This window comes from Apteryx rowi, unplaced genomic scaffold, assembly GCF_003343035.1.
Source record: "Apteryx rowi isolate R43461 unplaced genomic scaffold, aptRow1 scaffold_64, whole genome shotgun sequence".
Taxonomy (NCBI): domain Eukaryota; kingdom Metazoa; phylum Chordata; class Aves; order Apterygiformes; family Apterygidae; genus Apteryx; species Apteryx rowi.
In genome coordinates this window covers 1,344,795-1,488,973 of record NW_020450916.1, presented here as the reverse complement: position 1 = coordinate 1,488,973, position 144,179 = coordinate 1,344,795, and the positions used below count along the sequence as shown (strand labels likewise).

General features: G+C 39.3%; 1 protein-coding gene across 1 annotated transcript; it reads left to right on the top strand.

Moving 5' to 3' along the window:
- Window positions 1-49,999: 49,999 nt before the first annotated feature.
- Window positions 50,000-143,560, top strand: LOC112974939 (follicle-stimulating hormone receptor). The gene is made up of 10 exons (XM_026084460.1): window positions 50,000-50,151; window positions 85,954-86,025; window positions 111,337-111,411; window positions 111,804-111,878; window positions 122,491-122,562; window positions 124,746-124,823; window positions 128,695-128,763; window positions 128,875-128,949; window positions 134,410-134,595; window positions 141,989-143,560. Exons 1-10 carry the CDS (start codon window positions 50,000-50,002, stop codon window positions 143,214-143,216), a joined length of 2,082 nt encoding a protein of 693 aa, XP_025940245.1. The 3' UTR covers window positions 143,217-143,560.
- The last annotated feature ends 619 nt before the right edge of the window (window positions 143,561-144,179 follow it).

Below are 144,179 nucleotides of genomic sequence, written 5' to 3'. Positions count from 1 at the left end.
AACAGGGGGGCACATGGGGCTAGATCTATGTGGAGGCTCTTTGTTGGGTCATTAGAGGACATGAGAAAAAGCAGACCTGTACACCAGTCAGCTATTCCTTTTTCTACTGCACATAACCCACCAGGGCTCACTGCATTTAATGAACCTTGAAGGTTCCAGAATCACAGAAGCTTCTTTCATTTTACCAGAGCATCTGTGCCAAAAGAGCACGTCAGTTTTTTAGTAAACCAGTGTTTACCTTCTTATACTAAAATATCCTCTGAAGTGAATAATTCAGAAGAGGGTTACATTGTTTGATATCAAAGCAGCAGCGTAAGTGTGTCTTGAATGATGTTCTTGCATTTTTAGTAATAATGAAACTGGCCTAGGAAAGGGGAGGGGAAAAGAAGTCATGGTGCTGAAGTTTATATGCGGACCTCCGAGTTTTGTTAGTGGTATCAGTTTCAGACAACACTTGTCAAATGATCATGAAAACTCACCAGCTCCTTGTGAGAGCAGTTTCACTGAAACTCAAGCTGCAGAAGCAGCTTTAATTTTAGGCTTTGCATTCATGCATACTTCAGATTAAAACTCATCCGTGTCAAACGAACATGAACAGACTATGACAGCAAAATCTTGCTTTTTTTTTTTTTTAATCAGGTTTCTTTCAGGTATACTCCCAGCATTTCAGTATAAATCCAGAAGACCACTGAAAACTTTGTAACAAACTTGGCACCACAAAGACAGGTTTTAACACCCTMGATACTGTTTTCAAAAGATCTACATTTCATATTAAATGATTTAAGGAGACTAATATACTATGAGAGAAAAGGACAGAAAAAGTTGTTGTAAGTGCTGTATGTGTAAACATGCATATCTGTGTTCTGTTTACTCTTTGCTCTTAAAACAAATGAGTAGTTAAATCAGTCTGTGTGTCAAGACATCTGGGGAGAGTTACTCCTCTAGGAGAAAGTTGGTTCATTCAGTTCAAGAGACCAGACAAACAAACAAGGGAAGGGTATAAAAAGCCTGTCCTGATCTGTGATGAGTTGAAGGCTAAGAAGGAGGTTCAGATTGGAATGCAGAGTGAGTTGAATTTGTGTCTGTATATATTAGGATACCTAACAGATGATAGCTGGCAAATGTAGCATATATGTAGATTGGTTGTTTTTATGACATACTTTTGTTTTAACTCTTTATCCTTAAAGCAGAATAATACAGAGCTTTGTGAAATGGCTGYCCAGTTTTTCCTTATTGCTGCCCCTGTGAGAGAATATGAAGGCAAGTACTTGCGCTAAGGCTAGGTCCTTAGGTATAATTGCAGCAGATCACCAGCAACTTGGAAGCTCAAAACCATAGTCCTGAGGGAGAAGAATGGGGATTCTCCTGGCAAGAGAGGGGAGGGCCTTAACCTTGAGATACTAATAAGAGGTTGTCAAAGACTTTAACCACAAACGGTAGTGATGAAGTTTTCTTAAAACTATAGCGAGCTACAGTTTTCCTTTAAATTCAAAGATTACAAAAAGAAACCTATAATAATAATTAGTTTGACTTAGCACATGATAATTTTTTGCAAAGGGAACATAAAACTTAGATATTAAATCACACCTATAATTCAGTAGGAGAATGCTTTGTTAAGACAGGACAACTCTGTATGTAAGTTGATAGGGTCCAAATTATTTTACTTGAAGAGCATATCTCATTCTCTTCAATAGTACAACTGTGCACAGTTATCCAAGGGCAAAAGTTGATTTCAGAGAAGGAACATCTTCATGTGATACTTCAGCTTTTAAAGGCTACTAGATCTCTCCGTGTAATTAACACTTCTCTGGTGTATAAAACATAGCAATGCAACTGTGGGGTCAAGYGTTCAGTTTCTTGCAGCTAATCTTATTATCACTCTTGTGGAGCATCTAAGCAATGTAAAAAGCAACAAGACCACATTGCCTGTGGCTAAGTGCTTTACTGCAGATGGACTTCATAGCCCCTGGAATCACTCTGTCAGAAACAAAGAAACATGCGATTGTCTTAACCTTTTCACTTCTGAAGCTCAGGGGATGAACGGTCTAAATCAAAGCTCTATCTGTTTTGGTATGACTAATTCCTATGTAAATGGGCCTCTAAGCAAAATTTTTCACATTTGGGGCCTGATTCACTGAGTTTGAGCCTTCATTCAAAACTATACACAGATCAGAACTAGCATCATCATATCAGCAGACCATGTTTACAATTTAAATTTAAAATACATATAATGTTTGGATCACCTTTGATTTTGAGATTTTTTTGGAATATTTCTGTTATTGTGTGATCAACTGCCACTTTAAATATTTTTATCAGCTAAGGTCTACTGTATAAATCCTCTTATTCTTTTTTTGGTGTTCTTGTTTTGATTCAGCTGCAAGGACACAAAAAACAGAAGAACAAAACATGAATAGAAATTTAGTGTCCTCGATTAGGGAACACACAGTACAAAACTTAAATAGACTTAACAACAGAATAAATATTGGAAGGCAAGTTCCCTTCCATGCCCTAATAAAACAAAAATAAATGAAATATACAAAATGTTTATGAAGTGCATGCAAATTTATGTTAAGAATTATCTACAGAAAAGCACATATTTAAATGAAAGGTATGTTAGATTGCTTCTGCACCACTTCTACTGTAAAATGTATTGGGTTTTTTTGCTTGGTCAACTTAGAACCGTCCTGACTTCGATCACTTTCTACAAACTGAGGATCTGACTTGTGATGTATAAGTCTATATGAATTCCTCAAAGGAATTAAGGGTTTTTTTGTGAAGTAAGGTACAAAAAAGGTCATCAGGAAAATCAGCCAAACGTATGTAACCAAAATATTTCAGCAGAGGGACCCAAACTCATCTATGACCAGAAAGATGGGCAATGTATTTCTTTGGTGTATACTTGAACTCAGAARAATGTTATAATGAAAAAGAATGGCCTATTCTGAAAATCAAAAAGAATTAGGAAAATTGCAAATTTTGTCCTCACCTGGGAAAGTGCTACATTTAAGTACCTGAAACACYAAGCAGCTCAAATGTTTAGGAATTTCAGGACCTCCATTAATGCTATCATTTTATTGTTGCAAATAGAAAATCATGATTTTCCTCTGGATAGGCCTCCAAGTTTTCGTTTATGCTTTGCTGATTTGATTCTGAATCTACAGTTCTGATTGTGAGCTCTGGCTGCTGGTCTATTACAAAAACACTTTGTCTAGTTTGAAGTTTCAGTACAAGAATCTTGGCAACTAGTCCAGTCTAATTAGTCCTTTCTAAAAGTCTAATCAAGACAAGATAGATGCCTTTTAGTGTGTGTTTAACTGGCTGATTTAAAGCCTTGTATAGTAGTGTACAGTCAACTTTAATCAACCCTACTGTATGATAAAATACATACATTTTCCTTAGTGAAAGCAAAACTTTTGAGTAGACATCAAAGCTAACACCTCTCTCTTCAGTCCATCTTCATTAGCTAGAGTGTGTTTATCTTGGGGCATGGAGAGAACCGATACAGCTCGTATGCCTTATATAACACACTGCCAAGTCTTAGAGAATACAAGACTGCCATTTTTACTGGGAGACAGCTAGGTGAGCAAGTACACTTGACTTTGTCTTTCCATCCTCAGGTAAAAGTCACAGGATACTCCCATTACCATTAGGATTTCATAGAGGTAGCTTAGTTGCCCTTGTCTATGGAAGGGCAAGCTGTCTCTCTTCACTGAAGCATCACTGTGCTTCTCTGCTGAGAGAGGATTACATACATTTCAGCTCTGCCCTTCAGCTCTGGTCTTTCATATCCAAGAGAAGGCAGCTGCTCCCACTCTCCAACTAAGATGATGCTGCCTCCCTGAAATACTGTGATAGAGCAGGGCAAAACCGCTGCTACAATGCTGAGGGGAAAGAGAAGAAGCTGTGCAACATTCCTACTTCCTCACCAGATCTATTACATGGGGAGGCAGAATGGGACTTGTAACCTTGCATCTTCGCTCTCCCGTGTGAGTGTCACAACCCCAGTGAGCACTGCAAGTCTTTTTGCATGGAGACACCCTTATCTTGGGACTTGCCAGACCATAAATAAGGAGAGCTATGAGAGTCTCTGTCTTCCCTTTGCACACTGACTCTGGGGTTACTGTCCCAGTGTTAGCTTACCCAGTGTCAGCTCCCCTAATTCAGAGGTTGCTCACCTTAGGAGGATTTTTGTGTCTAGCATTGCCTACGGATAGCAAGTTCAAACTCATGCCTACAGAGACACAAAGGAAGTATGATGCACTGGTTGCAACTTAATAACCTAGCATGCACCTTTCTCTGTCCATAGGAACAAGACTGAGGTATTTAAATGAATAAAGATGTTTGTATGGAGATGTTCTTTTGCTTGAAGTGCATCTGACTCATTCTGAGAACAGGCTGAATTTAATCTGCAGTAGAGAAGAGTTGCCCACAGACACAAGTTTGTTCCTGTTTCTTCTTTCTGCTTCTCAGCTATTTGACTAAATTTTCTTGCAAAGCTAGTACACTCACYGTGTTCCATACACGCATGGATGCTTTCTGAAATGTCTACAGCAATTGTTTTTCAGTGCCTCTGCCCAACCTGTTCTGATGTTTCCTGAGCTCCTCCTTGCGCTAACGTTTCTGAAAAATCTTCCAGTCCTACCAGTGTATTGGCTGATTCAGCCACCACATCTGGTAGGCTTTCTGTTTCCAGGGGCACCCTGTTGCTGGACCCTTCTGAGAGCCAGAGCTCTGCTGAAGAATTAGCAGTGACAGGTTTTCTCTTCTCTTGGCCAGTAGCCTTCTCTCTCTTTACTTGCTGAAATTCGGTAATGATGGTACATAATGGCATGGTTGGTTTGTAGTCCGAATGTCGTGATATGTACTAGGGCTTTCATACACCCAGGAACTTGAGAGACAATTTCCACCAATGTTGCTGAAATACTGTATTTCACATATTGGTAAAAGCCAGTGATGTGTTGTCTTTAGGAGATCTTCTACAAGAGCCAGTTAGCACTCATCCAAAACACAAATCTCATGCTTCAAAAGCAAAGTTCAATAAAAGACATGCCTTTCTGCCTGGTTTTGTGACAAAACTGTGTGTGTCCACCAAGTGAGCTGAATTTTGTCATACAAACATACATCATTCTCCTACCTGACCACAGGTACATGATCCTCAGCCTGCCTTTACCTGATCCAAGTGTTGATTCAGACTTGCAAAAACCCAGGCACAGTGACACTAACCCTTGTGATGACCTGTTATTTCTTTCATAGAGCAGGCCAAAAATTTCTGCCCAGTAATACTGTACCAAGCCAATATGTTTTAAATAGTTTTGGCTTTTCTTGCTGAGGTACTGGAAGGATGTGTGCTATTTCAGTTGCTGCTGCCAAGTAAAGCACTGAATAAATGTCAAAATATTTGCATCCTAAATATGTTCCCCATTCTTATTTTTTCCTGTAGGGCATAATCTTCTTTATTCCCGACAGGTTCTCTCACTCCATCAAGATCAACCTGGCCTACTTTATATGTAAACTTTCATTTGTCTAGCTAGATGCTAATGTATTTTTATTTAAAAACCAAATTGGAAAAACTGTGAACATCTAGGCAGAGTGAATACTGTAGAGTTTGATTCTCTCCTCCTCCTCTCTTGTGTACTTGCTTGGTCCTGTAGAAAGTAGGCATGACTTCTGCCATTCTGATCTGAGAGTGTTTGCAGCCACACATGCGAATGACCTCACAAGTTACAGGCCACAAACTTGCCAGTGTGCTTTATTCCCCAAATAAAGCTCCCCTTTCCCCACCAATTGTGATCAATGCTTAAAATGTAGCAAATCCACACCCAGTTAATGATTAAATGAAAGAAAGACCATTATTATGCTCTGAATCTTTTCTTTATTTTATTGTTTATACTAATGCAGATTAACTGAATTCTGTGGAATTGCTCCTGGTTTATATGAGAATACCTGTCATCTTTATGTCTCAATCAATCTCCTTGGAAGGGGACTTTTTCCTCTGACAAGCAGATGTTGCATTTCAGCTCGTGTTCTTTGGAAAATAACTTACAAAAATGATCAAAGAGATGGTTAAATATTAAAGTTACTTTCATTGCCTCAAGGACAAACCCAGTGAAGTTTTAGAGAGTCACTGAAGTGAGTTATGCTACATGATATGCAGTTTAGTGTTTACCAGTTACTATTCAATCGGATATCTTTATGAGAGGTAGCCTGCAAACCTTAAAATGATTGCTTGGTTGAAATGAATGCTAGCATGACATCATGTGATAATTTTCATTGAACTCTTTCACAGAGAAGTGAAATGACCAATTGATGAAATAAGCTAAGAGTAGGGAGTTAGATTTATGGTAAGGAAAATCAAGTACAGGTGGAATGTGATGAATTCTGCAGTTCTTCAGCATTGGGAGAAGGAATCAGAAAATAGTCTCATTTGAGAGGATGTGTAGAATGTTTATTTGTGCAAAGTGACCTTGCGATCCATCAGTCATTACTTTGATAGCGAAGAACATGAACGCCACCCTGTGGTTGCTGATAGAATTAGGCTAATGTAGTGTGATCCGTAATTAAAAAGTAATTAATCCCCCCTGCTATATATAACAAAGGTTTTTTGCATACACATTCGGGACACAGATGGGAGTTTTGAGGGGATGGAACAATATTTGCTACTCACTTAGGAATGGACCAGGTAGGTTTGAGAGCTGAGGCTCTAGCATGCTCAGAGAGAAAGGATTTATTTTGGAGATGTTTAGCTTCGAGAAATGAAAGTCTTACCTGAGTGTGTGGGAGCTCTATATTTTACAGGTTCCTGAGTTGCCTAAATTTGACTTGATTTTTCAGCGGATGACAAAAGACACATCCCAAATAGAAAAGCCTTCTGGAAAAAGTATATTTTTCTGCAGCTCTATGCTAGAAATTGTCTAAAAGCATTTCTTGCAGCTTTTTTCCTGGGAAATTTCCTAGTATAAATGCCTGGAAGGACTACTCACAATATTAGTTGTAGTTTAATAAGAAATATCCTTATGCTTCATTCTCAGTTTACTGAGAAAGCCATGCCTACGGAGGGCAAATTAGTTCAGGAAGCTATCTGTATGTAGGCAGCCTTGGCTTAGAAGTCTTTCTCCCTTTGCAGAGCAAAGTCTGAGGAGATCAAGCTTCCTACTCTAAAAGCAACCTTTGTGAGTATTCTTAGTTTTTAAAGTATCATCTCAGTTTGACAAAATTATAAGCAACATAAAAGCTTATAGTGGGAAGCGTCAGATGATGTTTTTAATAAGCCTGGCTACTAGTCCTATCTGTATTTTTGTGAATGCCTGGTGTTTATGAAAAGTGGCCCCTACTACAGGCAAATAAAGCCAGGTACAGTGCAGCCAAATGCAAAAGAAACCTTTCACAAAGCAATATGGKTGTAGCCCTGTGCACAGGTAGCTGAGCTCCACGTGCAACTGTTTGGCTGTCTGGGATTGAGGATAGCAATTGGGATAGTCTGCAGGTCCGGTGGTCCTAATAGGCAGGAAATTTCTTTATTGTGGACTGCAGCTTCCATGAGGAAAGAGGTTTTATAGAGCCGCATAGCAAGGTGTGGTCCATACCACTTGGTTGGTTTTGTGTCTTTGTGTTGGACAATAAATCCCTCCTTGAAAAAAGGAGCTGAAGTTTGTCTCTTCTCAGAATACCTCTGAAGTGCCATACCATTTCTGAGGTATTCAGAGAGGAGATCCAAGGGTGACAAACTTAAATCAAACTTTATTTACCAGTAATATAGTTTAATTTAGAACTTAAAAGCCCCTTGAAAGTTAAGTGAATGCATTTAACCCAAAGCACACTTAACCTTCAGCACAAATTTACCAGTGTGGACTGCACACCTTATGGTGGAAGCTTATGCTAACATTTTTCTTGTACCAAATGCTCTTCCATCACACTGAGGTTCTGTAAAGGACAGGAATAAATATAACTAGTCACCTCAAAATCAAGATTGGAGGTGAAGAAATATAACTGCAGCGCAGTGTTACCATAGTAACAAAAGCTCTAAAGTGATCTAATCTACTGTTAAATTTCAGCTCAGAGATGAACAAAATCAACATAACAGAATAAATGTTACATTAAAAAGGGAACTAGGATATTTTGAGAGTGTTATTATGTTTGTGTCCCAAAATATAGCAAGAAGACCATATCTGAAAAGAGAGGGAATTTTTAGGCGAGTTGCACGTTTGTCATATTTGTTTCTAATTTAGACTCTAATTATTATCCTGAGAGGTTAGCTGCCGAGTGACTTTTTAACATAAATCTGAGTTTACTCACACAGATGTATTTATTTTCGGAATATCCTCCTACTATCATTCTAATTGTGCAGATGGAGAGCAGTGGCGCATACATTATGTCCCAGATTTTTAAATGCATTAAAGCCTTGCACCATTCACTGCTGCAGGATCTAAATTATTTAGGATGTTGAATCCCTTCTGAAAATTGAGTTAGACAATGAGGCGCCTTTAAAAGGGCTTACATTGCTAACCAGAGTTGTTTAAAAGTTGTTTTTCTTTTAATGGTAAATGTTGATATGTCAATAAGTATTTTCATTCTAGTTTTAAAACAGAAGCAAGTCTTTAAAACTTCCCATGAAATTCATTCCAAAAGAAGTTGTTTTTGTGAAAAATTAGTTGAAGTCCTGAAATGCCATGAAACAATGCAAGAAACCTCCCCATAACACTCTCTGAACACCGACCACAAGTATTACCAGAGCTGGCTGAAAACATCAATTTTTATTCAAGCTTTATTTTAATATCATTAAAGTCATAGGAGCTTCAGCTGTCATTAAAGATTAGCTGTGCTTTTGTTATGGGGTTTTGGGGCTGTGGGTTTTTGTGTTTTTTTTTCCTTAAATATTCAGCATTCTCTGCCTGTGTTGTAAGAAAAGTTTGAAATTTTAAATAGATGTTATTTAAACATATCTAAAGTAGCTATGATGAGGTCTTCATATTAGTAGTCTGGTGAGTTCACTGTAATTTTGACACATGCCTAATAATGTAAAGTAAAAAGGAAATATATAAATTTAAACAAGTTTTAAATAATTTCCAAATAAATCGAAGAGACATTTTACAATGTTCAACATAAAAAAAAAAAACATATTTCAGTGACAGTTGCGGGAGGGAGCTCTGAATCTAAACATCATGCATATATGTCACAATAAGATATTTTTTCATGATCAGAGACACCCCAGAATTTGTGTGGTTCATGTTGAAGAATAAATTAATTTTGTGTGTGTCTTAGAAGTAGGTACTCATCTGTATTTCACCATCAATAAACAGGTAAAAAATAGGACTTGCACAACATGTCTTTTGGTTCACCTTAATAGCTTGTAAACAGCATGCTTTAGAGTTACATTTTCCTTTTCCAATGGGAAGAGATGTTCTCTTAGAAAATGACATCTCATTTGCATGCAATTTACACACTGCATTTTTGCAGGAATACATTTGACTTTTTGTACTTTTCTCTGGTAGTTACATTTAATTTTCTCAGTGCAGAATAGAAATGTTAAATTCAGTTTTTAGAAGATATATCCTACATTCTTTGCAGATGTAGACTTAAAAGTACTGTTTGCAAGGAAAAGAGGCCCCTCTTTCTCTCTCTCTTACACTCTGTGTAATATCAAATTATTTTTTTTGCTATCAAATCATGTATGGATTTCTTCCTYCTTTGTACCATGCTGATCACTGTGGTATCTTACATAAAGTTCTTGCTTCATTATTGGAAGGCAGGGAAGGCAGAGCTATTTCTGAGGCAATAATCCTTGCTTTTATGGTCTATTCTCTTTCACATTCATTGCTTGAATGTGAAACTCTCATGATATTTTGCAGGCAATAAAAGTCTGTGGATGAATGTTTCTTTTTGCCAATGTATTCGTATTAAGCCAGGCATAGCTGCTTACAAACTTGGTGCAGTCACTGTCGCCAAATACAGGTAAAGGAGGGAAAAAAAGCAATTTCCATGAAGTATGGAGCTGGAGTTTCCTTCAGCTGTTGTACAGGTATTCTTTGCTTTTTCAGCTCTATTTGTCTTCATTCTGTTTGAGACTTCACTGAACTTGTATGGATGAAGTTCTCTGGGAAGAAAAAATACCATTCTCTTCTCTCAAACTAGGCAATAGAAAAAATATTATAAAGTGCAGTGCACAGTTTCCAAAGGAACTGRGGTAACTAAAGAGTCTTTGACCTCATGTACATTGGGATGTATTACATTGTAGTGGACACTCTTACTTTTTAAAACAGGACTGTTCAGGGGTTTTGTTGGATCTATGTGGTTTTCTCACATTAATATACTCAAAGAGTGCAAGATGCATATATATTTATACCATGGAACAGAGTCAACTTTATGATTCCATTTTCAGGCACCTCTCTTCTCAATATGATAAGATCCTTGCTGTGTATGGAAGGCACCAAAGGATGCTAATGAATATTTATTCTGTTTCTTTTCATACTATCCTTTAAATAGATATCTTATTGGTAGCTTCCAGTAAATAAAACAACATGCGGAGATTCTTGTAGGTGAATGCCACTTGGACATGTTTTTTGTTAAACCTGAATTACTATTTTAGTTACGTGTAGAGATTCCAGCCAGGGTTTCAGTTCCAATATATTTGGCATTGTACAGTAATATTGCAAGTAGACTACACAGCTTATAATTTAGTCTTTGATAATTGGGAAAGAGATGATCTAAATGAGAGCAAAGTGATTTAAGATTAATACAGACGAAGCAGGTGGTTTACAATGCAGTGATAGAATGGGAATGTGAGAAATGTATCCTGACTTCTGGCTAGTGAGAATAACATGGTACTATTTCTGATCCCAAGTCCTTCATTGAGCTCTGTGCAATTTTGAGTAGATTGCTGCAATTCTGAGTGGCTGCTTAAAAACACTTTGTTAGTAAGGGATCCTTTTTCCTCAAGACTGTATTCAGCTATCCAGAGCATATTCAGCCAAACTGAGACTCAGCATAAGAAGGTGCAACTTCTGAGAGGTACCAGGTCTAAATAGAACAGGAAAGCAATCACAGTATGGAGGAAAGTGGCAAAGAAGTGTAGTATTATCTTGTATAGATCCAATGTACAAAATAAACTAAATGGACAGGAGGAGGCAAAACCAAGCAAAATCACTAAAAAAAGATAAGAAAGATCCAGAAATTAGGGCCTGACTACTCTTTTAGTAAGTCCATATCTGTTCTCATAGTGTCTCTCATTGTCAACCCTTACTACTTCCACAGACGGAGAACACAAGAATATCCATTACTGGATGTAACCAATGGGCCATCTACCCCTGTATCTCATTTCCTATACTGGCCAGGAGCAGGTATTAACAAAAAGAATGCAAGAACAGAGCAAGCACATGGTTACGCATCTCCCAGAGCTTTCCCAACTTCTGACAATCTGTGGCTATTGACATATTGTGCAAGTTTGCTGCTGCAGTTACATTTTTTTCTGGTTTTTGTAGGTCTTTTCTTCCATTAACTTATCTACTGGTTTTTGGTTTTTTTTCAAACCTGCTTATACAGCTGGCTCCTGCAATATCCTTGACAAAGAGTTTCCACATTTTAGTTACAGATTGTGGTTAAAAAGTAAACCTGCTTTCTTTTCCTGGTTTTAAAACTGTTGTCTGTTAATACGGAAACTAAGAAGCATCAAATTAAACCATGACATCATAACTGTTCTCTAAACTCCTTTCCCATGGCACTTCTTATTTTTGTATGCCTCCATCTTATCCTTCCTTGGTCATTGTTTTCCAAGTTCAAAAAGTTTTAGTCTGTATAATCTATCTTTGTATGGATGCTATATCATTATCTTTGATGATTTGTTTGCCCTTATCTTTTTTTTTTCTTTCTTTGCGCTATCCTTTTTGAGGTGGGGCACCTAGAAATGCATGCTGTATACAAGCCATGGGCACACCATGGGTTTATAAAGTGACATGATGATGTTTTTGCTTCTGTTTTTCATCCTTCCTTAATGATTCCTAGCATTTTATTTTCCTTGTTCATTGCCCCTGAGCCATGAGCTGACATTTTCAAAGAACTATCCATAATGACTCCAAAATGTCTTCTGAATGTTGAGAGGTAGAGTACATTAATGCATATATTTTGAGCAGTGTTTCCCCATATGCTTTACTTTAAATTTCATCTGATATTGATTGATTGTCTCATCATTCAGTATTGTGAGATCATTCTACTTGTCACAGTCAGCTTTCATTTTTAGTACCCTGAATAATTCTGAATCATCAAGAAACTTTGTCACCTCACTATTCATTCCATTTGCAGCTTTAAGTATGTTGAAGAGGATTCATAGGGGCCCACATTCTAACTTCCCTTTATTATGAAAAATGACTATTTACTCTTACACTTTACATTCTATCTAATAGATAATTTATCCTGTAAAGAATCTTCTTGTTCCATAACAGTTTAATTTTTTTAAGAGCCTTTGGTGAGAAGCCTTGTCAAAACCTTACTGGAAATCCAGTAAGGATCCAAATCAATTGAAACAGCCTTTTCTGCATTTATCATCTCTTTCAGAGAATCTGAATACCCTCATGAGACATGACCCTGTATCTTGGCTTTTTGCTGCTATATTTGTGTGTCTTCTTTATTTAATATAGTTTTTATCAATTCGCCTGGTATAAAAGTCACTTTTGCTGGTCTGAACTTTCCCCAGTTTTCCATTAATTCCTTAAAAAGCACCAAAAAAAAAAGGTCAGCAATCCATGTCTTTACTGAAGCCTATTTAAGTGGCAAGCACTTCCATGTGGGATATGTTTTAGAACTCTTACTGGAATATTACTATCTATCCTTTTCTTGTCTTAAACCTTATTTGCTTACATTTCAGTGTGAGACAGTTACTCTGACTTTTTTCCTGTGAGGAAATAGTCTAGAGTGCCACCTCTCTTAATTATTTCATAACAAACCCTGAAATAATTCCTTTCAGTTCTCTGCTAAGGCACAATCATTTTGACCATTTGTCTAGAAACTCTTTGTCAGACACGTGACTACCTATATGTTGTTTTGAAAAAAGAGCTTTGCTTTTCACAATTTGATCCTTAAAATATCTTCTGTCTGACCTTATTTTGATTTTTACAGTTGACTTCCTAACATGTCCTTTCCTAATTTTCTTATCTTCCAGTTCTGGGAGAGTATCATTCTGTTTACTGTATTCTTCCATTGATCCCAGTGTTAAGCCATGAAAAATTTAATGCATTTGTTCTGAACCTTTAATATGATCTATAAGCAATTTTGATTCCATCTGAAAAATTTTAGCAGCTTTGCTGTTCCTTTTAATTTTGTTCTGGTAGACATCTTCTATTTAAAGGTATGACAACACTATTCCCATCATGAAGCTTCTCACTGTGAGAGGCAGCATTCAAAAACGATGTGTTATTGTGCTGTTTCATTATAGAGAACTTCAAATTTAGAAAGTCTTTTCCATTTAAAATCTACATTTTAAAATTATTATAATATGACTAGAATAGTTAACTTTTTACATGAAGAAGACAAAGTGATTGGTAAGATGATAAAAATAAAGCAAGTTTGCAAATAACCTTTTCTCTCCGTGCTTTCTGGCTTTCAACTACTCAGTGTCTCTCTGAGTTGCAACAAACTCTGCATAGTCCCCTATAGATGTGGAGAGACTGCCAAGGCTTGTCCAGCCCTCAGAATATTACCTTCTGCTGCTCTTCCACATGGGCGCCACTGATACTGACAGGGGAGACCTGGAGCATATCAAGCATGACTGCGTGGCTCTGGGGGCCCAGGTGTCTTTCTCCTCAATTCTGCTGTGAGGGGGAAGGGCTTAAAGAGGAGCGTACAGGTCAACAACTGGTTGCAGAGTTGGTGTCAATGACAGGGATTTGGCTTTTATGAAAATAGGGCCCTCTTTGGTGGTGGAGGACTGCTAGGAAGAGATGGAATCCACCTGACTAAGTGGGGCAAAAGCATCTTTGCCAAGAGGCAGGCCAACCTGGCGAGGAGAGCTTTAAACTAGGAACAATGGGGGAGGAAAGCGATGACCCATAATCAAGTGAAGAAGTGGTGGACTTGGTTGGCGAGCAAAGGGTGCAGGGTGATGTGGGCAGGACAGACCTCAAAAACAACAAAACAAGGCAGAAGGAGACCCACCCCAAGTGCATGCACACGAGTAAGGAAGTGGCTATAGGACAGCATGATGGGGGACACTCTCATACTTTTTCTGAGAAATCAGCATGAGTGAGTACCCATCTAAAGTCCTTGTACACTAATGCACAAATATGGGGAACAAACGGAAGGAATTAGAGATCTGTGTGCAGCTGCAGCACTACAATTTCATCAGGATCACAGGGACGTGGTGGGATAGCTCACGCAAGTGTAGTGCTGCAGTGGGCGAATACAGACTCTTTAGGAAGGACAGTCTGGGATGGTGAGGAAGGAGGGCCCTCTATGTGAGAGAGCAGTGTGAATGCGTGGAGCTCTGCCTGGGGATGGATGAGGAACCAGCTGAGAGTGTTTGGGTCAGGATTAGAGGGCAGATCACTGTGGGTGGCATTGTGGGTGGGTGTGTGCTACAGACTGCTTGATCAGGAAGAAGGTGTAGATGAGACTTTCTTCAAACAACTGGAGGAAGCCTCGTGTTTGCAGGCCCTGGTCCTTATGGGGGGCTTGAACTTCCCCAAGATCGGAGGGGAGGTGCTGGGGCAGCACAGCAGAGCACAAGTGATCTAAGAGGTTTTTGGAGTGCACTGAAGGTAACTTTCTGACACAGATGGTTGAAGAGCTGCCAAGGGGAGATGCTCTCCTGGGCCTAATACTTCCAGACAAGGAAGAACTGGTAAGGGATGTGAAGGTTGAGGGAAGTGTGGCTGCAGTGACCACGAGATGGTGGAGGAATCCTAGGCCCCCTGAGACCAGTGGGAAAGTCTGGACCAAGGAAGACTTACCCTGGGGGAAGAAAATCAGATTAGGGAGCTTTTAAACAAACTGGAATTATACAAGTCCGTGGGACCTGGTGGGATACACACACAAGTGCTGAAAGAGATGGCCAGTGTCATTGCAAGGCCACTCAATTATCTTTGAAAGGTTATGGAGATCCAGGGAGGTTCCTGAGGACTGGATCTTTAAGATGGTTTAGGATCACCAAATGCTTGTGCTGCTATTCAGAGGGACCTCAACAGGCTGGAGAAATGGGCAAAGTCCTGCATGTGGGAAGGAACAAACCCCAGCACCAGTACAGGCTGGGGACTGACCAGCTGGAAAGTAGCTTTGCAGGAAAAAAAATGAGAGTCCTGGTAGACACCAAGTTGACCATGAGCCAGCAATGCAACCTTGCAGCACTGAAGGCCAACAGTATCCTGGTCTGCATTAGGAAGAGTAATATGTGGAGCTCTGGGTCCAGTTCTGGGCTCCCCAGTACTGGAAGGACATGGACATACAAGGGCAAGTCCAGCAAAGGGCCATGTGGATGATTAAGGGRTTTGAGCATCTGTTGTATGAAGAGAGGCTGAGGACTGTTTAGCCTGGAGAAGGGAAGGCTCAAGGGGACTCTTATCAATGTGTATAAGTACTGGGGGGGGATAAAGGAGGCAGAGCCAGACTTCTCAGTGGTATCTAGTGAAAGGATAACAGGCAATGGGCACAAATTGAAATATAGRAAATCCAATTAAACAAAGGAAAAAACTTGTTTACTTACTGTGAGGGTGGCTGAATGCTGGAACAGGTTGCCCAGGAAGGTTATGGAGTCTCCGTCCTCAGAGAAATTCAAGACTCAACTGGACACAGCCCTGAGCAACCTGCTCTAATTGACCCTGCTCTGAGTGGGAGGTTAGACTAGACAATCTCCAGAGATCCCTTCCAACCACAACCRTTCTGTGTTTTTGTGACTCAGATTTTGCTGTGTCACTGAGGTATCGGATGAGAGTTCATCACAGAAAACCATGATTTGTTATCCTCCTTCCCTTCTTTCACAAGAAGAATGAAATGGTTGACAATATTGACGTTTAAATTATCTCTGGAAGGCACCTGAATCAATCCTGTACTGAGGGATTTCACCTCCCCCACTGCTCTTTGGAGAGTTGCTGGAACATGAGGATATATGAAGCCACAACAGCACAGGCTTCAGTATGTTGCTAATGTGTTGCTGACTGCAGTCAGTGCTGCTGTATCTTCAGTTCAATTATTACCTGAGCTGGGTAGATTAAAGCTCCATAAGGTGTGTTTTCCTGTCTCCTCTCCCTGTTGCAGTGCAGACATTATTCAGCATTGCCTACAAAGCAGAAGAGTTTTATGTTGCCTCAGGTGTCTCAGCTATGTCACATTAGATGGGCATGAATTTCAAACCCAAATGTTGTATTTGTGGTTCATTTCATGTGTATTCTGGTCTGTGCATGGGTTCTCCAAATATCTGTGTATGTTCTGAAATCATTATGCTATGAAATCAATTGCATGAAGGCATTTGTTATTAATGCGCCTCATTTATTTTGCTATTAATGTGCCCGGTGCTGCTACTGACGTCAGTAAAACATCTTGCAAATAAAATGCCTCTTTAAAAGGAGGTTCTGCACCCTAGTTCACCATCTCGGAAATAATGGGAGGAAAAGCTGTAGGGATACACACTGTCTGGTTGTACAGAGGGCTTGTTCTTGAATTTTGAGAAGGTGAGTCTTTAAGAAAACTTTTGTCAGAGTGCGAGTATAATGGCAGGTGGCTGAAGGGAGCAATGGTAATGTTCCTATAATAGAAGGTTTTGTTGGCAGGAAGCAGACTTGAGTTTGGACCTACACCAGGTTATGCCAAAAAAATGCCCCAAACAAGCCAGGTTTCATCAACAAAACATTTAAGGATAGATGAAGTATTGAGCATCTCTGAATGGGATACTTTCAGTGCATGTATTTAAGGTTTCTTTGGCCCATCATAAGAGCTAGAAACTGCGTTTTAAATATGATATGCTGGAGAATGTTATAACATCTTTCTGATGAGGTATTCTGCTGCATGGCAAGTCAGCCCAAGCCTGGACTAAGAACCACATTCTATCCTAATCAACCCAGCAAAGTCCCACATGTGTGACCAGAGTCAGTGTGTTGTCACTCACAGAATATATGTAGTAAATCTACATAGTATTCTAAGGAATCTTTCAAGATTTTTTTTTCTCCTGTGAAAAAACACAGTATTTTTTGAACATGGATTTAGAAATTATCAAAGCTTTTTAGGGGTTTATCTCGCATCTTCTGTCTGATGCTCATATCAATTACTTTAACAATGATTAAACAATCCTTATTAAATTTCTATAGTTTCTATAATCTTGGTTTTAGCCTGGCATTAGTGTCTTTTCATTTTCTAGTAATGACATTTGTTAGGCTATATATAGGTCTTTATGACTTCTTCCTATTCGTTTCAGTTTTACTTTTACATGTGATAGACTATTAAGATTGGAAGGAATCTCTAATAGATTAGCCTYCTTTTCAACTGCAGTAAAAAGTAATTTCTCAACTGTAGACAAGCTCTAGACAAGCTATCCAGTCTAAGATACTACTGGGATAAACTAATATGCATGTTACCTTATTCCTAATGCTATTGTATTGTTGCCATTATTTCATTATATCTTTTCGTGGATTTGATGATGAAGTGAATATGAGTGTTTATATATGGTCTTATATTTTCTCCTGAAACAAGCAGGGTGAAATTTTTGAACACTATTTTCCTTCCACATTAGCCACCTCCAGTCTAGTCATTGTACTAGAATGCTGCTCTGTGATTGCAATTAACCTTGAAGATAACTTTTACTCTTTATGTGGTATTTTTCCCTCCTTGCACCTTCAAAATTCGGTCCACCTATTTGCAAAATGCATTAATTTCTCATGGTTTGAGATTTGTAGGCCAAACACTGGAAATGGAGTAAAGGAAGGGGGTTATTCTTGTTTTGACTGAATATTCTTTTTTAAATTTCTTTATTTTAAACTTCTTTTCTGCATGTCTCTTACATATTTATGTACAGTAATCAAATACGTTTTTGAAATGTAAATGATTCTCACAGAACTTTGAAATGATTTCCTGTTGTGTTAAGGTATCCAGAACAGCCACCACTTGTGTCTTACACAGCCAGGTTCCTTTTCAGGTCTGAAAGGCAAAACTCTGATGCTCTTCTTTCACCACATACAAAGTAGTTCTCTGTCTGTAGACCAGTAGAAGAATACCAATGTTGAGACCTGTGATACAAATCTAGGAGAAAAATTTGCAGTAAAAGCTAGTACAGTAGCTACTGGAGCTGTAGAAAGTTTCATTCAATTTGTATTTATAATGTATCTTTGTGGGGAATTAAGCTGTTAACCTGTCATCTTAATATGAAACATTTTCAGCAATTTGCGTCTTGTCCCTTACCCATAAAAGGCATAATGCAAGTAACTGATTTAAGGGCCTGTCACTTGTGATGATACCATCAGAATGTCTCCAGTACTGTACCCTTTTTCATAAAGGTAACAGGCACTTCTGTAAGTCTGGAGTTCTCCACAATTAATCTCATCATAATACAAATAGGCATAGAATTCAACTCCATTTGTGGGGAGAAAATCAGGCAGGTTATGCTTACACTTTTACCTCTACAGAGAATACAGAGCAGGTTGATTGCACTTTTTTTCTAAAAGACACCAAAATTTGTTTGACACTGAATTTGAGGGGTTGCTTGGAGCATTCACACGCAATGGAAGAAGCACTGTTTATTTCAAAATATTGTAAATCCTAGTGCCGGGCTGAGAAGCAGTCGGTGTGAACGTACCGTTGGCTGGCCATACCTCTTGGGCTGACAGCTCTCTTCTTGGAGAGAGGGAGCAAGCAACTTGTAACGCTTCTGCTCTGACTCTACGGTATAGGGTTAGTTAGTATGCTGCAGCTGTGGAGATTTTCATTTCTGATAAAACTTAGCCTGAGAGGTGTTTGCTGATGATTGTCAACAATCAAATGAATTATAGATGATGTTGGTAAACAAAATGCTGCCTTGATGAATGATGAGTTGGCTATACTATATGACTTGACTGCTAAGTCATTCAAAGCACTGATTAAACCCATTACAGTAAAATAATCACCATCCATTACCTTTAATGTCGTGAACTGACAACCTAGTTAAGGCAGCTGATGGTGTCAGCAAAATGATTTGTTGGTCCTCATGTCCAATGACAATAAATCACTTCGATAAATCAATGAACAGTAGCAATAAAACAATTTATTTTCATTTTTTTTGACATTCAATTACAGAGTGTGTATACAGACTTGTTCTTAAACACTCAGTGATATGGCAGAATTCAGCATCCACCAGCAACTAATATATAGTTTTTGAGATTTTTTTTTCCAAACATGTTTTTCCCTTAGTGKTTTTTTTCTGCTGTATCTGCTGCTGTAATACACCACTTGTGTTTTACAGAGCCAGGTTCTTTCTCAGGTCTAGAAAGCAGAATTTTGATACTCTTTTTTTCGCTACATTTCAAGAAGTTTCTTCTTCTAAATAAGTTTCTACTGATACAGTAATCTTTTCAAAATTTCAAGGATAATGGTAAATTTGTGGTTTTTCTCATTGCTAGTAATGTCTGTAAGCTAATGAAGTCTATAATTAGGCTTACAGGTTAGATGAAACGTGAACTTGAAAAGCATTTGATCAGCCAGAACTGAGGTCAGGCTTCTGCGTTGCTTATGAATGAACAGTTGATGATATTGCTAAAACTTAACTTAGCGGCAGCCAAGTCTCCTCTCTGTTCTACTGTCATCAGAGCAGTGCAGAACGAAGAACGGCAACCTTGGCAGGCAAACAAAGAGTAGTGGGATTGGCCTATTTTAGAATATACATATGTATCTATCTATTTCTATCTGTCTCTCTCTATATATATGTATACATTTGTGTGTGTTGTTATCAAACCTAGGCAGGCATTGGACACAGGTCAAAGTATCAATCCCCTGGAAATCAGTTATACATTCCTTAGAAATTATGAAAGGCAAGACAGCTCCCAAAGACTCGAAATTACTGAAATATTATTCAGGTAAAGCCTTGTAGTTTTTAGCTGAACATTGACAATGCTGCAGTCCTGACAACATTTTTGTGGTAAAAGAAAAGATTTGGAGTACAAGAACATTTTCCTCTGGATTCCTTCCTTTGCCCTACCAGTGCACACACACAACAGCAGACTCTTAAAGTATTTTGAGGATTTCACATTACATAATTTTTGTACATAATTCAGAGAAATGGCAGTAATAAGGCAGACAATGTAAAACCAGGTGGCTATGGGTATTCTGTATTCAGTCCTCTTATCTATGGTGCATGAGTCTCTTCTTGGTTAGATTGAATTTTTTTGTCACACTTACATTCTCAGAAGCTTGCTATGAGCAGAAACAGATGTTTTCCATGTGTGTGTAAAGGTGGGAAGCAGGATCTCTGGTGTTTTTTCCCCAAATTGTACCAGTGGTTGAAAGGAAGGGCTCTGACTGAGAAAGTAGGTGACATGTATTACATCTACATTGACTAATGCTTACATTAATAAAATCCTAAGTTCCTTGGTCRTACTGGATCTTGCCCTTAACAGTTATGTTAAGCCAAATACTAAGTTCTAAAGATATACTTCAACTTTTACATTACTAATCTTTGCTTTACTGACATAAATCTGAAAATCATCACTGGCATGCTTTTTTGTACTACTAACGTCAAGAGTTCACCCAGCCTAGCATATAGGGTTCCATAGGTTCTCAGTATGAGTTTCTATGCAGTATATCAAACCTCTGAAAATAAGATTTGATTTCGATTTGCCTCTTGACCTGGCTTAGCCAGCAGTAAGAGTATTAGCTGGGATCCATTTCTTAGGGGACTTGCCTGATGAAGACTGAAGGATAGTCATGGAGATGAAACTTCTTCTATGTGGCTATATCACATGGCAGATGAAGGATTTTTCTCATTTATTTCTAAAAATGGATCTGTCAGTAGAAAATGATGGGTCTCACTGGACATATGGGCAGTTAGAACAAAAAAAGCTGAATGTCACTAAGGGATGGTAAAAATGAAATGTTTGACTATAAATTATTTTTGATGTCATATTTAGATTAGAATATAGAAAATGCAAGTAGCCAATATGAGTTATGTAGCAGACACCAGAATGTGTCAAGAAATGCTCTGTTTTTTGATGGAAGTGAGCCAAGGTGGAGACCTTGCACTAAGTTTGCAGGAGGAATAAGCAAGCTGTTGGTATTTATTCCAGAAGTAATATCTGCAGTGAACACTTCTGAAACTGAGATTCTCAGAACACTGTGGAATGTTTGCTGTGTAAGGATTATTAAAAGATTGTTTCAGATAATCATTTTCCATTTGGTTCTGAAGAACCTCAACAATTGCTCAGAACAAAAGGCAGTTTAGAAGATTGCTGACCTGTATCAAATTGGCTGTGAGATCTATACAAACAGTTGAAAAGACGCTATAGAAGAGAAATGAAGGTAGACTTCACAGAGCTATTCTGAAAAAGCTGGATGTTTTCAGATTTTGTATTAAATTCAGTGAATTATTTGTGTTATCATCAGTGAGGAATGGTTTCTTTACCATCTCTAATAACATTTCTTGTAGCTGATTCATATTTGATCCTCTAAACTCTATGCATCTGTCCAACTTCACAGCCTCTTCTAGGAAGTTCTGGCACACTGGTGCTTTGACTTGCAGAGTGAGTGCCTGAGATGTGGCTTGGTTCACCATGTATGCTCCAACATAGAAACTCACACCTTTGTGCCCTGTTTTCGCTGGTTGCTACCTTGTGTTACTTTAATGTCAGCTTCAAAACCCTCAGAATGGGCTCTCAGAGTCATTGTGGCCAAGACACTGAGCTTCCCTGCTGCTCTGACACCAGGGTACTTCATTGCCCAGGAGGAGCAGACTTGTCTCGTACCAGAAGGATTTATGGTCACCCAACTTTTGGATGGAGGGAATTTGCATAATCCCTAGGGGAGAAGAAAGGAAGGCATTTTTAATTGCAACTTTGGACTTGAATTCCTAAATTATACCTAAACCTTTTCTGGCTTTTAGCATGTGCTTGACTTCCCAGCTTTCTGACTTCAGCCCTTGTTTGATACGCTCTGTGGACTTAACACAGTGAAAGCAGTAAGTGCTCCCTCTTTGTGTCGTGCTGCTGTCACTCCTATTCTTAATAGGACAGAAGGGGAAAAGGCTCTCTACTGACGTCTCTGTTCTGCTGTCTAGAGTTTGGACTAAAAATTACAGGAGAGTAGGCTCAGGTATTTCCTCATTCTAGCCTCACCCGAAATACAGTGCAAATGACCAATGTCAAGGTAGTTCATTTCTAAGTCAAAGCTGAAATCCAACAATTCTGGAACAAAAGTGTCAAGGTGAACACAATATTTTAGAATCCTAACCAAAGAGATTTTTGACTGCCAAATGTAAGATGATTCCTCAGCTTCAGATCAAACTTGAGAGGGAATTTGAATTTAATCTAAATCAGTTAGCCATCTCTAATTTTTACTAAGCCACATGGCATTTCTATTGGTACAGACATAGACTATTTAATAGACAGTCTGCCCACGGGGAGCAAGAGGATCTACGGAACATCTTTCAGCAAATGCTGTTCTGTACCTTGCTAGAACTGCAAAGCACAGTAAGAAAATAGCGATGCACAGTAGATGAACTTTAACAATAATGCTCAGTGGATAATTCTTCATGTGGCCCTGTTTGAAGAGTTGCATAGTACTTTAAAAAAAAATGGTGAAGCAATCACTTTTTGCACTTTCAATAGCTAAATTGAGATAGTTGCACTATAATAGTACTTACAAACTGTCCCTTCAGAAAGCATTTATCACAGTGCACTGAGTATGTGTGAGAACATCCACTTGAAAAGACTGCTTGAATGAGGCAAAGAGGCAAGTTGTTGCAATATTTGCTTTTCTGTTCTTCATTTTAAAATTTCTGGAGGTATGCTCCAATTTTGATGCTGCCATAGCCTCAAGGTTAACAAGAATATGACACAATATATTGATTTAAAATGTATTTTTACCTATGTATTAACATTTTAAATAGTTTTAAAGCTGTTTATCAAAATGTCTTTTATTAGGTGTACGTGAGGAGACCCATGTACATGATATTCTGTGGTTCTCTGTGACTCAGAAAAGGATGAATATATTAACCTTTTTAAAATGACATCTTTTAAATCTGTGGAATGAAATACTTAATTATGTAAGCTCCATCCCAATCAGTACTTATTCCCTGGTAAAACTGGCTTTGCAGTGTATCTTTGTCATCTCTATAAACATTTCTATAGCAACCTTAACAATTGCACTTGTTTCCTTTCAAAGCTGCTATAGAATTTGGGAAGGTGTCATGATTTGCTAGTAGCATCATACCAAAAGCTTGCCCCAAATTCATTCCTCGTGTGCCTTAGCTGAGTTCCATCAAATTAGGGATTCCTAGGCTGTTGCCTCAAGTCCATCTGGTCTTGCTCATAGCCAAAAGAAATGAGAAACGTAAGACTGAGGCTGCACAGTTCCTGTGGTCCAGCTTGAAAGATATAACAAACTCTGGCGATCCCTGCAATGCATCGCACAATATTGTTGCGTGTGGCTCAGAGAAGACCGGACAGATTTGGCTCATTATGTCAAGTGCAATTTGGAGGCATGCTCCAAGACTTGAGGGTGTTTCAGAAAACAAAACAAAAAAAACCTGCAAGTATCGTGAGCAGATGGAGAGAGGATTAAAAAAAAAAAAAAGTAATGGACTGCACCTGAATTTTAGCTGCAGTTAGTTTATTGGTCACATTTTCTCTCCTCATGGGCCACAGTCAACATCAGAGAAGCAGTGTATGAATGAATTACATGCTGACACAGCTGGCAGCCAGCAGTGCCTCTGGGCTTGGGCTAGCAGGGATACTGAGTACTGAAACATCCCCTGCTCCTCAGAGAGAGCACATCTCCACAGACTAGGACAGAGATCAGTGTGAGGGCGGTGTGGGGAGAGGAAGTTTGGAGAGGAGGACTACAAGCACGTCCAATTTTTATAGCTCTGACAAGTGCTTTTTCTTTGTCTTTGACACCTGCCCTGGAGTACATGCAGCACACTGCCAAATAACATCTTGTCACAAAGACCAAAGCAATGATTACACTTTGACTAGATTATTAAGGCAATTTTATTTCACACTTGTCTATTAAGGTATAGTAACTAATCAYACAGCAAAGATGATCTTCCAAGAAGAGGATGAGAGGTTCTTTAAACTGTTCTGTTTTTTTTTAATATCTTGCCATTGAAACCACTGGAGTGTTGTACTGCAGTCAAAAAAAAAAAAAAAGCCAACAAAAGAAAAGCTTTTTCTTTGTTAGGAATGCATTCGGTGTCACTGCTCACCGGCAGTTTATCAGACAGATTTTCCATTTTGTCAGTTCAGCATATGGTATTCAAAACCTAATTTTTGGGGGGGAAGGGGAGAGGTGAGGGAGGTAGAAGAAGGTAAACGTCTATTAAAAACATTCTTCCCATGACTTGCTGCAAACAAAAATTACATTTCATCAATAAATTTATTGCTTTGATTAAAAGGTAAAAGCCATTCATTTCTTTCCTTGTAAGGCTTCCCCACTTGCCAATAATCACAATTCATGACTTCATTCTTCTGATAAGAAGAATTTATTCAGGACTACATTTTTGGTATATGTTGAGAATCCTGTCATAAAATTTGTATTTGAATTGATAAATTGTGAAGATTTACCAAAATATCCATGAGATTCAGAGCAAATTGTTTGCATGAAGTGAAAGTATAGGAATAACAAAAGTAAAGGACATGTGTGTGTGTGTGCGTGCGCACATGTTTGCATTTATGTATATACACACTCACTAACTATTCTTGTAGAATGTCCTTCAGAATAGGGTTGGGTTTTTTTAATAAGTTTAGGTCTGTACTGAAATAGCTCTCTTAATGCAGTCTAAGACCCCATTTACCTTGCTCATGGATGTAGCCAATTGGTCACACACAGTCTCTGTGAAGTGTATTACATTCCCATTATTTGCAATAGTCCTGACTATTAGAAATAGGTGGACTATATATAACAAATACGCTCTTTGCAATAGTCCTAGATACTATTTGCTTTAAAGGGAGAAGAAGGAAGAAGAGTATAGTTTCATAATATACGGTGAGTATCTGTTTAAGATGATCCTGGCATCTTCTGATTATCCATAGCTGTAGTGCTAGAACAATGTAACTTAGGCATGCCAAATTGATATTTCTTGTACCACTAGAGAGCTTTGCTGTTGGGAGTTTATTTTCATCAGTTAATAAACCAGTGCTTCTGAGGTGTGGACACATGTCCCACTGAGCCGTCCCTGCTTCTTGTCAGTCCATTTTAATAGGGGAAACAGTTGTGTGACACATCTTAAGCTATTGCAATTCATTTTTCAGAGCCTCTCAAGTTTGGCTCAGTTCTTGGAAAAGTGATTTCTGTGGTAGAACCTGATGAACAGTTGTCACAAGGGTGGATGTGCCTTGAGGCTCTGCTTGGAACATGTGGTTGTGGAAAGCATTTCACTGATGTTCAATGTATTGACAAAAGAAGCAGACGGAAAAAATAACTCTATCTTTTTATTTTACCTGGGGGAAAAATTCATACAGCAGAACTCACAAGTGTTGGGACAAATAGTAGCTCAGTGGCTCTATGTTGCCTTGTTATGTAGCTCTGTAGGAGGTCGTGTCCCCTCAGTTGAAAAAATGCTACTTTCCACAGCCTAATGAACAAACTCCTTTGTAATGTGTTCCCCCAGCACTTGAAAAAAAGTCTCAGATTGAATATATTGTTAGCACTTCTTAAAAGGGAATAAAAGATTGTGTTCTTGAGATATAAGATTTTAATTATTTTTATCTCCTGTTGGTTCTTCCCAGGAAGGGATCTGATATCTCTTGTGTGAAAAAGGTTGTGATCAGTAGAACATTATCAGTCAATTTAGAGAAATGCATCAGTATGTTCTGTATCTTTGTATTAACCAGAACACAAAAATATTTGTTTTCTTTTTTCTTGACATCTGATTTTTCAGTATTTTTCCTAAATAATTGGCATGAAGTTACAGTATTTGTGTCATTATGTCATTTCTTATTCATCATTCCGTGTGTAGCCATGTTCTGTTGAAACATTTACAAATCTTAGAAAACAAGGAAGATCATGCTCCAAATGTTTATCTACAATGAGAGCCATATTATCTGCCATTTGTGTCAATTCACACAGGTTAAATTTTCTTTTTGCCAGTGATCATTCTGTCACACCACAGCAACAACAGTGAATTGCAAACAGTGAAAGCAAAAGGCTGACAGGTCAAGCACAGATCCTCTTCTAATTTAATTATGGTATTTTCATCCAAGGTATCCAGTAAATGCATTCAAGGAAAATCAAACTTGATCAGGAAAACCAGTCATGTCCGTATTCTGATGTGTAGTGAGTGTGGGCTGGGGAAATGGAATACAGATGTGGCCCAAATTTCCAGCAGGATTCCTGGATAGTAGAAAGTTCAAGCAGKTTTTTTTTTTATGATAATAAATTACATTGGTACGGAGGAAATCTGATTGTACCCCCTTTCACTGTGCTATTCACTATTTCTGTAATAAGAGAAACTTTCAGATAACCAATTAAACACACTCTTGGCAGGAAAGAAGCATAATGGCTGAGGAAAGTCAAGGATTTTGATATTTTTTAATAGGTAACATAGATTAAGCTTTACCTGCTTTCCTCTGATGGTTAATGAGGCATCTTGAGCTCCAAGGAACAGCACCAAGAGTAAATGGATTTATCAGTGACATCCTTCATACTCATGACCCTGGTWAAGACCACAGGTCTCCATACAGGCTGCCTCACCAGGTAACTGAACATCATTGATTGGCATATATTTGAATTCTGTGTTGTTCTAAAGTTCGATTATTGGGGGCTGCTATGTTCAACTAAGAAGAATAGCTCTTGGGAGCTGAATCTTAGAGAGGTTTCTGTAATAACTACTAGGAACAAGTTATTGCATACTACTGAGAACTGCGTGTTATACCATAACGAGGAGTTCAAACTCAACGCAGAACAAAGCAGGCTTGTATGAGACTCTTGACGCTGAGTGTTCTCTGAAATCTCTCCTGTCAAGCAATAATGATGGCATGACATCCAGCCCAGCATTGCTATGTTGTGATGATAAAATGATTAGGTACAGGAGGTTGCGATTTGGTTAGTTTGTAAAACAAATCTGCAGTGTGCAAATATAAAATGTGGTGTAAAGCCAGGGTTAAACAAATTGTAATTCAAATACATATTCACAAAGAAGGCTCTCACATACACTATGCATTTGCATGAGTATTCAAACTGAATGTGTTTTTCTGGCTATCTTGAAAGATACTTGCAAGTTTGTAAACTATCCCAGTAATGAGAACAGAATGGGCTGAATCCTGCTTCAGAGATTACAAAGAAGCTGTAGCAAACTGGCATCGTCATTTATGCTTATACTTACTAGATTATGGTTATACATACCGTCTTTATCATTTTGGAAGTTCTGCAGCCTCTTTAACCTAAGTAAATCAGTGAAGTACTCGTCTCATCATCTTTCTGTGACTCCATACTGAATCCTGCATGCATTTGTGGTTTAGTTAATAGTTCTCTTAATTAATCATTTCTATGAAAGGCCTGCAGTTTATTTGTTTCTAATGTATGCAGTACCTGTAGTTATTAATCAACTAAGAAATAAATCCAAAAAGTAATAAAAAATAAAATGAAAAAGAGCAAGAATTTCTGCAATTAACATGGAAGTGAAAGCAGTTAAAAAGCAAGTGCTAGAGGAAACTGTATTGTGAATAGTCAATAAATGTAACAATAAAGCTTCTAAAACTCTGAAATCCTACTAAGAGTACATCCTCTTCCATTATAAAAGGCATTCAGTATCACTGAAAGATGCTATTGCAAAATGATGCTGCCTTTATGCAAGATGGATGTGCAGCATCAGCAGTGAGCATTCCCACACTATTTAGATGTCAAATGGTCTATAGGCTTGTAAAACTAAACTAGATGTTTATGAAGAAATCTCTTTATAAAGGTGCCACAACTATAGTAGTCAGCCTAGGAATGATTGTAATGCTATTCCTGGTACCTCCAGGAAACTGTCCTGCAGCAAGCAATTGTCACACCATTCTTGCAGTGCTACACCCTTCCCTATAGAAATCTTCATGAATTTGGGGGAGTTCTTCCCTAATGTCACCTGAATTGCTGAGATCAAAATTACTAGTTGGTAGGTTGCACTACAGATGTAGAGTTTGCTGGCACACACTGCATCCTGCTGCCTGGTAAGTCTGTAAGGGCAGTAGGTAGGTTACTTGCTTCTGTACTGTAACTGAGTAAGGACATGGCCTGTTGATCGTCTGGATTGTTCACATCCCTTTTCCTTTTTTAATAATTTCTGTATCCAAGCTAAGGTTCTTTCCATGTTTTCTTGCCACTGGCCACATTTGCTTAAATATTTAACTGAAGGAAGCTAGAGTCTTCAAGTCTCCACTGCTGCTCAGAGTCCATAGCTGCCTCATATAGACCCAGTCCTACTGCAGTTACCCTTTGCCATTGTTCTGAGCACATGTATGGTCGCTGGACCCAGACCTGACCTCTGAGCACAGCATCTGCTAGCTGTTGATACCTTTGTAGCAAGCTGTTTGCTTTACACGGCACTTCTATAAGCTAATGTAAACTCTAAACAAGATCATATTTTATTTTGTGCAGCTTTTAGCAACAGCCTGCGCTTGCCAGCTGGCCTCAAAAGACTTATTTTCCATCACCTGCAGTTGGTCACACTTCCCCAGTCTAAGATTGCTGCTTACCATTGTTGTTTTAACGATATTGCATCTGGCTCCACAATCCAGCTAGAATCAAAACAGTCATTCATTTAATAGCGTAGCTGCAAATATGGCAACTGAATGATGTGTGACTTGCTTTGGTTGTGCATACTCATTGAGAGTCCTTGCTTCTGCTGAAATTGCATTGCAGACACTGTCCTCTAAACTGGTGCTCCCTGCATCCTCAGTCTGCATGTGTACCTCTCATTCCTTGCTTCCAGGAATAGCTGCAGTGCTGGGCATAGCAAACAGCTCTATCTGACATCCTCCTTGCACTTCTCCCTCAGTCCTTCTTCATTGTTGTCTTTAGCTTAAACCTGTTTATTTGTTTCTGCCCAGACTGTGGTTTTGCTGTTTTCTCTAATCAGGTGGGTGGCCCATGTGATATTTGGAGGTGCCTACCTGGAAGGAAAGCCTTCTCTCTCAACAAACTCTCCTGTGGCTGGGATCCTGTGTTCCAGAAATAATGTTGTGTTTTTGTAGGGAGTCTTTAAGGTCTCCAAAACTACAGGTAAATGAGAAAGTTTCGAATTCTGAAGTTTAAGCTTGTATTCTGCTTTCTGCTGCTTGTTTTTATGCAAATACATTGTAGGTCTTTTCTGGATCAGTTTGTCTGGGATCACAATATTCATTCAACACTTCTATCAGATGCCTGGTGTTTCAGATATTATTCTTGGCAACCATATTTATCTCACTTCTTTTTTTCTTCCTAATGAGATGAGTAAAAAACCCTTTTCTGTTCTTTATCTTTTAGCAAGTATCTCTCATTCTGTATACAGACTTTGTTTTTGCTTCCTTCGAATTTATGTTTGTGCCAGATTCTTTGTTAGAAATCCAGCATGGCCAATGGTCTGAGTCACTCTATGCTAATCATACTCTCTTCCTTGCTGTGTACCTCACTAGACTGCCTCCACAACATTTCACATATCACATGATGGCTCATAAAACAAGAGGGCTTTCATGCTGGTAAATCTAAGTTGATGCTTTATTTAGAGGCTTATTTAAGAGATGTTGCAAATGCTGCGTAGACTTCATCTGTGATATATAGGCTGGTGTCATGGTTCTTCCTTCAAACTCTCTGAGGCAGAGATGATAGTTTAATATCTATTTTCCATTAGGATTCTACTTTTGTGAAAAGTATGCCAATTCTTTCTAAGAATTCACTAATATGCACCTGGATATCAGTCTAAGTCAATGCCAGAGAGACAGACATCCTGATGAATATAAAATCAGTGCAAGTGTACTTCTAGAGTTGTATGGCTGTTGCATATCATCTTCTGTTGGGCTATTGTTTTGTTTTGGAAAAATTTCCCCTATCTTTTCCCATCATCTGCTACCTTATAAGCTCTAGCAGGTGTCCCCAAGTGCTGCTTCTTATTTTATTGAAAGAAAATACCTCTTTGCAGGAACAGGATCTTAAAATCTGTTTGGTGAGAAAGGGTCTGAGATGCAGGCCTGGGATCTAGGAAACCTGGGTTCAATTCCTGGATTTGCTGCTGACTTTAAGTGACCAAGTTCAAGATGTGTATTCTCACTATGTCAGGTCTCCTCTGTAAGATGATTTCTAGACATCACTGTCTGTCTTACCTATTGTATGTAGTTTGGAATAGGTGTTGCTATTCTTTGTCTGGCACCTAAGATAATGTGGTCCCGATCTAGATGCTACTAGAGTTAAAAAGTCTGAATATTGCCCCTTTCAACGTTGTATAAAATCTGCCCAGACTGAAGAGAGAACATGCTTTTTAAATGGGGTTGGAGGCTTGACTGAACACATGGGACTGAGCTAGCTCAGAGAAGGAGTTTTGCAGTATGTACAGGTTGTGCAAGAAATTATGACTGCTTGTTTGACCTTATTTTTCTTGTGCACAGTACAGTTCTCAACTTTGAAGGTGAATGCTGCAAGTCTAAAACAGTATTTTAAAAATGTAGCTGGGATATACTAGAGAATGTAACAGAGCTTGAGATCCACAAGCCCAGACATTCTTGAAGAACTTTGATGTCATGAACATTTAATCCACAAGTTATAAGGAAGCAGTTAATGCACTTATCCATGTCGTACTATTTATTACAGTATTTACACTATCTATGCAATATAATATTTACTGACTTCAGAGTCTTAGTAAATGAGTGCCACACAAACAAAAAAAATATTTTTTGTGCGGAGCCTGTAAATGAGAGAAATACTTTTTTCCTCCGTTGTATGGCAAAGAAGGTAAGATGCACACCTATATGAGGGTCATGCAGAAGGTCTGGGACTGACTTATTTTTCTACTTCTTACCTATCAGAAACCACAGCCAACCAGAAGAGAAAGAGAGGAACATAAACACAGTATCATGGCTTGGGCTCTATTAACAGAAATCAAACATTCAGTAATTTCAAATGTTTGTTTATGACTAAATGGTGAATTTGGTTGTACTGCCTGTGCATTTTCTTTTGATTGTAAATGCTAAATTTATATTTTCAAACGTGCACTATAAAAAAGGGTCAACAAAATGATAGAGTTGATGTTGTTGACTGTTTGACTATACTTAAATATAAATCTTGATGTTCGCTTAAGTTAGTTTCCTGCTTTTAATTAAAGTTTGCAGCTTTTCTTTCATTGCCTGTGTAATTCTTAAGTCCTGTTCAACCTTTTACTCTTTTTTTGTTTCTATTAAAAAATTTTGATACAACTATCATAGAAATAGATGCAATATGGCAATATAAAAAAATGAGGTAATGTGTCAAAATAGCACAAACTGTCAGACCTGTTTCCAGGTCTGACAAAAAACAAGGGGGTGGATATAGTCGTATGTACAGAGCTGCTTGGGAGTTGTGATCTTCAACAATTCCAATCATTATTCCTCGTTGTGGATAATCAACAAGGAAGGGAATTAAATATGCAGTTTTATTTAACAGAAATGTTATGAAGATGTATGGAATTCTTTGTGAATAATTCATGCTCTTTAAGATCARAAGTGTTGAAACAAAAAAAAGGTGGTGTTGGGGGTGGGGAATTCTGCTGGGACTTGCTGGTTTGGAAACAAAGCAGCACTTCTGCTACATGTAAATGCAGCTGAAACAGGATGGCTAAAACATCAGGGGAAAAAAATCTTTGCTAAAGAGTCTGTAGCAATATAGATGATCTCTTCTTCAGAAATTAAATTATTCATTTTGTCCTTGATAAATTCCAGTTAACATGTATGCGTGGCTCACAACTGTTTCTCTAAAACATAAAAGCAGCTTGCAGGGAAAAAGAAGTCACACTTGGGGAAAAAAGAGCGTCAAAAAAGCCTTGCCACAATGTAGCCTACTCCATCTTATACCACTACCAGGCATCTCTGATTAGATAACCCTTTCAATGACTTAGGCACTAACAAGTTATTTAAATTTTCCTTGCCTCTCTGTGCATTGCTCTACTTATTTTTCTGCCAGATTAGACACAAAATTGAAATGAAAAAGGAGAAGAAATATGGGAATGTGCTTTTTGATTTGGGGAAATTGAACAGTAGTAGGTGTAGTGTGGACTGTCAGGTGAAGCGTCAGAGAAACAGGTGACAGTTTTGTCACCTAATGTGAACTTTCATATGCTCCCTTCTTTGAGTCTGCATCAACAGAGGTATTTAGGTAGGTATTTATAAGTTTTTGCTATATCTGCAAATTAAGTCCTTAGTCTTGCAGTCTAAACTGAAGCCAATGAGTTTCTGCTGGTGCTTAAAATTGATATGTCTTGTTTGAAGAATTGTAACTTGTGGCATGTGCAGATTGTCACCCAAGTGCTTGCTTCGGAGTATGCTGAGCAGCTTGTAATTACTGAAGAGGCCCAGTCAATGGACAGCATTAGAGCTTTCTACCATTGGTGATATTCTTCTAGCAATACTTTTCCCCCCCYTTACAGAGAATGCATGAAGCAATGTGCTGTCCAGCATAGATATTTCTGTGTATTTTTCATGGTGCTTTGGTGACTTTCAGAGCATCTGTAGCTCTCATTCACTTAGCATTTTTAACTGCTCTGAAAACTGGATGCAAACAGTTTATGTTCAGCATCCAAAGGCTGAAATACTTCTGGAAATGTTCATATATATAGTCCTGCTTCCCAAATATATGCTGGATGCTAGCATCTCTCTTCCCATTCCCACAGATGAACAGGGCAGGATAGTATGGCTAGGTAGTGCCTAATGGCTCCTCACAGTCACGGGGTTGAAGGTGACCTCTCTCCTCACTGTGGCATTCTCTCTGGATTACTTGGATACACACTGTTAGCAAGAGTGCTGTTTCATGACACTATTTCAGAGTAGCATTTTGGTTCTGTGGTATATGGTGTCCTAAGTGTGCTCTGTGAATTGGCAAGGCCTGGAAAGCCTTTAGTCAGCCCGTGACACTTCAGTTCTTTCCTTTCCCCTCCAGTGCCTCAGAGAAGCAAAGGGAGAACTTCTGCTTGTGAAGAAGCACCTTCTAGCATGATGTGTCCAGCTGCACCCTAATGCCAGAATGTTTCTCATTTTARGTTGTAAAACAACACTTGGCTGAGAAGCCAAATAGAAAAGTAATGAGTCAGTCTTTGAAAATATTGATTCACCACCTGTTTGTTACTTTTCCCAAATGTRTGTGTGTGTGTGTGTGTGTGTGTGTAGATAAGCATATATATGTATATAGTTTGGTGGGAAGGTTCATATAAATGAAACTATCTGAACACTGAGTCATTTGTGGAACTGCAGCAGTGTCCCCTGCACTGCTCCTTTTCCATTTTGCTTGCATGCAGAGAAGGTCAAGCAGTGAATTAGCAGATAGCTTTGATGGTGCCATAGACAGCAGCCTGTTTCAATACATTATCAAATAATAGACTATAAATTATGTAAGCATTGAAATGCCAAGCAGCAAACAGCATTTCCACTGCTAAATAGAATGACTGAATTTGTTAGAAACTGCTAACCCTGCTGATGTATTTATTTTTAGGAGCCTGAACATTAACTCTTTATCACTGTCCTTCCTTTTCTTTCTGCTTCTTTATCAAATCTGGTCATTTTTTGATCGCTCTCCCTTATTTTATGACTGTCAGTTAAGCCCTGCCTCTGGCACACAGAAAGTATATTTTGATTCATGTTCAGACTGACTCCATAAGCTGCTTGTAAGTCCCAGATGTCCAAGGCAGCAGCCAAGGCAGCCCTGGAGAGGCATCAGATAGGTGCAAAAATGTTGAGTGTGCAAAGCTCAGGAGTAAGATGTCCCAAACTTAGTAAATAGGACAGAGAAGGGGGAAAAAAAATAAAGGTTTATATATAGTGCTCCTTCCACCTAATATGTCCTTGTAAATGGATCTGTATTTCCAAGCTTGGTTTCAGTTACATTACAAAAGGTAGCAAACTCTGCCCAGGCCCCTCTGGTTCCTGGAGGGGTCTTTCTGTCCCCTCCAGAGCCAGGCTGGTTGCTTCCTATTTCTTGCTGCAGCCCCTGCTTGTGCTGCAGGCTTCCAGCCCTGTGCTGTGTATCTTCGCTTCTGCTGCTGCTGTACCCCGTGTTGTCCACAGCTTTCTCTCTTGGAGCATACCCAGATCTTCCCCAAGGAAGACATCATCTCCTTTCCGTTCAGGAGGTCTCCTTAAATCCAGTGGCCTTACAAGAACATAAAATGTAACTGAAAACAACGACAGAGATGCTCACCAACCACTGTGCTGTGTGTTCTGCACCAACTCTTTTCTGATCTCTGCCACCAGCAGTGACATTGCTTATGGAACCTGGCTGTGCTTTAGTGTAAGCAAGTGAGCCAGTTTGTTGCACTGGGCATTACAGTTCTAGAAAAAATAATTACTATCCTATGCAAAATAATTTAGTTCAGTAGCCATAGGAGGAAGGATGCTCAGCTGCAGTGAACTGGAAGTTCCAGTTCGCAAGGGCTGGTTTTGTGCTCCTTTGTTTCAGGGAGTGCAGCCACCGGATTAGTAAGTCTTGCATGTCCAAGTCAAGGGAGTCTTCTAGAAGCTGAAGCACCCTTAAAAGGGTAGATTTTATATGCTGATTTGTTTACAGAAAGGGTCCCAGAGACTGTAGCCAGATGGTTTTCTGCTAATACAGTTGTTAGGTGCACAAGGATGAGGAGTGTCTCATATGCAAAACACCATCATTTTTTGACATAATGCTTCATAGACTCAGTGGACTAAGTATAAGTTAGGCTAAAAATCAGTAAGTATTACTGAAAAAAATCTACAGTATAGAACAGTGGTTGGTCCCTGTTTCTGCTCGGCAAATGACGAGAATGTTAGGTACATAGCAGGACTCAGAGGCGATTTCAGAGCTCTATAGGGAAATATAACAATTCATACATTGTTGCTGTATAGGCTGTTATCAGTACATTAGTTTGCAGAGCCACCAAAATTCAGTGATTCATTATCAAAGGATAATGTTAAAATACATCAGAAATACTGGATATGAGACATCTGAACATTTTACTCTCTAAGCCCTTTTCTTCCAGGGTACTTTGCAACTCCTAAAAGCATATCCCTTCTTTTCTTGACCACACGCAGCTTTTTAGGACAAACCGGATCTTCAAAAAAGAGCATCTTGTTTGCATTCTCTCTGGGTTTTTCCCTGAACAGAGTAATATTGTTAAAGTCTTCAAAGCAGAGGCAGCTTGCAAATTAATTTTTCTACCAGCCTGAAAAAAGAAACCACCAAGACAGCGTGCCATGTATTATGATAGTGTGTTTCTGTAAGAGGACTTAGGGCAGGGAATGCATATAATGATGTATTTCATAGCTGAAGTTTGCTCTGATGATTTGAATGCTCGTGATAGTTTGCCGCTAATATTGCTTAGTGCAAGGTTGCAGTTGTTCCACATTTTAGTTCAAGTAGTCTTGCTTTCTTTTTCTGCAAGGAAACTTGAAACAAACCAATCAGAGAAACATCTTTCTTCCCTTTTACATTCTGTGCACCAAGGGGCCATAGGCCTTCTTTCAGTCACAGGCACTCAGAAGCAGATCAGCTTAATAAAGGAGGAGGAAAAAGAAAATATTTTGAAGTATTTTCTTTAAAACAGGGAAAGTCTTCCCTTGCCAATGGAAGCCCCAAACTGAGGAATATGCACAAGCAAATATCCAAGTTTAAGCATGAGTTGTCATTTTGATATACATGAAACAATTCATATGCATAAAATTAGACATGCACTTGGCAAGCAGTGACTTCACTCTTAGTAATGAACCACTGTCCTTACGTGAATCTGGAGGTAGTAGAGACATATGACTCGAGAGCCAACTACAAGAAAGTTTCCCATTTCTAGAATTCTCAGCACTGGCATATTTCAGTGTTACAACTTCTATACAAGAGAGTGAATATGTCAGAAGGGAAACCTATGAGACTCATATAAATAAAGTATTCCAATTAACACAGTAATAGGTCCTCAGCTAATATAAAAATTCCCTTTAAATCAGGATTGGCCAGTGTAGGGTCTCACATGCCTAAAAATGGTGACAATGTTCACACCTCCAGTATTCTGTCTCCAGGAATGGTTATAATTGGATACCCAAAGAAGAGGAAGAGCAAGGCAAGCATATATGTACCCTCCCCTAATATTCTCTCAGCCTCCAACTTCTTACAGCTCTGGGGATTTTCTGAGTCTCTTGTTGTTTGTCCATTTAGCAGTCCCAAAGGATCTCTCTTCCATGTAGTCATCCAATCTTTCCTAGAATCAGTGTCACCTTCTTGTACCCACAATGTACTTTAACAAGGAATTCCACTGATCTGCTACTGATTACATTAAAAACTAGCTCATTTTGGTTTAGCTCCTGGCTTCTTTTGATGCCCTTTAGTTCTTGTAAAGAAAGACATGGTAAAAAAGTTGATCCCCATCCATCATTTCCATGCCAATCCTGATTTTGTAGACTTGTATCAAATCCTCCTATATCATCTCATTTCCAGGCTCTTCACTTCCGTACCTGTGTTTCAGCTAATTTTATTTTGTCCCGGTCAGAATATTGCCACTTCTCCCATAGCTATTTAGTTTCCTTAAAAGCCTTTGATGAGGGACCTTGTCAAAAGCCTTTTGGAAATCCAAGTAAGCTGTATCAACTAGATCACCACTGTCTGCACACTTCTTGATCCTTTCAAACCATTCCAGAGGATTTCTACAGCAAGATTTCCCTTTGCAGGTGGTACATTGGTTTCTCAGAAGTCTGGCGTTTTTCCAGGTGTTCTGTAGATCCATCCTTTATTATAGTTTCTGCTAATTTGCTCAGTGCTCCCATGAAGATTATGGGCTTGTAGTTCCCCAGATCTCCATGGGACCCCTTTTTTAAGGATTGACATCACACCCAGTCTTTAGATTGGAGGAAATTTTAAGTGAATGCTTACATATTACCATTAGTAACTCAACTACTTCATCCTTGAGTTCTCTTAGACCTCCTGGGTGACTGCCCTTTGGTTCTTCCAATAGGTTAGTATTCATTTGGAGTGTTTGTACCGTCACCTCTTTCACAGTTACTTCTATTTCAGACAGGTGCTCTGCTGACCCTCCTCCAAAAAAAGGCATTCCAAAGCAGGAATCTCCCTAGTTTCTTCTCCAGTCCACAGCAATACAAAAATCCATGGACATTTTCTGCAGAGCTTGTCCTTTGTGAGCACTCCTTTTATAACCTTGTTGTCAGTTTTTGTCCTACAGATTCCCTGGCAGGCTCCTTGCTCTTCCTGCTTTGTTAAAAGAGTGATTGAGTGCTAGTTTTGATTTTTTGACTGGTTTGCACTACAAACTCTTTCTCTTTGGCATGTCTAATTATATCATTTATATATATTTTTATATATATATACACATATCTGTCATGTCTAATTATATCATTTATATATATATAAATGTGTACATATATATGTGTGTGTGTGTGTATATATATATATATATAAAAATCCAGAGAAATGTAGAACAAAATATATAATTGTAGCATATAATCTTGCAGACTGTTGATGTGCAATACCAGTTCAAGGGGTATTTCTTTTTGAGGGGTTCCTAAAAAGCTTCTCTGTGAAGTGTCACCTAAATGCCCAGATTGCTAAAATCCATTTAGATGCTACCCAGAGTGCTCCACTGATGACACCGAAAATTTTCATTTCTGCATCTAAAACTTTTGTGTCATGTTCTGATATGACATGTGCCCACTATATGTGGCAGTGACTAAAGTTAGCCAGTGTAAGTTGTATTTTCTGCCCTCACTGCCTCTCTAATTTCTCTCAGCACAGAGCAGTCACTGTCACCAGCCTGGTCAGACAGTCAGTAATAAATATGCTTCCAAAGGGCTATCCTTATCACTAGAAGATGTGTGGATGTTGCCTGATGTGATCATTTTCCACTCTGCCTTCTCTAATGATGTTTCTAGAGCTAAGCGTCCTCTATGAGCTTATTCCTATCCTCTTCCTGAGCAGCATCTTTTAAAAATGAACGTAGGCAAAGTTGAACACTGGACCTTTCTCCACATAGGAGACCTGACCTAGACCCAGGCTATGCCACTGTTGTGTTCCCTCTGATGGTGGCATTCAGCTTCACAACTGGATTGAGCTGAGAAGCTGAATACAGCAGGACTATGGGTTCTATCGTTTCAAGCTTTTTGTGGAGTTGGGTGGATTCAAAATTTTCTGTCTGAGAAACATAATTTTTTAATGAACCTGGCACTCTAATCTCATCATGGGATCTGAAGACTAAGCAGGAACAAACAGCATTTACTCCTTGGTGCCAGAAATATGCCACATCGCCCTGTGTCGAGTCATTTGGAGACAAGAAGAAGAGGCATCAAACAGAAGCAATTTACAGATGCAAGGCTTAACTTTGGTGCTGTCACCTTCATACGTGGCAGAAATGTCACTTTCTCCTACACACGTTGGAGAATGCTCTCTATAACAGCTGTGGTCTGTCAGTGACGAAAGCTAGAGTTTGTAGAAGGATGTGAAAGTTTGAGCATTGGCCATGGGAACTTTTTTTCTGCTGGAGCTGGCATCCTTTCTGCCCATAAGCTGGATGATTTTATGGTGGTGCTCTGCCAACTGAAGCTAGCTGTAGATTTGGCCAAGTATTCTATCTGAGGGGTACATTTGGCCTGGGTTTCTGTTTCTCCCCAAGCTGTAACTTTATAGATCCTTACACTGCCTGTCACGATTGTTACTCATCTTTTTTTTGTTAGGCATAGGTGTGCCTGCTGTGATTCTAGTAAAGCAGGGTTATGTAACCACCATGCAGAGGCTAAAGATTTTAATTTCTTAGAGGGTGATTTTTTTTTTCCCAGAGAGTCTTTTCTAGTCATTTTCTTCCTCATTTAAAATTCAATCCTCTTCGCACAGTTCAGTGTCACTGCTAGCATTTGGTAAAATCACTGCTATAATGAATTTGAATTGAGATATATTAGGGTGACCAGTGGCTTAGTGGCTCAACTATAACTACTTCTTGATTCAGCTCTTGGGTAATAAGTAAGGTAAGAATAGCTCCTCATCTTGTGTGCTGCGGTACCGGAGGTCCCTACAGGCAATCACTATTACATGCTACTTCCATACACTGTTTGGTCAGATAATGTCATGCAATTAGACCTTAAGAGCAAGCAATGGAAAGCTCTCCATAAAAGCTGATTATATGAGAGCTCAGGAGTGCATCCATATCACCATTCTCTTAGATTTGTTGCCTTTTTGATGTCTCACTGTTGCTGCTCTGATCTATAGGTGAGCTGTTTACCCAGACTACTTCAGGCCAAATCCTCAGCAGTGGTACCATGGCATAGCCTCACTGAAGTTAAGGGAAATATGACCTGGCTCCTTCTTCCTTTTGTTCCATAATATTCTAGAAATATCTGTGTTTCCATCAGACCTTTGGCTCTCCTTAGATGCTGTATCTTGTTGGTACCTTTTAGTTTATTTTACTGTCATACTCGTCTTCAACTGGTATAAATACTGTGTATCATCATTAACTCAATGGAATCATCTAATCCCCAGATTTAAATGGAATCACGTCTGCTTCCTGTTTTTTGCACAGATGATGAAATGGTTTTATGGATTGTGGGGAACAGCACAAAAGATAGAAAACCTCAAAAGTTTGGTGAATGTCAGAGCAGATTTTCCCTGTCCCTTCTGTTTTCCTTGCCATGCGTGAAGGGGCTGGACAGCATAAAATAGTCTGAAGAGTAGCCCTGTATCTGATACACAGAGTAGTAAATGAGCACAGCTGGCTTCCAGGAGCAGCACTGCATGCCCAGATTTAACAGGTTATGGTGGGGTGGGGAATCTATAACTCTCAGGGACAAAAGGCAATTGTGGGCCTTGCTGGATGCTGTAAGAGGCCATCCTTATGTGACCAGGCTTCTTTCCACCTCCCAAAGCTGCTGTGGTGTGGGAGGGTGCAAAGCTGTTTTGTTTTATTTTGTTTTTAGACAAACAACAGTGATCTTCCTGAGACTGTGAATGTGGTGCTATCTCTTCAAGGGCATGCTACACGTTATTTTACAAGCAGAAGCAAAGTCCCTTTACCCACATGCCAGGCCAACCAGAAATTATATGGACAAGATTGTTAGTACCGAGTGTGAACTAATGATTCTTAATGAGATTTCTGGTCAGCTTGGAGCACATGCAGAACAGGCTTGCAAAATACTGTGTATGTACTTTCTAAGAGACACTGTCTCTGGTCTCCAAGCATTTTGAACTTCACCTGGCTTAGTAATAGATAGCCAGGGTGTGGTCTTCATCACTTAGATTGGCAGCTTGTGCCTTTGCTACCTGTCTTAAAAAGGGCAAGGCAAAGTGACATTGAAAGGTAAAATAGTTTTGCCTTCTACAGAAGGCACCTTACCTTACTTATTACCTGATTGCCTTCTACAGAAGGCAAAACTATTTTACCTTTCAATGTCACTTTGCCTTGCCCTTTTTAAGATAGATCTGCCTGTAGGCAGTTTGGGTTAAGGTTGTTGTGCCTGAATTGCTGACAGCTTGATCCAAAAGGCACTTTTATTTTTCCTCTTAGCCAGGTGTAACACAATAGGGTGTGTCATTAGTTGATAAATTATGCCATACTAAAACATATTGTGTGAGTCAAAAGGATAAAGAAAAATTCTAGTAGAGGTATGAAAAATGAAATATATTGGTGGAGTATGGGTTTTTTTCTGCTTTGAATTTACAGTGTTCAATAGATTTCAACATTTTTTTGATATTTAACACTTTTCTCCTCTGACACATTAGTGAACCATGCTCCAACATTGTCACAAGGGTGACAGCAGCCAGAGGACTCTTTTGAGTGGAAAAGATGTAATCTGTCAGAGTTTTTAGGTGGTTAGGCCTTAAAATCTGTTAGCACTTTTTTTTTCTGTCCTACACAGGTCAGGATATTCTGATGCACTGGCCAGATTTCAATTTGAGTAGCTACATATCTGTTGGGACCTTTGACTGTGGCTTGTAAAGTTAATTTGAATCCTTTGAATAGCAAGTAAGTAAGTACTACATAAACGTCAGGTGTAGTGGAGCTTTAGAGACAAGGGAAAGTTGGGATGTTCACTGGGATGCGAATGGGAACCTTAGTGCGCCTGTGTCCTTCCCCAGACTGCCTGAGGGATGCCAATAAGGGCCCGTGGGCACAGGCCACTGAGCTGCTTATCCATTGCCAAGTCCCAGCCGGGTATGCCAAGAAGTGCGGTGCAGAGGTACCAGCGTGCCTGTAGGTGGGCCAGGCGGAGGTCGGAAGCCTTATGCCTCGGCTTGCATGGCATGGGGTGCCCAAAGCACGTGGGGCTCCCGAAGCACGGCGTGCTGGTGTGGGTGCAACACTGCATGGGCATGCAGGCTGAGAGCTGTGGATCCGCCTGCCTGGGCGCTCTGCTCTGCGCTCTGTGGCCTGGCATGGATGTCATTAGTTTTCCCGACTCTTAACCAGCAGCGTCTGCAAAATTATGGTAAAGGTCTTTCTGTACTTAGATGTGGGGACAAAAATGGGTATTAGAATTAGTGAGGTACTTTGATAACATGATAGTGAGGGCTATAAAAGTGCCTGAGAGATGGAGAAGCTTCTTTTTCATCATCTGCAGAGTATCATTGGTCTACCTACCATTTCCCTCTTTGCCTTGAGAGCAATGGCAGGAGCTTATTCTTCTCCTTTTGTCAGCTGGAGGAGGCAGGAGAAACAAGAGGGTCAGACTTTATACAGAGCTGTGACTGAACTGCTGCTTGTGTGCCGAGAGCACTTGCAGGCAGGCCAAGAATCAGAGTCTTCCCTGTGTCGCCTCCCATGCAGAAATCTGCTTCCCAGCAGAACAGGTGTTGGAGGGAAAAGAAGTTCAAGGAGGGAAGTATCGCTGGACGGTCTTATGGCAGGAATTCAAGTTTACTGGAGTAACTGGAAGGTGTTCCTTTTTTATTTTGCTAGGACTCCAGTTTGATAAATATTTAGATATGCCTTGTTTTCCTTTTGCCTCTCATTTACTTACATGTAAGTGCATGTGTCATTTTTCATTATTTTATATGCTAAGGGACAGATTCTGAATTTTTAGTCATGTTTGGCAGAACCTTGTTCCGTAACTAATCCCATTAATTTCAGTGGATCTGTTTGTGCAATAAAGTACTATTCAACAACAGCTGAGGAATCCCAAAAAAAAGAGAAGAAAAGAGTGAAAGAGGATAATGGCTGCCAGAGATCAGATCAATGTTTAGATTTTAATGTTGCTCCACATCAGTCACTAATTGCATTAAAATATTTTTTTTTTAATTGCAGTAAAAGCCTCCACAAGAGTAGAAAAACATTGGTAGCTCTTCTAGGGATGCTTTAAAACAAAGATTCAATATTTGTTCTCACTGTGTAGTGTTCAAAAAGATTCAGTGATTCTTTGGCTCCTAATTATCACCTTAGGCATCTTATTGAGCCCACCTGTCATGAAGGTAAAAAGTATACAGCACACTATAACACTTAAAGTAATTGGGCCATTTTTTTAGCCTTCCTCTATCGGTATTAATAAGCTGCACTAATTGCACAATGATTTCATTTTTTCTCCTTTTTCTTCAATCTGCTACAGGGATTAGTTAGTCATTTGCATCATCTTCAGAGGGTTTAGCAAACGTTAATCTGTCATTCTTACCTCTCTATTATTTTGTATTAAGTATCAGAATGAAATGTATTTCCCGGAAGGATATTTAGTGTCTTTCAYGTATCAGTCAGGGCTGAGGTCTTCCTTTTCCCATGCAGAGCTGATTTCTCCTAAACTGTATGAGGTCAAGAAAAGAGAAGATATATTTTTATGCATTGCAGGATACCTTGAAAATAAAGACATAAGAAGTAGAAAGTTAGGTGACATTTGGTATTCTGTAAAGATATTTCCATTTGAAGCCTCTTTAATATATTTTAATGCCTGATGCTCATCCAATTTGAAAGAATTTCAACAAAAGTAGTTGCCCTGGCCAAAAGACAAGTTGTTAGTACTGTTTATAGGCTGTCCTCAAGAACTAGAGGAATTAGGCAAGTTTTTTCTTTATAGCTCTCTCTGCACTTTAGTCCTTGAAATTCCTCATGTATGCTCTGCCAGGCTGCTATCTTTCTTTAATAGAAGATGCTAATTACATGACATGTTATGGAGGCATCATTAGGGTAAAGTTTCTTTAATTCATTTTTTTTCATAATAAATTGTACTTGAAAGTATTAAAGACCTCTTGAATTTCAATGAGTAAGAACTTTGCTGCTAAACTGCATAGCATCCTAGATAGGAGGCTTATGAACTTGGAAAGAGTGAACAGCCTTTTGAATTGGAAAAAGAAGTATTACTAGCCTATTTTTTTCATGGTGATGAATATTTTTTGTTTATTTATGGATTAAAGACCAATAGCTTAGTATATTGTAACCACACTCACGGACAGCTGACAGTGTAAGTTTGTAGAAAATCGTAAATAATCAGTTTCTGTATTTTAAATGCTCTGGGCAGACTTTGTGAGCTGTAGGTAGAATCACAGAGTAATTCAGGTTGGAAGGGACCTCAGGAGGTCTCTGGTTCAACCTCCTGCTCAAATCAAGGTCAACTACAAGGTCAGATCAGGTTGCTCAGGGATTTATTCAGCTGGATCCTGTAAACCTCCAAGGATGGAGACAGTATAACCTCTCTGGGCAATCTGTGCCACTGCTCGACCGTCCTCAGGGTGAAAAAAATTCTCCTTATAGCCAATCCAAACCTCTCTTGTTTCAACTCATGCCTGTTGTCTCTTGTTCTCTCACCATGCACCTAAGTGAAGAGGCTGCCTCCACCTCTCAGTCATCTCCCCGTAGACACTGGGGGCTGCTCTTAGGTTCCCCTGAAGCCTTTCTTATCCTGGGAGGGGCCCAAACCCGGCTACGTATATTAAGTGTGGTCTGATGAGTGCTGATTACGGGGGAATAATCACTTCTCTCAATCTACTGGCTACATTCCTGTTCATACAGCCTGGGATGCTGTTGGCTGCCTTTGCTGCTGTGCTGGCCCATGCTTAGCCTACCGTATACCAACACCCCGAGGTCCCTTTCGGCAGAGCTGCTCACCAGCTGCCCAGACCTCAGCCTGTATCGTTGCAGGGGGTTAGTCCTTCCCATGTGCAGGGCTTTGCATTTTCCTTGCTGATTTTCGTAAGGTTCTTTTCAGGTCATTCCTCTAACCTGTCTAGGTTCCTTGGAAACTAGAAATTGGATTCCTAATTCCTGCATTTTTTTCTTCTAAGAGATTTAGCTATCCAAGTGCTCTTATACTTTTCTTGTGCAAACCTCAACAACAGATGCCTATTAGTGTCCATAGGCAGGTCTATACTATGTTGTAGTTAGGCAAGTCTTCTTTTACCTCACATCTCTGGCCTTTAGATAGACTTTGCAGACTGGAGAAGGCATCAAGGGCAGAATATATGATGTAAAGTGAGATTCTAGTCAGGCTTCCATGTTTCTTGTGCATTATTTTGATCTAGTCAAATCCACTATGCAAAGGAATGCAAAGAAGAAGTGGTTCCAGAAACATGCTTCTATAGGTACTAGCAGATGTGCTGTGTCTTTTATTATAGACTGGGTATCAACAAACTGAGGAGCAGTGCTAGATGGAGTAGTAAGCTCTTTTCTCTGGCTTTTGTGTTGTTTCTTGCATTTGTCTCCTGTAATACTAATATACATGAGGTGCTTATATCCCCAAACCACCTCTGAAGTATCATGTAGATAAAGGCCTGATGGGAGCTTGTCAGCCATCAAAGCCATAAAACTATTGGGCAGAGTACAATAAATACAGTCGTAGTTCCTCTTCTCTCTCAGATCATAACGCAAGCAAACTCTCACTGCTGAGAAGTGTCAGCAAAAATGTTAGAAGGGAGTGAGGCCCTTCCATGTTGCACAGTGACTTTCTCTGGTTAAACAGATATGCAGAGCCATTTACATCAGATGATAATTAGGCTTTAAGGAAAAAAAATAGCAGGGAAACAGAAGACATGGTGTGTTTAGTTATTGCTGCCTTAAACATAATGTTGTACATTGTGCTGCTCTGTCGTCTGCAAAGGTGCTATTTAATAGGGAATTAATTACAGTGAAGTTTTAAAGTCAAAAACCAGACAGTCACAGGAAATATGTGTGTGCAATTCCATACAATTTTAATCCTTTCCTCATAATAGTGTTTTCCTATTCTTGAGTGAATGAACTCCCTCTGGTGGCTAATTTGCTATCTCCATTTCAGTCCTTTTTGAATTGAGGCTGCATGCAAGCAGCTGGCTAAAAGAACTGGTAGAATAATACTAGTGCTTTTATTAGGCTAGTTTAATATTTTGTGTTCTCAACACTGAGGGCGTAGATAAAGTCTGGCCATTCAAATGTGTTTAAAAATAATATCCATTCATGAAAAAAAATCAAGCTAAAAAAAAACTGCTTAAAAGATTATTTCTGGAAAAGAGCCTAAAACATTCCATTTTAATCAGGTAAACAGTCTGTTGGCTTCAGTGGTCTGCTATTTTAAAACCAAAGTTGCACGTTCACAGAAGATAAATCAATAAAGGGTCAAACTGCCTCTTGTTAATTTGTCCTTAGGTGTCTATCTGTTTTCCCACACTGCGAGTTTTTCAGGCTGGAAAACCTTTTTCTGGTCATAGAGTGCCAGCATGATAGTCAGGACAACAGATGCTATTGCTGCCTGTTAACCCATGGGTAGAGCATATGTACTGGAGAGAGATCTCCACTCTTTGAAGGAAGAACTTCTTTTGGATTTGGGTCTGTATGTTATCTGTCCGTATAGGGGATTTATTCATCTACACATTTTACGGAATATTTGTGGCCAAGCAAAGGTAATATTACAGTGGCATTCAGTAATTAAATGCTATTCTGAGGTTGGAAAACATCAGTGAAAAGAATATTTATTTAGAATATTTACTTATTAAAAGAATATTTACGTATTACCAATAATATTTTGTTTCAGAGCAGAGAAACACAAGTGGAAATTGCTGGCTTGTAGGTTTATATACTCCAATACCTGGTAAACTTTATGCCTTGCAAAGAAGAGTAGCATCTAGATCTAAATATCAGAGCTGCAGAAGCAGGATTGACCATGTCTGTACACTGCTTTAGAAAGAGTATGAGTTGGTTCAGTGTATTTGGAAGAGGTTTAGTGAGAGAGCTGGGGTGGTTCATTTTGCTTCCTCTTGTAGCCTCAGCAACCCAGATGGCAGCATGGCCAGGGCAGGTGCCTCTTCTTGGTCCGAGGATGGGATCTGGAAGAGGCCCCAGTTCTTTTGGCTCAGTGCTTGCAAAATTAGGCCAATGCTAATTTTAGAGGCCAATGCTAATTTTAGTGGCCAGTCCTATCAACTAGAGTCGTTTACTGTTGTCTTAAAAAGGAGCCCTCAGTGACCATTTAACCTTGAATTAACTGTCTACCCCAGCAGACATCTAATTACATAAACTCAACAATGATATTGTAGATTATCTGTCATAATTCACTTAATTGCATGTCTGCTGCTACAGTGCTTCAGTTTGGGGAAATTTCCATTTTCTTGTTTAGGAAAACAGTATACATTGTTAAAACCAATTTGCCAGCTGGAGCATACATCTTCTACAAAGGGAAGCAAAAATAAGGCTCTTAAAAGTATCTGAAAACACCATCCTCTCTGAATTTATATTTTTACCAGTATGTATATCAGTGACAGTGCATCACCACCAGCCATCTCCACAAGAAAGGTCCTTGCTCCTAGCCCATAGCCCATGAAGGCAGCAGGATGAGTACTTGGGGCTTGTCAGCAGACGCTTGAGTTTACCCCCTGTGTTGCTGTAAACAAGCTATGGAGGAAGAAGTAAGAAGCCACCCAGGTGGTTTCTCAGGTGGCCCAAAGGCTCAGGGCATCTTTCTGAGTCACTCCAACCAGCTCTCACAGACCCCTGCAATTGACCCTTTGGGTCTTCAGGTGCAGCAGTAGTTGCAGCGGCAGCCCAGTGTTCAGGAAAGATCTGTGAGCTTTGCCTCCCCACAAAGTGACTGGGGGGAACCTTGGGATTATTTTTCCCTACTTTCCATGGACTTTTGTCCTGAGAGGAGACAGACACGTGTTGCTGAACTGGTAGCACAGCCATCAAGAGAGGGTCATCAGCTGATATGGGAATGTTAAGATGCAGCTGTATGTCATTTGACAGTAATGAACCAAAATTAGGAGAGAGATTTCTAATTTGAAAAATTAGTGGACATCAGAATCTGTTCTTCAAGACCAGAGATTATATATATAAAATGACTTGGAAATCCTTTAAAATCTCCATTTATCCTCAGGTAATTTTAGTGGGATTCTGAATTAGTGCTTCCTGTAATACTGATGTCAGTTCCATTTTGCTTGCTAGCCTGATTTTGTTGAATTTAATGATAACTAGATATTTCCCTCAAAGTCCTATCTCTATGCTATTCCAAGAAAATCTTGGGTTTTGTTATTTAAAATCAGTATCTCACTTTCAATCTTACTGCAAATGTCTGTGTGTTTAATCTCCTGACTTTCCACATATAGAAGAATTGTTACTATCATCTGAAACAAATTATGTAGTTTGATATATGAAACACAGAGTTAATCAAATTGCTATGTCTGCATATCATTTACTTTGACATTCATAGAATGTAATCACTTTTTTTAAACTTTATCCTAAATATGACTATCCATTTCATCAGTATAACATGACCATTTATATTGATGTATTTCAGAATGAAGAAAAATGCCTTACATTCTTTCCTAACCAAATGTTCTTGTGACCTACATATTCCTCAAGCTTCATATTTTTTTCAGACTACTTTCAGTCTACAGCTGGAGAAACTAGAGCCTTGCTCTTAAAAAGACAAGAACAAAAAACTTATATGAGTTGTCTTTCTGGCATTTTGTTAAATCCTAAAGTCTCATTAGTCCATCCTGCAGTAGGCTACAGGAATTTTTTACACCAAAATTAAGTGGAAATTTATTTCATCATAGGACTGACTTCTGCGGTGTTCATTCCTCTCAGCATGAATAAAAGTAAATGTTGTACTCATTTCAGTAGAGCTTGTAGGCCTAAGATCTGTAATAGTTTTAGGAAAAGAATGACAAACAGTTACTAATATTTTAGAATTTCTTTTTTTCTGGCAGCCATTTGGCATTTCTGTCTCATTCTCCTGACACTTATTCAGAGCCCTTAGCAAAATAGATTGTATTTTACATATGTAGGTTTACATATATTAATCCTCTTACAATTCGTTACAAGCTGACCATTGTTAAAAAGAAACTGTTTGTCATGATTTCTTACCTTTTGCTCTGAAAATGGCACTGTTCTGATCTTGAGTAGGTTTGATTTGGTGATACTTTGTAGAATTAGGATAACTATTAGGGTAACTTAACAAAAGGGTTAAATTAGTTTTAAAAATCATAATTAGCTCTCTTCAGAATCATCTACATTTGGGGGCTTATTTCAAATGTGAGAATGGTGGAATCTTTTGACCAGCAAATTTCAGAGAAAAAAGAGAGTCTTGTGTCTCATTAGGTTTGCTTATGCTTTTTGATTATGGAAAGAAAAAGAAAAAAAACAGCTGCTTCTAACAAAAGTAAAATCACTCTGAGCAATCTGGAGGATTGAATGTGAGTCAATTTCAACAGAATTACCCATGGAAATGCAGCTTCTGCGCTCGCTTAGCATGCGTCTAACTGCAAAACACTGCATGTCTGAGAAGGCCCTTTACAGATAGGAGTGTAAACCACACGACTAAAAGAAGAGAAACCTTTGTACCTCAAAATTCCAGTTTCAGGTGTCTTATGGACAGACCCTGGTTCCAGACAATAAACTGGTAAAATGACTCAGTAAGAAGAAACAGCAAGGTCTCTTCCTCAAGGATTAGTGTTTGTAACAAGAAAGATAATTTAGATCAGTTAAAAAGTAAATAGAGGAGGACTCAAAGATGGCAGTCAGTGTCCAGACCTTATGATGCTGTTTTTGAAGTTTTTCTCTTCCTGTTGTGTCACAAATAGCCACTTCTTTAACTCTTCTGTGTTTTTTTTCAGGTGGTGAAATAAGCTTACAATACTCAAGGGACCATTTGGATAATGGCATTTTCTCCTGCTTGGGTTTCTTTGAGGATGCTGTGGAAGAAAGGAGTCAGCTAGTGCATGAAGATCAATCACAGCTGAAAATAAAGGTGTGTTATTTAGCTTTGGCTTTAGGATTGTGTAGCTTTTAACCTATAAAATAGGTTATATAGCCTRTAAAATACAAAAATAACCCATTTCTTGTGCCTAGGAGCAACCTACCAGCGTGGACTCTAGGATCCATGAAGGGGAAACATGAATAGTACCTTTCCAGGGAGAAAAGAGTCTAGGCTGGAGAAAGTGAAAATGCTTTGTTGTTCCTTAGTCTTACCAAACAACACATGCAAAATAGCATAGCTGAAAAGAAGGACCCTTTTTTTCAGTGCAGATATGCAGTAGTGTCCAAAGCCCTCTGGCTAGTTCAGTTAGGCCATGATTTCACTACTTAAAATATAAAATAAGTTTGGCTTGGAAAATCAGCATTGCTTCTCTTGCTCTCCACTCTAAGACCCTAAAGGATCATCACGCCATGAACTGAAACTTGCACAGAAGTTATCCCCTAGGCATCACATGATTCATCTCAGCTTTTAGGGCGGATCTTCAATTAAGGGAGTCACTCTTAGTCGCACAGGGAAGTCTCTGCAGTCCTTTCTTCTAGATGAAGGAGGAGGGAACAGATGCAGAGACAGACATGTCTCTTATTTTTGCCTATTTGCTGGTTTTCCTGGCTGGCTGCTCTGGTTGTCAGCATCACATGTGTCACTGCTCTGGCAGGATATTCATTTGTCAGGAGAGCAAGGTGATCCAGATTCCTCAGGACATTCCCAAGAACTCCACTGAACTGTAAGTAGGGAGAGGGAACGGTTGCGAGCAACAGCTTTGTTGTCGTCTTTAAAATAAACTGCTGTTTGGCAAGCCAAGAATCAATTTTGTAGGGATTCACTCAGGAGACTTGTACCAGCCGTTTGAAAAGCACAGCACTTCCTCTGACATTCATTAAGTTACAACTTGAAGCGTCTCTCCATTACTGTTATGTTCATTTTAAGATCTCTGTTAAGAAAAGATATGGTATTTTATAATGCAAAGTATAGACAAAACTTTAAACAAGTCTCCCTGGTACTGTGACAGTAATTTGAAGCATAAAGTCTGAGCTTTCTTTACAGCTTGCTTTAGCATTATTGAAATGTGCAGTACAACTTGTCTGCCCCAAACAACTTCATGAGCATTTCTGTTCGTACTGCAGGAACTTGCCAAAGGTTTGTATTTATTTGCCAGGAAGGAACTTCTTGTTTTCATTTGAAATCATGAAGAAATTTAAAAAAAAAAAAAAGATAAGGAGTCAGGGAGTGATTCTCCTGTATCAAAGGAGCAGTATGACTGCATTTGGTGAGAATGAACAATGTGAAGATACAGTACTGTGTTACTCAAGGAAGAGTTTTATCTATCTTAAAGCTTCTCTTTGTTTTCCATAAAGTAACGTGAACAATGCTGCACGGCAGCTGTTTTCTGTGTCAGTAATGTAGGCTAGTAAGAGAATTCACACAATGACAAATACGTAACAGTCCAAGTGATTGTTTTACTTTTTAATTTTTTTAAAGCAGGTTATATCGCCTCACGCAACACCGATTATATACACCTACAGCTATCTAACATCATTAAGACCTAAAGCAAAATGAAGGCAGCAGTCTTGGATAAACCCTTTATTAACGATTGTAGCAACAAGTTCGGAGAGAGGGTACAAGGAGGAATGGTATGTCACTAGCCTGATCTTACAGACCATAATATATCCATGCTATACTATGCTACAGTTTTTCTAGTGGAGAAGTCTCCTTTAATTGAGAAGGAGTAGTCATTATGTTCACTGAATAAATAGAATAAGTAGACCGTGGTGAAAACTTGAGAAAAATGTCTGAATTAACTGCAGAAGGTCAATAAAAGTTTAAATCAGTCTCACAACTAGAGGGAAAAATAATCTTTCTGTGATTTTAGGTTATCTAAATCCTGAGTGAGCCATGCTCTAGGCATATACTGCTAATTTTGTTTAATTTTGCTTTGATTGTTTCTTTAGATTGCACAGTTAAGGTCTGCCTTCGAGGGATTAAGCAAAATAATTTTACAATTATTTCTGAAAAGAAATAGTTTTCTATCACCAAAAAGCACCTGTTAATAAGTGGAATTTGTTTGCAGTGGATACTTGTTAACTTTTTAAAGGTTTGTTGAGGTTGCTAATTTGCTAGTTTCTCAGCATAACTGTGTATTCCCTGAAACAGCTGGCTAGGACATTAGTGTGCCTGAAAACAGGAAGTGAATCCTTTTTTCTTTAGGTGTTATAAATTCTTTAGGTGTTATAAATATTAGTGTTAAATCTCTTCAGTTGATTCTCTTCTCACTTACACCAACTCTTGATTCTTCAGGACACAATGCAGATCCCATTAAATCAATGATAGCCCTGGGATTGATTTCATCATTGTTAAAGAACTTGTCCATAAAAACTCTGTGAAGTTGCTTCTGATGTATCAAGCGTTAATGTGAATAAAACTTGATGCATTAGCTGAAGAGTTGAATGTTGGATAAGCCTTAGATTTTCATTCAAGGGCAAAAGCGGGGCTATGAAGAGGTGCCTTCCTGTAGTCACATCTGTATGCTGAAGGCCCAGTGGGTTGATTCAGCTGACTAAAATAAACTTTACTGCTCTAACTGCTATTGCAAATACACTGTTGGCAATGGAGAATAAGCTTTCTTTGGGTGTCTTCAGAAAACCTCAAGGAGTCACAAGGCCTGTAAAACCAGTGTAACAACTTGAGTATAGGTGGCCACAGTGTCTAACAGTCTTGCATAGGACACAAGCAGAGACTTATTTCTACTACAAGTGCAGCTCCTGCACGGTGTTTCTTTCATTTAGGAAGTAATTCTGAGAGGGTGCTGGATGCTGTGGTCTATTTACCTTTGACATAAGGGGCAGGGGGGTCCTCTTCAGTAGGCTCTTCACCTTCTCTGTGTGGCCTTGATAGCTTTCCTACTAATGTCATTTAGATGTTGAATAATATGCAGGTGAAAGCTTTGGAGAGAGAACAGGAGCCTGATAAGCCTCAAGTATGCCTGTAGCTATGTTTGAAGAGAGAGAACTTCCCCTATTTCTGTGTATTTCTGTCTCACCACGACTCACTCTTAAGTGAGTACGATGGTACATGGCAACCAGCTGGGTCACTTATGGAGAAAAGTCAGGATGAAGGTAAAAATATTGTCCGCACAGACTAATCAACTGTTATCTCTGTTCTTTGCCATCGATTTTTTTTTTTTTAAGGTATGTGCCCTAATGGCCACTGACACATACTGCCAGGATCTCTTTTGTAGCTGCTTTGCTGACAGCGAGAGCTTACACTCGGCAGTTAGTGGGAGCTTTGCCGCATGGTACAGGAGTTGGGATTTTTGCTTCTAGTTGGATTAGCACCTGCTTTAGCACTTGTGTCAGAGCAGGAGGGGTTGGCAGTCTCATTTTGTGAGCCAGTCCTGTTTGTACTTACCATGTTGTAACAGAGCAGGGATCAGAAACGACAGGTTTTCGTTCCTGTTCTTACTACCACGTCTACTCCTCAGCCTACAGGCCAAAATCTTGGGAGAGGAATGTTATACTTCTCTTTGTGTGTTGTTACTTGCAGATTTGAGAATACTCTGCAGTTGGCATGCTCCAAATGTTTTCGGGAGGAGACTGTGGTGATTAGGTGTTTTGTTTTATAATATTTGCCTGGAAGAGGAGTTGGATAGAAGTATTTTTGGCATTTCTTGTAGTTACTGAAATGCCTGTGAGGAATAAAGAAGGCTGTGATTGTAATTCTGGAGGTAATCCATGAGAAACCAAAGGCAGAAAATTCAGATGGGAAACTTAAGTTCATTGTGTCAAAATGTTAACTATTAATCACCTCACAAAGTCAGAGAGTAAGGAAATAAGTGAGTCAGCAAGTAAATGGTCACCTAAAACAGTTTACTCCTTGAAGATTTAAAAGCTGTTCTTCAAATCTGGTGTAAAGCTCTGTAATCCATCCTTCTAATTATTCACTAAGATTTCATTTAGTCATTGGAGATCTTGCTTCAAAAAACCAACGCAAACAAAAATAATTTGCTCTGAGAATGGCAGGGATCCTTCTTTAGATTTAGCAACATACTTTAAGCAGAAATGTATATGTATACCTATTGTTCACATTCGACTGGAAAAACATTAGTATTTACAGGAAATGCCAGGAAAACATACTCATCTCTTACAGTACCCTTCCTTGCTATTGGGCTTCTCATCTGAGAAGTATTTTGAATCACTTTCACGGTATCCCAGTGAAATAGTGAGCTGTGCCCTAGAAGTTGAGGCGTTACTTTTGGACAGTAGAATATACTTCTTATTTGACAAAATAAAGCACCAATACAAGGAAGCCTAAGAAAGGAAGTGAAAAAGGTTGCTTTGTCTAAGTCAGCTTGCAATCATGTGAAGTTATGTGAGACAAATATTAACATTAATATTTTACCTGACTACTGGGATGCATGTTTTTACAAAAAGTATCAGGAAGTCAGTTTCGGTCATACTGTATTCACTATGCTCCTATCCAGAAATATGAATCAGGTCGGTGTACACTAAAGAGAAACTGTTTCCAGTCCAATTACTTTCCTAGTTTGCTGCTGCACCTGAACTTTACAGTCCTGATGATTAGCCCACTTTAGCAGGTATAATATTGATACAGCCAACAGTAGCGTGGATATGTTGAGCAGTTGGTACATTCTACCTGACTGATTCCAGGCAGAGCAGAGTTGTTATAAGAAACTTCTCTTGAGCATGGAGACTCCTCAAAGAAAGCTTGCAAAGTTAGATTTGTGATTCAGGGGATTTAAAAATTCCCTTGTGAGCCTTTCTATGAAAAATTGTTTAACATGTTAGCATGCCAGAGACTTTAGCAGGTAAGTGGTGCCAGTTTTGGAAAGGAACAACTAGAATGATTGAAACTATTGCCAATGGATTTGGTCTACCGTTTGGGCACCCATCTGTTCAAAATTCTAGCGAGAGAGAGACTGAAGCTGCAGGTAGAATAAATAAGGCTTGATCACTTGGTGCTTTGTATTTTAAAATCCATTCTCCAGCTTCACTAACTGGCTTAGCCATTGACATAGCAGTTTAAAAGTATATTATTTAGAATGTTTTATCCCAAGCATCTGCAAACTATAAACATTGGATTTATTCTTGCCCTCTGCATAGGTGTTTTTGTACAATTGCTCAAGGATATTTATTTTAGACTATCAAGTCAAGGCTGAGTAGATGTCTGACCACTGAAACAGTGGCTGCCTTGAAATAGCAAATTCTGTGTTATGTATTAAATGAGTTAGATGTGCTTTCCTGAGAAATAGGCTACAAATGATTTGAACAGTAACGGCAATACTATTATTGACAACTACAATGAGTGTGCTTTTTTTTTTTTTTTTTTTTTTTAAATACTTTCACACAAAGTTGAAACTATATTGAAACCTGCAGACAATTACAGTTCTTATTCAGGACTGGTGGACTGGCCTTAATCTAAGAAGGAAAGCATGGAGAGGATAAACTAAACTAACAAAATGAAGACCCCTGAAGCTTTCAAGTGTGGGTGTCTATATTCTGGTTAGTTATGTAGTTAATCAGTAAATCCATGTATTATCAGAAAGGCATGAAAATATTTGAGTAACTAGAGCATATTAGATGTGATCTAAAGCTTTTACCTTTTTTTTTTTTTTAATTTATTTTAACAAGCTCACTTTGCACCAGGGTTAGAGACAGAGATGGAGATAAACATTTACTGTTAGTGTTACATTCTTCTCTCCTCAAATTTATGATTGGCTCCTCTTTTGAGGCAGAAAGCAGTATAGGTTGCTGTATGATCACTGGCTGTATATCGCTGGAGAGGTACAATGCTTATACTGGATTCTATATTTGATATTTTCATTGGGAGGATAAGAAATAAGCAGAACATAAGAGATAATAAAGAAAAGGTGCAAGGAAGGAAGTGATACTAAAGAAGAATAACAAACTCTGCAGGGCAGATCATCAGCTACTATAAATTACCAGGTACATTTGTCTATAGAAACATCCATCCAACTTCCAAAGCTTTGAAAAACCTTTTCAGCACAACACACCTCTGCAGCAATAGGAGTTGCTTTGCATTGCTGTAGACTCTGCTGGCTTACTCCTGATACAACAATATTATAGGGTTGATTTTCACCTGACTTACAGATGCATCAAGTTGCAGTCATTATGAGATACCTCATTCCTTCCAAAGGTGTAGATGTGTCTGCATGTGTGTATTCTGTATCTTTGAAATGAATGTGCATTCACCTAGAATGTAATGGCAAGCACATAACTTCTTAAATCACTAAGCTTTTCCAGGGAAACACAGTGAAAGACAGGAATTGACTTTGTTTTGCATATAGCATTTAGATGCTACCAAAGTCTTATCCCAGCCCGATGCCCTTCACTGGGATCAGCTACAGAAGGCTTCTCCTACTGTACCAGTGTTTCTACAAACCATGGCTTTTCCAGCAGCCCTCGGGTTCCACACACACAGACACAGAGCTGGTTCCACATGAAAAGATGTGAACTCGGGTTGCAGCCTGCTTGGAGCAGCTCAGCTCCCTTTGTGTTCTGCCTGTCCAGAGAGGTGTCCCTAGCACAGTATGTGTTTCTGCTGCTCTCCAACCAAAGTTGTGGCTTTATTCTTCACTATCTTGGTTATTCGTTTGAAGAGCTTAAGTCATAAATGTTATGATCATACACAAGTGTACAGAAGAATATTCCAGTGTCCGTAAAATAGAAGTTACTGAAGCAGCTCCATGTGATCTCTGAAAGCCCCAGTCCATGAAAGGACAAGTAATTCTAATTTGGAACTACAAGCCTGGGGAGAAAAGTACTGGTCTTGAACTTCAGTGGTGAACTTCTACTCTTCCTTTGTCTTCTTGGGTGAGGAAGAGACAAATATTTTGCAGAAAAACGATGTCCAGAATCAAAGATTTGGGTAAAGATTTGTTAATGAAATAGATTCTGATTTTTATATTAGCTCAAATACTGTCCTAAGCATGCAAAGAGCTGGGCCCTGTGTCATATTTCATACATGTTGTAGACCAGATGCATAACCTTGAATGGGTTCTTGGGACTGGTCAGCTCTTTGTCTTGAAACAAAGACTCTGTGCTGGACACTCTAGATATATTCTCCTTCAGTTTTTCTATTTGTAAAGAATCATAATTTGCCCATTGAACAAGCTTGTTATCAGTGTTTTTATAAAGCCTATGGAAAATTAAAGAAATCATATGTAGGTGTTGTGTTTTATTCTCTCATCTCTAATAGGATGTCTTCATCTTGGGTGCCTCCCCATTCAAATCTTGTTCCATTTTGTTATAACCTAGGAGCGTTTAACAATAACGTTATTCATGAGATGTGAGATGGTAAATACCAAGATTTAGTGCAGAGCCACAGCAAGAGAGAAAAGCCCTGTAAGGTCAGAAATAAGTAGATCTTAATCTAAAATGTGGTTAAAATGGAGAAGTTGTTAAGCTTAGGAGACATTAGAAAGTAGTATGGAACTAAGTCTTTTATTCCTCTAATAAGAATATGAATCACAAAACAGACTGGAGGAGTCATGAATTCACCAGTGTTATGTAGCAGTTAATTTTCCTTTGCCCTGAATGGTATGCAACACTAAACTCTTCAATGGTATAGATCATTTCCTAGCTTCATTTACTCCCCTTACTATGACTTTGTACAACTCATCAATTTTCACTGCATGGTATTAAAACACTATATTTTAGAGTTTGTTGCCTTCTCTTTTCTAACATTGAATTGTATTAACTTCATCTGTTCTACCATCCAGGCAGGCCAAGACACATTGGTGCAGGGAATCCTATTGATATCCAAATGTGAACATTGTTAGCTGGTAGAGTAGAGCATAGTTAGAACTCTAGGGTAAAATTTTGCAGAGTATTGTTTTAAGTTTGAAAGACATAGAAGCTTCTCAGGTGCTTATGTGCCTCTGTTGCAGTTGTCCAACTTGGTTGACTTGCCCTCTTATTCCTTATATAGGGAGCTCTGGGTATTTATACAGAGATGGATGCAGGAAGCTGTGTGTTTGTGTCTCTGGTGCTCTGATCTAACAGGATACAAGCCACTGTACTCTAAGAGAGGTGAAACCAGAACAGTTCACCCATTATCCATTTATCTGCATTTATCCATGCAATATACTTTCAACTCCTTGCTAAGATTTATAAATGACATCTTGGAAGTCATCAGTTAATCACTTCCTGGATCTAGCCCTTAGCAAAGCCATATCAGCATTGAAGTGCTGGAGAATAGAGCTTGTATCTCCCTCAAAATCCAGGCCATGCTGCTTTAAAAAAAAAAAAAAAGTTCTGAAATATATAGCCTTTCAGCAGTATTTCTAGCATATGATGGAGAAGCAATCTCCAACAGAAGACATTTTTAAAGTGCCAGATTGAATTCCTCCAGAAGAGTACATTTGGAAAGAAATGTGTCATCTGATAAGCCTGTAGAAGAAGAAGGTCTGTTGTGCTGCTCAAGAGTTTTTCTTACAAATGCCAGAGGGTTCTAACCGGGTTGACATGTAACTGAAAATATTAGGTACGTGGAAAACTCAGCAAGAGAGATAAAACAGAATGGATGAGGAATGCTAGAGGAACAGAGAGAACAGTTGTATGGAAGACGGATCTAAAGTGAATATACTGTTCTGAACAGGATAACTGCTCTAAACACCCGCAGTTTGTCTGTGTGAGTGGGTTCTGCAAAGCCAATTATACTAGCATAGTGAAGAAAAACAAGTAAACCTCTGTTACATACCTAACTGAGGACTGAAAGAAGTCCATGTGAAGTTTACCATCAAAGAATCTCTTCTAATTTTACAGCTTTTCAGTTAATTTTGCTAAACTTGCCCGAGTGTCCTTGCACAGGAAGCTAAAAGATAATTGGGATAGGTTCACAGCAGCTAATTTAAATTGTCATAGCTTCATCAACTTCAGTGGAAAGAACTAAGATAATTTTCGTTGTCTGGTATTCGGAACCTCTGCCAGCCATGTGTTGTTACTTTTGATAGCAGCTGATTGGTAATTAATTTGTGTGTGGTGGTAAACAAGATACTTTGGGCACAGAAGACATGCATTATTTTTCATAATGGTCTATTAGTTTTACACTATGCAGGGCAAGCACTTTGATAGGAAAAGCAGTTTTCATTGTTTAAGACCTTGACCTTTCCAGATAAAACCTGTAAATTATTTCACACTCTTTGCCTGTAGTTTGATTAGACTGCTCTTATTAGCAGTGAAATTTAAGTCATTAAAATGAAGCTTATTTGAAATCATAGGTCAGAGTCAAGCCTGAATTTCACATGCGAGTATAGAAAATTATTTCTTCTAATTGTCTTGCATATAAGCTGTAATAAGGAACCCAACTGCTGTCTTTACTCAGGTACAGTTTTCTTAATTTCTGGGTCTAGGGTCAGAATAATTGTGATTTGTTTGCTTCGCRTAACGTTTTCCTCCAAGCATCCTTACATGTTTCAGGGGCTCAGCCTGAAAGATATGAATACTTCTTATCTCCCAGCATGTACCGGCTGGGTGAGCTGCAAGTTGAAGTTTTTGCCTTCTGTCCTCTCTCTTACCTACGTCGGAATGCTAGCAGTTGCCAGTCAGCGTTTTATCATATTACACCTGGAAATCCTGTTGTGTGAATACTGCCCTGGTAATGTTCCTGCTGACATAAAATTTTCAGATAATGTGACCAAGGATGTGATTTCTGATTCAATTTCTTGTCCAAATACAGTTGGCTCATATTAACTATTTTTTTTAATATTTATTTGTAACTAATCTGTGCATCTTCAGTGGTTTTCCAAAAACACTGTATGAACAAACATGCAGTGGAAAAACAATCTAAATTTTCTATGCTTAATTCATTCTTTGTTTAATATGGGGTTTCGCTGTGGCACAGGAATCAAATGATTCTTTTTTAGCATTCAAATTTCATGCCTTGTGCCTCAGATAGGTGTTTTTAACCCAGAATGATGAAGCCATGTGGCAAGTTGTGCTGGTCATATTTAACAAATGCTAAGAAAAACTTTCATGTCACATGCATATTTTGCATATGTTCTTGGTCTGTGTAGTAGTCATACATTTTTTGCATCTCTGAAGCAGGAAGACTTGAACATGCTAGCTTAAGAGAAAGTTCATAACTTTTTAATAAAGTGGCACTAACTTTGAATCCCAGATCCAAACAGGAGTATAAAATTAGAACCACACATTGGTCTGCCCTCATACCAGGATACTCTCTCTGCTCTGAGGAGTGACAATCTCAGTAGGAACTTTGTCAGATCCTTTAGCTTTCAACTTTCTTGAGATTAGTCTTAATCCATGATTCTGTGTGTTTAAAATTCGAGACAAGATTCCCCTTTCTCCCCACTTTTACTAAATATGCGCCTAAGCACCTAAGGTGGAATCTCAGTGTTTGGCCAAAATGCCTGGATCTAAATCCTTTTGCTGATCTCTGCACTCGAATAACGTTGGAGGTTGCTGCTCAATGCTTATCAATATAATTAGGAGATTCTCATGTTTGTAATTCTGTTTAAATTCAGGTTACTTGCATAAGGTGTGGAAGAGTGCATCCTTCAGTTTATACTAGTTATCTAAGCCCGTTCAGCTTTTTATTTCTTTTTTCATTACTCCTTGGTACTGACAGAGTTACCAATCCTTTTAATTGTGGGCTAGTCCTCTGAAAAGAAAGTGAGGGAAGCATGCTGATCCCAAGTTGACAAACCACTTCTGGCTGGTGGCTGTCCCTCCAGTCAGTACCTCTGAGGGTAGACCTTCTGTCAAGTGCTTTTCCCAACGTAGCCATCTGTAACCTGAAAAGTGTGCCATAGCTTCCCAAACTTCCTGTGCCTCGGACATCTTCCCAGGGACTGGGCATCTTCTTGTGCTTGTTTCTAGTTTAAACCCTTTAGAAGGGGTAGATACGAAAGCAGGAAAACATTCCAACAAAAGGATTTCTTTTCTGCAGATGATTTTATCGCAGTAGCGCCCAATAAAGAAGTGCTCATCTTTTGGCCATATTCTCTTACTTGCTGTAGACCGATCTTGTCTCTCCGGTGCGTCCTGGTACTGGTTAGTACTCTTGGCAGTATAAATCCAGTCCAGCAACTCTCACTTCGTTGTCTCACTTAGCACAGTATACAAGGCTCTCTCCTGGAGCTGGTATATGAGCAAGAGCTGCAGAATCCCAACTCATAAGATGTTTGGGATTTCCCTTCTTCTAGTCCCTTTGTTATCCTCTTCCCCATGTTCCTCTAGACTTCAGAAACCATTTGTATGTCCTCTTAATTTTACAGAACTTCTCTATTTATGCATGGCCCAAAATAAAGGTCATATTAAATATAAGGACTGAGATTTTATTTTTTCTTTACATAATTGCAGACCATGGATCCTATTATAAAAAAATCAATCGGCAAAAATATTTCTTAAATTCATGCTCTGAGGGTAGCAGTGCTTTCAAGAGAATGAGCTCCCAGGCTATTTTATCTAATTTTCCCTAGAACAAGCACCCGACAAGAGGTTTTGGAACAGTATTAAACACCGACTGAAAAGTCATGAAGTTTCTCTGGAAACGGAGTTCTTTGTACTCTTCCTCCAGAGAATTTGTGTAGGGTGGAATATGGAGGGAATACGCTTTGAAATGCTGGTCAGCAAATTTAGAGATTTAAAATAGTAGTGTTTAATAAGGAACTAGAATGACTTTGTGAAGATTGGAAGAGAAAGTGGGTTCTTGTTTTCTTAAGAGAGTTTCCAGCATCCTGTATATATATTCTGGACATAAAACAGAACTGGGGATGCAAGGGGATGGCATGGCCATGAAGTGAACTCCCCCACCCCACCTTGAAAACAAATCCTAGTAAGAGAAGTGAAGGAAATTTTGTGTGTGTGTACTCCCATCTGCACTTATGCAGGGAGTGTCTGTGTATTTAATGTCTTCATCCATGGTTTTGACTACAGACAAAGAAGATAACAATGAAAAACATTAACATCTGTATGTGGCAGTATTTGATGAAGTGGCCAAGGCTCAGGTGGAAGAAAGTAGTAGTGGAAGGAGGGACTGTCTCCCTTTTCCTTTTGCCAAAACCAGGAACATGGAAAAAAGTGATATTTGTTTATTTGGTTTTGGTTTTCTTGATTAAACAAAATCATCAAATGGCCAGTCTGAGAAATATAAAAGTTTTCTTTACACATCTTCTGAAACCTTTCTCATGAATTTATATTCTGTGCAATGCCTAGTGATTAGAAACGGTCCCTGCTGTAACGTTCTTGCCTACCTTTGGTTTTCAGAAGTTAAGATTTCACTGCTAACTTCAGGCTAAGCTTTGATTTCTTTTTTCACTTGTATCATTATATGATATAAGTATATTAAAATACTGCCTTCAGGTCTTCAGTAAGCATGTTTGGGAAAAGAGTCTTTGTCAAAGGGCGCAATATTCAACAGGGAGCACTTGCACCTGAGGGGGCCACAGACCCTCTCCTAGGTAAGAGCAAATGTAGCTCCAGCAGTGGAAGCACTGTCCATGCTGATTTCTCTGGCATCTCCAGGCTCTTCTCAGCTGCGGAAGAGGAGAACRGATCAGCCAAACCCATTATTTCCTTCTTGATAACTACTGGGAAATGATCAATTCTAAAGAGTCTTTCTTTAGAGTCCAGTCTCCCAGCAGGAATATTTATAGACATATGAAAATTTTTGAACAAATAAGGTATAAAAAGGGGCTATAAAAACCCTTCTTTTAGGTGAGGGCAGAGGGTCAACACTAAAAATCTGTTTTGTCCCTGAAGTAGTCTTCTTTGCTCAACAGAACTGCAGTGGAAATTTTTTTTTTCTTTTTTGGCTATTGAAGTTTCATGAAAGAAGTACAGACTATGTCAGAAAATGATAGCAAAACAAGAAATGCCCTGACAGAACAACAACTCTATCTAGGTGGAATTACTGATTTGGGGGAATACTCACTGTATCCACAGCCCTGGAGCTATAATTTCCTATCTGCAGTATATTGTTGCCACGGCAGATGAAGCCCAAACCTCATTTTTCAGTCCTCTGAAATCAGTGTTAGTGGCCCCTGTGAGGGAATACTGTACAATAAAATCTGGGGTTTGATTCCACAAACATACACATCCTAATTGCTCACCCAGGCAGCTCCACTGAGTTGCAGTGGGATGGATCACAGGTGGAAAACTATCCATCTGTGCATATTTGCAGATTCAGGACTTCATGCTGTTGCAGTAGACAGGAAACCATTTCAGGGAAGAATAAAATGGTTGTTGAAAGCACAAATTAAATATATATTTAATTGTTTAAATTTATTTTAAGTTAGTAGGGAGATTTGAATTCTGTTTTTTAGTAAACCATGCGGAAATCTTACAATTTTCTTAGGACTAGCAAAACTTTTCTAAAATATTAACAAGTCTTGTAACATTTCTGGTATGTAGATAAACATAATTTTATCCATTTCACAAAAGTCTAATCTATGGGATGCAAAGGACACGTAATTTTTCAAGAGTACAGGGTCACCAATCGATGGTGTAGGTGGGAGCCTGATTCACCAGACCATACTCCTATGGCAATATATTTCCATGTTCAAAAGAAAAGAAAAGAAAAAAAAACTCTTGCACATTTATATTCCTTTCTAATAACTATTGCTCATCACAGAAAGGCTTTGTGCTCAACAGCATGGAATGCAGGCCTGCTGTTTTGAATCTCCTAAATAATACAGTACAAAGTCATAGCTCTACTATTTTGTAGTGTTGAAGTGATGCATATACCATTTCAGTTTTTTTTTCTTCAAATATATTTTTACTGACGTGGTACCTCTTCATCATCACCTTTTCCACTGTCTTCATTTCTGTACTATTCTTATATTAGTTTCTGTCACTTTATTAGAAGAACAGCATTTTACAGTAGTGTTACAGTCAGTAATTTAAAGACAGCTGAGGTGGAGATTTTCATGGACATTTCAGTTACAGATAACTGTTAGATCTGTTGTTGTCAGTAGGGCTGCATGTGCTGCACTAATTGGAAGGTTTTGGTCCCTTTACGAATTTAGCTATTATCTGTGTATGTCTCCTTAGCTATATCCCTTCATAAATATGTGAATAATATATCTATGGGGTTTGGTTTTTTATACACAGTGTACATGCAGCAAATAATACTTTTTTGGCTGTTATCATTTCTGTATGTATTACTGCCATGTTATATTGGTGTCGTACCAGTGTAGTGCATGGGCTTAAAACACAGAATTTGGATTGAGTTTTTGAGCACTTCACCCTAGAAGTTAGAGTACATTCATACAGTGCTTTACTGAAACACTGTCCAAGCTCAACATGGGGATCTGCGTCTCCATGAAGTGCCTGTCAAGGTGTACTTTCTGTTAGAGGTACCATTACCCTGGTCTAGCAGGGACAGCCTTGTAGCTTCAGGGTTATGGAATAGCAGCAGCTTATACTTTCCCTTTTGTTTGTGTCAGAGATGTGACTGCTGTCTAGAAGAAATGCTCTAGTGCACTAGAAAGCAGAGAGGCTGGCTCTTCGTTCAAGGTTTTGAAAGATTTTATTTGTTTGTTTGTTTGTTTGTTTTTGTTTTAGACTGCCAAGACATGTCCTTGGTTCTAGGTGTAGATTCATCTGTTTAATGTCCTCCARGCTGAAAGAACGTAGTGGTGGTTATCAGCTAAAATAGGGAATAAGGCAGGGGGTGCTTCAAAAGTTCGTACTCGYGTCTCCTTGAAGATTTTCTGCATTCCACAGAAAGCTTGTTAACCTTTGCTTTGGAGGGATGGGAAGCTGCTATTTTTATTAGCAGTGCTTGACTTGCTAGCTGTAGTGTGTCTCTACAATTATACAAAGGAATTTATAAATTTCTGTAAAGCACCTTATGCTGATATTGTACCATTATGAATAACAGCTTAGGCTTCAGCCTATATTGTGTAGAAATACTCAGTGTTTGGTCCAAACTCAAATTTCTGTGGGCTTTGCATTCTAAAAGTCCACAAGTCCCAGAAGTCTTAATCTTCATTATGATATTGCCTGTTTTTCATAAAACACTGAAGAAGGAAGAGAGTACACCTAGACTGTATGGATGCCTAAATTTCACCTTCCTCATTAAGTATTGCACAGCATCACTATGGGAGCTTTCATGGCATTGAGTTCCATCAGCTGGAAATCATTTTCAGCATAAGTATATTTTGATAGCTGCTGTAACGGAACCCAACAACCATGCTTCTTGTGTTGACCTGCCTAACAGCATGCTTCCAAATTACGTTTGGTTTGCACATTCATCCTGACGGTTTTTCATCTTGTTCATTAAGAGAAAAAACATCCCAATGGCTTTTAAAGAAATGGTGGTGACTGAAAATACATTCTGAAAAAAAAGCTGTCAAGCTGATCACCAACCATTCTCTGCTATCCCATTGCTGGAATAGCAGTACCCACAGTGTCAGAGGTTACTTGTGCCAGAAAAGTGGATAGCAGCGAAAGCATGGGTGTTTCAGAGGATTACCTGTGAGTGAAGGAGGTGTGAAAGTCAAAAAGCATGCACAAAACAAACTTTAGTTGTGTCTTTCTGTACTTTCATTGCATATTATTTGCTCTTCTATAACTCAATATATGTGCCCTAAATACTGGTTTGGGGAACAATAATAATGGTTTTGCAAACCATTACTTTTGCCAAAAGCAGCATAAAATAATCTTTTAAAAACTGCAGTCTAGTAAACAAAGCCCTAGGAAATAAACATCCTTTACAACTGTCAAACTCGGAGCAAATGTTCATTTTCTTGTTGCTGCAAAGCATGCCTTATTCTGATAAAGTAGAGGAGAATAACCAGTATCATGCCTAATATTTGAATAATCTATTTGCAAGAACAGATGTAGATGTTACCATAAAGAAAAATGGTGGAGACTGAAATGTAATAAACAAAAGTGCTGAAATACCAAACACTACATCTAACCCTACAGCTCAATGACTGTAAATTAACGGCACATTTTCTCAACACAGTAATGAACTACAAAAATTGTGCAATCTCTTATTCCTTGCAAGGCCAACTCATCTTTGAAACTTAAGTGACCTTTTACCATACAAACCAGCAAAAATATGAGCTCATGCAAGGAAGCTGTAATTAGAGGAGAAGATCTCTTAAGTAGCAATACAGACCTTTGAAACACATCTGAGGGAAACCTCCTGATTCTGGAAGGGTACGTGTGAAACTTTGCAAAGACGTTTCAGGTTTGGTGGTAACACTGACTGTCATTTTTTACTGGCCCTAGAGCAAAACCAAACATAGCTAACTAAGTCTCTTGCAGTGAATTCTCTCAGCTAGATAAGATGTGCAGCAGCACTTAATGTGCAGTACATTTGCTGATTGAGGATGTAGTCAAAGAAGAATGTGAGGCCAGCTTGTTCTTTTGTTAAAAGCTCTGATCAGGACAATTCCATCTCTGCATAAAGAGATTATCATTACGTCACTGCTGGTTAACCTCTGTTCACATTATTCAGGCTTATGCACGCGATAAAAAGTTTATACAATGCATGCTGGAAATCAGTGGAAGAATTCCTATTGATTTCCATTAGATTGTGCCATAATATTGGGCCTTGTGTTTTACTGCATTGCCTTAGCACTTGGTCATCAGTACTGAAGTGTCAGCTAATAAAAGCTAGAGAGCCTTGGCAACATTTTTTCTCATATGACTCATAAATAGTTGCATATATGAAATGAGAGTATTAGACAAAGCTAAATTCTTATACAATTTATACTCCTTTATCTTCATCAGAAAATAATTAAAAGCAAAGTTATCATTGCTTTTAATTAAGCAGATGTCCTTAGAATGGCAAGACTCATGCTTATCTCTGCTAGAAATGTTTATTTCTGTTTTGAAGTTTTAATATGAAATATCAGGAGGAAGGAAGGAGAGCAGAGGTTTCAAATATCCTGACACCCGCTACTGTATATTATGTTTTCCAAACTGTGCCTTCAAGGTGAGCAGTCAAGATAAGCCACTGATCTGCAGCCCATCTAATTTGTTTTTCCATCATTTTCTTAACTTGGCTTACATCCAATAATCATTACAGTGCCAGTGACACTGCTGGGAAAATCATTTCTTCCTGACTGAATAGAAAATAACTTATACTACACTTGAATCATAATTGGTACTGTGTTTATTTCATTGGACTTGTAGTCAACCTATGACTTCTTTAGCTGAGGGAGTTCTGTGTCTTCTGGCAAAGGCACTGCTTGTTACAAAATATTATGAAATCTATTTCTGAATGAATGTAATAAAAAACACTTAGGGATCTAAACTGATTTTTTTTTTGTTGGATGTTCAATATTATGTCCCTGAAAATTAAAAAAAAAAAAAAAAGTCTCTAAATATTTATTAGGAAAGTGGAAGCCTATCCTAGATAGGCTTTGAACCGTGCTCATTGCTAGAGTAACTGAATGACTTTAGTAGTACATCTGTCACATATTYTATTATTATAAGGTTATTATTCCCTTTCACTGTTTATCTATAATTCAGCCACAACAATGGAAAAGACTCTTATATACTATATATCAGCACAAAGCCCATATAACTGATGCCAGCTATTCAGCCAGAGGATGAACAGGAGTTAACAGAGGTTATCAGTACCCTGCATTGTTCTCACACCTCTGGGATGTCATGCGGTGTGCCAAAAACCTCTTCGATTGTACAATATTTGATTAAATATATTCAGGGCTGGTGGATTGCACTCAGCTTAATTTTAATGAGAAAGTAATTTCTGAGGCAAAAAAAGATTTTTATTTTTTTTTAATTAATTAAAGTAATTTAGTTTCCTGTGCAGTGCTCGTGCTCCAGAGCTAATGTTCGGGGAGTTTAGGATAAAAACTCTATCACAAGGGGAGCTCATGGTGATTTTCCTGTGATAAACAGTACAAACCCTCCACATGCAGACCCAGGGTAGACACAGGTTGGTGACTTTGAGTCCAACTGAGACTTGAAAAGCTGTTTAGCACTGGAATATGATTTTCCTCAGTTTCATTTTTGGGGGGAGGAGACCACTATTAAGCAGAACAAGCTTTTTGAAGTAAGGTCCCGCCTTTATTACCCAGAGGCAGCTGGAGTGCTCCCTTTTTTCCTCCCTTTTAGGGGGTGTCTCTGTGCTGTAGCTTTTCACTTTCACTCTGAAGCTCCAGATCAGATCTTGCTGTGAGCACCCGTGCAGCTCTGCGCCCAGGTGAAGGCGTTCCTGCAGAGCTGGGCCCCCACTGCTGAAACTTGCCTGCAGTTCTTGGTGATCCAGCCCTGCTTTAGCAGAACTGCCCTGGAGCTAATAAACCCAGTTGGAACCAAACTGTCCCTGCATAAAGCTGTCTCATTGTCTGTAAATCAGTAGGTGGAATTAAAACAGCCATGAAAAGCTAGAATTGCTTTAAACTATACAAATTTGGGGGGGAGTTGCTGATAATTTCAAATTTTTATGCAGAAAGAAGCATGCTGTTTTGCATCACTCGGTGTCAAAGTTCTTTGCAGAGATACCTGTTATTACACCTGTTTTACAAAGAGGTTAATGAGGCACAAATCCCTTTATCTTCTGGCAGCCAGGAGTGGAGCCCAAGTCCCTGGGATCCCAAACCTGTGCTCTGTAGATGAGAGAGCACAGCTTCCCTTGGGAAAGTCCCTCTGCATAAAACAGGGCAAAAGGAAAACACAGCCCTGCAAATTCCCTGCTCCCTCCCACTGCAGGTTCCCCCGCCCCCCTCCAGTGGGGGACACTGTCCAGCTGGACATTCCTGTCTAGCTATATGGCAGAGAGCAAATTCCTGAACTCTGTCCTCCAACACCCCTTCCTAACCTTCCTGATATAGGGAGAGCCACTTTTCCAAAAATGTGAACAAGAATCTCTTCACCTGAGCGTTTAATCCTATATGTAATGAAGGATATTTTGTACTTGTTTGTCTATTTGTGCCTGTCTTCCGGGTAAATTTTTGCATTTACCTTCTGGTCAAAGGATTCAAAAATTCCTGTTTTTTCTGCTGGGGAAAGGAAAAGGAAAGGGAGGCTATGTTTGTGTTTGGATAACCAGGAGCATTTACGGGCTTTGTATCCAACCCTGCGTACAGCTGTTCTGAGAAAGACACTGAAAAGCTGCAAGTGGATTCTTTTGCCACCTTATCTCCTTCAGACAAGAGATGACACCCCTTGGCTTATAATGATAAGCTACAGCCTTGATCGATTTGATCTGTGCTTTTGTCCTTCTTCATAATTTGAGCTATTGATTCTATTTATTAAAACTAATTTAGAAAACACAAGCACTGAATGCTCTGCTGTTCCAGATCAGGCTGCTCTGGGTGTTCTGATCTGAGGCTAATCCATTTGCTGCTGATTTATTTTCACTCTGTTTTCAAGCAGAGTTCTGTTCTGTGTTTCATTTTTCTGTCCTCTGTTTCTCTCTGAGAGAAAAGGCATTTAATTTCACACCTTCAGTGAGAGCAGAGGGGTCTAGATTCCTCTTTCTGATATATGAAGTGAGCTCAGGAATATTTATTTGGCTCATACTCATGCAGTTTTTGCTCAGATGGTGGCCCTCTGGCCACCACATGGGCTCACAAACCTTGTACTTCCCCAGCACCAAACAGGATTTTAGTCCCTTCAGCCTATCTTTTGCTGTTGATGCAGTCAGCCGCATGCTAATTCTAGGCATGTAATGTAGAGAATTACACAAGGGATCCTTCAGTTAATTCCAAGATCAAAGAAAGAGGGATACACCCATTGTTTATTGTCCTGAATCAAAGCACCACTTTTATTCAAGAAAGAAATCTAAGCATTTCCTTAAATGCACTCATCTTGATATGCTGGAGTGAATGGGACTTACCATGTTCCTGAATTAAGGCCCAGCAGAGGAACTCCTCTGCCTGCTTCTTCCCTGGAAGCACAGGTTTGTCTAAGGGCTGAGGGATAGTTTTTTAAAAATAAATACCTTTATTCAGAATTAAAAATCAAATAAAACCCTTKCTATTAAAAGCAAAACAAAAGCAAAAATAAAGCCTTAAGGAGATAGACACCTTTTAGCACCAAGCTGGAATTGAGTCTCTGGCCAAGTATCAGCATTTATTGACTTAATGGTATTCATTAATTGTTAATGCATTTATTTATTTACTTAGTGTATTCATTTATTGTCAGTGCATTTTGCTGGTGGTGCTATTGTAACCATCTTTCTCTTAATCTTAGACCATTGTTTTAATTTTCAGCCTCTAAATTCTTTAACTAGTTAAAAGATACTGGGATGCTCCTGCTTGAGCAAGGACTGCATATTGGGTCTGCATCTACTGCATCTCAGAGTGTTTACTTCAACAGCATATTCTTCCTGCAATAAAAACACTGAGAGTCTGTTCCTAGTTTATCCTGAAGCCTGCTTGGTCATCCTCAGAAACTACTGCCTCTGATTTCTTGGAAATATGCCATAATTATCAACTGGAATTAATTAGAACATAAGCTTAGATGTCTTCATAAAGAAAGCACGTATAGGTAATAGGCTCTGAAACCTTAGTCTGCTTTTAAAAATTTTAGGCTTTACTTCAATATGGAGATAGAAAGATGGAGTCAGTATTGCTGAATATAGCTTTGTAGGTTAGAAATGTCTTATGCAGTGCAGTAAGAAGATACCTTTGGTTTTGTCCTATCTTGATAGCCACAGATATAGTATTGATTGGATACTTGCTACGACCAACACTTAAACAAAAATGCAGCTGTTCAGATACTGTATGAAAGCTAAGCCCCTCAGCTTGTTTACAATGTGATCCAGTCCAAAAGCTTCACAAAGATAYTGTATAGCATAGCAAGGATCTTCTGCAGGTGGTCAGCAGCTCAATTTGGGCCCTCAAACACCAACAAATGGCATGCTAAATCCTCTTTCCCTAATCCTCTCACCTGCCCCCAAGCTGACAGGTAGGGCTACTTGCCCAGTAGAGGCAGATGTKGGAGCAGCTTTTCCTCTGTTGAAAGGTAGCCCATCCTTTAACTGCTGTCTCTCTCCAATGCTAGGACATTGCATACAATAGGGATTTTTAAGAGCTGCTAAGGGTAGAGTAAGAATCAGCAAGCATTTAAGATGTATTACTACAATACTCCCCCAGCCTCCAACTACTTTCAGCCCCGGGCTTAAGACTCTTGTTGTTTGTATGTTTAGTTTCCCTGAATTCTCTCTCCTCAAATTATTTGTCCAGTCTGCCCTTTAACCCATGTCTGCTTCTTGCATCCATGCAAGCTGTACGAAGGAGTTCTACCAGTCTACACGCATTGTGTGAAGAGCTACCTCCTCCTGTGTGCTTTGAATATAGCTGCCTCTAGTTTCACATGATGCATTGTAGCGTTTGTAATGGAAGAGATGGTAAATAATCAATCATTGTCTACCTTCTGAGACATTTTGTAGATCTCTCTTTTAGGCCCCTTATGTTTTTCAGGCTGAAAAGCCCTGGCCAAATTGATTATTCCTCTAATGGAAGCCATTTCTTGTCCTTGTTCAACCTCATTGTCCTTCTGTTTGCCTTTCCTAATGCTAATATACCCTTTTGGAAATAAAGGGGTCAGAACTGCACCCTTTACTCAAAGGCTGTGTGAACCACTATCTTTACCATGGAAAAGCAGGGAGGAAGGTATTAGAAAAGCAATTGCAGCAAACAGGTCATGCAAAGCCTAAGCATTTGGAGTATTATGAGCCTGAGTCTGCTTTACAGTATTGAAAGGAAATCTATTCTATTTACTGCCATCACTTCTCTGAGAGATGCCATGTTCATGTCATGCACAAGCTGTGAGTCAAAGAGGAGATTGCCTTTCAGTTAGTAACTTACTTCTTTAAGCACCTAATGTATCATAAAAGAAACTCTGCTGTGGCTGAGTTTCTGATTCCCTGACTATTTTGCAGTAGATCAGGTATTGCAGTCTGATACAACCAGTGTAAAAGAGCCAATCTGATAAAAAATTGGTTTTGAGGAAAGTGATTGGGATTTAAAAAAAAATGTGGGGTGAGAGAGTCAGTAAGGGAGAACTGCAGGTTCTGGACAATGGCAACGCATTGCATCTGTTTTTACAAAAATTGCCAAAATGACCTAGCAAAAGAGCTGGTGGAGAGCTACAGCATTCTTTTAATATTTTTATTATTAAAGTAAGTGGAGTAAGGCTTTGATGGTGTGATATTAATTTAAAAAAATGTCCCGTAGAGTCAATTCTATGAAACGAAATAGGGGTATGAATGCAGCTCTGAAAACACCCCTGATTCAGTTTTACGCTTTGCCTGATCTGCTGACCCRGGGAAGGGAATAATCCTTTAATTGTTTTGACCTAAGGAGTAACCTCCTCTTCTTTAATGTACAAAACCTTACACGAACTGTAAATATTGAAGAATGGGAAATGCTTCAGCATTTCAATGACACAGAAATTGACTGTTTCTAAAGGGGCCAGAATAGGTGGTGTTCGCTTGTGCTCATTTGCACACATCAAAACACCATCCCCATTTTGGCAGAGTTGTGGTGAAGGTTCTTTGCTCCTCTGATATCTCAGTGGAGATCTTTTTTTATTGGTTAGCCAGTAAAGACAAAACAAAAAAAGCTATAATAATACAGAAGAATTTTATCCTGTGAGTGTGTTAGGACTTGGGAAGAGACGTCTCTAAGGGTCAGTATTTGGTAGGCCTCAAATACATGTCAGTGGGAGAAAGCATTTGCTTGCTGAACTGCATAGTGATGATAAGGACAGAAATTTTGAACTTGAGAGCTGGAGTTTGTGGAGCATTAGCAAGTGGAGGAGTGAAATAAAGATGAGTAAAACAGGAAAGGGAACAGTTATTAGAAATTCCCTTATGAAGAGAGGAGCTCTGGTTTGGATCAAGGMTCTCCCTAGCCGAGCATCCTGGTAATCCCAGATAATTGTGCACTACCAGAACCCTCTCCAGCTATGTCTGGCTCGTACATCTTGAGCAGAGTGGCATCTTGGTAGTTAACTCTCTTCACATATTTTCCTTTCATGAATTTATCCAGTTCTTTTTGAATATCAACCATCCTCAGTGTCCTGTGGCAGAGAGTTGCACAGCTTAACTACATGTTATATGAAGAATGAAGTCCTCCTGCTAGTTTTGCAACCCTTTTCACCCAGCTCTTGTCTTGCTACCCTAGTCATCATCACGTTTGTCACCTTGCTGTTCACTCCCCTTCCAGATCATTTATGACTATGTTAAGCAGGCCCAGTGCTGGTCTCTGGGGTACTCTATTCATGACCTACCTTCACTCTGAAAACTGACCATTTTAGCTCTCCTTGTTTCTTCTACTTGGGTTTTATCCAATTGAAAGCAAGAAGTTGCTTATTGTAGWCCCTCAAAGATCTCATAATTTGAGAAAGCTGACTTAAGGGTATGTAGGAAGGGGGCAGAATTATAGCTTTCATCCACTGAGGTTAGATGTTGAAAAGGATATTTTTTCCTAGGTGTACTGTTCAGCTCTTTCTTGTAGGACTCTCACAACCTCCTGTTGTGCCATGGGCAGGTCCAGTTTGTCCCATCTCTGTTTCACCATTCTGTCACCTTATTTAACAGAACCATGTAGGTTTAAGTGCTCCGCAGAAGACTCATGTTCAAGAAGCACTCTGAAGGTGACAGTGCAAAGCACACTTTTATTTCAGTTGCCGGTGTTGTCAGTCTGGCAACTTTCTGAAGCAGTAGTATTCACTTTCAAATGTTTTAAGGATCTGTGCTTGACACTAGTGCAAGCTTTTCACTGTGCCTTACTGGGAAAAGACCTGCTAATATTCAAGTAAAATAAGTATTTCCCTCAGTGGTAGCTAACAGATGTGCTGAGGAGAGTTCTTGATATGGAAACTATACAGCTAGTAAGAAAACCAGCAATGTGGAAATATGTGGTGAGCACCAGTTATAAATTGGAATGTTTAAATTGCACTTGAACTTATGTTAAAAAAAAAAAAAAAAAAAAAGGCCACCATGTATTTGCTGCTTGGTTGGTTGGACTTAGCAGTAAAGTGCTCCAACTGCTCAGGATTTTCCCCAAAGCTGATATCTGAGTCAAGGGGAGAGTGACCTCCAGATACCAGATATTGACGGAACTGCTTTTTAAGATGCTGTCTTTGTTCCCAGGCCTTTGGAATATATAGTGCAAAGTGTTGCAGTTTCATGGAGAACCTCATCTCAGCTGTTTTCATTGTATTGCGAGGACTACGGACTCCTTTACACACTCTTGTCCATGTTAATCTTGTCAGTCCTCCTGTTCTCAATATGCTATATAGTTCATAATTGTGCACAGACAACAGCACTTACAGGAGCCAACTTCTTCATCCCTGGCAATACTCGGCTGAGAGATTCAAGTAAGAGGAAGGCCAGCTKAAGGTGATGAACAAGAGGTTTTGCTTCTTTTCGTAGCTCTACAGTACTGGAAGGCCTGAATTTTTCAACTTAGTCGCTCAGTGTTGGTTATTTCAAAATCAAGGTATTTAAAATTCAAATGTGCACTTTAATATGTAAGAAGGAGGAAGTGTTCCACTCATCACAGTGAGAGAGATGCAGGAGCATATGGCAGAGCCTAAACATATTTCTAAATTAGCTGTGTCAACACAAGTCTAGCTGGTGACCTCAGAATAGTGGAACATGTGTGGTTGGCATTTGGGACCCCTCTTTGGGAGATGCTGTTATCTCAAGACTGCCAGTTGAGTTAGTTGTGTTTGGCACTCGAGGTGCTCTTTGGAAGAACTGTTGCATATTAGATACCAGAGAGAATACTTACGTTTACAGAGCTCATGCTGTGATCCAGAGAAAAATAATAGAGCATGATCAGAGTCTCCAGGTGCTATTCACAGAATCACAGAATTGCTGAGGTTGGAAGGGACCTCTGGAGATCATCTAGTCCAACCCCCCTGCTCAAGCAGGGTCACCTAGAGCACATTGCACAGGATTGCATCCAGGCGTGTTTTGAATATTCCTTGTATGGTTTCTGAAAGTTCTGGCATCAGGGAGTATCAGATATCTCATTACAACTTCAAACAAGCCTCTGGACATATCTAAATGAACCCAAATATTCGGTGGGAGCCCTCTTACTTATTAGACTGTGTGTGCTAATTAAAATGAAAATGGGTCTCCTCACTTTTCATTTTATTAATAATTTATGATATTTCAGTTGTGTCCAATTAAACAAGATAGGTAGAGAATCTATGAGAATATAGATAAGAAGGGAGTTAAAAAGTAAACTAACTCTCTCTTTAAGGAATTTGTCAAACAAAATGAAGTGGAAGAGGTAAACTATTTGGTGTTTTGTCAGACAGTGATGTGTCAGCAATACCTTTTGCAGAAAAACTTGCTCCTTAAAGGAAGTTTTACCTTCAGCAAGAAATCTGCAACCCGGAACGTACAGAATTTTGTCCCTGGACAGTTTGTCTCTGTCAATAAAAATAGCATCATGTGTGGCAGGCCTACCAACATAGAAAGTCCTGACATCTTAGAGGTAGAAACACTACACACAAAGAGTGTTTTCACCGTTCTGGTGTGACCTTAACTGATGAACAAACCACTGTTCTCAGCCTGCTGAGGAATGAGATCTTTCTTGACCCATTATTGGGATGGGAAAAGAGTTGAAATGACCAGCTGTGTGTGAGCAGGATGACTGTTCTTGTTCTGAATCAAAAGAGAGGAAAGTTTTGAAGAAGACAATAATACTGGGGGGGGGGGGGAATTGGTTGGATTCTAGACATTCCACTCTTTGTGGAAGAATAAAATACGCAGGAGTTCTATAATGTTCCTTCTGTTTGTCAGGAGACTATTAATAAAAACAGGTGCAATGCTGAAAGTTTGCCCAGGGTAAATGAATTTTTAATGCCTCTTCACCATAAAGATGGCTGTAGATATCAAGGTCAGATTTTAAGGATGTTGCACATTTATCACATGCTGTACGTTTCTCCAAGGTCCATGTGAGCAAGCCATGAGAAAAGAGGATGTGCTCTTTTAAAAGTAGTGTTTTTCAGGATAATCGATATTAATACAGTATAGCTATTTATAAAAATAAAGTGATCACTATTTTCTGATTTTCTGTAACCAAGACAGGATAACTTCTGTCACTTCTGTTATTTGTCTTATACAAAATACTTTTCACAGCACGCCTTTGACATTAATTGAAGGAATTTTAGCTGTGCTGTTAGCTTACTGTGGCTTTGTTTGTTTGTTTGAGGTAACACACTCCTAGCAGTTAAACCCTTTCTGGATGTGAATGTGGTCACTGTGGTTCTGCTCACAGGCCTAAACAGGACTTGTTTTCTGTTCCAATTTGTGTTCAGTGACAAACCTCTTTTCTCTGTATTTGTACTGGAGAGGAATCCAGAGCCCAGGCTGTGTTTTGCAGTGTGTTTTATCTGTCCCGGTGGTGCAGGAAGCATAGGAAGCTTTTGCATTTGACTTCCAGCCACCTGGATTCATTGAACTGACCAACATTGTTGTATGAAAGGGTGCTCGAAAGAACCGTCCTGTGCTACTAATCTGCACTAATCTGCAATCACCCCGGSCGGTTTCTGCTGCTTTGATAGCTACAGATCTCTTAAGCAAAGCCTCTCTACTCRGGTGAGCTACATGAGGACAAACAAGCTTAAAAGAAACCCTCTTTATAAACACTTCTAGAGCAAAATCTGGAGGATATGAATACTGGAATGCCTGATGTTTTAGCGGCAACARAATTGCCCGTGTGTAACTATACATTGATATTAGCATGATCCCTACTGCTCAAGTGTGCTTGGGTGAAGAGAGCCCTGTCTTGTGAGGTGCTGGTTGTTGCAGGGGTGTCTCTCTGCAGTAACCCTGCTCAGGGCGCGCATGTCCTTGCTGCATTCGTTGTGTGTGTCACTGCCTTGTGCCACTTGCATCTAAATCTACAACAAAGTTCTTCATCAGGCATTTTCTTTGCAGAATTMGTTGACATACCCAGGCAACTGGTTTAAATTGTCAAAACTTTGTCGGAGTCAGTTCCTTTCCAACTTTATCTCAGTGTAAAGCAACTCAGTCTAAGTACACTGCATAATTTGCACTAAGTGAGGATATGTCCCATCCTATTTATTTTGAGCATCTCAGGTTGAGTGAAAGTACTTCTGTTGCATTTCTTTCTCTGATTGTGAATTTTGCAATCTTGCTTTTTCTCCATCCTTGTTTTTTAACCCCAGATCTCCAAACTCATCTTGCCCTATTCAAGCAGAGGTATTTAAAAGCATCTTGCAGCTTTATTTTTAACTGCCTGCACATGTGACCTCGGAAAGAAGCTATCTGCAGTGCAGTGGGGGATGAACAGTGTTGCTAAGGACAGTGGATGCTTTGTCCTGAAATGAGAAGTATATCAGTGCTGAGACTAAACATACCATGTTTTGTGAAAACTAAGAAGGAGGTGTGGGGGGGTGGAGGATGGAATAAGCTTACAAGCATGTTGCTTGACCTCTTTTGCAGTCTTGTACTTTAACTGATGCAATTTTTTTTCACAGCAATTCTCTGTCCTTCCTCATCTCTGCTTCTCAGCTGTTAACTGCAAGGGGCACAGTGTGCAACTTATTAGCTGACTTAAGCAGGGTTTTGGAAGAAAAAGAAATTCTGCAGCAGCCTTGCTATATGCCTATGAGTAGCGTCACAGCTCTGCTGRGGAAATGAGACCTAAGCAATGCAGGCAGAGATGCATTTTGTTATCTGTCTTACAGTATTGGGACTTTCTCCAAGTGAGATGCCAATGTGACATCAGCCATGTGATCTTAAAATGTTTCTGTTCAGCTTTTTGTTGCTAAGTGGCATTATTATGCCAAGCAAGTATTCACTAAATTTAGAATAGGAATGCCGTTAGTACTATTCCTTATGCTTTTACTCTGATTCAAAAAAGAAAAGGAAATTGATTTTGAGGGAGGCCACTAGTAAAGATTAAGGAGTGATTTTTTTTTTCATGAACTACTGCACATATTGCTTTTTTACATTCAGATCTGCAAAGCAGAGAGGCATCACTAACAATTAGAACTGGGATGATAAAGTTATATTTACTTTGTCTGTGCATTGCTTTGTTTAATAATGCACAAACCAAAACATCTTCTTTATCAGAGATGGCTACTTTTATCACTCCTGGTCTCAAAGAGATTCCTGTGTAGCATACCTGAAAGGAGGACATTTGCTCTCTGAGATTTATAGTGCATTTTTCAGTCAAATAGAAGAGTGGTGTTACTGTCCTTTACAGCACAGCTGTAATGCCTTGCACTTTATGAATTTCTCTCTGATAGAATCTTGTTAAAGTTTAACGTTTCATTAGTTTGTCTATTACTGTTTGTGGTTGCCAGCTGTAAACAGATTGCTTCCATTTCTCCCATTTTGAAAGTTATATGATGTAAAAGAAAGATGACTTTGTGATTATGATGCTGGACTGAAACTCTGAAACTCTGGGTTCAAGCCCGGGCTCTGTGACAAATTTCCTTTGTGAACTTGGGAAGTAACTTTGTGTTTGTGTGCAAAAGCAGATGGAGCTATTTTTCATAGAAATAAAGGGGAAAGGATGCCAGATACTTGTCAGAATTTCTTGTACTTGTTTTTCTTTTTGCTTTTGATTGACTTAGCTCTTTTTCAGGACTTGATGTCTTGTTTTTAAAAAAATTATTAGTTAGATTTTTATTTTGTCCAGTCATTCTATTAGGAAATTTCATTGAGGGGATGTTTGTTTTCTGTCTTCTCCATAAAATGCATATTGCATAATTTTTCTTTGAGATACTCACCTTCACCTCCTGTTATTACCCCACATGTATTAACCAGCTGCACAGACTAAATAGCTTGTCTTTTTACAAGCATTTAAAGTGGATGAGCAGCTGATTTAACTGTGGACAGAGCACAGYAGGTGAATGTAGTGATTAGATGCTTCCAGCCAGATTGTGCATATTACCAAAGGATTATGGTCTATATTTTGTAAGTCARTTTAAATGTGTGTAAAGTAGGGCTTCTCAGACTCTCTGCAAAGCTCTTCCTCATTCAAATGTGCCCATGCCATCAGGGTCCCCTTTTTGAAATGAATCTGTAAATTAGTTGCATGAATAGTCATTAATAAAAAATATTCTGCTTGGTTTTAGATTTCCTTTAAGATGATAAAGTAGCTCTCTGAAAAGACAAGCCAGTATCATGGAGTGAGCAGTGTTTTGTCATACCAGTGCCATTGCTCATGATATTGCCTGCCTTATGAAGTCCAAACCTCAGCACCTCCTGGAATTGAGGCAACTAATAAAAATCATTCTCTCTATCTCTTTTTTTTTTAATTGAAACCTTATGACTTTGGAAAAGAGCTTGATGATATGAATGCCCTCTGAAGAAGTAAAAACCAGAAAGCAAATAAAACCAACCTTTTTGCATTTAGCCTGAAGATTTTTTTTGAAGCTTTTCTTGTGATGTTTTAGGATCTAATTTAATAGTTTTGAACTCCTCTCCTCCTGCTGATAGGAAGGGGGAATATGACAGAAAGCAACCACAAACTACTTTTGTAGATCACAGGGATCTTCCTCTTAGACTGCTGATTTTCATGCTCTGAGCATTACAATAAATAATCCAGTTGTATTTGCTTAAAAGAAGTCATAAGCACGCAGCTTAAATCGTCACTCAAGAAAGGCCCAACTCTAGGAAGTGCTGCAGTTGCTTCCCATGAGGGGCTGAGTGCCCTTTCCTCCCCTGAGCTCCATTTACAGAGCCCTGAGGATTTTTTTGAGATGCCAAATTCTGGTGAGAATGGCAGGGTTTTTGGAGCAGCCACTTTGATCATTTTGCATGGAAAGACTTGTGACGAATGTGGAGCCTTTCCAGAATTAGAAGGTTAAAAAGCATTAGCCCACCATGCACTTGTCTGTAGGTGATCAGAGTATAACTTGTGCTTTGTGACCCGCTGGGTCCAGAGTCTGTATGCTATGCTGTGTGCAGCCTAAAATACTGGTTCCCCTGCGATCAGAAGCTTCTACATGCCTGCCTTCGGTTGGGTGATATAGCCACCAGGCCACGAGGCATGAAACGGCTACAATAAAATAAACCCTGGAAGAAAAACAAAAAGTTAAATGCAAGGCCTAGGAGAGAAAGTTCAGTTTCATTTAAGAGCTGATGGAGTGATGCAGCTCACTGATTTCTCTTAGGATTTCTTAACCGAGCATATGAATTTCCTATCCAAAATCAAAGCTTTTAATTCTTTACTACTAACAAAGTAGGGTTTGCCCTATTACATTTGTTAGCAGATTTTTTTTTCCTCCTAGTGATCCATTAAAGTATTTTAAAATATTAGAAAAAATATATTCATGTTAGGAATCATAGTATGAAAAATACTTGAATGTTCATGTATTTCTGCGTATGTCCCTTCCTAGTGAGATGATTACTAGAACTAAATCCTAGTCATAGTGAAGTCATCTAGTAGTATGAGCCTGTAGGACAGGGGCTTACAAATGATCTTCACAAATTTAAATCAAATCATAGTTAAGCCCAAAGGAATCTCACGCCTCTTTCCAATAAGAATAGGGACTAAAGCTTAGGGCCAAACTGACATAGCTACGTTGATTTACACCACCTGGGACACAGTCTGCAATGTCTGTTTGTCTTCTGTTACAGCATGAAAAGCAAAATAGTCCTTCACTGTTGCATTGACTAGTCAAGCAAAAATACAAAAAACATAGGGTAGGATTTTGTTTATTTTTGCATTTTATCAAGAGCAAGAAACTATGCACACAAAGTAGGTCATGGCATCATTTTGTCTTCTCTTGATGTAAATCAAAGACTCAGTTGTTGCTTATGCTGGGACCTCCAGCACATCTCCAAAGCAAGAAACAAAAACAAAGAAACAACCAAAAAAATTACAAAGAGGGGAAATTAAATTTCACAGTAAATCTTTGTCTGACAAAATACACATTGCTGCAGAGGATTAGAAGGTGATAACATCAGTCTATTACCTCAGAGATTAAAGTAAAATGTTCTTCAAAATCCTATCACATTTATTTCTTTGGAACTGAATTTAGCGATTTAGCACTATGGTCACTGAATCTCTTTAGGTTTTTATTTTATTTTCTTTTGGTCCTTAAGTTATAAAGTTTATAGTATATGCTTGATATAGTTCATTTTAATGCCATGCATTTGCAATTTACATGAGGCAGGGAAGATAATTCTACAATACACACACTTTCTGATTAACTGTGTGTGACTTCAGTAGATCAGAGAAAGGGGTTTTAAAGAGAGTTTTGCAAGACCTAAATTCAGCCATGCTTATAAGGCAGAGATTAATCTTTTCTTTGGTTTTTTTTGTTTTTGTTTTTTTTTTTGCTAGTCTAGTTGCTGATAATGAGCAAAGTCCTTTGTTGTGCAAGGTCGGAGCCGCGGAAGGGGGATGTTTGCCAAGGAAGGGAGCTGGGAAGAGGTGGGGGCCACCAGGGCTGTGTGCGCACTGCGCCGCAGGAGGGGATTCTGGTGGTGCCCTTCGCCAAGGAGTTCCTCCATACCTGTTAAAGAAAAATCTTGTTGGACCAGGGTCTGAGAACTTGTCATTTGGTGAACGTGCAAAATACATCGTTTCACATACAAACAGTTAGCTTAACAAATACAGCGTATTTCCAGACATCGATACAGTTAATGTGCACATATTACATGTTTTGTATGCACTTTTTTTAGAGATGCTTAACAGAAATGGCCCTATTGGTCCAATTTTAGTCTTGTGATTTATCAAGGTTTTTTTTTTTTTTTTAAATCACCCATACCTTAGGCACTAGACATCTGAATAATGACTTCCAGTCCTCCATCCCTTTATGATGGTAGGTCTGATTTCCATCACGGGATTCATGTGGGACTGGGTGGAAGAATATAATATTTTCTGGACGTTCTTTTTCCCCTTGAGTCTTACATTCTGGCTGTCTGAAGGAGTTCAGCTGTGGAACTCTCTATTTTAGGAAAAAAAGTTCAATAAATCTCTTCATAGTTGAAAAATGTTACAGGGTTATTCAGGATCATTTTACCAGTACTTGCTAAATTCTGTTCTTTGCATCACATGTTCTCTATAGGCCTTGTGATTAACCTGACACTAAGATATTTCTCTTGTACTAGATATAGCTATGCAGAAACAAGATATATCTGCGTTGTTTGTTTTCACTGTGATACAAAGTTGTGTAAATTATCTGTGTCAGTGGTTTCCTATTAACTAGGACGTCATCGTTCTAAATAACTAGGTTTAGGTCTCTCTGTATATAAATAAATCTGTGGGAGATAGTTCTACTTTAGTCCTGACTCRTCAAGCCTTAATTAGCAACAGATTTTTGATAGGTTTGTAATAGCAAAATTTACTCACAACCATTCATGAGGCAAACTAAAATGATAAAAAGGCAAATAAATTACATAACATTTACAAATCAAAAATGGAAAAAAAAACTGTGGGAGTTGTGCATGTTCATTCCAGAAAATATAGTCTGATTGTAAGCTAAGTTGTCCTTCCAGATGTAAAAGGATAATACAACCCAACAGAAAACAATCACTCTCAGTAGTCATAAGAACAGAAGAAGCAGCAATAGGAACTGCAGTAGGGGAAAATCTGTTAGATATTAAACAACATTATATATTCAAGTATATATGTATACTATAAATTATAATATAAATATATAAAGCATATGTTTTGTTGTACAACTGCAGCGGGGTAGCTTTGGTTTCTAATAGTAAAATCTCAAAGAATTAGCCACAATAGGTGTATTTAAATCAGGATTTAGAAACCTCTCCTGGATATGGAGTTGTATAGGAGCAATGGGCCAGATTTCAATCTAGCTTTTACTTTTCTACTTCCAGAATAGCAGTAGTTATTATACTGTTGTTCTATATCCAGCCACCTACATGGCCTTCTCAGGACACAGGGCAAATCATTTCAGGGGTTGGTGCTCGTTTGCTTTCCTGTCCATTGTTTCTGCATCTTGTTATTTGTGAGGTTTTGGTGGCTGAAACACTGGGGCGTCTGCTAGAACTTCTAGGACCTATGGTAATGCAAATAACGGTAACATTAGCATCACTGAGCTGTTCCAGACAGACAAACACAACAAATCTTGTAGTCAGGGCTGCGTGATTTTTGAGCTGCAGCAGGGCGCAGCGAGAAGCCCTATCCACTGGGTAGTGCGTCCTCCTGGGACATGAAATATGGGAGTTTGAACTGCTCTGGATGAGGAGAGAATTGAAGCTGGGAGCTCCATTGCTTGTTACTGCGCTTCCACTGCTGAGGCTGTGTTTAGGAGGAGTGAAGCCTTCCTTGATTCTTGCAAAGACTGCTGCTAGCAGGGGCTTCTAGGCTTTTTTTGCATACTTTGAGGGTTGTGCTATACTTACAGTTCTGACTCGGAGCTGGGAGCTCAGAGGAGTTGAGATAGATATATATCAATATATATAGATACACACATACACATACCCCTAGGGGCTAGCGCTGCACAGCTCCATGCACTGGGTACATACAGATTTTTGGATCACCCCTCTGAGGGGTTTAGCCTTTCTCATGCCTTCTTTTGGGCACATAAATGTTTTTTGAATTCTGTACCAAGTGCTAAACATTTAGGCTTTTCAGTGCTTTCCTTGCAGATGCCCAAGTCCCTTGTTAGGAACAAATAATGCATCTCTCCATTAAGTACACATTTTTCAAAGGTCACTTTGATGTCTTGTTTGTCTTGCATAAAGCATGCTTGGACAAAGGTGGGCAATATTCATTTCTTTAACCTTAAAAGAATTCCAGAAACAAAACCAAGGCAGTACTTTTCAGTTATTTTCTACATGTTCCTCAAAGAATTGCTGCTGAGTAGCCAGTATTTCAAGTTAAGTACTGATTGATTCTTGGAGCCTAATTGGTGAGATTTATTGACAATACAGCACTTTACTAGTTGTAATAGACTCCTGTTCATTATACAGTTGATAATTCAACAAGTAGCAGATTCTAATTTTGAGTGTTAGTTATAACAGTATGATTAACTTTATTAGCCTACTCAGGGATGTTCAAAAACACCTAACCTTAATTTTTTGAAGTGTARTTTGAGACTTCAGCTATTAAACTTCAATTCTACTTTAACAGCTTATTAAGGACATTAGAAAGGTAGGTGCTGAATTCTGGGACCTTATTAGCACAGGATAGCAGAGTATTCAACAAAGAAACTCAACATTTGATTTCTACCTCTATGCATTTGATGAACTTTACTCGTATAGGTAGCCTCATATATGAATGATGTTCCCGTCTTTTTATTAGTTTCAGGATCAAGCTGTAAATTCTTGTTGTGGTAAAGCATGGCAGAGGCCAGTGCTTAATTAAAGGAATGCCTCCCTCCTGATGATCCATACCTACAGCGAGAGGATTAGTTTTAGAATATTGCCATTCAAAATTATAGGTTGCTTTTCAGACTGAGCCCACTTCCTAGGCCTCCAAAATTAAGCATGTGTTTCTACAAAGAAGAGTTTAGAAAAGGTTTCAAAGTAGATCAGATTTAAACAGTTTCCTAATGGCTCAGCTTTGCAACGCTAAATCTACGGGGTGTTCTGCAAGGTTCCATTGTGCGGGTCTGAACTCTGAAAGTACAGACGTAGCTTTGCATGCATTACTCTGCCATGTTTTTAGGAAGGAATTACAATTGCCTAATCCAGGTTAGGCCTTTTCCGGAAGCTCTTTAATCCTCTAACATTTGCATAATGATCTCAGTAGTGTCATTCTTGTGTGACAGCATATAGAAGCTATTTCTGACTTAAAATATTACAAGAATAATGAAATAAAAAATTGACTTTATCATCTTTCAAGATTAAGACTACCATAAATTTCAATGTTTAAAATGTGTGGGGCCAAATTCACTCCTGGTGTAATCCCAGTGACATCCTTAGAGTTAAATGAGATATGCATTGACTTTGTTGTGCTTGAATAAATATTAGCAACTTAAATTTAAAAATCTAAACGAGGAGGTAGATCCTGATTTGCAATTAGAAAATAAAAATCTATCACAGTGGTATTCCATCAAACTAATACTTTTTTTTCCTGAGATTTTAATTAAAACATGATACTCTCTCGTGAAAATTCTAAATTAATCAGATGAAGTAAAAAAAGACAAGTGGTTTCTGTGAATATGTGAACAGAAGAAAGAAAGTCTCTAGTTCTGAAGTGTAAACTGTTAAAATTTACAAGACTACACAGTAGGTGATACCAGGCTGAGTTCCCATTTCTATCCTTCTGCAGATATTAAAATAAGGCAACACAGATGGAAATGAAAAGAGATTTCAAGCATCCATTCAAAAACACTTCTTCTGTGAGATGATCAAAATGAGGAATCATCTAACAGGCATGCTCACTGAAAGAGGACTTCTGAAGTAATTCAAAAAATAATTCTTTTTCATTTCTATGGGAAAATAGGCTAAGAAATTGAATCACAGAATCATGATATTCATGTATGTCACACAGGTGATCTTTTTTAAGAAGAAAATACCATTTTTTAACAGACATTGTTCAATAAAACTAATGTTGTCTAATGTCTCATTTATTGCATCTGCTTGGTGTTTAACACTTGAGAGTTTGAGTATCACTTTTGTTCCCAGCAGCAAATATAAAAATACGGTATTTCCACATACCAACTCTCTGTGGGATTTTTCATGCCTCAGCCATGGTTTCTCAACTTGGCTTCTAGTCATGTATCTTGATAAACAGGTTATGTTAATATATGCAATTGTTTATGTTCAGTATCTTTGAATGATTAAATGTGTAACAGAAAACAATTACCTAGGATAACAACTGATTTCTCTGAAAAGTAGTAGATAACCTACCTTTCATTTGTTGGATGCTATCAACTGTACTCCTYTTTATCTACTGTAGTAAAAGAAGATAAGACCTGGTTAACAGGAAGGTTTACATGATATTTAAATGTTTATTCTTTATAAAGCATATCATGTGTCCTTTAAAAAATGTATTAAAAYGTTGTCTTGATCCATGTGTGGTAGAGTTGTATATTCCAATACCCCAATTTTGTGGTATGTTATGAATTAATTTGAAGAGAGACTGTGAAAAGCAGTACAGGAATTTGAAGTTACACTGACAGGAGATACCAGATGACTCTTTAAGTTATCCGTGCAGCAGGTTAAGGCTTATTCTGCATGAGCATGTATGTACCACCTACAACCTTGTGTAAGCACCTCATCCCAGTCAGGCTCCCCAGGGTTTGAGCATCCACACACTAAAAGAGAGGAAGAGATTAAAAAAAAGGCACCGTCCCCTCGCAATGCACAGCAAAGCTGTGRTGGCTAGGTGTTTGCTTCTTACTAAAGCAAAAAGGGAAATTGAGACTCAATGACTGATGCTTTTTCTCCTGAGTACCTCCAGAGGTAGCCCAACAATATGCTGTGATTTTGCTCTGGGGCAGACAGTTGGAGTCCTACAAAGCCTTTGAACATTATAGCTGTATTTAGAATATGAATCCTTCATGGTGGAGACTATCCTTGTATCTATGATAACGGCCTTGCCTGTTCTCACAGGGCCACCATGCAGCTCTGTGTTGCGAATAGTGAATAATCAGCACATTTTCTCTGTTTTCAGGAGATTTGTCCTTACCAAGATGAGAGTCATTCCAAAAGGAGCTTTCGCAGGACTTGGTGACCTAGAGAAAATGTATGTATTGTGTCAATATTTACTGGGAAACAACCATTTTAATTTAAAGAATAGTTTCTGGCTGTAGCTCCTTTTACTGCTTCAGTCTGTAAGCAAGTCCCTAACTGAGCTTCATCTAGTTTCATCTTTCTGTTTAAAAAAAAAAAGAAACATTTTTTAAAACTACGTTCCAAGACATTGTTGTCACAAATACATTTTTATATCAGCAAGAAAGCAGTTCTTGGTCAAAGGGTTAGTTCAGCATGGAGTGTCATTGTAATTAATAAATAAAATGCCATAGCAGAAGTCCATGGGAAACTGATTAATTTGAGGACTTTGAATTAGATTATAATAAATCAGTGGAAGATTAGAGAGGAAAATGCTACTATTCGTAACAGGTCAGTCAATTCTCTTTTGACTACTGAATAAATAGGATAATTTTGTGCATTTTTAGAGTCCTCTGGGAGGATGTGTGTGATAAGTTTCTTACAGCTGCTTGTTATGAAAATCTTGGCACATAAGTAAAAGCATCTAATTTCCATGAATTTTAGTGATAAGTCTGGAGAAAAAATTATGATCACCTTTGATGAACTGACGTATCACATACCCATTAGTATACTGTTTGGATGTACTGCAGCCCTCCACCCTGGGAGTAAAAGTGCTGAATACTATTATATATTTCCTAGTATTCTCTAGCTACAGAAAATCTATGGGTTAACTCATGTTAGCACGAGCAAAGATTACTGTCATTGTCAAATCTGAGCTGTTCTGTGGCGTGTGTGACTTTTCTGAATTATTTCCTATATGAGCAAATTACACTGTGTTTAGAATACACCCAGTCTTGCACCCTCACTGATGAGGGCCACCGATATGCTGTTTGTCCAAGAGTGGTCTGAGTGGGAGCAGGGAATACGCTTTAATGTGAGTGTCTTTTTCAGTGATGTATGTGTAATGACAAAACTAAAAAGGAATTGATGCCCAACATTTCCCTTTGTCGTCTTCTCCTTCCCCTCATACCCTTGCGGAAGTAGGGGAGTTAGCAAAAGGGAGGGGGTTGGGGGGGGAGGCAGCAGAAGGCAGGGCAAATGAAAGGAAAGGATTTTGAACCTAAGGAAGTATGGGTGGATGAGGAACAAGCAGTGAATATGCACGAAGGATTCAAGAGCTGCTGGTCAGTAGCAAGTAGTAAAGCCAACGTGGCATCTGGCGTTTTACATAGCATGAGATCCGTTTCAGGGCGTTATGGAAGTTTCAAGTCTTTTATTGGCACGGGCATGCTGGTATATGCTAGAAAGCCTTCTGTTGCTGCAGCCCACTCGTGGATGCAGACTCTCATAACCCCGTCAAGCGCTGGAGGGCAGATGGAACAGATCTTTCAGTTTCCTCAGACTGACTCTTGACTTGTAATGGTGCATGTAGCTCTTCAGGGGCCTTCCGGAAATGGAACTCATCAGTGCTTCTGTTCCTGGTTCAGGACTGTAGTTACAAAAGCACTTGGTCTAAGTTAGAAGAAGAGAATCTGTCTCTGGAAGCTTTCTAAAACATCACCATCCCTCCATTAAGATGTACTATATTTAGGCTCTTGCTGAAGAGGGCTACTTCATGAGAGTCAAAAAAAAGCCCCAAGTTGCCTGCCTGAGTTAGGCAGACTGGATGCCATTCACATTGACTAGTTCACCCACTGTATATTTAAAAGAGTTAGTTGTTCTTAGTGCTCCATCACAGTAAACAGTCATTTTCTTGAGGAAAAAAAGAGAGCAGATCTTATTTTTTGTGGCTGGGAGTTAACAGTTAGGAATAAAATCGGCTCGGTGTCGCTGGTTTTTTGGCACTTGTTTCTCCCCAAATCTGCTGGATTGCTTTTAGCCTAGTTCTTACAGAAAATCATTAAGCTCTCTGGACTGTGAAGTGAGTAACAAAGTGCATTGTAAACTGTTCACGTTATCTTTAATTACTCAGAAACCATATGTCAGTTATGTATGAAGGGTAACGATTACATTGAATAGGATGTCTCTGACTAAGTGGTGATTTATTGTTAACAAAAAAAATTATATATGGAAATGAGCTCAATTTGAAAATACATCTATGTACTATTAGTACATGGAGGAGAAATGGGAACAGATCGTTTATAGCAAAATATCTTTGAAAATAAAAGTGTGATAAATATGTAAATGAGACCAATCAACATCAACAAAGATGCAGTATTTGCAGATGATATGGCAAACAGATAAAATTTGAAATAGCTCACAAATCCTAAGTCTAACCCATAAAACATTCATCAGAAATATTCATAATAATGTAGGGACAAAAAAGTATATAATCAAATGGTATATTTGTATATAAAACCAGAACCTTCGTATGAAAGCCTTTTTTCTCTTGCAAGATCATGCACAAAAAGGAAGATTAAAGCAAATTGCAGTCTATTAAAGGGAAACAGCTATTAATAATGTGATACCTCCATGTGGTAAAATATGGATAGCCTGATGTATACAAATGAGATACTTTACGCAAGCACAGTATGTACGCTACATTAGAACTAAAAAGGCTAATAATCAAAGGAGTGACAGTATTTCCTAAGTATGTTACTAATGAAAAGCAGTGTCTGATAAAATCCARCAGATCTGTAGACATGATCTTTATCACTTCTAGATCATTTCTAACTGTGCTTCTGAGAATGGGGTAGGTCTTAAGACCCACAAGTTGCAGGTGATGGTGGACTTGGAAACCATCTGTCTGGGATGAGCTGGTTGGATACAAATTCAACAGGAGATGAGTCCTTCATAAGAATCTTGACTCTTTTCTGTTTACATTCAAAGCAAAGGAAAGCTTTTGAATACAGAGACCAAAAACTTTTCRAAGAAAAAAACATTCAGTGAAGTTTTTCAGTGTTTGCTTTCTGTGCACATTTTAATTTTTTCCTAAAAGCTGAAACACCTGGGAACTCTGAACAAATGTATTTTGCCACAAAATGTTTAATATTTCCAATCAGATGCTTTGTCTTGGTGCCCATGGAAGATTGTTTATTTTTCCCTTTTTCTGTTTTGAATTGAATGTCTTATTTGGACTGTCCAAAGACTTTCCAGAATGTACACCAGTGACCATGACTCATTATGAAAAAGCAGTGTGACCTGGAAATGTCAGCATGGAGCACCTGGTCTGCCCTCACTGTAAAGCTCCAGTTTTAGTTACCAAATTAAAGTCTTTCATCTGATTTTTTTATTTGGCAAAATACAGGCATTGGGGGAAGGAAAAAATTTCAACTGAAATGTTTTTGTTATTTCACTAAATTTTCTGGAAGAATGAGAACCCATCTGAAGCATCTACAGCTTGTCATTTTCTTCTTGCTCATCTAAATTCATTTTGTTAAAATTCATGTTAAAATCATGAAATGTCCATTCTGCAGACTGTCATGTAGAGAAACAGCTTTCTACAAACATGTTCTAGGAAAAAGCTGTTCTCTTCTTCTTAAATAAAATGTTTAAGTTATGAAATATTTTGACTTATCTGAGATTTCTCTTACTAACAGTGTAATTTAATCTTTCATATAGAAAACTATTTCAGAAACAGCAGATCTGAGGAATACCCAACTAGTTTATTGCTACCGGATCTCCAGCTTCTGCACAGCTCTGGCTTCATGTTAATTTAGCAAATGGTTGTTCAGGGAAGCATGATGGTTATTCTAGATACATGTTTAGTCTGTTCCTAAGAAGTCTTAGCCAGCTGGAACGTGGCATCTCCTCTAGATTCCGGCTTAACCAACCTGCTACACTCCAAGAACTAATTAACCCTCCAGTTACTAAATTAAAAGGCAACACCATGCAGGCACATACCTAGCAAAATCAATTCAACATGCTCTGCAGCTGCCATGTCATCTTCAGCCTGCGCTGAAAGGGCTTAATTTGGAGAAGAGAAAGTCTGAAGCAATAATGAAGTCTCTACCTTTTTTTCTTGCTAACTTTCCTTATATAACTACAAGGTAGGGAAGTAGATTTCTAAAGGTTGATCTAACAATGCTTGATTCAGGCACCATGTTTATAGGAAGCTTGGTCTGAACCTCAGTAGCTGAACTAATGGTGGGGAGAATCAGAAAAGAGCTGTTTCCAGCAAAAACTGAGGAGTGCTTTTTTGCTTCTGTTCTTAGAGCAGTTCATCTGTTCTGAAATCAGCATAACTCCATTAGCTTCAGTGGAACCAAACTGATTTACATGTACCAGGAAACTGTACTACCTGTGCAGTTTGAGATTAATAATAACTTTTGTTAATATATATGGTAACTAAAAAAATAAAAATAATATTTAATGGAAGTCATCTAATGTCATGTATTCTGACACTCAGCACTATAGGACTAATGAGAAAGACTGAACTCCATAGCTAGGATGAATGGATATATTATTACTCTATGGGAAAGTGAATGTCTCTTTCCCTCTTGGAAAAATCAAATGACAGAAATGCATGACACTAACTCTGAAACATGAGTTTATATCCTGGGGTGAAGGAGGGGAGAAGAGGGATGGTAACAAAGCCTTCAGCCAAAGAACCTATCGTCAATGGGGAGAGATTGCAGCTCCAAGTCACCACTAGGGAGGATAAAGACAGCCTGAGGAACCTGGTCTGTCTCGGCTAATGTTGCCTTTTGAAACACACCTGTAATGGCTTTTGGAGGAAAAAAGAAGTCCTTCTTAGGACTTTGATCATGCTCCTGATCTGTATCATTGGAGAAAGACATTCTGTGTAACCAGGTTTCTCTGTACAGTGATACTGTAGGTGAAGAGATGTGATTGCCTTACCTATGCAAGCCAAATAGGTTTTACTTTTATATCCTGAGGCACAGTCCCCTTGAAAATACATAGACAGTTATTTATTCTTTCAAAAGATTTAGTCTGAAGCATAATGTTCTGTATCATTCACTCTCAAATCTAACTTCCTTGCAGCCCAAGGAAATTCATCCATGTGAAGAACTTTGTACTACAAGACATCAAGAAGAAAAACACTTTTATTGGCAATGTTTTCTAGTCTGGAGTAATAGGAGAAGGGTATTCTTTAAGGTTTTGGCAAAGGCACATTTTAAGAACATGAATYGTATTGTGTTCAACAGAACTTCTGTATCTAAATCCTTGATGAGCTCTGAAAATCCTGGGAAGTGTTCAAACTCCTAGGGTTGAGGGAATCTGCCAGAGCTGACAGTCCTGGGAACTGAAGTCTTCTATCTATGGAATACAGCAGGAATATAAGCACTCACTATGAACATCTTCCCCTTAATTAGATAAAATAGTTCTGAATCATATATTTATCTCATCAGTCAGCCCATTCAATCTTTTACCTTTTTTTTTGCTGGGACTGTTGACCCAGTGATGGTTCATATAAACAGATGCTGGTCTGCTGTGACCAGGATGCGTGGGCATACATGACAACTAACCTGATGTGTGATGCTAAAAACCTCTCCAATTTGTCCCTGTTGGCTTAAAGTCGGGTCACACTTTCCATAGGTCAGACTGAGTTATCTTTAATGTTTTGTTTCAGCTGAAGTGAAGTACTTGAGGACAGTGGGGATTGATCCCTCAAGAGAGTAGCTTGTAGGCACGTGCTAAAGTACTTTGCTAAATGAAGGCATAGCGGGGGAAGAAGCAAGATTCTTGCCTTGGGTGTAAAAGTCTCATCAGGACTGGAATCTGGCATCGTGAAAAGTGTCACTGACTGTAAGTCTTTATTTAGCAAGTTTTTGCAGTCTGGAAAAATTGGTGGACTTTCAATCCCGACTCTCTTCAGCAGGAGCCATCAAAGCTGCCTGGCCCAGCAAATGTTAAGAGATGTCTCCCTTCCCCTGTGCTCCTGAACCTGGCTTCACTCAAACCCAGCATGTGATTCTGTAACACTTGATAGCCTGCAGCCTAAATAGAGGGGAAGGGAAGGAGGGGGACCACAAACTGCATGGTCACCTAAGAATGAGCAGTCCATGTCTTCTGCTCCTAAGACAGCTAAGCAGTATGCTGCAGTTCCTCTGATTTTTTCATGCAGTGTATCGTATCCTGCATTCCATCATTCGGTATCTGAGAGGCTGTGATTAAAAAAGAAAGATCATTAAAATTATTTTGAGAAGATGGTTAGGATTCAGTGTAACTGAGACATTTGGAAATTGGTTCTAGGCAGCAATTCCTTTCCATCTTTTTTATATCCTTTGGATAAATCTATCTTTTTTTGCAAGAAGCAAAATATGGATTTGCAGTAGCTGCTGTGATACATCAGTTAAATAGTATGTGTTTACAAAAATATATATTTACATCTCTAAGGTGAAAGGGGCACACATGCATTCTGTGTACCAAAACATATCCTGAATCTGGTAAGGATCATGCCTTGGTAATAAATACTCCAGGGTATATTCTCAAGGTGCAACTCCATGATTATTATATTCTAATTTACATTATAGGACATTATGTGTAACATTCTGCATCTTAAGGGCAGGGCATGAAAAGAAGCATGCTACTTAATGCATTTAAATGAGTCTAAATATGCATTTCCTCTCAGGGAACARAGGGCTACAGTTCAAAAACATTAAGGCCAGTAACCTGCAGAAGCAAAGAAATTCAAAGTTCAGGCCAATGTTCCAAAGAACAAATGTTTTATTGTGGCTACTGTTATGATACGGAGCTTACCCCTGTGTCTCCCTGGTGTGACGATGCGTGGCCAGCAGCGAGTGCAGGCTGCCAGCCACCGCGCAGTGTTCAGGCAGAGCAGCGAGCGGTCGCGGGAATTGCTGTGGCTCCGGCTGGCAGGAATGCAAATCTCCAGTGTTCCCGTCACGGCTGACAGTGGTCAGCGATTCTGGACCCTCTCTTTTCTAATACAGAGGGGTTGCTTACACTTCAGGTCTCTGGTTCAGCAGCAAAATCAAGCAAGAAAGCTTCTGTGGTGCTTCATGTACTGCATGTATCCCATGGCCCAACAGCATCCAGTGTGTCAGTCTTCATGTGCCCGTTTCTACACTCACTCCTTTGAAATGTGTTCCCATAAATGGAGTTTGATGGGCAAACAGCTATGCAAGCTTCTGCCGGGGTCCTGTAACACACCATCGGTAGAGAGACTGGGCAAAGCAGTGCATCTGGCTGCTTGTCTCAGTACAGGGATGAGTGGGTTGGATATATTTTCCTCAAGAATGAATGCCACTACTTAAAATGACCCTTCTCCAGCCTCTGCAAATATCATTCCTTGGATAGAAAATTTAAGTCTTTGGTATGAATACATATGAGGCCTGGTATGTTCATAATTAATTTTATTTCCTGAAAGTAGAAGCTATGCCTTTTGTTCTAAATATAACATGGAATGAATTAAGACTATTTTTTTATCATAATCTATAAATGTTTTGCTGCATCATCACCTGGTATTCTGCTTTTCCCTGCCCAAGCTTATCTGTGGAAGAGACCTTGCATTTGTTGTTATTGTTGTCATTCCTTTCAGAATTACAAAAAAGCAAAGCAGACTTATTATCCATGTTAGTAAGTCACTGCTACGTCAAAGACCAGAGATTTTAACTACGTGATTGTAATATGTCAGTAAATGCTTACCCTGATCTCAATCTTTGCTAATGCTTTAGCAGAACAAAATCACAAATAAAATAATAACCCTTAAAAGAAGGAACTAGGARATGTAAAATCAGTTCATAGTGTCCATATCAACATTTTTTAAATTTCCATTTAAAGTCACAGAAAATCATGCTACAATTTGCATATTTTAATTGAAACATGTTAAAATGCAAAAAAAGGAAGTATTCCATAACTCTTTCTCTGTRGTTTTGTATCTTGATGCTTACTTTCTTTGGTGGAATTGGTTTAGAAAGGAAAGAAATGAAAGTATATTTTTGTCATTACTTTCTTTTGTTTAGCAAGAATTAGTTTTGTGGTAATGAATTGTTAGCAGAATCTTCATTTGTTAACTGTTATGGTATGAAGCCAGTATTAGAAACTGAGATATTTAGCACAAGAATCATCTTGGATGTCATTTCTGTCCCTGCTTCACAACTGTCTAGGCACAGAGACAGATAAAAGTGAAAAAGGGAAATTTACTTGCCTGTATGAATGCCTCTCCCCAGTGTGACATGCTGTTCAGATTATTTGAATTCATGAAAAAGAAACATGGGAAAATGCATATGTAGGAGCCCACCCTTTTTTAGCAGGAAACTTAAATCCAATGTTCTTCTGTCTTTCTCTACATAAACAAATCAGATAAAATTCAGTGTAGGCTAAATGCAGATAAGATAACATGCATGGAGAAAAACAATTGCTTTTTTTCATGTCTAAATACGGGCTCTGAATTAGCTTTGTTCATTCAAGAATGAGATTTGAGGGTTATAACGCACAGTTCTAAAAAGAAGCCTCAACTCAGAGGCCAGAAGACCCTCCAAATGAGATGTTAGGAGTTACTAGGAAAAGGATAAGAACAAAACAGAAAATACTCACTGTGTCACTGTTGAAATTCATGGTGGGATCTCCCTATCTTGAAAGATTCTGGGAGAACTGAAAATGTCCAAAGGGCAACAGAGCCGACCACTCTCACAAATGCTCTCGATCTGAGGAATAATTGAGTAGATTAGGATTCCTCAGCCTGGAGGAAACACATTTGACAGGGGATGTTGGAGTGGTCTGTACACTCAGAATTAGTATGGGGAAGGTGAACAGGGAAGGATTCACTGCCCTTTCTAATACTAGAACTGGAGGATAGGATTTCCAAAAAAACTAGTAATTGACAAACCAAAAAAACAGAGAGATACTTCTTCACACAAGATATGGTTCAGCTGTGGGGCTCTGCTCTGAGACTTTGCTGATGCTAAAAGACTCCATGGTAAAATTTTGGAATGAAAAATGTATCTTCTTTAGCTACTTACCTACTAAATGCAAAGACATTCATTTAAGCTGCAAATCACCAAAAGTGCTGATTGAGGATTCAGGGAGACCTTCCCAATCAGCTTGCCCTGCTCTTCCACTGTTTTCTGGGCCTCCCCTACCACCGCTAGAGTCTCAAGGTACTGCGGTAGATGGACCTTAGGACTGGCATGATGTGGTTGTTCTTATGGATGTATTTGCTTCCTGTGAATCATTCAGTTTTGCGAGATAGTCTTGCTCTAGGTCCTTGCCTCAGAGGAGTGCAGCTGCTAAACTTAGCAAAGAGTCTCAGAATTGCTAGTCACCCTGTTACTCATAATTAATATTACAATCTTTGGTTTTTTTTCCTGCCCAGCACAGTTTATACATCCTGAAGATGCTGGCTTGTCTGTTTACTGGCCCAGTTTCTGAGATTCACTTCAGGGATTTGGACTTTTTTTTTCTTTTAAGAGGAACCAGAACTCTTGTTCTAAAATGTAAGACAGCTTCAGGCAGAGACAAATATTTTTTCCAAATATGTCATTTCATGAAGTTCAATCTCTTCCTTCTAGGAGTTTCACCCTGCTTTGAAGTGCAGGAAATTTCAAGTTGTATTYTATCATGAGATTCTTGTATTTTCAAAGTAGAATCAGTGACCTTCTAAGTATCTTTGTAAATATAAAAATATGTCTTTGCTAAGAAGCATACAATAATTCTTATGCTGCCTGAGAGATATCTTTATTAAACTTACATATGCATGCCAGAAAATGAAACGAGAATTCAGAATTGCCCATTCTAATTACATTTTACATTTTTGAATATCATTCACAGCTTATACATGGTGAAAGGTGGTTCTTCTCTTGTGATGTTTTAGAATATTGCTCTGATCAAAACAATTACCTTTTTCTAGTTAAAATGAGTATTAATATGCCTAAATTATTTTTAATTAAAACCATTTGTCTTTTGTACATTAATCAAATACAACTCCAGTAATTCTGGAAGTCATTCAAGATAAAATATATTGACTTGAAAGCAAAGAGAATTGTAAATACAAAGTTAATAAAGGTGATCAACATTAAAGTCAACAAGCTTTATAAAAAGGGTTGTAAGGGGGGTTGCTATAAAATGGTCTTTTTCCTACCRAAAAAAGCTATATTCTTGTGAAAAAATAAGTAAAAACAATTCTGAGAAAATGCAAATATTTGCATTCAGAATTACAGCTATTGCACTTCAACTGGCTGTTCAATTCAAACACCTGACACCTCTATCTCCTCCAGCTGCCAGACTTGCTGATAAGGGTCCATGGCTCCTGGTGCACCATGGTCTTGTGCTGGTGAGAGTCTGTGGGAATCTGGGTGGTAGCATATTCCAAGAGGCATAGTAGTACCATGTCCTACAAGACATATCCAGTTTCTGTGTTTGCTTTAAAAACTGCTGTTATGAAAAATATGCGTATTTTTCAGGAAATATGTTTTTTCATTAGAAAGCAGCTATTATAGAATTTTTTTCTATTAATCTCATGGGTATATGTTTCTAATTATAATAGTGGATGAGTGCAAAAGATGTGACCTACTTGAAATTGTGTCTGATGAGCTCTAAAAGGGATTTTCTTGAATATTTATTGTTGTCGTTACTAAATGTTGTTTGTTAGTAAATGGAAGGTTGGTACCGGATTGGAAATGGAAATTCAATTTCAGGAGGTTTTCAGAAACACCTTCCCATACTAATTTTATCTAGCTTTCTGTTTATTTTAGAAATAATGTTAGCGGAATTGGCATGTTGCAATGAAGGATTGTTTCCCGCTGCTATACAAATGCTGATACAAACCTCAGCATTTATAGAAAACAAATGTTGAGATGAAGTCAAGACATTTATTTTCTAAGCAGGAGACGTTGATTCTCTGGCAACATTATATTGCATTGCCTTTATTTCTATTATGCCAAATGATTGATGTGAATTTAATCATTAGTTTGATGGCTGTTTTGCTCAGTGGAGAGGCAGTTGAGAATTTCATCATTATTAGTGAGCGGCATTTTGATTTTTATACAGAAAAGACTGCTGGCCCCAATTCATCCCAGGTGTAAATCCAGAAATTCATTGTGTCTATTGTTTGCATTGTGACCAAGCTAAGAGCAGTGTGCTCACAAAATATTGTGAATATTTGTTTTGATTTCTAGGGCAGGAGTATGTTTTTTGTTTTTGTTTTTATGAAGAGCTCTGTATATGTGCATGATTCTTTAAAAATAAGAAATAATAAAGAGTGGTGTACTTTCATGAGTAAACTACTTTCCATGCCGTAGAATATATATACATATATACCTGCATATATATATATATATTGTAGTCCAGTTGTCTGGAAAACATTTAAATTGCTAGGATTTAGAATGGAAGAAAGATACTGAGCCACAAAATATTGTGAATGCTTAAGGGAGCCAGCACTGCAGATAGAAATTACAAAAGATTGTGAGAGAAATGCAGAATGTTGAAGAACTGTTGGTGTCTGTGCATTTGAGTGCATTGCTGAATGCAGTCAGCAGTGGATTAGGAGTTGGAGACTGTGGCAAACTGGCAGCTGTCCTCGTTCAGAGCCTCCTCTCTGATAGTTGTTGCTACCAATTGCTGAAGGAGGATGTTCACGAGAACTTTTATTGAACAGTCATAGAATAACGCATCTAGAGGGAAAATATATTTTGTTTGTCTCATAGGCTGTTTTCTCCTCTAAGGAGGAGAGAAGCCTGTAATAACTAACAGGTAATAGGTGTTTGGTGGTGATGTTCAACACAAACCCCTTGAATGTTCTCTCCATGTTGTCTTTGTGTTGTGAAGTTTTTCCACTAAAACAAAGCRGAATGCAGAACTGAACTTGTGGAGTGATATAAGCTGATCTGTGTTATTTGGAAGCAGCATTTACTTCACCTTGCTTGTGTGCTCAAGAGCATAAAGATTTACATCTTTATCTGAAAATTTTTATCTGTTGTATAACAATCATGAATTAAAGGTGCTCATTAGACATGAAAATGTCTAATCCTTTTGTCAGTCTTCTATTTTGAGAGAGATTTGCGGTGATATGTTTTTCAGCTTTATTTTCCATGTTTTTAAGACTTCTGGTGTTTGATTTTAAGACTGTGGCTTTTCCCATCTGTGCTGTGAGAAGGGGCAAGCATGGATATGGCGGAAAGGATTTGGTTCTTTATTACTTCTGTTCATGGTTAGATGATGCTCCTTAGGAAACCTGGCAGAGGCAGAGCTCCCTGGAGAAGGGTGTTGTGAGTTCCCCTTGTGGGCTACTGAGCCTGTTTGGAGAGGAGAAGCTTTGAGGTGCTGCAAGTGGCAGGAGGTTCCCAGGCCAGAGATGGAAATCTGCGTTGAGGAGCAGGGAGCAGCCCCAAGGGTGATGGAAAGGGTTTCCTAGGAGGTCTAGGCAGAGCTTACTGCCAGTCAAAATAAGTCACTGAGTAACTCCAAACCTTCCACAAAGGTAATGTGTGTAGGGGGAGAGCAGAGTATAAAGTCTTTCCAGTTCTCTTCTGTCTAACTAACTTCCTTTGAGATTTTTCTGCTTTAATTGTCCTAGTTTACATTCTAATAGAAACTGCCCTTTGGGGGATTAAAAACCTTTTGTTCTTTCAAGTGGTCTCTGCAGAGGAAGGTCAAGACGTATAGCCTCAAAGCTTGCAACTTGAAGTGCCATCATACAGACCCTCCAGACATTCTCCTCCCTACATTTTTGCTGCGTATTTGTTATGTGTGCCCATATCCACCTTTCTTTGCGACAGCCCTGTCCCACTCAGTGCTGAGCAGAGCTGCTGTGGCTGAGCAGGGCGCAGCTCACTGCTGCTTTCTGGGGAAGGTAGTTGTGGCAGGGGGACATTGCCGCTTCAGCAGCGTCTTAGCTCCTGTTACCCTGAACCCGACCCACTCTGCGGAGACTGCGCTGCGAGCGGGGATGAGTTGAGGCTGAAGGCACAGCCTCAGTGCAGAGGTAACCTCTGGCAGAGGAAGAGAGGAGAGAGTTGGGTGGCAGCAGATTTTTACACTGAGGCAAGTGAATAGATCACGATTCATCTGTGACAGCCCTGTGCCTAGGCATCATTGACAACACACAATGTTCATTTAAAAATAAGCTTGTTTCCCCTTGTGTTTCTTGGTAGCAGGCTTAAACATGCTAACAAGCCAAGTGGCTTTTCATGAACCTTCATCTGTCAGTATCAAGGAGCCTGTTTTGTGTTCCCAGGACTCAGAGTACCTCTGAATAGCACATTATGTTTTCATCCTACTGTGTTGCCAGGCACTGTGCTTTCAGGATAAGAGAGAACAAGTTAACGATTGAAACACTATAAAAATGAGGAGGAAATTGTCAGTGATGGGCAATTGCTCAGGTCACTAAAGGGAGGGCTTCCAAATGGCATCCCAACTGAGCACTGCATGGACTTCAGCCCCATGCAGCATATTCCCTGTGGACTGCCAGTCCCATCTTATTGCAAGTTTAAGGGTCCCTCTCATATAGAGGAATTGATTTCAGATGTAAATCCATTGATAAAAATCTAGGCCATAGTTATTCTTGTCTTGTGACGGTATCAAGTCTTAGTCAGTCCCAGCAACATGAGAGCAAGATGTCTTTTTAAATGCAAATCTAAACACACTTCTAATCTCCATATTTTGTGAATTTATTGGCAGGTTAAAAGCTTTCTGCAGTCAGGTAAGTGGCAAAGTTATCATTTGCCACAACTTCTTTTGTTCATAAGACAGTAAGTAATAACAGAATAGCAACCATCCTTTGGGGAAGATTGTCCAGGAGTCTGCTCCTCTCCTTCTTGTCATTATTGACTCTCAATAGCCTATTCTAAAAATCTATAGAGCTTACTCCAGCGCTGACCTTGTCTAATTGTATTGATTGTTAGTAACTGAAGGCTAATTAGGAAGCAAGTTGCTATGGTAATTCTTGAGTCATACATATAAAGGGAAAATACTGCTAAAACCACTTGTGCATGCTGACTATTAACATAGTTAAACAAATTAAAAAATATAATTCATTCAGATTAATTCTGAAATTCAAATGAAGATATAATATGCAACAAAAGTTTTTCCCTTGCTGCCACATTTTCCTCTTTCACAGTCATTTCGTTCTTTTATTTGTCTGTTCTCTGAGCTATGCATAATTTTAGGACTGAGGGACAAAATAGACTTTTGGTTGTTCTCCCCCCCTCCAACCCACACAAAATATGTCACAATAAGCTTCATATGATGGGAGAATGACTCAAGCAGAAGGTAACAGGACTTCGAACCCCAGCATTTCTAGGTCACTTGTTCATATCCAGTCCACATATGTGTGATTAAGGCTTTATTTTCAAATGGATAGGTTGGTGGCTTGCATACAATGAGATGATGATCTCAGCCTGTATCCTCAGGAGACTGTGATTCATATAACCTACAACTGCTGCAGCTGGCTTTAATCAGCAGCCTCTTTTGGCCAGACTTTGAAATGGCTCTGAAACAGAGCTGGTATCTCAGTGGGTGACCAAGCTACATTGTGGGGCTCTGTGGGAAGATGGGATTGCTTTGGCTATGCTGTGCCTCATTTGTGGCTAAATGGAGGATTTCACCAGTCACATGCTATAAAGTCTTTTCACCTTATTTTTTAACTAAATGTGACCCAAAGGAAAATCAAGGGCATTTTCCCTATTTAACAGGCATCCCCCTTCTCCTCTTTGGCCCCTTACTAACCAATCATGTTACACACAGAATTTAGTACTCCTAAGAAGTTTCCATCTGCAGGTCTTTAAGGAGGAGGAGGATAATATAAGGACTTAAGAACGTGCATGCTGTTGCTACCTGTGTGGACAGTTTGAATGATGTGGCAAAACGTATCTAGCAGAATCACAGGACTGGATGGGAGATAGGACTGTACTGAGTTCAAGCAGTATTCAAACGGGTGTGAGTTTCTCTGCATCTCCCAGTCTCCACTGTATGAATGTCCTTAAACTGACTTCAGCAGCACATAAAAAGCTGAGCAAAAATGCAGCCGCTCTTAGCATGAATCTCTTTTAATATGTCTCATAAATAAATGCAGGATTCTCCCTTTTGCTACTCAGGATATGCATGCATGTAGAGCTGCTTTCATTTAACTGAAGGGAAGATAAAAATCAAGAAGTGTGTGCCACTTCACAAGCAAAAACGCATCTGTTTCTGGGCTTTGCCTGGTCCTCAAGTTAAAGAGGTGCTACTGTGGAAGCAAGTCCTGAGCCTGCCGTTCTGGAGTTCCTGCTTCACATTACCAGCAATTTAGCCCCCAGGAGAGCCATAAGCTAAAAGCCTTTGTACTTAACCTGCTGCCTAATCAGTCCTCACCAAAGCTCCCAACTGGGGATGGGGCGTTAGGGATTGACCTGGGGAGAATCTCTTCCCTATCATGTCTCTTAACCAGAGCCAGCCTGCAGAGCCATCATCAAACTGATAAAAAGAATATAGTGAAACCATATTAGCTTGCCTGTCAGTCAGCTTATTCTGTGTAGAAAAATGAAGTGTGTTGTTGCTGCTGGTTGCTTTCTGTTTACATTTCTTCATTAAGGTCCATGGGGCCTTAAGGATTTGCAGTACTTTGAGACAGAGGAACTTTCAGAGGGAGATCTGATGATGTTCTGTAATAGAGGGTTATATTCGTTTGTCATTTTCCTGTAAAAATAAGCTGCTTAGACTCAAAATACATATTTTGCTGTTAGTCTGATGAAAGAAACAATGTATCAGTTAACTTTTAGTGTTTAATTAGATATTTAACATACACAAAACATTCCTTCAAATCTGAAAACGAAAATGCTCTCACAAGGTTCAATATTGTCTCTAACTAAAACTTCTTTTCATGTCCCCAGTTAGATATGATCAGTTAGATATGACCCAGTATAGTGGAGAGGGGCACCCAGGGAAAAATGCCCTTACCTGGGAGAAACAGGTCATTCCCAAGCATCCAGAAATTGCCATTGGGTTCTCAAGTCTGAGGACTTTCTTGCAGCAGACGATAGCAGTGGTGCTGAACTGACACCAGGACGCCCTTGTTTTTCTAGTGCTTCTGCAAGCCTGAGTTACATTTATAGTTGTGGCAGAGACCCTTCATGGAGTGCTTGAGCAACTTCATTGTAAATGGGATTAGACATGCAAAAAGTCAACTACTCACTGATATTAGAGAATAAGCACTGTAATGTAGCCAAGAGTCTATTATCTTTTATTGCTTTTACTGAGATATTGTGTGTGTATGCACACAAGTATAAAAATATGTTAATATATTGGGGATTTACCCAACTTTTATGACATATTCCCTTCCCCCTGGAAAAGACTTGTTTATCTGTGTGCAGTCTTGCTGTGCTTGCAAGTAAAGGAGGTTGTTTGTGTCAGGGGAACTCAGGTGGATGCATGTGATTTTCTAAGGTTTCATAGTGGAGACTAGTTTAGTTGTTTATCAAATAAGACTCTAGATGTATTGAATGAGGCTCCTCTTTGCTGCCATTAGCCACTTGGCAAAAGGGTTAGGGATTGTGAGTAATTCCTGTTTTTGTGTAGTATGTCATCTCTGTGTCCTCCAACATAGAACCTGCAGATTTGGGCTTAATGCTAATTTGTTCTGCTCTTGAAGGCACAGTATAGTAGTTGCATAAGTCACCCATACTGCATACTTGTTTCATAAAGCTTTTGACACAGCAGCTTCTTGCTGGTACTTCTGTTGTTCTCTGTCATTCTGTTACAAGATACAGGTCTGGATATAACTTTGGAGGCATAAAAGAAGATCCCTTTCCCAGGTAGCTTATATCTGAGGCCCCAATTACACACATGTGTATGCAACAGAATATCAGCTGAGCCTTGGGGTAAAGCTCATGGATAAGAGTTTGTAGGGTCAAGGCTACAATTAGACATAAAACGTAAGAATAGTAGATAGTTTTCATGGGAGGAAAGGATGAATGTAAACAGGAAAGAAGACAGAAGGGAGTCTCTGTGCTGGAAAAAGGTATTTCACAGGGAGACTGTAACATTGACTAACAGAAGTCAGAATCCCTTCAGGAAGACATTTGAAAGATGTAGTGGATGGTGTTGGCAGCTGAAAGATAATGTCTGTATTTGGAATTTTGTTTAACGTTATATGATGCTATTTTTCTCAGGATGGGTGAAGTCAGTATCCTTGCCAAACAAATGCTAGCTCAACTTCTAAGCAATTCTTTATTTAAATTTACAATAAATGAAGAAAAGTACATATTAATGCCTGAGATGGATTAAATAAAATCTAACACCTTGGATGGAGATTTATTTGCACTGAAGTGGGAGTAACATGTATTTGCTCTGGTGAATATCCAGAGTCCACTCTTAAGCCTGGGAACATTTTTAATGTCAGAACTGAGAAGTAAAAGGTTTTTTACAATTTTCCTTCTTAGCTTAAAAAGTTTCATTGTGCATATCTGAGGCACTTGCTATTCTGAACTCTCCTGTTTCTGAAATGCATTGGAGTTAGTAATAAACTGTCCTCCAGAGGCATTTCTTGTGTGTATGTTTTGTTAAAATATTTCAAAACTAACTGTGAAAGTGTCTGAGACATCTGCTTCCAGACAGTCTGTGTTGAAGGGCTGTCACTAGGCTTTGGGTCCTGGAAACCAAATGTTCTCCAATCCCAAGACAGTCTGCCTATTGGTTTTCTCCAGAAAGGAATTTGAAGCGTATTTCGCCTTGGGAAAAGCATTCAGGTCATACAAAAATCAGTCTGCTGTGAAGTTAGGGTTCCAGTTTGCCTATTCAGCTGCCCTCTTGAGTGATTATCCCAGTGCAATTCCTTCATCTGCCCAGGTCATTCTTCATAAAACTATTCATCATTAGCAGACTATCACAGCCAAGAGAAAGGTAATAAAAGATAAGTGGCAATAAATGCTTCTAGCCCAGTTCTGTGAAAGGAGTTACTAGGTGGGCATAAAGCTTATGTCAGCATCTCTGAACGAGGAAGTCTCTTTCTCAGCTGAACAACCATTTTTGTCTATCAGTCTGTCAGCTTAGTCTCAAAATTGTCTGACACCCATCATGTTTGAGAAAGAGGTGTCATTGCTGGGAGCGGGGGGGTGGGCAAGAGAGGTGCTTTTCTTTTAGAGAAGTCACATAGTTCTGTCTTCCCTAAAGGTTTTCATAATCAATGGTAAAATGTAATGATTACATCATCTTCTCCAAACCAGTTTACTTCTCAGCCAGCCTGAATATAGGGAACGGCAGGGTATGTCTACCGCAGCGATTCAAGGACCCTGAGTTACAAGGCTCATTTCTCTGGGCTATCGGTGCTGCGGGTGGGAGGACCAAGTGCTCACAGGTTTGTCTCCTCCGGAGTGCCATCCAGGGTGGGTTCCTCCCTCTGGTTTTACTGCCTCAAGAGATGAGGCCTCCTAATTTAGCACCTAAACGTAGATGCCTGAATGCATACTGCCCGGTAGGTACTTCGGTGTTACAGCTACTCTTCAGCCGTTGTCTTAGTATTTTGCACCTTCCCAAATTGCACGCATGGCCTCAATAGCTCCCAGTCCAGCGCAAGGAGAGTCAAGTCAGCATTTGTCTATTAAAAGCAACCTGAACTGCTTAGTCAAAAAGGGAGTGGAGATCGGGAATTTAATTTTAGACAGATAAGGCAGTCCTGAGGTTACAGCTGTCCATTTAAGATATTAAGTGGAGGAATGATGGTGCAAGGTCAGAATACTTACTTCTTAGCACTGGGCCTTGGAGCCTCAATTTCTGCGGTAAGCTGTCATTTTCTCGAATTCCTCGTCCTGCAGGAGGCTTGTTGTTTGTATGACTTACAAGGCTTCACACATTTTTCAGCTTTACTGGCAATAAACTAAAATTAATATAATATATCCTCTCAGTACTACAGTGTGAGGATATATCTATCCCACCAAACTGTACTGATTATAAAATCAATTCCTATAATGATGTGACTTCTGCTTTTGAATCCGGTCGTAATCAGTTCCAATTTTGCAGACTAATCACACACTTTTTCAGATTAGAGAGACCAATTTAATACAGTTACATGGACAATTAATTTGATGCAACCAAACTCTCAACAGACTTTCATCTGGATTGCTCGCGTGGTGCTAAAGCACTGATAGAAATGAAATCCCCTTTGCTTCAGTGTGGTGTGTGGAAATTTGCATTTTATTTTTCCAATGCCTGAACTGATTTACTTGAGAATGTGGTGTCACACCCTTTGGAGAAGGCGGGAAGACAAAGTATTGGTGCCACCAGATAACCTCCATCAAAGCCTTTTGTGTACACTCTTTTGCTCTAAGTGTGAAATCACTATTAATACTCAGTTGCTTAAAGGAGTATCCTACTTATTTAGTTGGATCTGTACAACATATGTGTGTATATCTTCAGAAAAGTACAGAGATGATAAGAAGAGTTAGTGTTTGAATTCATCTTTGAAATGTCAATAGCTGCTAAGATATATTAGCCTGCAACTCCCTTGTGTTCAATAAATCATGGTAGGGAGACAAGTTTTTCATGACCGCAAGGAAAACGGCAGCAGAAAGTGTCAAGCATCTATTTTAAAAAGATGAAAAATCTCTAACAGTTTTAAGAAAAATAGCTTTTCTTTGTAACCTGTTTAAATCAATGTAGTAGCATTTTGCTATCACTTTAGAAGGAGGTTTTCAAGAGGAGGTTCCAGATAGGCCTGCTTCTGATCAGATCGTTAGAAATAAGGGTTTCTCAGGCTGTCGCACTGAGATGGAGGCTGGCCGGCGCTGGGGGGGCAGTTTGCAGTTCAGACACGTCACAGGTTGTTCCCGCGGCTGCTCACTCAGTGAATCCTGGGCAGGACTGTGTGTCTGTGTGTGATGCCTGCACTACTGCTGTTTTTTTTTTTTTTTCCTTAATCGTGACTTAAATTTTGGTACCAGTCAAAGCTCCAGGTAAAACTGACTTGGCAAATTGTCTGATATAACTGCAGAAAAACTCTAAAGAGTATGTGTATTTAAAGAAAGAAAAAAACAAAGTAGATCTGGTATTTCTTCCTTTCCCTTGAATCAATGCAAAGCTAAAACAGCTTTGTTGCAGTATGGAGGGCCCAGTGAGACCACCTGCACTATGCAGTGGTAACTGGTACCTGCAGTATCACCAGTAACTGCAGGTGACCACACAGTGGAAAACGTTTGTTCAGAGGAATCCACAGATCATCTATCCCATCTGCCACAGCAAACGGCCTCTCCAGTGCCAAGGGTAAAAGGCCAGAAGTCTCAGCTGGGATGGATGGCTGGAAGCAAGGTGGAAAGATCTGTGGTGTAGCCCATGCCCTAGGTACCTCTGCTGCTAGGGAATTTGGTAAGGAGAACTCCCAGATGTTCGCAGCCAGCACTACAGAGGAAGGCAGGGTGGCTCCAGTGAGAGGGGACATTCCCCCTTCCCACCATGTGCCAGGCCTGTGTGAGGGGGCACCACAAACAAGCACCCCAGAAACCTGAATGCCATCAGAGGCACCAGGGCAGCCCTCTCTGGCCATCTACCGCAAGGAGATTAAATGCAGAAATCCATATATCCTGCAGCAACTGCAGTAATAGCACAGCTGAACTCATCAGTTAGGCAACAGTTACCCTATGTCATTCAGGTTTCTGGTTTTGATACTTTAAGGTCTTCATGCTTGTGAGTCTGTATCATTTAGCACAATGTAAGGGATTGATGCTGTGATTTGCCTCTAAGCTGACATGCTGCCATGACTGGTCTTTGGTTTTCTTTTGACAGAAACTTCCACTTCACAATTGTTGTTAAATATGTATATATATATGCACCTTCATTTTAAATGGCCAGAAAGGAAACAGCCACATTTTCTAAAAGAAGGGAAAAAAATATCCTATCTCTTTCTGTGTGCCCCACTCTGATCCTGAAAGTAATTTTTGTCATAAAAGACATATAAATGTCCAGTCTTTTATTCTTTCATTAATTTGAAATGTGAGATCACTTGGCTGTAAGACCATTAGTTTGTGAGTTTAATGCAGTCTTGCTTTTGCTGTAAGACTTTGATTAATCTAAGAGACTTTCTTTAGAGGACTACAAAGAAACTGCCATGAACTGTAAATCCCTTGCTAATAGAAATGTTTGAATGACCATTTCAATGTATCTTGATTTTATGGATCACACTTTGAGAGCAGATACTTTGAAGGGGAATGTTTCCTGTGCTGCACACTGGGCTCTGACACAGACATTGTGAGCTGCCACCAGTATTGCCTGTAGTTATGCTCCCAGCATAAGTAAGCAAGCGAAACAGTGGGAGTGCATGGCTGGCAGTGAAAGGGGGTTGGGATTATCCATTGCAAAAGTTCCACCATCTTAGATCATCGTAAGCTGATGATGAAACAGTACGCTACAATCAATTGGTTGGAAATAATAAATAATATTGATTACATCTTGCTACATTAGTAGCAAATGAGAGGATATTCCTTTATAGTGTGACCTTGTCACACCTTAAAGTCTTCAGCTCATTTTGAAGAAAAAATGAAGCAAACAATTTTCCTTCGTAAAACATTTTTACTGAATTCTCTCTCCTCTTTTAGGCTGTGTTTGAGCAATGAATTTATGCTGGTGAGGATCACTGATGATTTCAATAGAACTGTGAATGCATTGGAAGCTAAGCACACACTTAAGCACTTTGCAACCCTGGGGTCTTAGTATGGTGGGTTGCTGGGTTTTTTTAGAAACTGTTCCTGATCTTTTTGCCTACATCTTTTCAAAGGTTTGCATGGATAAAAAATGATGCTCAAATTGCTATCTGGATTTGCTGTGATAGCTAGCACTAGAGCTAACAGTATCATTCATTACCAACACAAAATGTAGTAACAGTCCCATCTTCTCTCATGATGGCATATAATAAGACATGCAAAATAAGCAATCATCTCCTGGTGTGTATTTATACTGTAAGACGAATCACTTGCACAAATACTAGCCAGCAATCCCCTTTTTGTCTTCATAGCAACTGCTGTGAGTATTACTTGCTGTTCTCTGCAGAGAATGTGAATCTGCTGAGTGGTTTGTTTGGTGTGAGCRGTACATATTTTTAACTCCAGAGATAACTTAGTTCAACAAACAGTATTATCCAAGTTAGTGTTCTTGGATAAGCAGGATGTGCATTTGACACTATTTATCAGATATAAATAGATTGTTGACACAAGTTATGCGAACAATTAGTGTTCCTTGTTGTTCACAGTGTGTGACTGCTCTCCTAAATCAAATGTTTTTAATTCTCCTTCTTACCTGAATGGCATCCTATAACAGGTATGTGGAGACCCCCAAAGGCCAAGAAAGGCAATGGCTTCCTGTTAGAAAACAACACTTTTGTCCTAGGAAAAAACTTAGGAGTGTGATTCCTGCTTGAAGAACTTAAACTGGGATTCGGCCCAGAGCTGAGAAGGAGGATGAGCAGGGTCATCAGCAGGGTTTCCTAGCGAAAGTTTAGAGAGGATGCAGGATTCATTGGGATTTTTCTTAAGGCCTTTTTTCTTGCCTTTCCCTTGCYCCCAGTCCCCTGATGCAAAGCTCTCCCATGCCTGACACCTGGAGGGTTAGTGGCTTCCGCCATTGGAGAGATGGGCTACCCTGGGTGTCCCTGTCCTTGTTCTGAGAGACTCATAACCGCGACAGCTGCAGTAGCTGTTTGCCTCAGCTGGAAGATAGCAAGAGTATTTTAAATGGACATATTTAAATTATCTGTAAAAATTACTGTCACCTTTGTGCATGTGAATAGGAGTATTTGTATGAAAGCCAAGTAATTCCACAGATATCTGAACCCCACTTATACAAGTGTTATTTAAATTCTTTATAGACTTAATCTTTTAAAACCCATTTAAAGATTCCTATCTCCCTTCCTCTCTTTCATTCCTTTTTAATCATATATTCTCCTAATCTTCCAAAGTGTCGTGGCTTGCTTGTGCCCTACTTTAATTAGATCTGTATGCTACATTTTTCTGTCTGAAACAAGCGCATAACCCATCACAGTCTTGGGAAGCCAAAACATTCTCCTGATGCAGACACATTCAGTTTGTAACCATTCTATTAAAAGAGATGCATCTTCCAAGTTGTTCCAAAGTTAAATAACAGAGTGGATCACAAAAGATTATTACCCTTAATAGCACTGTCTTTCGGATGAGGTCACCACCATATTGTGATTTCTTAGTAAGTCTGTGTGCCCACACAAGGCAAACAAATCCATGGCATCCATGGCAAATCCTGAGCTGTTTACTGGTGTGAAATCTCTTCTGGTTAAATGGAATTGCTGGTATAAAATCTTCTGCTTTCGCTGTAGAATTTTCTTTTTTCTAGACAACTGATTTTTAGATTGTAGGACATGGCAAATATACTGCTGATCTTCAAAAAAGAGCAAGAACAAAACCAATTCAAATCTTGAAAGTCTGTTCGAGTCACCTCGTACAGCATTAAATCTTCTAGACTGTAGCTGAGTGAATTGTACTGTCATGTAAGTACAGTATAGTGGTTGATTACTTCTAATCTATATCTTACAGTATATTATTGTGAAAGAAAATAGGATGATCTTTGAAAAGTCTTTGAAAAAAAGTCTTTGAAAAATATTTTGGTGGAGGCTTCTGAGTTAATTGGATATGCCACAGCAAACTGGAGGCAGTCCCAACTCTCCACATTGAATTAGGACTCTGGAAACCTGGACTATTCTCCTAGATCTCTCACTGACTTGCTACCTGAGACATTGAACAAGTAATTCTCATTTTGTGGCCATTTTTACCACTTCCTTTTGTCTATTTAAATGGAAAACTTTCCAATACAGCATTCCTTGCAATGGCTATGTACTTTGCATAGCATAGAAGAATCCCAGTCTCAGTGAAGCATTTTGTTGCTACTGAAACCTAAATAATAAGCAGGAGCACGTCCAGCCTTTGAACTGGTGATTCAGCACTGTGTTAAACAAATACAATTGTCATCACAGTATGGCTAAAAATCACCTTTCCTACTGATTGCTTATCTGTCAGGGTGTTTCCTTACGTACTTTCATTTTCTTGTTCTCCAGTCACTGTAGAGTTCCTGGAGCTGGTGAGAGCTGGATTTCTTCTGTAAAAATCTTGGCAAAGCAGGAGGGAGAGCTTTTTATTAAAACAAAAAATATCAAACCACTGAGGCATTTTCTAAAGCAAAAAAGGTCAGATGAACAATTTATTTTCTTTCGCAAGGTTTTTGTTTGTTTCACATGGGCACGTAATTTGTCAGGTACAGTTCAGTTGTTACTCAAAGGAAGTGGAATACTTTTTGTATGATTTGTAATAATTCTTGTGATTTTTTTCGTGTTGACTGTGCACCTATAGTTACCATCTACTCCTGTTTGAATCTATTTGCAACTATCATAATTTCAAAAGAACAAAGCATCCAGCAACAAGCGATGGCCAGTTACAATCTGAGGATTTATCTAAGATTTCATTCTAAAGCTGTGCACAGTTACATTACCAATAAAATCCAATAGACCGTCAAAGTATTCCTGAGTCATATCTCTATCACAAAGTTCACCTCCTGATCACAGCTGATCTCAGTCTGGAAAATCACATTTTTGCCCTGTTTCCAAAAATGGCCGTGGGGAATCTTCTGGCATAGCCACCTTTACCTCGACTTTCCTGGTCACTGTCAGCATGAGAGACATGATTGAGACATGTTGCACTGAAGTAATTCCGCCTTGGTTTACTAGGACGACTCCTGAACTCTAAATTATATCAGAGCCTGAGCAGGCCCACAGATTAAGGAAGCAAAGAAAGATGCTCTGGGCCAGTGGGGGATGCAGTTCTGGTGCGTTGATAACAGAAAGCTGGCCATTTTTATTCTGTCGTTCTGTGGCTGTTGGTGGGCATTAGCTGCATGTAGAAAAGATCAAATAGGGTTTTCTCCAGAATATGGAAGAGTTCTTCATTTCTGTGGTCTCCAAATTCTTTCAATAAACATGTGTTTGCTGTTCGCTTAGTTTTAATCTCTGTAGTTCACATCAGGTCAAGACAGTAGCATGTTCTACTGCTGAAGCTATGTCACATTTCTTGGGAACTTTTTAGCCATCTTCTCTATTGCAGTCACCTTTTATCTACTCTTACCTTCACCAAGTTAAAATCTTTCATTAAATCTCTGTTGGTAATTAGTGATGTCAGGGATCCAGTAAATAGCCGATGATGGACAGACTCTGCCTTATACTATACACAGTGAATGGCAACAGCAGGAAGTGTGGGGCTACTGTTTTGGGTACAAACTTTGGCCATGGAAGATGTTCTGTTCTGTTCCCAACTCTCACTGGTTGCCTTGGTGGCAGCTCCTCAATGTTTCTAGGATCTGTTTTCTTACCTGATGTTTACCTCATTTTTAAAACTGCTCTGTAATCTAGGAGGAGGTTCCATATAAATTTCTCACTTGTCCATTCTCTGGTTCACCTTTTCACTGACAGCATTGCTCGAAATATCCTGACTTTTTAATTATTTTTCAGAGAGATCTCACAGAATGATGCATTGGAGGCCATAGAAGCAAATGTGTTTTCCAACCTTCCTAAACTACATGAAATGTAAGTAATGAGCAATCTAAATTCAAAGGAGACAATTATAAAGATTCATTATAGACAAGTATCGAAGGTTCTTCAGTTTGGTTCAAGTAAGCGCTGAAGAATTTGTACGGATATGGGAACATTTGAAATCTCCTTGTCTCTTCCATTTTCTCATCCAGCCCTCCCTTTCTTTTCCTAGTCAGCCTGAATCTTATCCTCAAACCACTACTGATTTTGAAAGCAGGTGGGGTCTGTCAGGCTAAGCTAGGCTGTCCTTCTGGAATCATGCATATTTTTCTGTCAAAAAGAAAGGTCCTTTAACATACAGTACCTCTTCATCTGGGGGTAACCATTGGTATTTTAAGATCGATATATTAATATATTTCCTTTGATGTTTCATTTTGTCTTTGCAGAAGAATTGAGAAGGCCAACAACCTTGTATACATTGATCAAGATGCTTTCCAAGACCTTCCAAACCTCAGATATTTGTAAGAATTTTTGCTCTTTTAAAGTAATGCAGTGTATTTAAATGATACAGATGTGTTTCTGTCCAAGCTCTACTGAGCAGTTTTGGTGATGAGGCAGAATAAAGCCTTCTTTCCCCACTAGTTGCACACTGTTGATCCACATTTTCACCACCAGACCCAGACACTCAGTCCTCAGAAAAGTTGAAGATAATACCCTCCATGGAGTGTTCCCACACACAAAATCTCTGGGCCTTTCTAGGCAACAGATTGAAACTGAGTGGCGAGAAAAGGATCTGGGCCTTTTTTATTGCTATTGCATGAGCACTTTCTGGCCAGGGCAATGATAGGAGCGAGTGGAATCACTCAACTGGTTTTGATTGCAATTTCTCCCAAGAGCTCTGGGACAAAATCACCCTCATCCACCTTTGTTATGGCTCTGCCCTCTCTTATACTTCATGTGCATGGTCTTAAGCATTCAAATTCTCTTTGCTTTAACAATGGCAGTGCTTTAGCAATGGTTTTCATTAACACTTGATGTGAGATGATTAAAACTTTTGAATACAAATGTATTGGTTTGTGGTATAATTTTATTTCATTAGCCAGCCTCATCAGGAATGCAGTTTGCTCAACTGTGGTTGCCACATCTGTTCCCATGGGGCTGCCGTCATAATTCAGTGATAATTGAGCCCATCCTTAAAATAAACTGTTACCCAAAAATATTTTCACAGCTTTTAGCATGTGATCTTAACATGACTAATAATCTCTGCTCTGCTATGTATCAAAAGCCAAATGAAGTCCAATGAACTCCATTTAACAGTAATTGTTTTTAATGGCTGTAGCTTAAATAAGCTCCCGCGGTGCACCTTCCTGAACAATGGCATATATTCCAGGCAGGATATTGCATTAATTTTTTTATTTCTGTCCACCTGAACACATACACCCAACCTTGCTTTCCTTAATTATACAGGAAGTCTTGCTGATCACAGTTTCTACATTTGGTTACATAAGAGTAAGTGCCTAATTGTCTGATTAGATACTGGTTAGATACTTCTTAAAGGTGTGGTATGAAGGTCAGGTCCATGGTCTAAAAAGCATAGCTCCCAATGAGTTAATGAGTATTTAATGTCTCTGAAAATCACTATTCTCTGATAGGTTCTGAACCTCTGATAGGTTCAAAAATGCAATGAGACATTGGTTTGAATTTGGACTTTAAGATTTGAGATTTAAGATTGGGACTTTAAGATTTATTTAACTCTGCATAAGCTATTATAGTTTAAACTCTCAATGAACTGGAATATGTGGTTAGAGATGCTGTACTAGGAGGTTTCTATGTTGCATACAAATATTGGGTCAATTAAGTCTCTAAAGAGACTGAAGATGGCTGAGAGTGGTTTTATGACTGCAAATTTACAGAAGGATTTTTGTGAACACGTTAGTGCTCCTGGCAGTGTTGGTGTGTGAAAGACCATGAAAGAGAAAACAGATCCAACAGTGCTCCCATCTGAGTTCAGAAAGAATCTCATCAGTATGTAAAGCATAACATCAATACTACATTCAAGCTTCTCACTAATAGCCCATACAGCTGGTCAAGAAAGCATCCGTAAATATTTCTGCTGGATTTTTGGTTCTTTGTTCCTTGTAAGAAAATAATGAATTGGTTTTTATTAAGATGTTGTTTCAAAAGCTTAAAAAGGTGGGGGGAGAGGGAGTGTTAAACCTAGAAACTGGTTTCCAGGTGGAGGTGGAATTTCTGCTGAACAGTATTCTCCAGAACACCAGATAACCTAGGACTTGGGTTCTTTGGCAGTGACTTCAGCCTGCAGCTCCTGTTTGACAAGAGAATATCCTAGCCTTGACTGTTGGTGTACTCAAGCAAATACACCTTGTTTTTGTATGCCAGTGTTTTGAGGTGGTTTTCTTTTGGCATGGGAGAAAGCTAGGAATGTTTCTGATAGGATTCTAATTTGTCCCAAGACTTTACTGGAAGGAAAAAAAAATGGAAGTGCCAAATTTCTGAAGGATGGAAAAAACATCCCCTGGCTAGCTTAGGTAAACAGAATTGTCRTAACTGGTCGCTCCATGAAATCTTGAATGAAACTCATTCTAGGCACATAGTAAGTGAAAATAACCCTAATATCTTCTTTGTGTTCTTGCTGGGCTGGTATGTGACGTTTTTCCGGCCAGGAGAAATGAGGAAATATTCACCTAGTGCAGGCGGTAGGACACTTGTCTTATCCTCTGGGACCAATGCAGACCTTGTAGCAATAAAGGGTCAAAGCACCAGAGAATTCTTTTAGCATATCCCCTCCCTATCGCAGGTACTGTCAGGCATACCAAGGCCCCTGTAGGATGGTGTACAAGCAGAGTGTTTCCCTTTCTACCAAAGGAAAGCCTCTGTTGGTCATTTGCAATAGGAGTTGCGGTAGGATTGTCTCTCTCCCCAGTATTTGGACCAATATCTGTTTTAGCCAATTCACCAGACACCTTGATAACCTTTGACTTAAAGACTATCAAGAGTTGTGCACATACTGAAACCGAATTTTTTTTTTTTTTGGCAACAGGGAAATCAAGCTTTAAGCTTGCATTGTCATGAGGAGAAATCGTATGCCTTTTTCCTTTGGTTTCACGCCTGAGTCATTCAACAGCGACTGATGTCTTTGAATAATTCTGGCTACCTGTGTACAAAAGTACAGCATTTGTTTATCCCATGTAAAATCCACAGAACAAACTGCTATTGGTAGTACATTTGTCAGGTCTATGGATGGATAAAAAGAATGAAAGAGAGCACATTTCTCTTTATACAAAATTGAAGAAATATTTATCTTTGTGAAGAACACAGTGCACTAGTTTCTGTGCTTTTTGATGTGGGACATGTAAATTGTAAGCCTTGAGGAAAAGGTAAATCCCCACTTTCAATATCTGAAGTAATGTAAGTCTTTTTCTTGACTTCAGTGGATGCTTAGCACCAGCTAAAACTACTAAAGCCTCTGCATTTATGAATATCTAGAAACTCCTCATTCAGCTGCCCTTTCCTGGGGTGCTGATCATGCCAATGGCTGTTTCTCGCTCTCTGTTCCTTTTCCTTCTCTCATTTCTTGATCCTTTGTCTCATTCCTGCAGAAGTCTCTTCCACAACATTCTTTAGAGTTATTAAAAGAGCTGAACAATTACCTGACTTTAATGGGAAAAGACATATATATTTCATATTTGGTATTCATCATTTTTGAGCAGTCGTTTCATTCTTAAAATACAAGGTTCTTCAGTGACTATTATTTCTGTTATAAATGCATATAATTATTCAGTCACAGCGACCAAAATTTGATTTGAATGTGGGTTTAGCTTCTCAGTCCATATAAATTGCGGATAATGCCATGAATTTGTGCTGATTTTCTCCAGCTGAGGTTCTAGTTCACCATTCATGGTGATTTACACAAATCTCATGATTTATAAAACTGTTTCAAGCTCCTTATCCCTATGATATTCCTCCAAATATTATATTTTGCAATAGAATGCCATAAAGGTTACTCATATGGGTGGTTTTATGCTAATCAGAAACAGCATGTTTCCTCACAAAATGTTATTCATCAGCGTTGATTAGGGCAACATAGCAATATAAGCATTTTTATGGCATCCACTTGAGAGAGAAACATGCTCCCTCGTTTGAATATTTGTCACTCCATGCTCTCATACACATTGACTCAAACATTCTAAGATGTTTCTTGTATAAAAACTCAGCTGACTCACCCTTAGCCAGTTTTACTCACTAGCTGAGATCAGAGGGAAAAAAATGTTTTGGGTATTTTTCAAGGTTTTCTGTCTTGTGGGAACACAGGAGTAGAAGAGACTCCCCAGATTACTGTATCCTGTTTCTTACTGTCTCCGCTCCCTGAAATCCCTTAATTAAGTGCTTTATTGTTATTCTTGATGTTTTGCACTCTCCCCGCTTTCTCTTGCCATTCTTAGGGGAAGGCTTTTCCAGAAACTCAATGGTTTCATGAATAGAAAATTTTCTCTAATTTTATTCATGGCCACTTCATTCACATTTATTCTCATGCCAAAGCTATTCTTTAATTTAAATAGATAAAATCCGTCTTTGGTGCTTACTCCACTAATGTATTTATATCGTTTCTCCTCTGTGACTTTATTTTAGGAGGCTAAAAAAGACTCCTGCATGACTATAAATAGTACAAAAGGTGCAAAGCATCATGACTCCTAGAATTTGAACTGCTGAACGTGCCTTTCATGTTAATTGCAAGGTTTGTTAGCTACGCTGTGGGTATAAATCAGTGTAGCACCCTTGGCTTCAGGGGAGCTACACCAGTTCATTTCACATGAGGCTTTGATTGAAACACTTTAATCAGTCCAGATTTTCAACTGTATTCGAGCTGTGTTCTCCACCTGGAAAGGGCAGACGACTGTATTAGTACAGAAGGTTTCTACAGGACTTGCGGTAAGTTCACTTACCCTTGAGTTCCCCAGCCCTTCAGTGCCATTCCACTGCAGGAATATCTCTGAAGTATGCAGAGACTTTTTTTCTGTGCCCTGTTCTCCATACCGAATGTGGGGGAGTGGCATGGTAGAGTTATGCTATCCTGATCTTGCATCAGGGAGCACCAACCTAGAGGTGTCTACAGCTAGGCCTATAAATGCTAAAAGATTGAACACTGGGGAATCATATCTGAAAAAGTGAATCTTACCTCCCTATGCATTGGTTTGCCCAGCTTTAAATGACTCTGACCACCTTTAGTTGACTATTTTAATCAAACCAAGCTACACCAGGCTAAGTATACTACTTGAAAATAGCAGRTGATGTAACTTCTGCTCAACTTCAGGACTAGGCTCAAAGCCAAACCAGCACACGGCGTATGGAAGTAGGAGGCACAGGGAGGGCTGAGGTCCTRTTCCCAAGCAACAGGCAGGGGCACGGCTGTGACAAGCCTGCTGCTCTTCCCAGGCACTGCTTTTCCCACTGCTCTGTGCTGAGCCTGCAGGGCCAGCCTGGGTACCAGCCAAGGGAGTGGTCTTCACCTCCTCAGCTACCAGCCAGCTTCAGCATGTACCCTACCACCAGCGCTACTGTTTTTCCCCCATGCTACAAACAAACCAAGACCTCCTTTTTTTTCCCTGCCCCCATATACACTTCACCAGAGTCATCCCATAAGATACCAAGAAAGTTTTCTTTTCAGATAATTCTGCCTATGTTACTGGAGCAAGACCTGAAGTCCCCTTAGGACTGAGCTGAGTGTGATGCTGAGTTATGTCATGCTCAGATCACTCTCTGTATGTACAATCATACCTTCATGCTCTCTCTTGGAACATGTCTGTAGGAAGGACTGCCATTTTCTCCATCTTAGTACTAGTTTCACACACTAGTACTTGCCCTTTTAGAAACCTCCCTTGAAAAGGCAAAGAGCTTTATCATTTGAAAGAATAGGACTGCTAATTTAATGAGGAAGCAGAAATCTTGATAGAAGGCTATAAAATGACACCTGATAAAGGTAATCCAGCTCCTGTTACTCACCTTCCTATGATGAGGAAGGGWTGCTCAATGAAAATGTCAGGCAAGACACAGGTGAGTTAATGGATTTTTTTTTTTTTTAAACAGTATAGAAGTAAAACCTTGTAAACATTTGGAACTAGAATTTGAAACAATTCAGAAAAGGATTAAACATCTCTATTGACAAAAAAAAAAAGTCAGCGGCAGCTATTGGGGAAATGATAAAAATTTTAAGGCCTCAAAGAGAAACTAACAAACCTTTATGCAGCACAGCCTAATTCCCCCATTTACTGCAGAAGTTAGGAAGGAATTGTAAGTGATTTCATAAATATGTTGTCACAAAACAGGTTAGGAGACCTTGTCCAACCATATGGGGGGGTTGTGTAGGTTTGACTGGAAAAAGGAACCTCAGGCSGGTCCCACTGGGATGTATTGCTGTTGCCCATGTGACAGATCTTCTCCCCAGCTGGGGTCCACGTCRGCTTTCCAAATACTCCAAATCAAGCCAGCAGACCTAGAGATGGCGGTGCATACTCTGACAGATTCTTGACGCAACCTTCTGCTGTAGACCCTGCCGTAGACCTCTGTAACCCTTCTTAGTCTGTCCCTACTAGGCAGAACAGACAGCGCAGGCATACCCATATCTCGGTGTAAAGAGGTTTAGCAAGACCTGCCTGCAACCAGTGCTCCAGAGCAGGGGAACTCAGCTGCACGCCCACTGCTCAACTTCTTGTGGTTCTTTCCGAAGTTTCCAGCATCGGTGGCAGGGTACTAGACACTTAGTCTGATTCCTTTTGACAGTGCTGTGACTGTAACAGAACTGTTAAAACACAGCTTAGAAAATCTCATAGAAAAATATATATTTACTGGCAGTTTTCAGAAAAAATATTTGAAAAAAATTAATCAGTGTTAATGCCTGAGGTAGAATCCAGGCACCACAGCCCATCAGTTTAATGACCTTTGCAGCATGTTGCTTGCAAAGCTTTTTCTATGCTGATTCAAAAACAGTTGTATAGCCACTAGATCTTATTTATGGGCAGGCAAGAAGCTCTAGCTATCCTTGTCAGTCTTCTCATCATTTTTATGGGCCTCCTTACAGCCCCTAGCTGCTGAACATTAACACGCTTTTGTCTGTGTCAGCTTGGTACGAATATATTTCACACCCACCCCACCCCAGTACTTCATTAGATCCGTGCAGCCCCTTTGTCTCCTGCATCATCATTACTAGTATGGCAAAAATAGTAAGGAAAGAAAAATACTGAAAAAAGTAATAATAATACAGTGCTGAAATACCCTAAACCTCCTGGAAAAAAAAACTGAACTTCCTCACAAGTCTTTCAGAAGCAGTGAAGAGAATTATTAATTGGTCTTCTTGGGTATATGCCAAAGAGACAGACTGTTTCAAAATGGTAACTTGTTGACCTTTTCATGGGTACAAGATTATTTATCTGGCTCTCATTAAGGAAAGCTGAGGCATTGTCTGTTTAATAATGTAGTGATGACTTTTCAAACCTATTTTCTTTCCAAAATAAGTTCACATATGTAATCTATGTTCTTTGGTTCTTTTTTATAGTGGATATGTCCATGTCCTGTTTTAATGTCTCAAAAGCTTCCATTTTATCTGCAGAATAGTTTGCTTTGTGGAGAGCGCAGCCCACTTCCAAAGACTTGCAGCTRCTTATACCTGCCTGGCCTTATTTTTTGGAGGGTCTGACACACATGCACCTGGCGTACTTCCTAAATCCAGACATATTTTTGCTGCAGAGATATAGCAAAGCATGTGTAACAGGGAAGTCCACAGAATCGCTGACYCTCTGGACAGTGTTGACTCTGCAGTAAATAGAAGTAATGATGCTCTCCTTTCTTTTGCTTGAGAGCCTCGTGGTCAAAGACCTTGCCCCAGAAGTGGGCTTCTTGGGTTATAGATTCATCTTAACCTGCAAGGCCAGGACACACAAGCCAGAGGACTGTCTTGCTACTAGACTGGAGTCAGGCTCCCTCTCACTTATTTCCTCATTATTTTATTGTCTCCTATATTCCTGCATACGCAGTGGTTTCGTTTCAAGAGTTAGAGAGGAAAGTGCACGCACACACACACACACACACACTCTATAACTAGCATAATTAGGGGACACAAAAAATAAGACTTCCTGAATGGCACTGTTTTTATCTCTGGCTAACTTGTKTTTGCCATTTAGCAAATACCCACAATAAGCTGATGAGGTAGTTCCCTGTTTCGTTGAAGTAGGTCCTACCAATTTGGCATAAAAAGAGCAGGAATGTTGCTATATCTGCAAATAAGCAGCCAGAATCTGTCAGAAATTAGTTTTTGAAAAGTTTTTTTTCTCTGGTGATCATGGTGCTATGTTTTCTTAAGTACTGGCTCTGGTAAGCCTTCTCAAAAAGACAATTAATGCTTTGGAATGCAGCCATCAGCCATCTGAAAAGCAGGTTCATAGAGAGCTCTTTATGTATGGYGAGGGGGGATTCAGTTATAACACAGATTAAAGAGGACACTTGTTTAAAGTGTGGCTACTAGGAATGTATACATTAAGTGGTAAATATATTGATAAAACTGTCCTGCAGGAAAGAGACTCGGTAAATTGAATTATCTACATTCTAACAAGATTATCCACTTAAAGACCTCTGGAGAGTTGCTAGTTGAATAAAAAAGAAGGTAGATACAGAGTGCAGTCTAGCTAAATATTTTTTCGTTCTTTTTCTGCAATTAATTAAAGGAGCATCCTCTCGTATTTCTAATCATCCTACTGTGCCTCAGTGCAGTCAGTGCTTTGTACCACCTGTAGATTCACTTCAGTATATAATGATTTTCAAAGACGTTTTCCTCATCGTCTCATGCTGCTCAGTTTACACCAGTGCAATCTGAGCTCTGAACACTTTGGGATGACTGGAAAGATCAGAAATATGGCACCGCCCAAGGCCTTGAAAGTGTATCTTCACACATCTGTGACRAAAGCCCTGCTAACAGGGTGGCATTCTGAGATGTTTGGAGCAAGTTACCACTGGAAATAGTGTTTGAATAGCATATGTTAGAGTACCATTGCCCTTCATTGCTGAAACATGTGGATCAAGCTTTGATCGGGAAAGTAGTGTAGAGAGGAAAGTCTTTCAGGTCTTCTGAGCCCTACAACAGTGACACGCTAATTGGCAGCAGTTTGTTTCGTCATTTAATTATTAAACCAAATGCATGCTATAATTTGTATTTAACAAGTGGCTCTTAGAAAGAATTGCATGCATTTTTCGACTCATGACTCGTTTAAAATTCAAGGCAGCCTTTCAGCTAAAACCCTGTACATCTCTAGTAATTTAGAGAGTGTACTTTAAAATACTGTAAGGGTGGAGTTGCAGGTTCTTCTATTGCTTCTAATATTTTTTGGCTAACTCCTTTCATGAAGTGTAAGAGCAAAAGTATTTTAAATAATAACGGCGTTGCGAAATCCACTTGCTTCATTAATCATGCCTTCTGTTTAACTATATGTAATCATTTTGCAAGGGCATTTCTGTACAGCTTTCTTGGTAACTCATGAGAGCTGTGATTTTTAAGCTAATGCAATATCAACTCCCAGGATGAAATAGTCATGACATTTCAGCAACTTCCTCAAATTGGCTTCTTGAATATTCAGTACACCTCTTTAATTTTTTTCCTACATATAATGCAGTGCTTTTGGTTATAAAATTAGACAGATAACAAGTTGGTTTTTCAATGTGAATGCCTGAGAATATCCAGATATCACTTCAGAGAGCTCAGATTAGTACTTATGCAAGTGAATGACTATTTTATGGACATACATGTCACTCTTAGTGCCCAAACGTAGGAATTGGTTGTCATGTTTAGGTGTTCAGTTTCAGTTCAGTTCGTGAAATCTGAAAGGTCTTTCATGGACTCTCCTGAGATAATCTAGGTTCATAATAAACATGAAATAAATGGTGTAACTTTTTTCCAGTCTCAGTGCCTTTTACCATCATTTAATTATTCAGGGTAAATTTGCAAAAAAATCACATGCAGTGACAGAAAACTATTGTTCTGTTTCAGTGCCAAGATAAAAAATACCTTCTATATACTACTAATGTGCTTCTTAAGGAACCAATATTCTCAGTAAAAGGTTACCTTCCCTACCAGCTCACATATTAAAGATACGAAGAGATAATTAACCTTTAAAGAACCCAAGTTTTCTCTTTGTTGGTAGCATCAGAATGGTAATGAGACATTTTGGTGGCTGAGGCAGCTCCCAGCCCCTGGGAGCCCTGCTCCTTCGGGCTACCCACCCTTCCTGGGGCAGGCTCGCAGTCCCTCATTTCGACCACCAGCAACGACCAGCCGTCCCTTTCTGCGACGCAGTAACGTTTGCTGCTTTTGTCCTGCCCTTGCTCACGTGCTTGATAACCATGTTGACTTGAATAAGACCTGGTGCAGCTTTGTTGGTGTCTGCGGCCCTGTTTCCTCGCTGCCGCAGAAGGAGCACCGGGGTCGGTGTTTCTGAGCCGCCGTGTTTGGTGGGCACGAACCACAACCAAGCTGCGTGCAGTCGGCAGTGTCGTGGAAGGCGGGAGATAGTTTCAGCTCTAAATATTGAGGCTCAGTCCCGTTTCCAGTGAAGCAAACTGCTGAAACATTCACGTATGTTCGGTTCCTCACTCTCTAAGGTGCTAGCAGATAAAGCATTCTGGTTTTCTCTCGCTTTATGAAGTGATGTTATTTCTAACGGAATTAATGTATCCCCTATTAAAATAGAAGGTTAAATTTGTGGTAAATTGATTTGCTCTTTTTTCTTAAAAGAACTACTATGAAAATAAATAATTATTCTGTGTCAGTGCAATTGACTTCGTAAAATATCATTAGGAAATTAATACAGGAGCTGTTCTGAGATCAAGAGGGATTATGTAATTATCCAAAGTATGGTTTCACTATTAACTTCAATGGGGACAGAATTTAGCTAGTACTTTTGAGAAAAACCCTTTTATATTACGATGTTTTTCTTGGGCAACCCCTGCATATGTGGCTGAAGTCTACTTTTTGTGGCTGCCGTTTTGAGTCCAGTGTGTTTTCTTCTTTGTTAATTATTGCTTCACTCCTGGGACAGAGCTAATAATCTTCATTTGTTCTCTCTTCCTTAGGTTAATATCAAACACTGGCCTTAGGTTTTTACCCGCTCTCCGTAAGATTCAGTCTTTCCAGAAAGTGTTGCTGTAAGTTTTAATGTCTGCTTTTAACTTTTTAGAAGCTCCATTTGAATGTTCTACTGTTCTAACAAAATCTTTCAAGATGTGATTTCCCTTGTGTTCATTTACTAGCTTTATGATAGCATTTTAGGTTGTAATTCTGTAGGCATTGGTGATAATTTGGCCCAAAAGGTCTCCCTATTCTCTGGGTCTCATTTCCACAAAGTGTTGTAGATGATTGCATTTTACAGGCAACTCTTCCTTTAACTGTGTTAGGAGTGTACAGCTAGATGGCCCAGGAGACTGATAACAGACTTTTACTTCTAGTTCACCAATTGCAATTCAATCCAGGCTGGTGGAGGTGGAAATTTGTTGGCATCTGGTGACAGTTCTATGGCCTGCATGAAAAGAGTCGCCGATCTCAGTCCTGTTTTCAGCGGACAGATGGCCACATCACAGAAAACAAAACAAACCGCAAGAAAATATCCCTAGCATGTCTTTTTTTTTCCACTGGCAGTAAAACTGTCCAGGAGTGAAATATTGCTATGGAAAATTCCAGTGCCAATAGCGAAAAAATATTTGTGTGAAATTTTGTGTGAAAGCAGACACTTTCTTGTAAAAAATGCATATAATCCAAAACTTTATTTTTTTTTCACTGACAAAGATCTTGGCAGAAATTTTCAATCARTTCTTTATATAGTTGCACACAGAAAAGCTAGGAAATAAACAGATATTTCTTATCTTCCTTCAGTTAAGATATATTAGAAATTTTGAAATTTTGGAATCTTTAAATCAAAGATTTTTGAACCTTTGATTAGAAGATTTCAATCCGTGGGAATATTAATCCTGCAATTTTCTTAGTAATGGTCACTAATATAAATAAAAATATCTTGAAAAATTAGAGATGTCTGTATATTGTATACACGCATATACTCTTAAGAAATAAATTTATGTAATATGCTTGAAGTATGTAATTCTGGGAACTGCACTTCAGGGCTCTGTGAAACCGTAAAGCAAAAACAACAGATACAGAGCTACAGAACATTATTCCTATATGCCTTTAGGATTATCATCAGTCTTAGCTAGATTCGAATTATTATGGCCTGGTGGTCAAGGGTTTTTCTTTTCAGGTGAAATTGCTCCCCTTCTGTAAAGCTAACTAGGCCTTGACACTGCTTAAGTCCCAAAATAGATCTTGGTTCAAACCCTGGCCCCACTGAGGTCAATAAGAAAATTCCCGTTGGCTTCAGTTGTCCCAAGATTTAAATCCCAAAGACAGATCTTCATGGGTTATTGATATTTGTAAGGGTCTTGTACTCAGGACAGAGGTAAATTTTGCTTCCACTGATGCTGCRCTCTCTCCCTGTTCCTAAGTCTGTTGATTTCAATTTGCAGAACAAGGTTTCTCTTTAACTCTCAGTTAATGCAGTGTTGTGGCCATATTTAACTGTCAGTATGAGATAATTCTGGAACTGCGTTTAATTTCAAGCTTTGCAGATAATTCATTTTGTTCCCTGCTTTCCAACAGAAACAGCATGAAAACAACCATATTTCCCGTCTAAATTATGAGTAATACTGTTTAACTTCTTTGAGGTCTATTTTGAGCAAGCAACAGAATGTATAACTGCAGTTCTTTTTTTATATCAGTCAAAACTGCTGAAAGACTGAAATGAATACTTGTCAGTTCAACAAACTCAATTGACAGGGGTCCCACGTCTTAAGTTCTTAAGCACGTACAAAGCTTATAAGCAACCCCGTTGACACTGGCAGGGGAATTATTCATAGGCTTTTAGGTACCCTGCTGAATCAGGCCACAAGACTAACGGCTTTTCGTTCTAGGTGGGAGGCCGAGAGAGACATCGCCTCACAGCCCCTCCTCTTGCATTTTCTGGATAGTGTATTTTCTGGTGGGACTACTTTATCCATGTTTGGGTACTCAGACCCCAGCTTTTGTATATTCTAATGGCTTAAGCTTGTTTGGGATGAAGGTATAGGGGTGTGGAGAACAACAGTTTGGAAATGTTTGACTTCAGTCTTTTTTACCAGGAAAGCTTGTGGTCTGCAGATGAAATGTCTTAAAAACTTTAATCATTATACTTAACATGAAATAGTCCCTCAGATTGAATATAAGGAAAAATACCTTTGGTGTTTGAAGTATCTTTTCTTATTGAAAGCTGATAGAGGTAAAAGAGGTATGATTTATTTTTCAGAGACATTCAAGACAATATCAATATACGTACAATTGAAAGTAATTCGTTCATGGGCCTGAGTTCTGAAAATGTGATTATGTGAGTAAGAAATAACAAATCCATTATTTTCCTTGTTTGCTCATTTCATTTCCAGAATAGGGTCAGGAAAACCTTACTTATTTCTGAGGGATGGGCACTATTATTTAGGCTTCCAAAACCAATTTGAGGTTTTAGACTTTTCCCCTGAAATCTGTGTATTCTGTTTTCCTGCCATGAAGAATGAATGCTTTTGTGGTTTGTTTTTATTCTAATCCTGCTCTTTATTTTAGAACTGCAGCATAGAGCAAATTTAGTAATTACTGATACCAAGGTTAAACATATTCCACCTACAACAGCAGTTCCATGTGATACACTTTTTGTTCAAAAGGATGGCAAGACTCATAAATATTTACAGTCAGATACATCATTCAAAAAGACGTTTATTATTCGGGCAAAATATATGTAGATATTGTGGAAATATGGTATATTTATACACAATGTTAATGCACTGATACAGGCCAGTTCACAAAGCAGTTTCATGCTGTGTAGTTAGATGTCTTTTCATTTGACTTGAACAGTCATGTTTTTTAATGAACTATCTGGGTTCTTTGATCGTTTATATTGGTGTACCAAAATGTACTATTTGCTTACTAACAAGCTACCTTAATTTCCCCTAGCCAGAAGACAGACTGAAAAAACTTCCTGCTGTGATATGTAGTTTACCTCAAATACCAAAGCAGACAACCATGATCTGATTGACTGATTGGACTTGCACTGATTTTGGTGGGAGCGGGGTCAAACCATCAGTGCTTGGAGATTGGCCAAAATAGGCTAATAACAAGTCACTTGATTGTTATCTCTCCTTTCTCCCCATCAGTTATCAGCACCCGCTGTCTATGTCATATTCCCTAAAGTTTTAAACACATACACACGCGCACACACACACCCCTGAGATATTCACACAGTTTTCTCAAACGTGTTCAAGTAATGATACTCCAAATGTATTGCTTTATCCTTTCTCTTATAATGATATTTGCCACTCATATGGAACTTTGTTTTGTCAGAGCACTGCGCAACAAGAACCTTATTTATTTCCATAATGCTGCTAAGCAGTGGGATAAATATGCAAGATTTTTATTGTGTTTTGATCTCTCCATGCCACTCAAGCGGTATGAAATTGGCTTTTCCTCCCTCCCCAGGCCCTCCCAGGGCCCGTATGCTTACCACCTTGGCACTGCAGGAGAGTGCTCTCAGATGGTGTTCAGGCTGCCCATCTGCTGCCAAAATGGGCCTGGGGGGATCCTTCCCCTTCCAGCTGCTTCGCCTGCCTCCTGCAACAGCCCCGCAGTCCCGCTGGCTGCCGGCTGCCGCCGGAGGGTGCAGGAGCAGCAGCGAGGACCTCTGCCTGCAGCCCGGTGAGGGCTCTGTAAGCAGCCCTGGCCACCGAGCATCTCATCAAACTATGTCCTCACCCTCCTGTAGTTCTCTCCATGGGACAGGGGCCCTGTCTGTGGTCTTCGGGCAGTGCTAGTCCCTGATTAGGCCTTCTTTGTGCTGTAACGAAGAAGGACTTTCCTCATTTTAGATCCAAACTTGCTGTTGTTCTGTACAAAATCGAAGTCACTATGCAATACTGTAGAAACTTACTGTTGCAAAAGCAGTAATTTGTGAAACCAGGCATGTCAAAATAGCATTAAAAACCCAGGACCCATTAGCACCCCCCACACTCTGGGAGAGACTCTGGGTCTGCCAGTTTTAGCAGGTTTAGTTGTGGCATGCCCCAAGCACGTTTAAGCCAGTTACTCGGATTGCATCGAATCTTATGCTATGCATGGGATCAGCACAGACTGAAACTGTAGATACATTTTGTAAAGTCATAGAAATTTATGGAAGAAATTTACCTTGCTTCCAGGCCTCCATGCCATTTAGAGCCTAGAACAGAGCTTTCCTAAATTAAGGTGTAAATAGTACCTCAGAGGCAGCAGCCTCTGGCACTTGGTGAATTTAAAATTGTGTTTAAATATAGCGCTATAGCCATGGAATGGTAACCAGAAGCATATAGGGCCAAGCTCTGGATCTCTCCATCAATTTGCACTTGTTACTAAAGTAAGACTTCCATTTTATTCAGTGGAGCTAGTAAGGATGCTGATTTAAGTGAGAGAAGAATTCGTCTCTGTAGAAAGCTGTCCAGGTAACAACTGAGAAAGAATTATAGTAAGACCTCAGGATTCAGGTAGAATCTTTGCTCTTTTTACTGCTTGGATGCAATTTGCCAGGTGACAGCAGTGTGTAGTCCACACCGCATGGCAACAGTAATGGCTTGACTTTATGGCATTGGTATCTCATTGCATTAGCATCATGTTCACTGAGAGAATGCAGTGAGTGCTAAAGCAGTGATTAAAATCATATATATCAGCCTGGCAGCTATGAATGGGTAAGATCAGCGTAATATAAAAAATGTTTGAAATGCTATAAGCAGGGGCATGTCTCTCCTCTTTGCCTGCTCGTTCATGTCTAATAGCGCTTGCAAGTGAAGGGGATGGTGACAGTTTTCCTGATCTGATCTGACACACATTATAGACATAGAGCTATGCACATCTGCCTTTCATGGTCAGAAGGGTAATCTTTTCAGCCAAGCCCATAATTGATCTTCATGTTGACCTTAGCTCACCATCTCGGACCTTAGATAAGTGGGTCACTTGCATGCTCAGCTTTCAGTGTGAATTAGAAATAAAATGTCCAGGTTTGGTGACAGTTTAATTAAATCATTCCATTTTTGCCATCAGTCAGACCTGTCATCCTGTGCTGGAGAGGCTGTGAGTTGCAAAGTGACACTTAAAAGGAGATGAAAGATTACACTGCATAAATGATAAATATAACTGACCTGAGTGTAGATTTTTTGGACCATGAAGGGAACAGGGGGAAGGACATTAAACATTAATTAGTTAATGCACTACAGTAAAAGCTTGGCAGAAAGCCCCGGAGTTTTAGTTCACAGAATCACTACCTGTTTCTTCTCTCACGGGCAAGAGCCCGGAGGAGTTGGGGTTAGGTGCAGGGGAGCAGCCAGGGAGGGTAATTTGGAGAGGCAGCAGATACAGAAGGAATTCAGCAGCTTAGCAGGCAGTTTCTGCACCACAGCCACCCCCATGCATCCTGCCCTGCTCAGTCGCAGGCAGCCTCCCCTCCACCAGCGCGCTCCGGGGAAGTTAGACCACCGGCACAGGGACTCGGCAGCGCTAGTGTGTGGCACGTTTCCATGAGGAACTATCTAGTAGAGGAGACTTCTCTGTAGATGTTTTGCTGCTTTTAGCCACCTTCCCCTTTCCCAGCTCTCACTTCTCCCCAGTGTTTATTACTGGGGCCTTCACAGTTCTGGAGGCAAGTGGAAACGCTCACTGGAGCAGCTGCTCTCTTCCGTTTATTCCCTGGCCTTCTTGAGCCTTCCTCTTTTGTGTAATAATTGACAAAGGATAAGCTGTGACCTTGTGTTTCATAAGCATTTTGAAAATATAAAGTGTAAATAGCACCAAGAGCAACAGTAGGAAAGATTCTGAGCTCATTCATTCTATATGAATTCCATCTGGAATAACTTCACTGATTTTACTGTAGGCTGCCAGGGAAAGCTATGGGAAGAACCATACCCAAATCCATGTATCTATTTTTTCTAACTTTGATTCAAAAACTTATTCTATGTGTCATTTCCAATGATAACGCTGATCTGTCCTATTCGGATCTGTACTCTCCAAATCCTTCTTCCAACTATTGGGACTTCATCACCTGGTATTCATAGAAATTTCCTAATTTAAATATCCATTTAAGAATTACACATGTTTGAAATCACCTTATCTTTTCACTGGTCTATTTGAATTAGGCATGTTTTAGTTCGGAAGCATGTATAAGAACATAACTGTTTTTTTCTCTATTGCAGATGGCTAAATAAAAATGGAATTCGAGAAATTGAGAATCATGCATTTAATGGAACCTACCTGGATGAGCTGTAACTACTTTTGTTATGTAGTAGTCTGCAAAGCAATTATTAGCAAGTAGCCGCTCCTGCAGGTTTTTTAATATCAGATTGTTTTAGCAGTGATATTGATGTGTTTTACAGAAATCTGAGTGATAACCACAACCTAGAAAAATTACCRAATGAAGTCTTTCATGGAGCCAATGGCCCAGTTGTTTTGTAAGTAATATTCAGATTTTTTTTCTCATTATTAACTTCCCAGAAAAGAACAGATAAGAATACAGCATTCAAATGTGAATGCAGGTCTGGATTTTAACATCTCACAAATGTTGGAGGTCAAAATTGGAGCTGCATGTCTGAATATAAAAAACTGGAAGCCATATCTGAAGTATCAGTCTAGATCCAATTTTTTGGAGCAYTTGGATCCAATTATTAGATCCAGATTCCTCTCCAGAGTTGATTAAGATCTGTAAAAGAGAAGTTCTGCTTCACTTATGCAGTGAAAATGCTGTTCATTTTTTGTTTGGGGCAAAAGCAAGGATAGGTGAGTGGGTCCTCAGTGCTTAAATTTGAATTGCACACCCTTGAAAAATTTAAAACCACTGAGGATTTGCCCTGCAGCTCTGAAGCTTAATTCTAAAGATAAAATCCCTACCCTGTACTTCACACAGTTAAAATAGGATCTCTTCGGTGGTGTTAATCTGGAAAAAGAGGTCTCAGAAGTACACGGTTCAGCACTAGAGTGCTCATGGATCTCAGTCACCGTTACCTCAAGCTATGCTTTGGCACAGGATCTGAAAATACCTGTGACTGTGCACAGCTGCTTGTGCTTCTGAGCCCAAGCCACAACATGTAAGAGCAGTAACAAACACATGACCTTTTTTTTTTTTTTGTCACCAGTTCATCAGGGCCTTTCTCTCTTTCCATCTACCCTGGATGTCCAGAGGGTGCCCCAGAAAGGGTGAAAGGGGGTAACTGGAATTGTTGGAAGATTTTACACAGAGGTTTAGAGTGGTTGGGAGTCTAAAAAASGCAGAGAAAAATGGCTAGCCAACCTTGAGTTCAGATAAGAGCTCTTCTGAAGGCATTGAATATGTAGTCCAAACCCTTTTTCCATCTTGTAATGTTCAGTGCACTTATGATGTAAAGAGCAACCGACCATATGGGTTACCTACATTTTACTCCACTTGCATCACTCCCTCAAAATGCCTTTACCCTTTAGAAAAGACTGCCAGTGGAGCATCTTTTCAGCAGTAATGCACTTGATGTTTCACTGGRAAAACATCATTTCCTGGAGCGAGAAGTTAATGCAATTTCTTTGCAAACTGTAGCTGATACAATCATATTCTGGAGGCTTATCAAATTGATTTGGCTGTAGTTCAGATTCATTTGATAGTTCAATTTCTAACACTGAGTTATTTGTGTAAGAAGTTTTCTGTTCCATTACTAGTGTGTCCACTATTCTGTGGATGGTAAATTACCTTTTTATCCTGACTGAGATCATGAAAGAGGAGCCTTCTGCTCATCTGTCACTGTAGTGTACACCAGAAATATGCTTTCACTTATGGAAATGATTAACCCATAATGATATCTTTGCTGGGGAAAATAGTGTTGTTGAAAACAAATTTGTGTTGCAGGCTACAATATTTTATTAGACTGAACTTCAGAGTGTTTAATTGTTTGTTCTTCCTGCACCAGTGTCTATTAATACCGCCTTCTATTTTAGATTTCAGAATATTAAAATAACATGACGGATTCACAGACACAAATATGAATGTCACAATGCACCAGTTTTATCACCTAGTCTGCCTTACACAGGCTACACAGTTTCACAGATCAGTTCCTCTCTTAGGCTTATGACTTTTGGCTGAATTAGAATATCTCTTTTGGAAAGATACCAAGTTCTGAGTAAAAGAATTTCAACATTGRCATTAGGCAGGTAAATCAAATGGCTAATTAGATTTACACCTATACACTTTCCTTCTGTATAAAAATGCACTTTATTTCCAACTTGGATTTTCATAGCCTCAATTTTCAGCCATTTTGTTTATTTCTCTTCTGGTGCTCCCAGAGCAATAGTAGCTTACACCAGGTTTTAGGGACTGGGCCACTTACTGAGGTCCATAGGAKCCTCTGCCTTCCATAAGCATTAAAAAACTTGGGGAGTTCCAGTGAGGTGCAGGAAGGTGCAGGGGGACTCTCAGCTTTCCCCCTCCATAAATGTGATTCAGCTGCTCGATGATGATCCATTCTGGGCTGAATTCCCTGGCTGAACCCTGACTCCATAGTAGGGCAAGATGTGGCTACCATCCATCCTGCCCTCGCAGCTTGTCTTCAGTGGGAAACCCAAGTATGTGGGCCAGGAGAGCTCCAGTAGGTCCCCGAATAGACGGCTGAGTTCCTGAAGCACTTCCAGAGGGCACTGTAAATGCAACCTCTGAGAAGATTAGTATCACTGCTCAGTCCACCGCTCTCTCCCACTATCCCAGCCTTTTCTTGCTACTTCTATATGTGCCTTTCAAACCTAAACGAGATTATCCACTGTCAGTATATTTTGCTAATCCAACAGAGACTCCCAGTGGGAAAGGGAAGTGATAGGAAGAGAGCTCAGATTAATTTTGCTGTTCCTGCACTGGCTGCTGTCACAGCTGATGTCTAGCAGTGAACAAAGCCTCAAGGAACCTCTGAACTGAGGTCTGCTCTGTGACAACTCAGTGGAGTAAGTTACTAAACCACCTGCACCCTGTCTGTGTTTGCTCAGTGGCCTACTGGYGGTGTATCAACACCTATCTCTAACTGACATATCAGCAAACACTGCACTGCTATGCAAAGCACTTTCCCCAACTTGCTTCCATTTATGTGCAATAACAATCTTAAAAAAAAAAATAGAAGGATGTTTAAAAGAAGAAGATATTTTCTCAGGAAGATATTTAAGTATTTTAGGTGTAGAGACAACTAGAGACTCAGTAACAGTTTAGCTATTTTTAAGTCTAGGTGATATTCCTATTCATATTTGTTATTTCCCAGCTGGCATAATAACTGTTTGGACTTGCTGAAGATTTCCAGCTAACAAGCCAAAGAAAACATTTTTCATGTCCTTGTTCAGAATTATAAAACCTTATGAAGTTCCATAGGCGCTTAATGTTGCCATGAATGATACTGTCTGTGGATTTCGGCAGAAAACTGCCGCTTACTTGTTTAGTCATGAGCATATACTCAAGGTGACAGTTTTCWTTAGGCAGCCTACTAAGGACAATAATCAGTCCATGAAACAATTGAGGTTGCCAGTTGCAACCTAATTACCACTTTAGGTGTCTAAGTCAGAAATTTAAAGCTTAAAGTTCCTCTTCAGCTGCTGCTTTTAGCTTCTGTGAGAAAAGGATCAGACCCTGAATGACCTCAGGACCAAAATATGGTACCTCTTAGTCTTAYCTGCAGAAGTGCAAAGCGTTTCTGCTCTCACCTGTCCATCTTGCCCTTCTAGTAGACTTTACAGCCCTGGCTCAGGGTAGCAGAGTGGGGTCTCTGTTTGCTTCTCGGCTACCACAATTCACAGTAATCCAGCCAGCAGCTTAAACTGCCAGCGAAGGAGGGCTGTTGTTAATATTCCAGCATGTGAACTGGTGTTAACAGAGGAATGGACRCAGACCTCCTTCAGACGGGGCCGTAGCCCTGGCAGATGGTCATGGTGAATATTGGAGAGYGCTCACAGTTTAAGCAGCCCCAGGAAAATCCGGCAGAGCCCCAGATCCTCAGCAGCCTCTGCGTAGCTCTCAAATGCACTCCATTGGGATTTGCCCCAAAGACATCCCCGTCATGCCAATGGGTTCCGGGGAGGAGACCCAAGTTTGGGGCCAAATCCTTAAGCTGGGCAGAGTTTAGGACACTCACCAGTGCTTTTCAGCATTTTCTGCCTGAGCGCTTTAGGGTAGTCCCCCTCGGCATGCAGGGGTGGCTCTCAGTTTCAGTACCCAGTGTTTCTCCAGGCCCTGCACGCGCAGCGCAGGGCACCTCTCCCGCAGCTGGGGGGTGTGTGTGTGTGTGTGGGGGGGGGTCGTTCCTTCAGAGCTGCCAGGGCAGAGCTGCGTGCTGCAGTGCCTTGGGCCTGGGGAGTGAATCCGAAGCCACCAGCTGTGGGCACATTATGGACACAAAGATCATGTTTACCCAATGCTAATAATTGCTTTAGTAGCTAATATGAATTTGTTAGACTTGGCTGACCTCAGCTAAAGATTGTGAGTGCAGAAACATTTCCTGGTACTAATTCTGTTCCTTAGAATGAGGAGTGGAGGTGCAAATGTGCATATTGTGCATAGCAGCTGTCTGAACTATATATATGCTGCTAAAATCTGGTCTCTCCCACGTGTGGCACCATTCTTCTGCATTAATATTGTAATAAAAATAATTCGTGCATATCATGTAATGTAAATCAAATAACGTCCTGACATAGGACTGTTACAGGTGAACTGGAAAATACTTTGGGGTGTATGGAGATAATACCAAATAGTCAGTCTGATTTATTAGGGAAAATCTTTTTCTTTTGTCAGACAAAATAAAAAGCAGGGCAGCCTTAGCAAATGTTGGATCCTGGATCAGTCTGGTGACATAAGAGTGCAGCGGCTAAGGGAGGACTGGATGATGTTGCTTAGTCCGTCTTACTATTGCTGTAACAGAAGAAAGTGTGCTTTCCTGCTGTCAGAGGCTGAAGGATACAATTTGTGTCCCAGACAAGGAAATGTGGGGACAACTTGCCCCAGCTGTTATATCGTGGAGCATGGGGATGGGTTCCTGAATAGCTCTTTCCTGGGAGATGGTTGGTCCTTCTTCCCTTCCCCCACCTGTGTGGCACAAGTCAAGATTTAGTGTTTGTACCATGCAACATTTTTCCTTTGAAAAGTCTCCTTAATGCTGTCTTTAGTACATTCATAGTCGCTGCTTCCATCAGTGCCTTTGATAATCTGCTCCACACAGTAATTGTCTTCCACATAAATACATCTCGCCTAACCTCCTGTAATCTTGCTCCTTCCTTAGTTTCAGTCTGTGCTCTCTTTGTTTTTTAAACCTCTGGAAAAATTTTATTATTTTCATTCCTCTCAGTCTGAACCTTATCACCCCATCTGTCTTTAATCTCTTTTCTTCCTAATGAATACAAAACCTCATATTCTCAACCTGTCTTCACATCTGTAACCCCCCCCATGAGCTTGTATCTTCATATTTATTGCCTTTTGCATTTTCACCTGTCCTGCAGTAGCCTTCCTGTAATGTGATGTTCGTGAGGAACATAACAAACTTCTATTGTGATTTCATCAGCCTTTTGCATATCATAACAGTGTTCTTGGATGACTGGTGCGTTTATTTCACTATTCACTAAACCCAGAATCATGTGGAGCTAATGTTTTTTTGTCACTGTTAATTCTTATCCCGGAAGGTTATGGGATTTTTTCTTTTTTTTTTCAAACCGGACTAGCGTCGCTTGATTATTGTTTGCAATGAATATTAGTTCAAGTCTCACTGAGGAACTCCTAATTTATCCCTCAATCCTGTTTTCAGTGTGGATTTCTAGATGACCTCTTTCCAGTCACTACTCTGAAAATGAGCAGGGCAGTCTAAAACATATCATCTCCATCGCTGAGCAAAAGTTAATTTGCTTTTTACTAAGGTTTTCATATGTTTTCTAAGGGATATTTCAAGGACAAGAATCAGTTTCCTGCCAGGTCATGGATTAGAACTCATTAAGAAGCTAAAAGCAAGGTCTACATACAATTTAAAAAAACTTCCTGATTTAAGCAAATTCAACTCTTTGATTGAGGCAAACTTCACCTATCCTAGCCATTGCTGTGCGTTTACAAACTGGAAAAGACAAAAGTAAGTAATTTCATTTGTTTTTCTTTTTGGTGCTTCTCAGCTGTTGATAGTGAATTAAACAAACTTATTCAAAATCTGAATAGGAAATGCCTCTTCAGCACATATAAGTAAATGGATAGAAATAAATAAATGTAGAATACATAATGTTTATGCATGTTACACAGTACACCGTATTTCAGGTTGGTGATAAGTTCTGATAGCTCTATTAACATCAGCATTTTCCCCAGCCGAGAGTCTAGCCCATACTTGTCATAGGCCATCTTTCACTGGCACCTGCAGTCCTGGATCAGCACAGAGCCACACTGAAGACACTCAGGAGAAATAGCTTGGCAACTTTTCAGGAGGTAGTTGGAGGGAATGCAGTGTTTCCACAGAAGCTTGTCAATATTTGACCAGCAATTCAAGAGGGTAACAGGACCACTGAGTGGTCTTAACCTCTTCTCTCAGAAAGTCACAGTGACGTTGAAAATCAGTATGACCAAACATACTTTATCTGTCTAGTCTACATATACACCATTTAGGGATATGATTTCTAAATTGGCTAACCTAGAGACCCTTTAACAGAAATCGAGTGTGGGGTCATCTTAGACTCCCAAAGTAAATTCCCATGCTAGTTTTAATTTATCATCAGCAAGATGCAATGAGACTTCATATATCAATGATTGCCATGAATTATTTTCAGCTCCTCTGGTAGAATTAAAAGGTACATATTAATTAGTTAATGAACCTCCTGAATTTGTGCCACTGGAAAACCTGAGGGATTGGTACCTATGGAACCCCCTGTTACTGTTCCAAGTTCTTCCTTTGCTAGATGTCCTCAAAGACTTGGAATTTGACATGACAGAAAAAAAAGAAAAAAACACAGATCATGGTTATAATTCAAGACACTGTCTTCAGAAGTTGCCTAAAGCTTCAAAGAAAGATAAAACCACATAGAGAAAGCATAAACAACTACTACGCTTTAATACTTATAATAGCAATTTATTTTATTTTTAGCATTGTACTGTCACCAGGCAGTGTAAGATGCCTCATCTCGCTTGTGCTGATAGCTAATAAATATCAGTTATGTGTGCTTGCAACACTAGCTGTATGAAGAATGCAAGTCTGGTGGTGGAGATTACAATGATAAGGAAAGTATCTGGCAGAATCAATCCCTCATTAGCATTTTGGATCAACAATGGGCAAACTTTTTGCTAGGAGAGTTTATCAGAAGGTGATATTTTCACGTAATTCTACAAGCTTATGGAGGCACAGTGCTTGGTGGCTTGCTAAGTAGAAATGCTCCCAATCCTTCCACCACTGATGGCAACTTGATAGTTGCCATTGATTTCAGTGGAAGCATGCTTAGTCCTAAAAAGCTGAATGAGCAAAGGGATTTTGATATCATCTTATGATTTACATGTTTGACCAGACTTCTGGCCTGCTTGTGCCAAATCAGGACCCAAATCCCAAAATCTACCGCTCAAGATAGGCAACTCTGCTGGATGTTTCAAAAGCAGAGTAAGAGTCACTTCTCCCATTGAAAGAAAGTCACAGGAGGAAATGGCACTGACCTTTCAGTAAGATCTCAGTAGCTCATACCCTCGCTTGGGCTATAAATAACTTCACTGCCACCCTCGCCCCAGGGGATTTAAACCCATGGCACTCAGTTCCCTCTTTGTTCAGCCATTGCCCTGACAGGTAAGAAGCCAGCAAGGACTCTTACTAGCCTCCCCACAGCCTGGGCGAGAGTAATTTGAAAAGAAATGTCCATGAACTGTGCAGAGCTTGTGTAAGCCAAGTGTGACTGGGCAGCGAGCTGGGATGGAGCACCACGCTGAAGCAGCTGGTGCTGCTTCGGGAGCAAGTCTGGTCACAACTTCACTCACGATCATCTATGGTATCATTTGTAGTGCAACAGGAAGAAGTACTACGCACGTTGGAGCTGCTCTTCTTTATGCTGGGTCTTTGAAAACTCTTGTATTGATATGAGCGCTTCTTCTACTGTTTGTCCTTAAAGGCGAAGGGATTTTCTTGTCAGAAGAATTTGTAGATAATTTCTGGAATCAAGGGGCTTGGCTTCACAAGTTGCCTAAATCTAAAATTTCAGTAAAAAAAGTGAAATTTAAAAAAAAAAACAAATCACTATAAGGCGACTAATCCTTTACATGGAACCTTCTAGGAAGTACTTTCGGTGGTAAAACAAGGTGATGCTACAAATGCAAATAAAGGCAGAACTACATAAAATTCCCATAGCTGACCTCTCAAAAGTTTTCTTCTTCCCCCTGTACAAAAAAGGTCTTCTCAAGATAAATTTTCCTTGACTTCAATAATGCATACATTTCTAGGCCTCACTGAATATACTGTTTCTGAGAGGTAAACTCTGGAATATCCCCAATGCCTATTCTAATCCCTGCTTCAGATGACTGACTTCTGTTCTTGGAAGGTGGTATTTGGTGCTGCTGCTCCTCTTCTAAGAGAGAGGCTCTTTGCATATGAGCACATATTAGTATGTCATTTATATCATTGATATAAATTATCTAAAAAATTTGCTTTAAATGAGTGAAGGAACCTTCAAACAACAGAAAAAAATGGCTTAAGATCTAGTTTTAGTGGAGTCAATAAAGCTGTTTTTATTTTTAGAGATTTTGAAACATTACCTTTTTTCATAAAAGGAACCATATTTGGTACTAAATTTAAAATATTGACAAGTTTATATTAATTTCTGTGCTAAAAAGCTGAAAAGACTTTTGAAAGAGTAGCTGCTGTGCAGGTACAAAGACTTTTTTTTTTTTTGTCATTTCAGTTTATTCTACTAATTTAATTAAATTCCAGTTAATTGTAGTTGACAAAGCCAGAAGGCTTTTGTTTGTTAAAAAGTCTGTGTAAAAGAGGAGAGACACTCATTCTAAAATCTAGAAGGACAAGATAGCTATAAATAATCCGTTCATATCTCTGGCTATTATTATGAATTTCTCTGTTCAATAAATACATTTAAATAAACTGTTTTCTGTGTACAACACATTCAAAGTAGTTTTGTTTCACTGTTAAAAGAATTGAATGCTGGTTTGGTACATTTTAACTTTATTAAATTTTCATGCAACCAGACTGTGACATGAATCATTAGGAAAACAGTAATCATTGTCTTGTAAAAGAAATGCATCACAGCTGGGTTAAAAGTACAAAAATGAAGACTTCATTTAGATCAGTGCATGCTCTGATATATGATTACTTGAATAAATGTGCACATGTAGAGTGTATCATCTTCTTGATCAACAGAACAAAGTTGAATGTATTTATATTTTCTATGGCTACCAACCCTATCTTTTAAAAAATACTAAGCATAAATGCAAAACGATTGAAACAAATGATTTAGAATAAGCCTTCCCGTTAACCAGTTTAAATCAAAATTAAAATTGGTCTTTTCATTCATATAGTCATGTGTCTTGTACTGGAATTAGTGGGAGACTGATATATCCTCTCTCCAGTTTAAAGATATCAAATGGATGTATTTTGGTTCAGAGGAATGACAGAGCACTGGAACAGGTTGCCCAGAGAGGTTGTGGAGTCTCCTTCCTTGGAGATATTCAAAAGCCACCTGGACGCGATCCTGTGCAACGTGCTCTAGGTGACCCTGCTTGAGCAGGGGGGTTGGACTAGATGATCTCCAGAGGTCCCTTCCAACCTCAACCATTCTGTGATTCTGTGAACGGTGAAGTGCCCTGCGTGTGAACATCAAAAGTATTAACATACATTTTGGCAGAGATTAGTCAAACATATAGTAGCTACACCTGCCTTCATTTCAAAACAGTTGTGTGGACAGCTGACACAATCTGTGTGTGCATTCAAGACTGCCCAGGTTTTTTAAGAGTTATTAATAGTTTGCAGTACTTGATCGCAGAGTTTTGATGGTGTCTTTGGTAAGAGTTGTGTTGGTTTAGTGCAGCAGATATTACTTATTGTCATGAGAACTGATGTGACTTGACTTACCCTACATCTTCACAGGACCCATTCATTCTCCTGTAGTAGTTTAGGTCTCAAAATATTTCCAGATAATCCAGGGAGGATAAAAAGGATACCCAATAATCCCCAGAAATGCTTTTCTAAGGATCACTGGGGCATTTGATGTTCACGTGGGAACTTTAAGAAAGAATTAAGACAGACGCCTGAAGCCTCTTTCTGACTGACCCATTTACATGAATTTTCCCCTTTTTTGAGGCTTTTGCAGCATTCAAGATTAATGTATCACCTCTCCCATTACCTGGTTAAAAACCATATGCACCAGTGAACTGATTCTGTTGTGATAATGGGAAGCTTAAATATGTTATAGCAGCAGTGTTTTCTGCATTTTGGAGGATGTCACGTCAACCACAGACCAGCTGCAAGACTGAGACATGAGAGACAAAACATCATAGTCAATTTTGCTGCTTCTTTTTCCACTCCAAGAAGAATTACAGTATATGATAAATACTGATCTGTAGATTCATTACACTAGAATACTTTGATGAAAATTGGCTGAGCAAATGGAAGGTAAAGTGATTTTTATGAAAACTTTAAAAAGACAAGTCCACTGTACCATGTTGAGCTCCTCTCACATCTTGCTGTGATTGGAAATAATATCCTGCTCAGATAGATAGCGCTGAGGCTGGATGTTAAAACTCTCGACTTGGCATAGACCATTATGAACTTCAGCAAGCTTTTGGCTTTCTCTGACATAAAGATCACCTGCCAAAAAGAACTAGAGTGATATGAATCTGTCCTTACACGTTATCATTGTTCTTTGGAAGTCCTGTCACTTGAAAACCTATTTTTAAAAAGCATGGCAGCATCAGGAGACATATTTGGGCCTCATTTCATGAGAATATAATATCAGTTGCTCACAGCTCATCTGATGGCACTTTTCAGTAAGCATAATTGATTTGAGATAGGACCTAATATGGAATCTAGATCTGGACTATTTATTCTGCGGAGTGTATTTCTCAGCACAAAAAAATCCTGCTTTCACCAGATCCAGACAGAGTGCATAAAATGACTACTTGTACAAAGGTTGTTATTTTTGTCTATTTTTGTCAGCGCGCTCTGCCAATTTTAATGTTATTCTTTAAGTTGTCCTTTCTCTAGTTTATTTTTCAGACAATTCACTTTTTAGCGGAGCCAACAAGAGGGTTACAAATAGCATGAATAAATGGACTGTGTTAAAATGCATATGGTCTCAAAAGGACGCAAGGACTCATCCTTTGCCAAAAATGTATTAAATTATTACTCAGTGCACTGTACAGTGCAAAGGGCAAATAGCCCAGGGCAAGAAGGCCGTAAGTGCTAGTCACAAACAGTCCATACTAGATGAAGGTTTTTCTTTCCCTTAGTAGTTTTGAACTCTGCCCATCTTAACTGCTCATGGTGCAAGTAACCAGCCGGAAGACCCCCTTGGCACCAGTCCTCAGAACAAACAGAGCATCTAACCTCACGGGACTCTAATTTTATTTGTGACCTCTGGGTGTTAAATAATAACAAGAATTAGTAAATAATAATAATAAGCAGAAATATTTTACTGGCCCTAAACAGCTGCCTTATCTGTGGGACAGATGTAGCTCTAAGCAGTGTCTCCATAATTTGGGAAAAAGTATTTTTCACTTGTGGCTGAAAAATGTTTGATTAAAAACATTTCCTTGGGTTCGTTTACTAAGAAACACCAACTGCAGTAGCTTTCAGGACCCACGAGTGCCTGTTGCACTCAGACCTGAGGGACTCGCTTGCCCCCCCATCATTGCCCCTTCCAAGCGTGCATTCCCTTTCAGCTGCAGAATTGTTGCGGTGTTGCTCAGCCAGCCCCTCGCTCGTCCCTGTGCTAGCAGAGCACAGAGGAGCAAATGTAATGCCTTGCTTTGGGTGTCATGACCTCCATAGTGCATATTTGACCTCACAGAAAATCAGCTCTCTACCTCAGCTGATAAGCAAGATAAAAAATACTGATAATAATAGAGGATGCTCAGGACCTCACAGGAGGTGAGAAAATGTTCCTCACCTGCTGGCACTGGGGCTTCATTAGTTTTCCTTTCTTACAAACAAATGCTTTAAACTTATGGTGTGGGGGAGCTGGAAGATGTGGTAAGTGTACAAAGTGAAAGGATAAAAATAGGTTACAGAAAAGAATTCTCCCTTGCCTAACTTGCCCAGAAAGCTGTTCTCTCATGTGTACTGCAAGTCAGAGTAGGATATATGCTGAGATCCTGTCCTGGAAAATCTATAGCTAAATTGCTATCATCTAAGCTGTTGACAAAAGTAGGCAGAGCTGAACTATGTTGGTTTTACAGCACGTTGTCAGCTGCTTTATTTGCTAACACTCCTTGGTATTTGTTACCTTGATGGAGCTGATCATCTCTTTATCTATCTCAGCCAAAACACTTGTTTCTTCAATTGGTCTAGTCATGAAGGAGAAGGGCAGGGAAGTTAATCCTCTCCGAAATAAAGGTAAATACAACCTATCAAAAAAGGAAAGTTTTTACCTTCCACAGATTTTTTTTTTTCTTGAAACTCTTTTTTGAAGCAAACTCTTTTCCTTTGTTTACTTGTTCTGCTGAAAATTCCAAAATTTTTAAAAAAGACCTACTGACAAAAACAAAAGTAGCTACTAGTTCTACAGAAATGTTCAGCTGGGTCGGGTTGGTTTCTAAGTCATTTTCCTTGAAAGTTTTAAGCAAAATGTTCTATGAGGTCTTGTGTTTGGATCTGTTATGATATCTGCCTTCCAGAGATTATCTGGAAGCCCTGAATGAGCTCATTTATGCTATTTATGCTATGTTGTGTTAATGGACAGTGGCCATCATGATATGAGATACTGAAAATAAATGGCACAAACTGGAGTTGCTCTCTGCCCTGACAGAGTTACAAGATTAAATATGACACTCTGACTGCCAAGAACTTTAGGGAAAAAGGAATTCTAGAGTAACACTAATAGATGATAGAAAGATTATGATTATACAGACTCTTTATGGGCACAGTTGAATTGAATCATACTTCAAAGTTCAGTCTTATATAGTGATTCATCATCATGTTTCCCCCATGCAGAATCAGATTATCAATAACAGATTATGTGAGAAGTCCAGTTGAAATAAAGGAGGTTTCTTACAGCCTACGTCTGTCCATGTAGACAACTGCATTATGATTGTTAGTACAGCAAACATCAAGCTTTCCCTTCCCTTACATTTTACTATGCTTTCAATTTATTTACATTTTTATGTAGTACTTTATAAGTAGGGACCAGTCAGCCTATTAATTTCAAGCTCCAGGGTGGTCTCTATAATCAGCTAACCAGAAGGACAGAGCTGTTAATGGAAACTGCATGATTTCTCATTTGTTGCATGCCTCTTGCTGTGTCTCTTAGTTTCCAACTGTACTCTTTTTACAATTTCAGCACTGAATTACATCCAATATGTAGTATATCTCATGCCAAGCAAGACCTTGATGAACAGCATGGTGATAAAATGCACAGACGATCTGCAGCTGAAGATTATATTTCCTACTATGGCATAGGTTTTGACCCAGCAGAGAATGAATTTGACTATGGTTTATGCAATGAAGTAGTTAATGTAGCTTGTTCACCTAAACCTGATGCTTTCAATCCATGTGAAGATATCATGGGATACAATATTCTCCGAGTCCTGATATGGTTTATCAGCATCCTAGCTATCACTGGGAACATTGTCGTCCTTGTTATTTTAATAAGCAGTCAATACAAACTCACTGTACCTCGGTTTCTAATGTGCAATCTTGCATTTGCAGACCTCTGCATAGGTATCTATCTCTTGCTGATTGCATCTGTAGATATCCAGACCAAAAGCCAGTATTACAACTATGCCATAGACTGGCAAACTGGGGCAGGATGCAATGCTGCAGGATTTTTTACAGTGTTTGCAAGTGAACTCTCAGTCTACACACTGACTGTGATAACTCTGGAAAGGTGGCATACCATCACCTATGCCATGCAGTTGGACCGCAAGGTTCGATTTCGTCACGCTGTGATTATAATGATTTTTGGCTGGATGTTTGCCTTCACRGTGGCCCTTCTCCCCATCTTTGGAGTCAGCAGCTATATGAAGGTCAGCATCTGTTTGCCCATGGATATAGAAACATCATTTTCTCAGGCTTATGTTGTATTTCTTTTAGTGCTGAACGTACTCGCATTTGTGATCATATGTGCCTGCTACATCTGCATCTATTTTACTGTGAGAAACCCTAATGTCGTCTCTTCAAACAGCGACACTAAGATTGCAAAACGCATGGCCATACTCATCTTCACAGACTTCCTCTGCATGGCACCAATATCTTTTTTTGCAATATCAGCCTCACTAAAGGTTCCTCTCATCACAGTGTCCAAATCCAAGATTCTTCTGGTTTTGTTTTACCCCATCAACTCATGTGCCAACCCTTTCCTCTATGCCATTTTCACAAAGACTTTCCGAAGGGATTTTTTCATTCTGTTGAGCAAGTTTGGTTGCTGCGAAATGCAAGCCCAGATTTATAGAACAGAGACCTCCTCATCTGCTCATAATTTCCACACAAGAAATGGCCATTACACTCCTGCATCAAAAAACAGTGATGGTACTATTTATTCACTGGTTCCTCTGAATCACTTGAACTGAAATGTTTGCATGAATTTGTGTCTGAGGCAGTGTGATAATCACTTTCAACTATGAATTTGAATAATGACTTCAACATAGTATATAAAATTATTTTTTATGGGGAAATGTTTTTATTTCCACTTTGCAGGGTTTTTTGTTCAATGAACAGCCATCAGAAATGATACATAGTTGTCATCAGTTCTTGAAGGACAAAGAACCAAAAGTCAGTATGCACCGAAGTGTCCTTGTACAATTGTCTCAAGAAATAAATGAATTGTATAAACTGGTATTTCCCACTATACGTCATTCTAGGAAGATGTTAGCTGCTTACTGCTTACTGAGAATTAAGTACTGGCTATATACGGGTGAAAGAAAAAATATGTAGAATTAATTTTTTTTCTGTGAAGCATGCTATAACAATGACAAAGTAATTAGCTTTTTTTATTAATTTGATCTCCTGGGGTTACAGGAGGCAGAAAGCCAATTTACACTCTTCCTTCAGCACAGACTTACTAGGAATGAGACTATCATCTTGTGTTGTTTCCATTTCTGTTTGCCACAGCAGATAACTAGGAGGCATCTCCAGGTAGGCTGGTGTTAGCAGTTCCACACTGTATGGACCTGCCTTACTCTGCGCAGAAGTGTCACTTTGGGTAGGATTTGTGTAGATCTAGACTGCCAGGGTCAGAGAACTAGATTACATTTGAGTTCAGACAAGGAGTCTGGTTGGGTTTGTTTTTTTTGTTTTCAAGATGAGGAAGAGCAAGAATAAGAGCAGGAGAAACCCTTTGTAATAAGGAGGATGTTTTCTCAAGTTGGTCTCACAAATTTGGGTTGGAATGGTTTTTGTGAGGTTGATCCTTTGGGTATGGCAACATGGGCCAATGTGCTGCTTTAAAGTGATTCCTGAGGCATGTTTCCCATACAGCAGTATTAGTGCTATGTACTCTTTGGGCTACGCAGGGGACTTCTGATCCAGATACG